Raw genomic sequence first — 121651 nt, forward strand, 5'->3', positions numbered from 1 at the left:
GTTATTTTTGCACACACTCTGAATATTTATGTCCTAATTTGGGCTATTTTTCTCTCATGTTTTCAAACCGGGGGTTATTTATAGAGACTAGACACACTGTACTCTCACACAGCCGGCCTCTTTCAGGCATGCAATCATCACACACACACACACACAACACACTTGCACTCTGTCAAGAAAATGTCATTACATTACAATAATCGCCGCTTGCGTAAGTCTAAAGCAACAGTTTGTTTGTTGACTCCCAGACCGCTCACTGAACTTTTACACTCATCCTACTTCCCTGATCCCCAACTTCCCCATCCCTCTCCGTGTGAGAACATAAACAAACATTGTTTTTATTATTGTCATTCTGGGAAGTTTCAAGACACAACACGACCCCCCCCGGTTCCTCCCATTCTCAGCGCGGATTGCTGGCCCCCGGGGTCATGGAGCAGCGCTGTGGTCAGTCAGGCCTGAGTTGCATGCCTTAGGGCTGTGGCTGGAAATAGGACTTGGGAATAGCGAATAGTTAAAACCTTGATGCCTGGCTTCCCCACTTCTGCTCCTCTGGGACGGAAAAGAACAGGCCACACACACACACACACTCAAACCTCTCTGTCAAACAGCTGACAAGGGCTCGGGGCCAGTACTTAGACTTCATTCCACAGGGTCAATAACAATAGTAAAAGGCAGACGGAAGAGGAAACTAATCAAGGATTTTGGCAGTTTGTTTGGCAGCCATGCTGCTACTCATTTTGTCTGAGGAAGAGACGGTCCAGAGGGGGAAATAGCTTCACAGATGTCGAGCCAGGTTACTATAAGAGTAGCAGTTAGTCTCTTGCTGCCCTGTAACTGATGGTGTCATGAACACGACGGTGTGTCTTTGATCATCGCAGAAGAAGTCGTTCTCACCTTGGATGTGGTGTTTGTAACGTCCAGGATGGGCGGTGCATGTCTGGGTGTGTTTCCTCTGTAAACACTAATACAATGCTGCTGCATTTATCCCACAACCATGCTTCACTCTCAGGAAGTAATTAAGTGTTTCCCCTTTCTCTTAATAACAAAAAATAATAATAAACCTTATTTATAGAAGGCTTTCCTAGATCCGAAGCGCCAAAGCTCTTATTTAGACACAGTCAGTCTGTGTGCCGGTGAGAAAATACATCCTGCACTCTGACCTGCATCAGCCTCTCAGGTTTATTTTTGTCAGGAAAACAAATTTTTTATTTACATTCTCCCCCTTTGTGATACATCTCTGCTGTACAGTATTTATAGGATGTTGTAAGGAGCAAATACATGTCAGTTGCATGCTTGTTATTTTATAAGATACAGTCTAAAGGTTTTCAAACAATTTCCTGCTGAGGTCAAATGTCAGGAAAACACCCGTAGTTATAAAAGTGCTAGTGAATGGTTAATGCACAATATGTGTCCAATAAAAGTTTACAAGTATGTCAGCGAGGTCCACGAAGATGCATTCTGCGCTCTTAAATCTGACATGGTCGATAAACGGAAAAAGATCCGAAGCAGGCAATAGAAATTTCACTTTAATATCCAACAACATACATATCATGAGAAATTTGCTCTATTTGAAACGCCACAAATTTTGAATTATTAAGAAAATCTTGAAACATGAAGTTAATGGCAAATACTTTTTAAATAAAGAACAGATACAATCATTAAACCATTCGGACACGAGGAGCTGTGATGGATATTTAGATCTTCAGAGCGTTGGACATATCTACTCAGGGACGACACAGAGGGTCATTGTCAGGTCCCTGTGTCACAGGAATTCTGGGAATTTTTTATCCCCGCTCTGATCTGCACTCACAGGTCGCCCTGTGGATGATTTCACATGCAGTTAAAGAAAGTCGGCTGACAATCATAAACTGCAAATGACACATTTTGTTGAATGACACGACTGCATCTACAGCAAACTACACAATATAATCATTGATGCACTTGATAAAATACGATCTTTAACACAGATGGATGAACTTTCTAATTGTTTCTGCTGTCTAAAAACTTGTGAAAACTTCAGTCCTCTCTTCCTGCTCTTATTACAGACATGTCTGAGCTAGCCACGACCCCTCAAGCTGATGTTTAGCCATCAAACGTCTGGGGCTTTAAGGGAAATGATTGTTACATGCAACAAATGTCAACAGGAATTTGAATGAGGAGAGGAAGAGAAGTTTCAGTTTCACTTCAGCTCTTTATAACACAAACTACATTCTCAACTACAATTGCTTGACAACAACCCAATATAGCCTGTATATGATAAATATTTTCTTTAAATTGAAGACAGGTCAGTTCCTGTCATGGCTGCTGCTCTTAAAGGGATAGTTTGACATTTTGGCAAATTCACCTATTGCCGTAATCTTTATAGTCATATGAGTAGGTATATTACCTTTAATTTCAGTGCGTGCTGTTTTGAGATCAGTGGGGCAGAGCTGCCTGCTGTTCAGTGCACAAAATGGAGGTGAACGGTACAGCCCCCTACACACCATCACCATCAAATGACTCCAAAACGCTCTACCTACCTACCCATATGACTATAGGGATTACGGCAATAGGCGACTCTGCCAAAATGTTGAACTATCCTTTTAACTGTTCTTTAGTCTGCTGGTCTATCATTTGTTGTCAAAGCTTAAGTGCAGAACTTTTGTCTCCCTTTCTGGCAACAAGCTGTCTTTTGACACAGTCTTATGATGTATGCTTGCAGATGAGCTCCCCTCAGGATTTACTGCCATAACTTCCGCCATACTCCCAGCTGCTACTCTTCTCTATGGTCTCTCCCGCCTTCCTGTCCCCTTTAGCTCTGGCTAGTTGACGTAAAATGCATCACTTCCAATGGGCAAGTGTGAGAAAGTCATCACAGAAACCTACTCTGGTATACAGCAAAATACAGAGAGTGTCTCCTGGCAGCAATAGGCTAAATCAGCATTGTGTGAATTTGTTTGGCGATGTTCATTTATATACAAAAGTCCCGCACTCCAGCTTTAAAGTCTACCTGAAGTTTAAATGTTTTGTTCGCTACAACATACATGTCAGCTCTGTAAATGTCCTGTGTTCTCCTCTGAGAGAAAAAAACCCTTTAAATTCAGAAATTTAGATCTGATGGTTTCTTAATTTCATGACAATGCCCTCTGGTCTTGCATGAATTTGGTCATGGACTTTCCACGTCCACATATGACATATAAGGTACCCTAGGTGTGTTGGTTGTTGACGTTCTGGGACACCGTGTCAAGTTTGGCCTGCTACTTGAATTGTCTTCTTTCAAAATACACTTCTGTTTCCATACAGTCTCTTTCAGAATAAACTCACTACGTCGGTACAACACCACAAATTGACATTTTTTTCCTTCAACAACAAACAAACATGGCTGGGTTTAGGCAACAAAAGCACGTGGTTAGGTTTAGAAAAAAAGAACAGGGTTTGGCTTTAGGATCGTACTTGCCCCACCAAGTTTCCCCCTGACACCGCCAAGCATCGTTAAACTATAACGGTGATCGGCCACATATCATGCCGATGTTAAAGGACGGCTTTTTTCGTCAGTGTCACTGCAAGTCATTGCCCAAGTGCCAGATTTCAACGACTTTGAAATGAGACTGGGCTCACGCAGCACACGTTCTTTTTCATTGCTGCATGCAGATGAGGATGACCCTCCCTCCAGCCACTTCCTCTCACTTTCTCCACCGTTAATGTTTCTAAGAACTGAGCTGTTTGCACGCACGCTGTCCTGCATGTGTGCCTACACGTGTACACATTTACATGTGAAAGGAAGCAACAAAACAACAGTGTCCCCCACATCTTCCTCCTCCTGGTGTGAGGGGCAGTGTGAGAGCCATACTTTGATGTTGTGCAGCACACACTGTCTTCCTGACGCCAACGCACCTTTTCCCCCCGAGCCCTTGCTGTTTGGGGAGCTGTGACTTTGACCTGACCTTGACTATCCTATGAATTTACTGTGCTTCCCTCTCTCTGGATGTGTTGCTCTCGCTGTCACTCTGACAATATGTGGATAAAGCTGTCACTGACACATCCTCTCAGGAAGGGCATTCAGGTTCAAGCCGGCCATGCATCACACCTCCCCAGTTCCTTATCAATGATAAAGCTAATCCTTTGGCCCCGCACATGGCCCCATGGCCCCCTGAACCGCCCTTCAGTGTGAGAAAAGGAACAAATAGAGGGGAGGGTGGGAGCTAAGCAAGAGAAAAACCTGAAAAATAGGGAGGAGAAGGGATAAAAATGAGGCGTCAGGGAAGACAAAAGAGCAGAAATAGAAGAAGGTGGAATTATATTTGAGAGTGTAAAGAAAAAGAGCAGGTGATGAGAGTTTGTGCACAGACAGAGAGGAGTGGGTGAGCAGAGGTGACCTTGACAGTCTAATCTGTGTATAGATAAGTGTGTTGTGGTCCATGTGTGGGAGAACAAGGCTCTCTGGGATGTGTGAGTGTGACCCAGGGTTAAGTGTCTTACACAAAGACCAGGGGTGAACTCAGAGGGACTCACAACACACATGATGGAGCAGCATATGACGGGCGGAGGCCGGGTTTACTGAAGGGTCCTATAGTTCAGGACATTGTGATTGAGATAGAGCTGTCTGAAAGAGGAAGTCGAACCTTTCCTTTAGAAAATAAACTGCAGTATGTCTCGCTTTATCTTCAAAGTGGTTTGCAGAATTCACTTGGTCAGCGTGACATATAGAGCCAGAGGAAGTTAGATGTCAGGAACAAGGTCAGATAGTGGTTTTTGTCACGTTTGCTGTAACTGCTTCACTTCAGAACATACACAGTTATGTAACAGCCTCTCAACATCAGCAGAGGCAGCTTCCTGTTTGATACAAAAACTTTTTAATAGTTTTGTTTATTTGATAAGAGTTCAAATACAGCACTTAAGATACAGTCATATTTGATGGGGGATAACACAATATTTTCCAGGCATCATTTCCATCATGGTCCCTGATCTTCCATCAGACATTCCACAACACAACAAGATGGAGACGGCCAAAGCATAAACGCTTGACCACGACATGCCACATCCAACACAGCAACCCACTCACGAATATACATGCCTAGAAAAAACAACAACAATACATAAAATGTATCTTCTCTTTTAAATAAACCTGATTTCAATGTGTAAAACGACCATGACCTTATCTGGAGATGCTATCGAGCAGCCTCTGTTTGAACATTTTCATAAAGGCATGTGGGTTCTGCACCTGCTTTACTGCAAGCAGTTTGTTCCACTTTGTAGCACCAGCATAGATAAAAGAAACTTTAAGGCTCTGGTTTGCAACGGTAGCTCTGTATTGTGATAAAGCTGTTACTTATTACTATTTTTCTATCACTGATTGTTTTGTTCAACAGTTCAAAACCCAGTCCCATTCCGTTTACCAGCAAATATTATGTAAAAAGCAACAGATTCTCACTCCAACCTCGTCACATATTGACGTTTGGTCATGGACTTTCCACATCCAGATACGACATACAAGGTACCCTGGGTGTGCTGGTTGTTGACGTTCTGGGACACTGTGTCAAGTTCTGCCTGTTACATGCATTGTGTTCTTTCAAGATACACTTCCGATTTACCGTTTACATACACTCTCTTTCAAAATAAATGCACTACGTCAGTACAACACTGAGAATTAACGTTTTTTTTTCCCTTCATCAACAAAAGCACATGGCTATGATTAGGAACAAAGAACAGGGTTTGGTGTTATAATCTTATGGGACATGAACACAGCTCTCCGGTTGAAAGTCAGTGTTTGTTTCCCGCCCGCCCCACTTGGACTTTCCCACCTTGACTTTGTACCACTGTTTCCCCAGACACAGTTAAACTATAACAGTGGCTGGCTGCATCGCATGCTGACAATAAAGGACGGCTTTTTTCGTCAGTGTCTGATGCTGCAAGTCACTGCCCAAGCGCTGGATTTCAGCAACTTCGGAGTGAAACCGGATCGGTAAAAACTAGAACTCAAAAATTTTTGGGATTTGTACTTAAAAAGTGACTTAAACAATGATTTTTTGTCAATCAACTTATCAAATAAGCTCAAGTCCTTAAATGAGAAACTAAGATTGGGAAAAGACTGAATATGAATTGATCTTTTAATTAAATTTGTTTCCTTTGTATTATACATATAGTATGCAGGATTGTTGGTTATTGCTTGTAAACACTCTTACCAACGAAACACAGACTTATACCCTTTAACCACCAACATTAGCGCAGGTATGTGGGTTTTTAAACACATCTGTGTAAGCAGCTCTGCAACAGCTGAATAGGCCTGTCTGTTTTTGTTCTGGTGTGTCACATTCGATGTCACAGACAGGCCAGAAAACAGGTCAGTAAACAGTAGAAAGCAGCATGGAGGTTAGGGTTGTCTTTAGTACTTCGGTACCATGTCGATGCCAACACTCAAAAACACTGTTGTTTTTCGGTACCATAAGTACCAGATACAACTTTGCCCTCAGCGGGCCATGTCGATTCCTACTAACGGGGGCAGTATACGCGCGTCAGTCTGTGCCAAGAACAAGCGCATAAGAAGAACGCCTGTTCTCCATCGTCTTTGCTAGAAACAATGGCTTCTACAAGTGCTAGAGCTTAGATCGGGCCCAAAAAATCCAGCCCGACCCCACCCGAGCCCGTGCATGCTCTGTCCTTTAACTGAAATTATGAGCCCGAGCCCGGTTTAAACCCGACTTTTTTTAAGGATACAAACATGGACATTGAAGGCTGACTCTTGTCTTTCTTTTCATAGCAATCCTTCGTCATGTGCCTCTTAAGTGTTGAGGTCCCAGTCTTTTTGCTGTCATATACCAGCATCGTGCTGCACTTGGTACACTTGACAAAGCCGACACACATTGTCACCGTCGACAACTCATGTGCGCGGCAAGTGGCGCCATCAAGTGGGTTTCTTGGCCAGTGAGAAAGGAGCTTTAACAAAAGAAAATAATGCACCCATGCACCCTCTATGCAGTATTTTAAATCATGTGTGAATTCTTACTCATGTATTACATTAAAGCAATAAAGTCACAAAGAGCAGCTAGGTTTACTAAAAGGTGTACACGTCCATAAACATCCTGAACGCAGAAGATAAGAAGAAAATGCAAGCAGAAAGCAGAGGGCAGAGTCTCTGAAGGAATACACACTGGCACACACTTCTAGTGGGTCAAAAGTGATGACTGAGAGGGATATGAGTCTGTGTGTTGTTTTTTGGGAAACCCTGCATAGTATACCTTTAAGTTTTGTTGGTTTTTTTTGCATTAAACTGGAACACTGGAACATATAGACACTCGCTGGCCCCTGGCTTATATAAATGGTCTATATAAAGTGAGTAAATAGTACATTTCAAGTGTTTCAACAATATCTCATCTTATCAAATAACAAGCTTTCCAGGTGCTTGGCCCAGGAAACAGGTTTTTATCTCTCCCTAAGCGTGATATCACTCCCGGATTACATGTCAGTTTTATACTGTGTTTTTGCAGAGTTTTTTATCAGCTCTTCCCAACATGGTAATAAATCAATGGATCTTAAGCCTTGAGGAGCATGAATGTGGAAGGAGGATGGGAAAAGCAGATAATATGTGCTTTAAATATCTTACAACATGTGCATGCATGACTTGAGTCTAAATCTGACGCTGAGACTCTGGGAGCAGTGGGCTGTGTACAGTAAGAGACTCGTCGTCTGCAAGGCTGATGGACATACAGTATGTAGGCTGTAATTCATAAATCCCCAGTAATGCATATCAAGCTGCTTTATAGATGGCACAGTGTACCCGTGGTTACAATTTCATTAGTGGCGGAGGTGATTGATCGGATGGAGACAGACTAACAGAGACAGACAGACAAACTGAAGCTCCACGGATCAATTCGACGACCTGAAAGGCAGCTGTTATCAACATGGATTATCAACATGAGTTGTGTGGTCTGTGTGTGAGATTTATTGGATCACTGAATGCATCATAGGGCACGTAATCACAGTGTTGAGTCGACCGCGATGTTCTTTCCAAAAGCCTTAGTCTTCCTCATCAATGGCTTAGTCTGACATCTACTGTTATAGTCAGCAGCTTCCCTCATCTTCCTCGCTGTTCCTATTTCAGATAAACTGTTTCACACTGAGTCAGGGAGTCGGTGCCTCCACTTCACTGGGATCACCTGGGACCACTTCAGTTCATTCAGCTTCACCTCATCCCATTTAAAAACTGAATGAAAGACAACACGACAAGAAAAACATATTACAAATACCTACATAAGATAAATTCAATAATCCTACATCAGTAAATTTAAGTGTCACAAGAGCAGAAGTACAAGATGCATCATATAAATAAGTGTCATTAAACAAGGACAGCCCATTGTTTTGATGGCCTAAAATTCCGAAACCCCGTGTCCCACTGGACTGAAAGCCCATTTCTCCAACGGCCCATAATTCCAAAAACAAATGCCCATTGCTATGAAGTCCCATTTCTCTGAAAATGCATACTCCCTGCAGTCAGACAACCCCACTGCAAGAAAAAAATATTCTCATGGTATGTTTTTGTAATCCACCGATACATTACATTTGTACATTATATTGTAGTGGATACATTGAAACATTATTGGGGAATATGTGGTTAGGTTTGGCACAAAAACCACTTGGTTATTGTTAAGAAAACATACATTTTTATATGGTGGAATGGTAAAAAACACCCAGGATCAGTGGCTCAAGTGTAGCTCTAAAACACTGGGAGGGGTTGGTAAAAACACCTGGAATCAGTGGCTCAAATGCGGTTGTGAAACACTGCGAAGGGTCAGTAAAAACACCTGGGATCAGCAGCTCAGAAACATTGCGGAGGGTCGGTAAAAACACCCAGGATCAGTGGCTCAAATGCGACTGTGAAAAACTGTGAAGGGTCAGTAAAAACACCCAGCATCAGCCACTTGGAAACACTGCAAAGGGTCAGTAAAAACACATGGGATCAGCAGCTCGGAAACATTGTGGAGGGTTGGTAAATACACCCGGGATCAGCCACTTGGAAACACTGTGAAGGGTCAGTAAAAACACCTAGGATCAGAGGCTCAAATGCAGCTGTGAAACATTGTGAAGGGTCGTTAAAAACACCCAGGATCAGCCACTTGGAAACGCTGCAAAGGGTCGGTAAAAACACCTAGGATCAGCCACTTGGAAACACGGCAAAGGGTCGGTAAAAACACCCAGGATCAGCCACTTGGAAACGCTGCAAAGGGTCGGTAAAAACACCAAGGATCAGCCACTTGGAAACGCTGCAAAGGGTCGGTAAAAACACCCAGGATCAGCCACTTGGAAACGCTGCAAAGGGTCGGTAAAAACACCCAGGATCAGCCACTTGGAAACGCTGCAAAGGGTCGGTAAAAACACCCAGGATCAGCCACTTGGAAACGTGGCAAAGGGTCGGTAAAAACACCCAGGATCAGCCACTTGGAAACGCTGCAAAGGGTCGGTAAAAACACCTAAGATCAGCCACTTGGAAACGTGGCAAAGGGTCGGTAAAAACACCCAGGATCAGCCACTTGGAAACGCTGCAAAGGGTCGGTAAAAACACCAAGGATCAGCCACTTGGAAACGCTGCAAAGGGTCGGTAAAAACACCCAGGATCAGCCACTTGGAAACGCTGCAAAGGGTCGGTAAAAACACCAAGGATCAGCCACTTGGAAACGCTGCAAAGGGTCGGTAAAAACACCTAGGATCAGCCACTTGGAAACGTGGCAAAGGGTCGGTAAAAACACCAAGGATCAGCCACTTGGAAACGCTGCAAAGGGTTGGTAAAAACACCCAGGATCAGCCACTTGGAAACGCTGCAAAGGGTCGGTAAAAACACCTAGGATCAGCCACTTGGAAACGTGGCAAAGGGTCGGTAAAAACACCCGGGATCAGTGGCTCAACTGCAGGGAGTGTGTATTTTGGTTCAAATAGGACTTGAAAGCAATAACCGGCTGTTTTTCTGGGCTAATGGGTTTTGGAGAAATGGGCTTTGGGTCCTTTGGGACATTTTTCAGATCAATGGGGCTACAGAATTTTCAGCAATGGCATGACACTCTTGAAACAGCACTCTAGAACTACGCTAACAGTGCTTTTACGTAAATGCTAATGACATCATGCTAACATGCTCATAGTGACAACGCTAACATAGTAATGTTAAGCAAGTATAGTGTTTACCATATTAAGCAGCTTAGCTTAGTGTGTTAGCATGCTAACATTTTGCTAATTAACTCTGAACAAGAAGTACAGCTGAGGCTGATGTCATTAGCTGCTAAAATAAAACATCACTAATGACTACATTTAGATGTCAGCGGACAGCTTCTTAGCTTACATCAGTTATAATTTAATATCTAATTACTATATATTCAACCATGACGATGATGAAGTCAAAATAGATTTTGAAAAAGAGCCACAAAATGCCTGTTGCACGCCCCCACACCCGCTGCACCTGTACAGGAAGAAGAGCGGATCATGTTCCACATCACAGACCTGCTACAGTATGAGTGTAATAACAGTGCAGTGTTTTGCATGAGCGTCATTTACTTATTGAAAGACACAGAGGGAATTCACTGATTGTGTGCTGATATTTTCTGCAGATGTACCAAAATATATAACTTCCTTTCGCCACAGATAATGTGCATGAAGGGCATCAGCTGTGCATCCTGTTGTGTGTGTTTGTGCAAACTCCCTTTTCAGAGTCATATGTGTGCAGAGGCTGCAGAGGAGTGATGTGCAGCTCCTCCGCATGAGAGGAATAGGTGTGGACCCTCTTGCTCAAATGACAGTACGTACATGTGACTGCATTGTGTGATTGAGAGACAACAGGGGAATCCGACAGTGAGAGAGGCAGTAACGTTTGTTTGTCTCAGCTGCAGGCTGCAGGGACTGAAGTGCAGAAACAGCAAGTGCTGAAAGTGTAAATCACAAACACAGGGCGCCGTTTGAGGAGGATAATCCAGGAGCGCTTTGTCTGTTTAAGCTCATGACCCTCTCCTTGGTGGACATCTCACACACATAAACACACACAGATGCCCTCGTGCATACACAGACACGCACACGGGCTCCCCAGGCAGCTAATTACTGAGCCTTCCACACCAACAAAGGAAAGAGACTCTCTCCATTCAAACATATTAATCCCTCCATTTACAGGCTGCAGCAGAGGCGACTGCAGAGAGAATGAGCGGGGGTTCGTTTTGCCTTCTGCATCTCTGTGTGTGTATGTGTGTGTGTGTGTGTGTGTGTGTGTGTGTGTGTGTGTGTGTGTGTGTGTGTGAGAGAGAGAGAGACGGGGGATAAACACATAATATGTAGTAGGAGTTAATGTTGCAGAAGTTTATTTCGTGGGGCAGGAGGGGGAAATACAAATACACACATTCACTTGTGTGTGTGGATGCCAGCTAATACTGCTTCTCTCCAAGGAGTCACCTGAGTGCTGCTTGTTTAGTGAGGCTGATGCCAAATCAAGATATCATTTGGACCTGAGCTGAGGTATATTGGAGTCGGTAACAGGGGAGAAAAAGCAGCTCAGTGCATCTCTAATCTAATCATTCACTGACCCCTTGTGCCCTGTATGGAAGCATCTGCGTTTATTATGCTCATCCACTCATTTATTCATGGTTTTTATGTCTGTCATTTATAAAGGTATTGCTGAATAAAGTAAAGACAGTGTAATCTCCAGCCTTCATGTTGAGCTTTGACAGGGGCACTCATGGGCAGATTATGAGACAATGGACCCCTGGGCACGGATATGCAGAAGCCCCAATACTTCTCCTACACAGGGGCAAGTGGCACAGTGGTTGTTTTTTTAGGTAGTTATTTTGTTTTTCCTTTGCATTTCCTTTGCATCTCTTCATGGCCTTTTTGAGTCTCTTTGTGGTCATTTTGAGTCTCTTCCCAATCTGTACATGTGAATTTGAGTGACATTTTGCAGGTGAAGGCCAAGGGCCCCTCTGACACTTTGGGCCCCTGGGCCTGTGCCCGGCAGGCCAGTTCAGTAATCCATCCACGGTGACACTTGTCCCCTGCTTTAGGGAGTCCTATCAAACAAAGAAATGCTGTTTAATAATCTAGGAACATTAACTCCCTGGATTCATCTGAGGTTACATGTCCTGGTGTGATCCTAGATTCAGATCTACACTACACTCACAAGTCCCATGTGAGCCAGGTGAGGGAAAAAAAATGTTTTTCCACCTTATAGCTAAAGGACAAGCATTTATTTATTAAAAGGATGCTGATAAACTGATTCATGTCTCTATTTCAAGCTGATTCGAATACTGATGCACTTTTTAGAGACTTCAGCTCTTCCAAAACTCTGAAACTCGCCTATTAAAAAGAACCAAGTGCAGAGAGCACATCAGTCCAGTTTTAGCTGCTCTGCACTGCCTTCCTATAACATTTAGAATTGATCTCAAGGTCTCCCTCCTTATATACAAAGCCCTGAATGCGCCAGGGCCAAGCTACATTGCTAACTCCCTTGTTATTTGCCTTCAAGAACACTGCGATTATCTGCTGCTGGTTTATTGGAGGTTCCCAGCGACAGTCAAAGGAAAATCAGGGATACAGACTTGGTTAATTTCCTGTACCTATCTTTTCACTTCAGCCTTAGCTAGCTATGATTTCCCTGATACAGACCTAAAACTCTTTCTTTTTACACTTAACACTGCTGTTATTCTTTTAAAATGTTGTATTTTACCTGATCTTATGATTTACAGTCGTACTAATACTGAGCTATGATGCCTTCTATGTACTTTATTTTATCAATTTTGTTGTTTACAATTGTATTTAAATGTTCTTTTTATACAGAGTTGCCTGCTGTCTGTTTTCATGTGAAGCACTCAGTGCATGTAATTCCCTTATTGTAAAACACTTTCTGCTGCATTTCTTGTATGAAAGGTGCAAATCATATTTATCATTATTACATTATTATTATTATTAGTTTCTATCAGTTCAATGTTTTGAAGAGGGACAATAATTTGACATCATTCTTATACTTTACCTTTCTGGACCTGCAGGAATTGCAGAGACCTTGGTGAAAGAATATTTAGCTGTGCTACTGCTGCCAGTTTTACACATGATAATCCATGTGTATGTGCATGCTGTTTTGCCAGGAAACAAAAAGATATAAACTGGGACATTCGGGGGCTTGAGGAGCAGCGTTCACTGATGCAATGAGTGCTGACCCTGCAGCTTTTTCTCCAACTGTCAACCATCTTTGTGTCATTCACATATCTGCATATCCTGCAGTCTGAATAAACTACCAGATACCAGGTGGAAACATACTGATTCTGCCCCAGAGCTTGTGATAAAAAGAGAACTGTCAACATGTTCATGACAGGCACTACAGCTTTGAGATATCCATGTTCCCGGTGGAGAATACCGCATTTGTGAGTGACAGAACTAGAGAAAATAAAATGTTCAGGAATCTTTAAAAACCTGTACTTGATTTTAAATTCTTCATCTGCAGTCATGATTTAAAGCATCCTCTCCCTGCGCATCCCTACGACCTCACAGAGCTGCATATACGCTGACAGAATCACGTAATGTTTATTTGACATAGCCCAAAGCTCCCTACGCTTTCCTCTCTGGTCAGATTTAATCCTATTTATTCACAACATTGTATCCCTTTGTCCCGGTTTGACATTTGGAGTAAGTGAATTGGCTGGAGTTATTTTTAGTGCCACCTACTGAAATGAAGTCGTAGTACAGCGGCTGTAGTGCTGCACAAGTGCTGCATGTGTAGACTCATAACAGCACTCTAGGTAGGTTAGTGGGATAAAAAGCCATTCACTTGACTTCCTTTACTCCCACTGAAAAAGGAAAGAAATTGGTGTTATGCACAGTACCTGAGGGGAAGTGTGTGAAGAGAATAAGAGAAAGGAGACTGCATGTGTGTGTGTGTGTGTGTGTGTGTGCCTCCAGCTGGCGTCAGACAGCGTGACTACCACAAAGAGATCTGTTTTGACTAGATTCCACAACCCTTAGTCCTTCAGACCTGTGACATTTAATCTCACTAAGACCTCATTTACTCTGTTCACTGGGTAACAACATTCCTCAGATTAACAAGCCTGCTCCACAAGCTCTCACCAGAATAGACCAGTATGTACTCATCCAAGCACACAAACTGCACCCCTACGTGATAAACAAGACGCAAATGTTCCACTCTATTCTCATCTATTATCATGTATTGTTCTCATAAAGGTGAGAACCGTGGCAAGATTCAGCCATCCTCTAAGTGTTAGTAGGGAAAAACTGTCAGGTATTGTGTGCAGTTAATTTCCATCAGTATGGCAGGTTTCATTATAAGGATATTTGCTATGCAAATCTGAGGGAACTGTGTGTACCTTCCTTACTGCAGGCAGGTATTTTACTTCCTGGCTGCAGGGCCAAGGCAGTGTGTAATGTTTACACTGCTCTATGACACACAGCTACTTTGTTTTGCCCACAAATTTCAAGACTCCACAGACAATGTGAAAAAGAAAATCTGGTGAAAAATATAAAATCATTATGAAGTAGCTGCATGTTAACCTGCTGTACAATATCTTAGAAGTATGGATCGACTGTCACGTGCTGCTTGGTTCAGCATGAATGCATGTTGGGACATTGTTAGTGGAGAAAAAAAGAACTGTATCATTTTTGCTTCACCTGTGGCTTTAATAAATGCAGTCTCTTCCTACAGTTGAGGTTCAATTCAACCACTCTCTATCTTTTTCCATGTAAACTTGCAACCTAAAATTTATCAGGAAATTTTTTAAAAGAAAAAAAGGTCTGTCTTTCAAAAAACGAAACAATTTTCTAAGCTAATATCTCAGATAAATCACGCAGCCAAGATATATGTTGCTACTGAAACATATATCAGGTGATAAGTAAACAAAAAAATGCTTAAAGATGTAGTATGTGGGATTTAGTGGAATCTAGAGGTTGCAGAACTTGAACTTCTACCATGTGCTGAGCATGTAGGTGGTACAACAACACAAATGTATGTATCTGGAGACAGGGTTTGGTTTGGGCGTTCTGGGCTACTGTAGAAACAACATGGTGGACTCATAGACTGTAAAAATAATGGATGTAGCTACCATGATGTTAACCATAGGTTTGTAGACCTCCATTTAGAAGCCTCAAATTCGGCATTGCGGCTGTGGCCATCTTGGTTTTTTGGAGCCAGTAGTGACCATATTTGAGAGGCTGAAGCTGTGGAGGAGCGAGAGGTGGACTCTATTGGCAAATGGTTGACGCAAATTTTCATAGTGGCCAAACAGTGGTAATGAAACTCCTGGGTCCATCACGTTTTGCCATTGGGCCCAAAAAAAACCCTCCTTCCCACTGACTTACACTGGGAAAAAGACGTTGGTAAATCTGTAGATACATTGTTTTGAGCGTCACAACCTGACTCCAACCTGACTTGTTCCACTATCAGGATTTCATTAATTCGGTCTGATAACATTTTCAATGTCTAAAAGAGCCACTAGATTAAATCATTTTATCTCCATTCAAGTTACTGGAGTGCTAAACGTGATGTATCTGGCTCAGCTGACAGAAGTCTCTAATGCGCCTGCTCTATAGGCCCCATGTTGCAGAAGCGGCGCCAATCATCTGGGATAGGAATGAACAGGGTCCTGCCCTCAGTGCTGTATCCAGGTCTCTCAACACATCCATGGGATTGACTGGACTCCGGAGCCAGTGTCAAGTGGCCCCTCAAAGAACTGCAATTTTTTGAACTTCCGTGTTGGCTTAATTTTTCAGCCCTAGAGGTGGCAGCTTAGGCCGACTCTATGGAAAAGAACCTGTTCCATATATAGGCCTCTGATGTAAGTGGCTCATTATAAGGTAATGAAAACACAAAGATTCTTGTTTTCAGGTGATCATAAACTAATAAAAACATACTTATGAAGATTATACACAATTTCTGCCAGCAGATGGCCCTAAATCCTTCACACTGCACCTTTAAAATATGTTTGCATATTAATGATTTATGTGGCACAAATCAGTGAATTCCCATCTACTAAAACACAATACTGTAGCAACTTAAATCAAGGCTCATCTTCAAGTGGTAAGAAATTTGAAGAGGACCTATACTCTGGAATGACAGTCTCCACTTCATTAAAACCTGTCCATCATTACTCTCATTTAAATCTTATCTGAAAAAACACCCGTGCCATAGTTAATGTATCAGTTTATGTTTAAAATAATTAGTTACTGTTTAATCACATCTTGTGTGCTAATAAAATTCAAATTAAAATATGAGTTGATTTTGTATTTAGTTGAGAAATAATTGTATCTTATCGTATCTTATCTTATCCTCATTAAGACCCTATATGCCAAACAGAAAAACTGACTGACAGCCTCTAATCTTAAAAATATTATCAAACTGATCGCTGACAAGATTAACCAATTAACTATTTTGATTTGTTGATTGACATTTTCAGACATTTGTTGAGCAAAACAGCAGTTGATGCCAAATTTCAAACTTCTAACATGAGTATTATTTGCTTTTCTTTATCATATATGATAACAAGCTGAATATCTTTGATCAAAATGGGCATTTTCACTATTTTCTGATATTTCACAGACCAACAATCAACTGAGACAATGATCAGCAGATTAATGATTATGAAAATATTGGTTAACTGCAGCCTTAAAACTGTTAACTACTGCAGGGCTGTTGTGTTTCTGTTATTTTGTCCACAAAATGAAAAATATTGGAAACGTTCCTTTATCAAACACTCCACTGTGGTGAATATTAACAAACCAATTAACTATTTTGATTATTGGTTAACAGACTCATACATTTTTTGAGCAAAAAGAGCGCTCAATATCAAATTTAAAACATTAAACACAGTATTATCTGCTTTTCTTTTTCATATATGATGGCAAGCTGAATATCTTTTTCTGATATTTAACAATTAATCAATTAATCTGGACAATGATCAGCAGATTAATAATAATAATAAAAATATTTGTTAGCTGCAGCTTTTCAAGTTCTTTTATTTTGACCACAATGTGTATTAAAGGTTTAAAAATGAAAAATATTGGAAACTTCCCTTTATCAAACAGTCCACTGTGGTGAATATTAACTAACCAATTAACTATTTTGATTATTGATCAACAGATTCATACATTTTGAAGCAAAAAGCAGCAGTGGACATTAAATTCCAAACGTCTCACATGAGTATTATCTGCTTTCCTTTATCACATATGATAGCAAGCTGAATATATTTGATCAAAATGGGCATTTTCACCATTTTCTGACATTTAACCGACCAACAATCAACCGAGACAATGATTAGCAAATTAATAATAATAATAATAATAATTCTATTTGAACTTCTGTTATTTTGTCCACAATGTGTATTAAAGGTTTAAAAATGAAAAAATATTGGAAACTTCCCTTTATCAAAGAGTCCACTGTGATGAATATTAACTAGACATTTTAACAGGTGATTTTCCATTTGAACACACAGACCGTGTCATGTCAGGAAATGGTTCTTCTGCTCGACATATTTAATCATATTTCAATATATATCCAGTCCTGTTTTATTTTTATTTCAGTTTCTTAAAGATGTTGATGTGTATGGAGCCCCCCCCCCCCGACAAAGAGCACCGGTGTTTTGACACCACTAACGGCAGCCCCGGCTCAGACAGTCCAGATCCGGACTGTGCTGCTTGTGTTAGCAGGAATCCGCTCCGGGTTTTCCCTCAGACCATGTGTGGCCCAGCTGAGGTGACTGGCAGGACTTGTTTACTGGCGGAGAGACTCGCAGAAAGAGAGACGGAAAGAGGGGGAACCTGAGGGAGAGCAACCGCTAAACGGAACGGGAATCCAAGTTTTTACACTTGACCCGTCTTTTTAAGTCTTTTTATGTTTGTTTACCTCATCGTTTTTTGACTACCGGAGACGGGATACTGACTTTGTCTGCGTGTATGTGTGTGTTTTTTTTAATTTTTAACTCTATCGCCGACACTGAAACCTCGTTTGTTTTGGATTAGCTAGCTAACGTTAGCTGTTTTTCCCCAGCAGCTAACGTTAATCTGAGAAAAAGAAACGGGCGGCGTGGTGGAGAGTTTTCTCACTTCCCTAGCAACGTGCAGGTTTAACGGAGCCGTTATTTTACCGTTTTTTCTTCCTCCTCCTTCAACGGCGGATGGGAAACAAGTAACGTTTTCCTCCCCAAGTTTCCCTTCTTTGTTTTCTTTCTCCCGTTTTGTCGTTTTATGGGTGTTCATTCGTTTGCGGCGTGGTGGTCAGCGGGGGTGAAGGAGTTCAGAGGAAGGTCGTAGTGGGGAAAGCTGTGTGTCGCTGCACGTTTTTCCTGCACGTAGCTGCTCGGAGGAGTTTCCTGGGATGTGCTCGCATCTGTCTTAAAAAGGGTGAGCTCCTGAGACCATACAAGCAAACAGGGGGTGTTATAAAGACCTGTGGACTTCAAAGGAGAAAGCGCAAAGCTCGCCAACTCCCGTTCTTGGCTCTGCGTTTGGCGATATCCATAACTTCAGCTCATGTCTGCTGGAGGAGCACAAGAGGAGGCTGCTTTTTAACGAAAGGAAAAATACTTCTCAGCAGTTGCTTTTTGAAGTGGGTCTTCCCTCATTTGGAGCTGTGCATTACAGAGAAATGAGCCTGGGGCCAGTGGACCTCCTTCGGGGACCTCCAACACCAGCCCCCCTTCCACGCGTGTAGGATATTAATAATAATAGTTATTTCTCTCTTGATTCACTGGAGCACCAAAATCAAACAGATGAACGTGGACTGTCGCCTTCACTTATGGAAAATGAAGATCTTTACTCGCACATGTGTTGCCAGAACCCAAGATCACGTTATTTAGTGGTCTGCATTTTTTCCAGGGCTCACATATATCACAAACTTGGCTGGGAAGATACTCATAAATTTACTACTCCCCCCCGGTTTGCGGGGGGCAACGTTGAATCACTTGACTCTGCTGGACCTTAATTTCTAAGAGTTTGTTCAGTACTTTTTGATATTGAAATAAAGGACTGGAGACAAGACTGGAGGTTTTTTTTGTTTTGTTTTGTGTCGAGAAGCTTCAAGAGGAGAGCACAACTTATCTTCACGTCAAAATGAGACGGTGGACGCTAAAGCTGCGAGCACAAATTGTGTTTTTTATCCTCGTCACCTGCATTATCTGCCAGTGTGGACTAATAAACGGAGAAAGTGAGTATTGCTTTTATGTTTTATATTGTTTTTCCCAAGCAGAGCTTCTGTGTGATAGTCGTAGCGCGTATTTTTACTCTTTTCCTGGCTGGGCATGCAGAAAAAAATAACAGTTTTAGCCATTTTTAAAATTGTTTAATGCTTAAATAATACAGTGGATGTTACATTTACATTTGTGTGACATTAGTGTATCATTATAGGAGGATAAACTGCTATAAAGTGTGATAAAAACAACATAAACACACCACAAAACTCCATAGAGACACATTCAGTTACAATAGAGATATTATTGTTTGGTTATTATTAAAAAAATAAATATGTTTGGCATATAAATACACGGTTTTGCTCCCTGGTGAAAGCTTACAGTGCTTCCGACTGTGTTATTGTCTTAATTTTATCAATTAGGATGGTAATTTCAGTCACGAGACTCTCGCCTGCGCTCTGGCGCATGCGTAAAGTTTGGCACAGCGTCTAATTAAGGGGGCTAGTAATTTCAGTTGTTGCGTACGCGTAGCCGCGCGCTAATAATTGATATTCTTGCGTAAATTTATTGAGTAATATCCCCGCCCCCCCTCGCACCGTCTCTTAAAGGTGCATAAAAGTAGCGGCCTGTGTTGGATGCGCCAGCCCCAGGGCCGGATTAGTCGCTGTAACTGGACGAGTGTGGTCTGCTGCAGCGAGTCTAAACTGGGAGTAGCAGGATTGGCCCTGTGAGCGCAGCTAGGCCTCTCATGGCGACAGACACACACACACCAAAAACAACGCACACACACACAGGGTGCTGCTGCAGCCTGAACGTAAACAAATTAGCCGCCGACGCTAAGAAGTCTCTTTATAGGTGGTGGATTAGCCTACATTGCTCTTTAGCAGATCGCACCAAAGTATGGGCGTCTTCCTTCCTCGCCGGAGGATGTCTTTTCTGTGGTGTTTCCTTTTCTTTCTTTAAATCAATGAATTGGGGAAGTGATTGTAATAATATGACAGCGCGTATTATAAACAGTGACGTGATGCTTTGCTAGAGATGAAGCAGGAGGTAATGATCCCGCTGTAATGACCTCGCCTTAATAATCATATCAGAGGAGTGATAATTTGAAATATGGTGTTTTCAGTCGGAGCGATCATTGTTGGCTGCTGTTGCAATAAAGCAGTCATATAATGGTGGAAAGTAATCACCTTTATTGGCCAAGTATGTGCACACACACAAGGAGTCCTTAGACACAAATAGACTAAACGTAACAAATGTATTCTGACAAGTTAATCTAAAGTCTAAAAGTTCTCACTGGGATTAACATGATATTTAACATTTAAATAAGAAACATCACATTGACCAAAGTTACAGAAATACACATACTTGACTCATAAATTAATTTCCCAGTTGTACAATTGACTGCATTATATATTCAAGCTCTTAACATTGTTAAAAGTATAATTTAACAGCAGGAGATGACTGAATGAGAGAAGAAAAGATTATTACTTAAAGCAGATAATACTTGTGACCATGTGGTGATTCACCGCTGTTGTCTCAGTTTGAATGAATGAATGTCACAGTGGAAAACATATTCACTGTAGATAAAGAGCAGCTGGAATACAAGTGAAATTAATTAATGCACATTTAACTTGTTTATCAGTGCTTTAACCTTCGGCCTACATTAACACTTTTGAGATTTGTGTGGAGTTCTTAGATGATGTGTTGCACAAGTCCACAAAGTGTTTTCAGCGCATGAAGCTAACACATGTGAGTTGAGCAAATGAGCCAGAAAATTTGGGCAACAGTGCACCTTAATTAGACTATTAATAAAATAGTGTTGTCTTTAATTAAGCAATGTTGTGGCTCTTGAAACTTTGAGTTATATCACTTAAAATGGCTCCCAGTGGCCAGCTTCAAAGGAAATGTTCTGGCTACTTTACACAGGTCATGTATGCAGACAGAACAGAGGCCCCTGAAAAGGGGTCTTATGAGACAGGGCTGCTGGTACCCCTCCTTCCTCCTCTTTCTTCGTTCATTCTCTCTCTCTCTCTCTCTCTCTCTCTCTCTCTCTCTCTCTCTCTCTCTCTCTCTCTCTCTCTCTCTCTCAGGGAGTGGGGTTCATGTCATTGGCTGCTTCTGGTTCCTGATTTACTCAATTCTCTGGGAAGTGACCATTTTTGGCACTCTTGAGATATTTACGCCTGGGGGGGTGGAGTGGGAGGGGGGGTTTGGGGCAACAACCAAAATACTTAGAATACTTTAATTCTGAATGTGCACATCTCCACCTCAGTCATGGGAAAGAGGAAGCTGTATTGATATGTAAACCATGCTGTGGTTGTGATCGGCTGAGCGCTCTCTGGAGAATGTACCAAAGCATTTGTGTTGACTCTGATTGGGCTGTTTGTCATAGTTATCAGTAGTTTTCTGAAGTAACCGCTGAGCTGTCTCCTGGTCTAAATCGCGAAAAACAAGTTGTGCAACTGGGAGCCTTGCCCCCTTCTTGTTCCTCTCAGGCTTGTGAGCACAGCTCTGTTGGAAAGGGGTAGTGTGCTGCATGTGTGTATGCATGTGTTGTTATGTATGCTTCCACAGCCTGTATGCTTCTTAAACCAAGTCTACAACACAGAGTGCAAAACCTGAAGTATCTCCCACCCTGATGATCTGAATCTGAAGTGTCCAAAGCAGTCTCATTTATTCATGAACTTCAGTTGAATAGTTAATCCAACTCTGCCGGTAGAGTAACATGTTGATTCGTAAAATTAGGACGACTAGAGATGCCCCCTGTTTGTGTGTGAGTTTGTCTGTAGCCCATTTGGATACTCAGGCACTCTTTACTGGAGTGCACAGTGGCATTTTCCGACAATGCTGTGCATGCTGTGGAATGTGTTTGAAGTGGCCCACCATGTAGGTGCCTGTGCATGTGTCTGTGTGTGTGTGTATGTATATCAGTATGCTCCCCAGACACCCTGTGCTGTCTGCAGGATCTCATCTCTCAGCTCCTGACCTGCCCACTTTCGGGAAATGTATGTTTTTTGTGTATCTGTGTGTGTGTATTTGTGTATGTCCGGAGGAGGTGGTCATGCATGAGAACAGTGTGTACCAGAGCGGCAGGCTCAAAAGTGGGCTGCCTGTTAGCACTAGCCCCTGCGCCCTGAGTGGCCCCCTTGACCCACCAAACATCCAATTCATCAAATGGACAGATTGCGTGATGCTTTTTGTGATGAAATAAGACAGCATTAGCATTAATGGATGAAAAGGTGTGCGGTACATAAAAACAATGAATGAGGTGAAGGCAAAGAATGTCACATTGTAAAGCAGTAAACAGTGAAGTTAGTAGGGATCGGATCGGGTATCGGCGCCGATCACGTTATTTTTACAAGATCCGAATCGGTAATAAAAGATTGGAGGAATCTAGGTAGCATAAAGATATTAATGCACCTGTTGCTGATAAGAAGCTGTTATCAGTGAATCCATTTGAATTTTACTCACCATTTCAAACATAAATGAGTTTAAAGTAATTACCTATTACTGTATTTGTGTTGTCAACTGTTGCATTTCGTTCTCATACATTGCTATCAGACTTTACTGTAAGTTTAATGGGCCACAAACAGAATCCTGTCTTTCACAATGAAGCCATATCGCTGGTCGTCGATTGCCATTGTACGTTTGGGTTGTCCATGTTCACAGAGCCTGCAGACAATGGGGGTCATGAACTGAGGACTCCACCAGCTGCGTTTTGAGCGTTGGCCAGGAAGGCAATATGCACTGCAAAAGGAAATTAACTGTTGGGGTGCCTTTCCTAAGTGCTTCCTCCTCTGCTCTTATCTTTCCAAGTATCCCTTACAACCACTCCTTACTTGCCAATACATTTTTTTTATTTGTGTGTGTGTGTGTGTGTGTGTGTGTGTTCCTGGCAGTCTTTTCCAACAGCAACACAAGTGGAGGATGAAAAACATAACCTGACCTTTTGACTCCCACAATTCACAAGCAAATACATTCAAGTGTGATTGCTGGTGTTTTTTAGTTTTGCCTGCTTTCAACAGACACTTCAATGCAACATTAACATTGTTTGCATTTCATAATTGATTGTAAAGGCTGAGAGGGTTATTTGAATTCAGCCTTTGGAAAGCAGAGACAATAATTATGAATCGCAGTGTTCTCATCGGTCTTTGTTAGGGCTTAGAGAGCATGCTCAAGATGTGAAGTCTATCTGTTCGGCATAATGTGTAGGCATGCTGAGAGTTGGGCCATTGTGTCTGGCTTTGATAACTTTTTATCAGTTTTTTAGCCACATATTACCTCTTTCTTCAGGGCTCAGCGTTACTGTTTCTTTTTTTTCACTTGCCTGGTTGGGCAAGTGGGTTAGAAATGTACTTACTCAAAGGCAGTTTGTATTTGCCCCTGTACAAATTGTTTCATTTATTAGTAGTTATCAATAACAACAACAACAACAACAACTCAGGGGTTGTCGGCAGCATTCATAGCTGCCATGCGAGTGAGATGCCGTTGGCTCTTGTTGCACCACTCCAGCAATGTTTTTCAGAAACTTGACCTGCATTTGAAGAAAAAAACAAAAACAAATTAAAATGCTCACTTGCACTTCAACTCACAAATTTAGTCTTTACCTGCTTCCATTTTCACTTTTCCATTTGTTCGATTGGTAATGCGCAAATGCATTTTGTGAAAGAGATGAGATGGAAGCAAGATGGCTTACTCCTTAGCTACTTCCATCATCAACTCCATTAAAAAACAGTGTGTTTAATTAGTTTGAGGGCAAGTGAGTTGCTCTGAGTTGCTGGATTTACTAGCACAGTGTGGCATTTTACTCGTCCCGGGCACTTGGGCAGTTCTTATTGTTGAGGTATGTATTTGATTTCAAGTCTACAAAGAAGTTCATTCAAAGTTAAGTCAGAGCATCCTTTATATTGGAAGGTGCAAGGACACAAATGTAAGGGGGAATCTGTGGCCATCAGTTTCAATGTAGACTTTTATTAGAAATTACTTTTTTCATTTAGTTTTTCTTATTGAATGTCTCTTTAATACTACACAACCGACAACGCTGAATGTCCATTATTATGGATAAAACTACAGCCAAAGACTTCTAGTGTATTCATTCATATTCTGCGATCTTTGTCGTTGCCAAATTGATCCAGTATCTGGTCGAAATGAATCGATTCAAGCTACTCTGTGTCTTTGAGTTGAGACCACAGTGATCAAAGGAGTTCTTCATACCCAGCATACTATCATGTGAGGCTGAAATATGTGCATCAGTCTTGGGCTGGTTTTCTAATACTGAGCTAATACCCTCCTCTCTCTGACTCCCATTCCTAGATAGAGAACTGTGGCTGTTTATGTAAACCTCTGCTCACTGCACAGAAATGTGGTGGAGTTGGGAGGGGATGGATGGGGTGCGGGAATCACTCACACACACACACACACACACACACACACACACACTCACACAGACAAACACAGAGCGCCGTTACGCCATGCTGCAACAATCTGATTTGATAGTCCTTGTTGCTGTTTGAATCTGCCCTATTTTAACTGTTGGTGACTTCACACAGTAAAATCCAAGTTGAGCTGGCCCTGTAATGCCAGGATCAGCAATGGGATCTTTTGGGGGGCTTTTGCCGGCAGGACCAGACACTGGCTGAGGCCATGTCCATGTCCTTATGTGAGTTAATTTGAAAATCCATCTTTTTGTCTTCATATTGGCTTTCCATTGTCAGTGGCCTGGGGTTTTTGACTATTCAAAATGGGTTTTTGTTTTGGCAATGATGCTGTCCAAAGCCAATGAGGTTGAACAAGTCTTGATTTTATTGTCATGAGGAAAAATGTTTCGGAAACACATCCAAAACGACTCCTTGCGCAGTTCGTTGTTCCCCCTTGCTCAGTAAACAACCGTTCAAAAACAGTGGAAACGTCTTTGGTAGAACTGAGCTCCTGGCTCAGTTGGCCGGCGCCTGCCCAGCACAAGAGATATGTGTTTTTTCTATTGTTTTGGCAGTTCAGTGGACGGCGGACTTTTTATGTAAGCAATTGTGTAGACAGAAAAGTTGGGACATTTTAAACAGTGTTTCCAGATTTATCTACATTAGTATGAGAGAGCAAGGCTGGATTGTTTGTGTCACATGGGAATCTGTGTCTGAGCTCTGGTGGTTACAGTGCAGAAAACCATCCTGTAATTTGAGGGTCACACTTTCAGCAGTTAACGTGTCCGTCTCTGTTGGACACTGATCTTCTAGATGTTTCCTGACTCTCTGACCTCACTGACTAAAGCTTATATGTATGCAAGTTTGTGCCTTACAAGGAAATATGAAAAAAACAGCTTCCTGTTTACGGTGTAACAGGGCTGTGTGCAGGGTAGACTGATGTGTGCGCTAAATTTCTGACAACCCTTGTCTTTTTTTGTTAACGCAGTTTCAGCTACAATTTGTGCCTGTGATTAATGCAGTTCTGTTGATACAGTGAAATTATGACATGTAGGCTACGATTATGTATAAAATAAAGTTAAAATTAAGAGCTTAAGTGTACCAGATGTGCCATTAAGATTGTTTTCATAGTAGTAACAACATGCATTGAATATTGGCTGTCATTAAAAATAGTCTTTTCTTGCCTTAACAAATGCTCTGGTGTTGTCTTAAGTATAGATTTATCAAATACATATTGATGCTGTATACGTGAAACAGTTTCAATACTAATTTTAATTTAATTCCAGTTAATTTTATGAACTTAATAAAAACAAAACCTTCTCCAATCGTTTCTTTGTTGCTTCATCAATAAACTAAAGCTTGCAGGGCGTCCAGTTGTTTGCACTGCACTACATGTGCACAAGTTAGTGCAAACGCCACCCACTCTTTATCTCTGTCATGAATCTGAGTGTATAAGTGCACTGGGATGTGTGTGTGTGTGTGTGTGTGTGTTTGTGTATGTGAATTTGTTGGGCTGGAGTGGCTGTGTAACTGAACCTGATGGGTTAAATTTATTTTGAGGACTGTCATATGACTGAGAAGTGGCCATTTGACACACAGCCCAGTGAGTCTCTTAGCAGTTAATTACAACCACACACACACACACACACACACACACACACACACACACACACATACACAAAGGGTCATATGGTTGGAAACTGTTATTGAGCAGAGGAACGGGTAGATTCAAGCTATAAAATAAAGGAATATTGGCTACAGATGATGAATGACATATAGAAATCAATCATGGACATTAGCTGTAAATGTCAGAGTACTTCGCACATCACGGTTTTACAGACCCAGGCAACTGTTGGCATTTGTGATCACAATCGCACAAACACAGCCAATGCGTGCATTGTTGCTTTACTGGCAGTTTTCTGACGGTTTTCTTTTAAATTAGAAAAATTGGTAAGATTTATTAACCGGTGCACTCTTGTATAAAATGTTTTAAATCAGACTTGAACCTCAACCAGCAGCTCGGAATATAATGCTTGATGGAAAGACATAAAAAGGGAGGCAAAGATAATTTAGGAAGAATGCATGTGAAGTTTAAAAATAGGGGACGTGACTTAAACATTTCTCCTTCATCAGTCCTCCACCAGCCACTGTATTGGATTCATGTCTGTCCATGATCGAGCAATGTTTCTGATGCATTCTGGGTGAGAAACATGCAACAAAATGAGATTAGTGAAATACAAGTTGTTTGCACCACAACAACTTCTTCTTCCTCCTGTGTCCAGGCCTTTTCTCTCAGCTGTGTATCTCTCTCCCGCTTAATGCTGGAGCTCCCCTCCCCTCCCATATCCATCCCTCATTCTTCCTCCCCTCCCTTTTGCTTTTACGTTCAGGGGTAAGAGGGTTCACTCTCATCCACTGATTTGTTTTTCTTTCACACTGCAGATGCGCACAGCCTGTGGACCTGCCTTACACACACACACACACACACTCACACATACACACACCTGCTAATCCCGCTCTGTATGTGGTGGGAAAGCCTCCTCTTTCAAACCTGTTAAAGGTGCGAACACCATCCATTTGTTTTTTGCTTTCTCCTCTCTTATTAGGCCTGCTTGCTCCAGCTGGGCCTAAGTGATGCTTGACATGTACACCTGCACATTGTGAACACCCAGTCACATGGACCATTCTGATTATGTTGTGTTTGCTGCATCTGTGTGTGTGTGTGTGTGTGTGTGTGTGTGTGTGTGTGTGTGTGTGTGCTTTTATGAGCACTCATGCTTGTATGTGTTCAGTGGAGGTGTGTGTGTGTGTGTGTGTGTCGGGTGGTGGTGGGGGCTCTGTTTTTGTCCTGATGAACTAGCCTGAGATGGGTTACTATGGTGACAGCACTAGCTGTGCTGGCAGTACAGTGCTCCCCCCCCTCCTCCCCTGTTTAAATACACTTCTAGCCTCGCTGCGTTTAACTCACATTTAACTCATTTATGCATTTTTAATGTGCGGTAGCAGAAAGTGGGATAATAATTTTTGGCATAGTTGTCTTAATATAGTCTACAGTGGCATGTTATGGAGGTGCTGCTGTGTGGTTTTGTGACGATACAATCATGGCTGATTTTCCCTCTATCTCGACCCCCAGAGTGATGTCCACTGTACACAAACCATAATCTATCCTGATTGTTTCAACAGTTCAGTCTCAACACCTGTAATCAAGGCAGAACCTCTCACCAATCTGTGTGTGTCCTGTACTCCTGATCTCAGCCTGTCAATAACTGATCAGAGCTCAGTCCTTCTACTGTCCCAAACGCATTACAGTATCTATTATCAAAGTGTTTGAAATGATCCATAACTTTTGACTCACTTGTCAAATTACGTTTTTGTACTAAATTGCATTCATAATTATGTTGTGGTGACAATGTAATCGCTGCCTGGATTATGTTCAGACATGTTTCTTTGAGTTAATGAAATTCCTCACTTATGCACCACGCTGGATTCCCAGGGAAGTGGTCGGGGTGAATGGCGGACATGCAAAATGCAGGACTGTTACACCAGAACCCAGGGTTTGCCTCCAGATCCTTGTCTGTGGTTTGGTTCAGGCAACTAAAGCACTGGTTAAAATTAGGGAAAGATCATGATTTCAATTAAATGTTAATAAAAATAATAACAAACAATAATGTGGTCACTATAAGTTGAAAGTGTATTGCAGGATTGCCTGTTTTGGCGGAAAACAAATTAAATATATTGTTAGTGAACATTTTGCTGAGACATTCAGAATCCACAATTTTTGCACCTTGCCAGGTACTTGATTAATGTAACGCAACGTAAACCGCTCTGCATTAAGTTTTTCTTAGAAAAACAAATCAAATTAGTCATGCGTACACGTAATTTCTAGGAGACACGGCTGCAGTTTTGCATGACCGGTGCTTACTGGTCAGACGCTTTTGCAGAAGTTCTCCACTCAACTGCCAAACTGCAGTGTTGCTCACCTTCAGCAACATTGACTGCACTCCACAGACATCTTTTGCTTTCCCAACATGCACTATACCCACTTTTCACTGCATCCTCACCGACGTTACGATAGATGGAGAGGGAGATGGTAACCACCTGCTTAACAGAAAGAGGCCTGTAAAGCACCTTCCCATTCTTTCGTGTGCCCACTGCAAAGCTCTGTCCACCTCTGTGCCATTTCACCCACTGCGGTCATGAAACCAGATTGGTGAGACCATGCCTCACAAAACCACTGGCCAGGCGGTAAATGCAACGTTTTAATTACAAAATGTATGCTTGTATGATTTTTATTAGTCTTTTTTTTTATTATTTCAAATGAACTGGTTTCTCTCTGCGCTTCAGAAGTGTTATCCATTGAACTGTGGCTTTTATTTGATCCTTGGCAGTGATACATGTAATAACAAACCCACTAATAGCCTTGCACATGCCAGAAGACATCTCTGGAGCTCTGTTTTTGTTGAAACTGAAAAACATTTAGTGCGAATCAATCGAGCTCACTCAGAGTTGCACTGGACTAATCAACCATTTTATGATTCACACACTGATTTTGAAGGACAGGTTAGCAGAAATTGACAGTGTGTGTGTTTTTTAAACAGCTGCAATGCAGTTTTGATTATTCTTAGACAAGCAAATAGAAAATTTCTTGGAAAGGCATTGCAGATTAAAGTTCATTTAAATGAGTTGCAGGTTAAAACCACACTGAACAAAACAGCTTGTGAAATTCTACAAAACCTGACGTTAAAAGTGGGGCTGGTTCCTCCTGTAGGACGCCAAATACAAAGCTCTTAATGAGGCACAATGTCACAAGTTAAAGTTTTCTGTTGAGCAAAATCAGTGGCGTATAGCTCACCCTGCATATGTGTGTGTATATGTTCTGGGAAGAAAACAACAAAGCATTTAAGTAGAGACGTAAGCACCAGTTATGGCAAAACATTAAGCTTTAAAGCATTCAGGTCAGACCAAGTTTTTCATTGTCGTTGCATAGTTGTTGATGCTTGCTTTGCTGTGTGTGTGTGTGGGTGTGTGTGTGTGTGTGTGTGTGTGTATGTGAGTGAGTGTGTGTTCATCACGTGCCTTTTGCTGCTGTAACAATGTTTAACCGGCCATTAGGCGTCTTGCTCTTGAAGAAAGTGAGGAAAACAGACACTTGAGGACAGACTGGAGTGAAAGGAGTGCCCCAGTGTGGCAACGCTGACACTGTAGCCTCCACCTGGGAGCAAACACTGCAGGGACTCGTGCCAAGACGGAGTGAAGAGGGACAGAGAGATGAAGAGTTTGCGCCTAGTTTATGAGCCCGCATCAAGCATTCCTAATTCACTTACAGTTAAAGGGGGCCCATATTGAATCATGCCTTGCTGTTAAATGACAGCGTAATGAATGGAAGTCATTTTACAATACCGCCGCGGCCACAGGCCCTCCCCTCCAGGGACTTGTCTGTCAGAGGCTAGGTAACAGCGAGTGATTTGTTGGCCGGGGGGGCCTTGTGAACGTTAACATGACGTCAGTATTCCATCCATGCCATACCTAGCATGCCCGTGGATATCCTGTACGGAAAAACCAACAGAGGAGGGCAATGATCGAAGGTCTCTGGGAATCTGCAGAGGGTTTTTGTGGAAAAACAAACAGCAGGAGGAGGGGATATTTGTCCAAAATCAAAATGACTGAATGTTTATAGATAACATGTTCACAGTGCTTCGCTTCTCCATAATGATATCAAGTACGTGGGAAAGTGGTGTTACAAGGCAGAGAGTAATGATCTGCAGATTCATGTCACATTTGATTGGCTGTAGATGGATATCTGATACTAGATGGTATTTTGTTAGATTAATGCAAAACTAGGGGCGCCATTTTTTGGACAGGTGATTTACAGAGCAAATATCTATGCTGTAACAGACAAAAAAAAATACAATTTAATTTCAGTTGGACTTTAAGTGGAAGGAGGCCCTGAAGCTGAGGGTGCAGGTCTGAGCAATGGAAAAGGTAGAGGGAGGGAGAGATACGGAAAGAAGGAAGCAGAGGCAGGCAGGATGTGTGTCTGCATGTTTGTGTGTGTGTGTGAGGTTTTCCTGCAGCAGCCAGTGAGAGCCGGTGGTCTAACAGTGCAGACAAACGGGCCATTAAACTGACCTGGCCCCTCTGCTCTCCATCTCTCCAGCCTCCCCTCTGCTTCTCCCTCTTTTCCATCTTGGTTTGTCAACTCCTCTCCCCCGTCTCTCTGTTTGCTTCTGTACCACTTTGGATTCTCCATCGCTCAAGTTCTGCCCCCTTCTTTTTTTCTTGCTCTCCCATCTCCTGTGCTTGTTAACTTGTCTCCTCACTCCTCCTTCTCTGGCTCATACACACACACACACACACACACACACACACACACACATTCACATACGCGCACACAAACAATCAGAGTCTCATTTCAAGGCAGTTAGAATTAAATTATTTCCTCCTCTCAGGGTGTTTTTCTTCGTTTGCATCAAATTTTGGATTCAGCTGTAGCTCAGAGTTGGCAGCCTCGCAGCGATCCAGTCAAATCAATAGGATTTGCCATGCTTGGGATGAGCTCAGTCGTCCATTCACCACACAGGGAATACCTCTACTAAACCCCTAAACTGTTTTAGCTGGAGGTAAAAACTGCTCAGTGTCAAAAGAAAGAGTTAGCACGTTGAGCTACAGCCCGGGCAGCTGTCCCATCTTGTACTCTCCCTTCCCCGTCTGAATCCCTCTTTGTCGTGATTTTTCTGTTTCAGTCTGAATGCTGAGTGGCTAAATCACAAACTGCAGCACTAAAGGAAACAAGTTAGGATTGGAAATATAGCTTCACAGCTATTGTAGAGGTCTCAAGCAGGCAGACAGGCCGATTTGGAACAAGAAAGAAAGCCGTACGGGATTGAAGAAGCCGATTTGGCAGAGCCGTCAGGCAGGCGTAGCTCGTCCAGCCTCGTGTGGAGATCTGGTTTGTGGGTCGGAGCTCTGGTGGGGCCGGGCCCTGCAGCTGCTGCCGTGTGGCTGCAAGTCAAGCAGGGGAACCGAGCCCCGGCTGCCTCCCTCTCAGGCCGAGGCTCACCACACCAAGACGCTGCTCTGCGCTCCACTCGCTAACGTGGGAAGATGAAAAGGAACATCAGATGTTTTTTGTATTACTCACTCTGGTGTGTGTGTGTGTGTGTGTGTCTCTGTGTGTGTTGTCTGTCTGTCTTGCACTATATCTTCGGCACAGTCCAGCCTGCAGTTGATTACCTGCTCTTGTTTCATAGTCTTCTGTCTGTTCCCAAATGCTTCGACTATGTCAGGAATGCTGCCCCCCCCCCCCCCCCCCCCCCAACATGCTTTTTATTTGTTTGGAGCACCACCTGGTTTAGCTGTTTTGTAAGGCGTGGCCAGAATTTTTCAGACTTTTTTTTTCTTTTGGTTTGTGTATTACCAGCTGTCCAATTATTTTCTAGACAGGGAACATGTTGGTTGCAATCGGTCATGGAGTAACGCGGAAAGACTGAATGGATCATTGTGATTGTGTGTGTGTATCTGTCACAGCGAACATGTCAGGTTCCATTTACTTGCAGATGCAGTTTGCATCAGTGGTCTGCATTTTAAATTCTTTGATGTGACTTTCTTTTCAAAAGGTTAAATTGCACTGTGCTGTGCTGCAGAAGCATTTGAGGCAGAGGGAAGGAGAGAGGGCTGGAAATGGAATGAGGAACTGAGCAGTGAGGGAAAAACCTCAGATACAAAGACAATGAACATCTTATCTGCTTTACATATGGACTGAGGATATTACATTCTTTGGCCTTTGTTTGCTGGTTTTGAGTATGGAGTCAGAGCGCGGAGACAGGCTAGCAGTCTGTAAGGTCGCCAGTTAAAATGTGTTTTATTATCTAGGACATTATGGGCAAGTTGGAGCCCTTCTTTTAACCCCTTGTTCTGTTTCTGAGTGTAAAAGGGCGAGCTGGAAAGATCTTAGAGTCTTAGTCATCTTATCTCATATCAGTCTTAGATGTAAGACGGACATGAGACATGTTTCACTGTCAGACATGGTGTGCCCACACTGTGGATATTTGGTGTTTGGGTTGGTGGACATGGACTCGATGGATCAGTTCCTATCAGGTACCCTGTCACTCTAGGAGGATGTCAAACAGGGCCGTCTACACACATGCTGCTCTTGTTCCCTCTGCCTTCTTTTCCTCCACTTTGCCCCCACACCTCTGTTTTTCTCTCCTCCCTCTCAGCAGCCTTGAGCCCAAGGTCGAGCCAAGCTTGGTGGAAGTAGAAAATAGTGAGTCATTGACAGTGACCCGGCACCTCAGCACCTTTCTCTCTGTTTATATTTCAACTCTTTGTCTCCCTCTGTCTGCACCTATCCTTACTCCTCTTCCCCAATCCATCCCTCCCTCTCTCCTTTGCCAGTGCCGGAAGGTGGATGGAAGGAGGCGAGCCAAAGTCACCAGTGTGATCTGATTTAGGCCTCTCTTTTCTTGGCCAGCCATCTGACAGCGCAGGGCCTTCATGTTGCTCTTTTCTACCCGCTTCAATCTGCCACGGCCTGGCCCGATGCCACAGCTGTAACGGGACCCAGCGTTGTGTATAAATAGGCTAGGCCAGCTCCCCTTGCCATGCTCCTCAATGGGAAGCTGAGGCAATGAAGGAACAGGTGCTCCAACCCACACACTCCCTCTCTCCGCTCCGTTTTCCTTTCCCAAGCACCCCCCCCCCCCACCTTTATCTGATGTCCTCAAATGTGGAAGCACAGGTCAGTCACGATGCACGTGTTCGCTACGCTCTCTTGTAGTATCACTCGGTCGTTGTCCCCTCAGAAGATTTCTTCTTGAAAGTATTTCCTGTGTGGTTTAATGTAATGGCGCGCTGAGCTTATTTCCACTCTTCAAACTGCCCCCCTCTCGGTCTTTCCCTGGCTCACGTACTGTTATTTTGGTCCTTGACTCTCTTTGTTTTGGAGGTACAAGTTGGTACATGTTAATCAAAATGCCTCTCATGCAATTTCTCAGCATCATTTTTCACTGTGGAAGCCACAGCTTGGCAGTGGGCGCACGGGGAGCTGGCTTTACTTCTCAGGACTTTCCACAGCTATATTAACAAACAAATGCATTTTTCCACTGGCAGTCCACTTGGCACGGCGGCAGCATATTCTCTCTCCCGGGGTTTGTTCAGCAACTGAGCTGTTGACAAATCTATAATCAGCAGATCACCTCATTGAGGGCAACGTGCGTCTAAGCTGACAGAGAGAGGAAACTTCTCACAGTCCAGAGTTAGCTGCCACCTGGTTTCATGCTAGACAGGTCTGGTTTCACGCTAAGCTAACGTGCAGCCGCCCTCTGCTACAGTGAAAGGCAGAGGCAGGTTGGTCCCCGGGCCACAGAGGGCTCCACTCTCACCTTCTAAAACTGCCACTGTGATCCACTTTCTCACTGCCAGCCAGCTACTGTTAGTTGATGCATATTAAATTCTCTGCAGGGAGCACAACTCTAAAAATAAGAGAAGAATCTGTCTGAAATTGTAGCTACACTATAATGGAGGCTGCAGCTGTGGGTGCTCACTGAATAGTGGAGATGGCAGTTTCTGTCAGAGATAGCCGTTACATTGGTATGACCTCAGTTGCACCGGTCATGCCCAAGTAAGCTGTATTTGAGTATTACAGTGAGCTGTAATTATGGCGAGCTTATTCTGTGAGCTAATTCTGCTCCATATTTGACAAGGAGAGGGAGTAAAGATGTGAAAGAGACAGATGATGACGAGCTAAAATGGCAGGGAGCTAAAGCGGAATTTGCCAATATTTCTGCCGTTTAACAGATGTCTCTAGAGTAACATAGGATGAGTGCAAATTGAAAAAATGTTTGCTTTTTTTGATCACACTCGTGACAAACAGCCAATACTTATGATTTAGAGCCGCCCTGGACAATATTCCTATGATCTAAGCGATATCTGCAAGAAAAAGAAGTGGGGGGAGAGAGTTTAGACTGACGATCACAGTGTTGCAAGCATGCTGCATAAACCGCAATCTTCCATTCCACAAAGCCTTGATTTGCAGCGTAGTAAAATCTAAATGATCATCATTATATTTCTTTTAGGCGTCATCCTTATGAATACATTTTCGTTGTAAAATACAGAACTACTGCAACATTTACGCCTAGCGTCTACACTAACCTGGTGTTTGGGAACCCCTGAAATGGAGACCTTTGGAATTGCTTTTGACCTTTTCTTAGTTTGAAAACTTGCGGGTTGGATTTTAGTCTAAATAGGCAGAAACAGTCACCCATGTTCACTTCCTGATTGGGTCTTATCAGTCATAGCATGTCAAGTCAAAACATTATAGCTAGGTCTACATACCTTCTGTGAGTTTATCTTTCTTTTGTGAGTACTCCTTTCCCATTGCCATGACTTCCTCCAGTGATGGCTAATGCTCTCGGCCAATGTGTGCAATTGCAGAGGAGACAATCTACTTCCTGTCTACATTGGTACGCTCATGCCCAATGTTCATGAATGGTCACACGATATGCATTTTTAGGCAAGTTAATGTCACTGGGAATGATTCTGAAACTGTGCTAAAAACCTTGTGTGTACAGAGATTGGATGCCCATGTGGATGTGTCCTTAGTTCCCACCATATAACTTTTTCACACTGTGGCTGAAGTGCATCCACAGCATTTAGGTTTTCTGTGGGAATGTGAGCCAGGACACGCAGAAAGTTCATCTATTTTCAGAATGGCACCTTATAATCAAAATCTGCTCTGTTGCCAAGTAGATTAAAAGTACTGGAATGTCTTGAGACATTGTTGGAGTAATTTTGACATCGTAGTTTCAAGTTACAAACTTGCACATCACGGAGAGCAGAAGGACTGAGTAGATTATACATACACCGTGTCGCTATACAGTACTCACACAGCCTGTACTATTACTATTTATATTGTGCTCTGAAAGGGTTGTGTGTGAACAAGGAGGTTATGCCAAAATATTATAATCAAAATCTGTTAGAGCAGTTTAGAGGTCTAAATAAGTTGAGGCGACGTCAGTGCTGAAGTTTAATTTTAGGGCTGAACAATCTCTCGTTTCAGCATCAACATAGCAATGTGAGTATGTGCTGTAGTCACGTGCGTACATGGCAGTGCAACAAGGCCAGTTAGACTCACCATCATAAACTAGGGAATTATTTTAGTGGTTGATAGAAAAAGAAAACGATCAAAACTAACTTTTATGACTAATCCTGAAAGTAAACAGTCAGTCCCTGTGATAAATAACATAATTTAGCCTCATTAAATTACAGTTTGGTTACTGGTTTCACATGCATGCTCTCTCTGCACAACAGTCAGTCTCAGTGCAGACTAAAGGTCTTCAGTAGAGTTTGGAAAACTGCAGATATCTGTTGATTCTTTTATTATTTATCAATCTATACTGCAAAATAATATACATTTCAGTGTTGTTTTTTCCAAGTATTGTGAGTCCTATCCTGTCCTGGCATATTTCATTGTGCTCTATTGCCTGTGCATGGAGGATTGGCCACTATTATTGGTGGTCATGTCATATTAAAATAACACTAAAGCATACCTACTGTAGCTGCAGCCTTCACTGGAACAGTTTGGGCAATTTATTCAGTTACTGTTAAAGCACAAATGTGTGAATAGACCTCATAACTATTCCAGCAGCACACTCAGTGACAAATGTTTAGACGGTATCTTTTTAGACGTGTTATCAAGAGAAGTGACTGAGGATGCAGTTCCTCGACACGTCTCTGTAAAAAATTTTGAAAAGGAATTTGTTAATCTCCTATTGAGGACTTAAACTCATTCACCTCACTCCATCTCCGAGCTTTTTTCCTCCGCTGTTTCTGTTTGTCTGACACCCCGCTATACCTCCCTACTTCCTCCTCCTCTTCTCATTCCTGCTGCCAAATTAAGTGTCAAACAGACAGGGAAGGCGGGTGGATGGCCCACATTTCTCCTATAGAGATCCACAGTATGGTACAGTACGTTCCAGTCTGTGCTCTGTTATTCCATTCTCTGCTCTGATACAGACCTCGCCCCCCTCCGCTGCCCTGCGGGCTCATTAGTGGCTGATTGGGTTGTTATTGTAATTAAGAGCTCCTGTACAGCCAGTGAGAGCACCAAGCTGTCTGCTTATGGGTGGTCCTCAGTGGGAGGGTGGGCTTTAGAGGGGTCACGGTCATTGTCCACCAAACCCCCCACGTACACACTGTCTACCAGGTTGTTTTTTTTATATTGAGCTCTGTTTATGTGAGTGAAAATGTAAATTAAAACAGCAGTTCACAGTGTAGTTTTTGTGTCAGAGCAATTTTCTTTCTTCAGATGACAAAAAAAATGAAAGATTGTGCAGCAGGTGTCTTTACGATCATACATCCACTCAGCAGCTCAGTTTGCTGAGTCTTTTATGTTATAGGTGATGATTGGTTATTGTTGTGTTTGTGGTCAATAGGTAGCAACTCTCCCCCCTTCTCTCTCCCCCCCGCGAGGCCGTGTGTGTGCATGTTGCTTGTCATGTAACAGTGGTCCATAGCGGCCCTCCATTCATGCATGTGATCACCAACCGTCCTGTAGGTCCCTTACGTCACCCTGCGTTCCTGCCTGGGCTCAGGTTACACTTTCACCCTGCTCACTCCCCTCCCATCATTTCCCTTTCCCCCCCTTCACCCCTTTTTCCTCCCCCCACCCCTTTTGCCCACGACCCGTTCCCTCTGACTCAATCTCCCTATTCGCGCTCTTTGCCTCTCCTGTCCCCCTGCTCCTAAACCTGGGAGGAGAGAGGGAGGAGATGGCTCATTATTTTAAAGACACAGTGGCTCTCGCAGCCAACCCCCGACTGCATAACAACCCTTCCTCCACTCCTTTACTCTCCCTCCTCCTCCTCCCCTCTTCCCCATCTGCCCCCTGATGACCCACGCCTCTCCCCCCCTCACTCCTGCCCCCTCTCTCTCGTTCCTGACAGTTGAAAACAAGACTCCATTTTGCGGAGGGAGCTCCCACCAGCACCGTGTACTGCTTCCCCTCATGGCCCACTAACATTTCTTTGTGTCAATAAAGCGTCTCCAACAGGAGATGTGACATATGTGCTAGCCTGTTAGCACGCTGTGTGAAGAGAAAGACCTCACCTCCACTAACGCACCTCTTACTTGCCTTGTGAAAAATACATTAATGTGAAAAGGTCATGTTTATGTCCTCTTGGTGTTTTCTTGAAGATCACTGTGGGCAGAGGTGAGTTGCACCCTGGCCCTGTTGGTGTTGCGTAACGTAGTTTGTTATGTTGTCGTGTTGCACAATAGGTATCCGGTTAGTGCTGCAGGCTGACAGCGAGTGGGTGGCCTGTAGGCCTGTTTGATGTGTCCAGGAGATAAGGCAGGAGGGGCCGAGAGGTGTAAGGTTGCTGTTATCACTGGGAATAACACCAACTGCCACATAGTGGAGGAAGAAGTGTGTTTTTGTGTTTTGGTTTCTGATACAGTATGTGTCTAATAAAGAGGGTGCGGCCAGGGCAAAGTGGCTAGCTAGTGTGAATGAGTAGCTGTTGTTGTTTCAAACTCCGCTTTATCTGATGAGATGCGTAACAGCTGAAATGGATTTATTGTCTTATTTTATGAGTTGTTTTTGGCTGCTGGCAAGGCTGGCTGCGAGGGGGAAGTGTGCAAAGTTGAGCTGGCTTTGGCCACGTCCGCACATTTAAATGTTTTCTGTCCAAGCTAGTGTTATCAGATTGTTCTCGTAATGATGGAAGTAATTTCAGTACACGATGAATGACGGACAGTGCCCACTTGTTGCTGTCTGACCTAGTTGACCATGAATGGATGACAGTGTTTTTCCTCCATGCTAAAAATGTCAGAGTGACGGAAAGTGGGTACTTATCATTATATCATTATATGATTTTAAATTTGTATTTTAATTAAAATGATTTTGTCATTTTCTTTTAGGACTGCAACTAACAATTATTTTCATTCTCCATTAATCTGTTGATTATTTTATGAATTAATCGAATAGTTGTTTGAGCTACAAAACATCAGAAAATTATGAAAGATGTTGATTAGTTTCCATAAGCTCAAGATGACCTTCTTAAGTGTCTTGTTTTGTCCACAATCTAAAGATGTTCAGTTCACTGTCATAGAGAAGTGAAGAAACCAGAAAAAAATCACATTTAAGAAGCTAAAAAACAAGTATTTTAATTTTTTTTTCTTTAAAAATCTACTTAAGCTGATTCATCAATTCATCAAATTAGTTGCCTATTAATTCAGTAATTGGCAACTAATCAAGTAGGCTAGTTGTTGCAGCTCTACACTTTACAGAACTATGTTGATTAGAAAGGTATTGACGTAGTACGTTTGCAAGACAAAGGCTGGTTTAAAATTCCAGTAAACTGGTGGCGTCATCGGTCGAAGCTCTGCTACATTGTTTCAGAAATGGGGATATAAGGGGCCGTACACATGCCGTGTCTTTAACCGCCTCGAAAAAAGTGAGGTCAGGTGCAGGGCACTTCTTTTGTGCCAGCTTTCAAGAGTGCTGCGGAAGGTTGCGACTGAGGAAAGCAACCTCAGCAAGCATGGTACCATAGCCCATTTACCTGAAATCTTGAGTGCAGAGTTGATCTTCTTTTTAAGTGTGTAGGCCTGTCATCCATACGACAGGTGTAAAGCTATGGTAGCTCTGCACCAAAATGATCAACTTTTCCGTATTTATCACTGACTGATATTTATGGAAGAAAGGAAAGATATCTGTCGGCTGTGATTGGTTGTTCCTCGTCACATGACATGCTGTGCATGCTGCTGCGTTCCAAAAGTTGAACTCGGTCTATCTCAAAGCACAGCAGTAGCGCCCTGTAAATGGGTGCTTGGGAATGTGTGTGCGCCATGACTGCATTGCTCCGGTGTTTGAGCACGTCTACATTGAAACCAATGAATTTGAAGTCACAAAAAACGCGGCATGTGTACGGCCCCTAAACGTTTCAGTCCATCAGGGGTATCTGTCTCAAGTCTTGCATCACTTATGATGATGTATTTGCACTAATTCAGTCCTATTTGTAAGTATCTTTATACACTTTAATTTAGGGATGCATGATATTTTTTGCTGATATCCGATATGCCAATATGTAACAACTGATAAGCTGATAACCAATACCGATATCGATATATCCTCTTTTTTCCCCATCTAATGTAAGTGATCATCAGGCCTCTTCTGCAGTGGAATTAACATCATATTGTGCATGGTGGTTGATTCCAATAGTTCACTTTAAAGCCAATATCGACCAGTACTGATGACGTGCTGATATTATCATGCATCCTTACTCTGTATTTGTCCTCAAGTTGCTGGTGGGTCACCGTGACCAGTATGAAGACATTTGGATGTCCTGTTAGCTACTGGTTGACCAGTGTAAAGCTGAATGAATAACAGCATGGCTGCACTTGTGTACAGAGGAATAAAGTTGATAGCCACTGTTTAATATCTCACCTGCACAATTCCTTTTATCTGAAAGGTTTTGTCACCATGTCAAATACGATAACTGTTATCAACATACCTGCCTATGTTTCATTACTCTTTTGTTAGGTGTCCTACAGAGGCAAATAAGATTTGGACATTCAGTCTTGGTATCGTGTGTATGTTTCTCTTCAGTTAAAAATGTTATTGGATAATAGACGAGTGAATTGTGAAGCTCATTTTATTTTATTCTGATTTATTCGATGGTATCAGACACATTCACAGAGATAATTTACATATCTTGCTTGAAATAATGTGAAACACTGATGCGTTGCATGGATATTAAAATGTTAATTAGATTTTTCTCTTCCTGATCCAGACATTTTTATATAAGGTTGGCACTTTGCAAACTTTTTCCACTCTGACATATTTCCACACCTGAGTTACTCATCTCTATTACGTGCCGTTGTAGTAAACAACACTGTTTTATTTGGCAGTGTAGTGATTACAGGCTTTATTGGCTGCTGTCCATTACAAGAAGTCACTTAAACCATTCCATTGATGTGCTGCTGGTCAGAGTTTGTACCTGGATTGTTGACGTTTGTCTTGCTAACCATTAACAGAATGGGAAGTTAATAGGTAGCTTACACCTGGGAAATGACGACAGTCAATAACAATTCAATAAAACCAAGTCGTCCATTGCAATGAATTCTGACTTTCTTTCTTCTTAAGATGCATGTTGTGGTGCAGTTAATTATTTTTTTGTGTATGCAAAGTGGCAGAGGGGGTTGTGCGTAATAAATGGGAGGAGTATCAAAAGGTGGCGAGCAGATGGGGTTCACACCATTAAGATGCATGAAAGACACTTGCAGAGTGTGATTAGCAGGTGTGTGTCTCTATCATCGATTTGAAAGCAGCAGACTACATGGAGACAGATCGCTTCTGTGATAAGAGGCTCATTTTACCCTACATGCACAAGCGCAGGACCCTTTTCAATAATTTTGTTTGTACAAATTGAACTTGTATTGATGACAGATATTCACATTTGATTAACAAAACGGGTTAAAGGCTAAATCTGATTAGTTTCCTGCTTTTTTTGAACAGTTACTGCTGCTTTTATTTGCATTTCATTCAGCCTTCTTTCCTCATCCTCTGTGTTAGAACCGTAATCCAGTAAACGACTCAGAGCAGTAGCCTAATGTTTGTTTCTTGTAGTGGAAACAAGTTTGTAACGTTTCATTAACAACTTGCATTTGAATCCAGTCTTCTCACATGTTGGTTATCATCAATAACCATCTGTTTTGGGCCGTTATGGCTGCCTCTGTGGTTGATTCAGCACATGCATGGTTAAGCCACGTGAACAAATTAGTATTGTATGTCTCACCACTACCTAGTGTGGCTAATGAGTGTGCTTGCCTAGAGTAAATGGGTGTGTCAACATTGCGTAATTTGTCTGTGCATTTATGCAAATATACCTTTCATTTAACACCGAGTTCTAATATCAACCGTGGCGTCACCGCATCAGGCAGTAAATCATATCTCTCCCACTTTAGACAGCAAGTCTGTTCACATGAGCTGACATGTGCTTTGTCTACGTGTTGATGGACAAGCTTGTTTATATTTTTTGGGGTGATATGGTTGAGAAACATCCCACCGGACCTGTATGACCATTCTTGATGTTTTTATGAAGGGCAGTTCATAGAAAGGTGAGGTTTCAAGGAAAATGGTTGCACGGCTTTGGCAAGGTGTGTGAGCAGTATTGTTGCTCTCTTTCTTTTTGGAACTTGAACCTGTGTTTGTAAAAGTTGAAATGAAAATTATTGATATAATGGCACCAATAGAAATATTTTGTATTGTATTTTGTAAGACACATCTTATATTATTTAAACTACGAGGCATTCTTCCCTCCTTCTCACTTTAACTCACTTTAATACACTGGAAATGTGTATCTTATTATTTGTAGTGAGCAACAGCAGCATGCCTCCTCTGTCTGTACATCTCCTTAAGTAACTGTCCCCTAATGAATTCTCCACTCCTCTGATGTGTGTGTGCATGCATTTGCTGGTCCAAATGTGGGCTTGTGTGTATGTGCCAGTGTGCAGCAGCTAAAGAGTATGAATGAGCATGGATAAGCATTTTGCTTCCAGGCTTCATTTATGTTAACCCCTTCATGTCTGCTTCATTCAGATCAGACAGTGCCATACAGTAATTTCCTCTCTGGAGGAATATGCTGGAGCCAATGAGAAGAGAGGCTGTGTGTGTGTGTAAGAGAGAGAGAGGGAGGGAGAGAGCGCTTGCAGCCAGTCAGATTGTAGAGGGGACTTTAGCGAGGCTGTTTCATGAATGGCTCTGCTCTACTTAATGCAGATCACTGGTGGTTTCATGGCTTAAATGGGAAAAAGACGGATCTATTGATGTTCATATCCGCTTGTTTTGATACCGTTACGAATCGATGAGGACTCTTGTGCCTGTTTGGTCTGTTACTGTAAGCCACCATTAAGGAATGACATGTCTTTCCATTCATACTGCGATGTGAAACAATGAATCAGTTAATTAGTCGATCAGTAGAAAAATATTGACCTATTTCTACTGTTTTGGTCGGGTAATCTTTAAGTCATTTTTCTACTACCAAACATACCCTAAAACCATCTTCTCAGTGCTGTGGATTTGATGCTTAACTTAATCTTACGTGATGAACTTGCAATTTAATGGAAAATAGTGATAGTTTCATGATTTCCTTTTAATAGTTAAACAATTTATTTATTAATGGAAAACAAAATAAAACATTGAATTTATGCTGCATTCTCATGCTCTTTGGATGGTCCAATTTCCTGAGTCAGGAAGTCGTTCCTCTGACTTTGCTGTGTTCGTGAGCTTTAAGATGTAATGTGGAAACAACATGAACGCTACAGAGAAAATGTGTTGTATCTGGTCATTCAGAGCGCTGCAACAACGCCTTAATAACAGATTGAAGCTCTATATGAAAAAGTGATTTTGTTTCAGACTTGTTGCTGCACCAGTACATCCTCAACAACTACTCAAATAACTTCCCACTCCACATGGTAACACTTACAACCTCAAACAATATTACAAATTACATGTGTGCAACAAATTGACATGCAAAACGTGAATAAAAAATACAGTTAATTACCATCAACTGAACATTTGCATATATGACGTTAACTGCAACTTGTGTAGCAAAGTTTCCGACGACTTTCCGAGTTGTTGTACCATCTTGAGGGCATGATCACATGAATTTTCCCAGTCAGGAACTTATTTTTCTGATTATTCTGAAACAGTTTAAGCAAAGAGGAACCTTATAACTTTCATGATGGTGGGATTTATTCCAGGGCTGTAGCAAAGTCTTCCTAATAACCTGACAACTGAGTGTAAATACACATTTGCTGATGTGCTCTGGAACTGTTGTCTGATGTAAATTGTTCTAGCAGAGCTGTGTTTTTAATGGGCAGCTCCCTGGTGTAAATTTATTTTAGATGAATAAATGAGAGGCAGGGCAAAGCTTAAAAAAAAACCTATTGTAAACATTAACGAAACTATTTCAAAACACTTGTGTTGTATGACTGGCTTATTATTGTTTCTGACATCTCCCTCCCTCTTTATCCTTCTAGTCTGCCAGAGTAAGGACATCCGGAACAATGTGACCAACCTCCAGTCGCTGGAGAACTGCACCATCATCGAGGGCCACCTGAAGATTCTGCTCATGTTTAAGACCAAGGCTGAGGACTTCCGAGGTCTCAGCTACCCAAAGCTGCGAGTTGTGACTGACTATGTGCTGCTGTTCAGGGTCTACGGCCTTGAGGCCCTCGGCGATCTCTTCCCCAACCTGACGGTGATCCGCGGAAACAACCTCTTCTTCAACTACGCTCTTGTGATTTACGAGATGCTGCAGCTGAAGGAGGTGGGTCTGCACAGCCTCATGAATATCACCCGGGGCGCCGTGAGGATCGAGAAGAATCCGGACCTGTGCTACCTGGCCACTCTGGACTGGTCCAAGATCCTGGACTCGGTGGAGGACAACTTCATCGTGGCCAATAAGAATGACAGAGAGTGTGGGGACGTGTGTCCCGGCACGGCTCAAGGTCAGACCATCTGCCCACAGAACACCATCAACGGACACTTCAGGGGACGATGCTGGTCACAGAACCACTGCCAGAGAAGTAAGTGTATATGTGTCTTAATGTGCTTTAAACAGTGGAGAGCTTATTCTGTTTTTTCCCCTCATACACTCCCATATTTCTTGATTCAGTTTGACTTACAAGCGAGGATCATTATCGCTCACTTTCATTGCAAATAACCGTCCATAACTCTGCTTGATAGTCATAGAAAAAGACGCTCCTTATAAACCCAGAACTTGCCTGAGAATCCTACATCCTTGGGTACATTGCAAACAGGAACTGCTAATAGCTAAATTGGCATGGTTCTTATTTGTCAAAGTGTATAATAATACAGAGTAAAACCAAGGACTCAAGTTGTAGCCCAAAGCTAATAACTGACTCTATGGCATCATTACACTTCCTGTTTACAACCTCAGCAGCTGTGTCAAGTTTTCTTGAGGGGTTGATCGGTGTCAGGTGTTTAAACCAGCCTGATATTTTGATAAATAGGAAACAAAGACTAAACGTTGGCTTATGGAGCAGTGGAAAAATCTCCATATTGACTGGCTGTTGTGTACAGACATGATAGTATAGCACCTTTCCAGAATCCATCATGCTGTTCATTGTAAAGTGGTCCATTGAGACACATAATGAGAAAATGCACTGGAGATTTTTTTTTCCTCCCAGAAATCAATTGAGACGACTGACGTTTTCATTCCAAATGGTTTATGTAATGATTTTCATGATGCGTAGGGTTGCTCCTAATATCAGAAGCCAGGGGTCGTGGACTCCCTCTGATTAGCATTCATTGACTGGAGCATTGTGGGCAAGTGATCTGTAATTACAGGCTCGGGATCTGCTTGATGTGTGAAATGACTCAACTGCATTGTTGAGTCAGGGAACTGCAAGCTCAAAGGTAGGCATTATAGGAAGAGAAATGCAATGAACAGAAGAAGGTTAAAAACGAGAGTCAATGGACATGAATAAACAGTATAGTACAGTCATTTGTTAAAAATTGTACAGATTTTCTCTCCTTTTGGTAGAAATGAACTGTGGGTTTGCTTGGTGCTGCAGCCAGCTGCCAGTATGTCGGCCAGTCAGTCAGTCAGTCTTTCCTCTCCTACCATAAACACAGAGAATGGCTTCTATTGTAAGACACACAGAGAGAATGCTTATTATTTTTTTAAGGCGATTATAGCTTGTGTTGTTTTTTCTCCTCTGTCTCTGTGTCTGACAGAAAGGCTAGCGTTCAAAGCATAACGACCTCGGCCATGTTTATACTTTAACATTGACTGTTGCAGCCCGCATATAATGTTGGCTCCTCGATTTTCTGCCAGGTCTCACTGTCGGGAAAATAATACAGGAAATAGCTCTCTTTGTGTCTCAGCCTCTGTCTCTCTACACACACACACACGCAAACACGCACATTGCCCTAGAGTTTTGACTTCGACAAGGTGTACAGGATTCAAGTTGTTTTAATGGTGTGGTAAATCAATTTGTAGCATTACAGATAAAGAGCAATAACACATCACATTGCGTTGTCCAGCACTCCAGGTGTTGGAAAACTTTCTTAAAAAAGTTTCTCATAATAAAATTAGCCCTACATAAATCCCACTCTGTTTCACTCTGTTCCAATAACAGTTGAGCAACCTGAAACACGGCAGAACCTCAGTCAGTTCTCATTCATAGCATTTGTTTCGATGTCTCACTATGGGTTATGCCTCCCTGTGTAACCCATAGTGAGACATCTCACTCATGCTACTGTTAGAACCAGGGTTACGCAAGTCACCTAAAGTTTTCTGCTTTCCTGTTATATTAGATATGCTATGTGCTACAGTTGTCAGTTGAAAAGAAACCCACATTTTTGAGACAGTTAAAAAATATGGTTGGGAGACATTTTTAAAATCTTTACGGACACATTACATTGTATACAGTTGCATTGTGAGTTAGCTATGGCTAGCAAAATACTAGCTAATTAGCTAGCTAACATATAGCTACATCGAGAGGAATTAGCCTAATGGCTGATCAACATCGTCAGGCAGGTTTGCTTTCTCATTATTTCTGTGGTAACATGAAAGAGATTTGGGAAAGGACAGACAGGTTGGATGCTAACCTATTTTTAAAATGACATGAATTATCGTTAGCTAGAGAAGATCAAGGCTAATGTCCCTTTATGTTATCTCCGTAGGGCTACGTACTGCCCCAAAATAGCTAATGCAGCTTTCCACAGTAAAGAGACATTAGTCTCTCTTTACAGTGGAAAGGGATGGGACACATCTTTTCATCCTCTTTCTTTACTTCACTTTTCTTCGTTGATGGGAAGCCACAATTTGCGTTGTTTTACCTTGGTCATTAAGGTTAACATTGTGAATATATCCTTCCATGCCATACTTTAGTCCTTGCTGTCGACTTTTTGAGGCTTTATCGCCTGACTCCCAGAAACTGTCTACTGTCCAGTAGGGCTGCCACTAACGATTATTTTCATTGTCGACTAATCTGTCGATTATTTCTTCGATTAGTTGACTAATCATTTCATCGAAAAATGTGTTAAAATTTTGAAAAATGTCGGTCTGTCTCGCCCAAACCCCAAAATTACGTCATCTAATGTCTTGTTTCATACTCACGCCAAAGGGTTTTAGTTCACTGTCACGGGAGAGTGTGTAAAGCTGCCAATATCTGAATGTAAGAAGCTGCACTAAGAGTATTTTGGGGTACTTTTATAGTACTTTTCTATGAAAAATGACTCAAACCGATTAATTGTGGCAGCCCTACTGTCTAGTCACAGTAACTAAGGGGTCAGGACTTGGTCAGTTAAGAGCGCAAAATTCAAATGTTAGGCAAATGAAAAGAAACACGTTTGTCATTGATACTTGTGCAGAACCTGAGTCTGTATTTATCAAAGAAAAAGTTTTGGAATTAAGTGTAAGATTATAAAAGCTGACTGAGAAATACTTTCAAATTTAAGAGAGCGCCAAATGTCCTCTAAATTGTTTAAAAGTATATCTTAAATGATTGCAGTACAGGACAGAGGTGAACACACATCTGTCTGGGACGTGTTTTGAAGTGGCTGGTCAGAATGAATGATAACATTAACTGAAGGAGTATGTATAATTCAGAAGTGGTGGTAATTTTAGCCTGTTATTTGCATTTTATTTGAACATTTGACAGGATGTTACACCACTTTTTCTCTTTTCTTTTTCCACTTCCCATGCATCGTCACTGTCTGGTACTAAATTACTTCAAGAACTTTTTCTACTCCTGTGTTGAGTAAGTGTTAATCTTATAAGTTTGATAACTATGAGCCGTAGACTCGATTTCAAAGACAAACTCCCCGACCATTAACAAAAAGAATGTCAGCTGATAAACACAAGTGGGTGCACAGTACATCAAACAACTTGTTGTACATGTGCGTTCATGTCTCCTTTGCTGCGGATAGGCCAGGGGAGCAGGTATGACGCTGTGCTCTGCGTCACGTGACAGGCTCCAGTTTAGTCAAGAGCTGTGTGTCAAAGCAGGAGCCATTTCTAGAACATGATGCAATGGCTGTCTGCCCCCGCAGCGGGGGGAGTGTGAGTGTGAGTGTGAGTGTGTGTGTGTGTGTGTGTGTGAGTGTGAGTGTGTGTGTGTATGGAGGCTACACACAGGGATGATATGTGTACACTTACTGTAAATGCTTGCGGGTGTCCGTTTGTGTTTGATGTATGTGTGCTTAAGTGCATGTTCCCACTGGTGGTGAGAGCCACAGTTCAACTTGTCCATGTTTTTGGTCCACAGCAGCCAAACCTTACTTTTCTCAAATCAGGGCTGTTTTAGATTCAAATAATATACAAACAGAAGTATTATTAGTGTGACAGCAATTATAACAATGACCATAGTGACAGTATATGATTAGCAATGAGTTTTTAAAACTGTTTAACACCACTTTTACGCAGCGTGTTGTTATGCAGGCATGTTTCAGCCCCACATGAGATAAAAGGATGTGAGATGTTAACATCAAGAAGGAGAAATGTCTTGTTATACAGTGAAACACGTGCTGGGTGGTGGCGTGAGGAAACTCTCGGATCTTTAATTAGGGCTTCTATGAATGAAAAGTCACAGTCAGTCGAATTTGGATGTACACATACACACGTGTGCGTGTGCACCAAAGATGCGGGCGCAGGGTGGAGGAACATTAGATGGGGCATTAAAGTTTATGTGTGAGTGGAAACTGTGGGGTTGTTTTTGTTGTGTTTTTACAGGGTTCCAGTTGCCTTAGGTAAGAGCCAAGGGAGAGCCTGCATTCCTCTGATCTTACACATGCTCCTTACAAGCAGGAAAACCACTGCGAGTGTGTGTGTGAGTGTGTGTGAACCAAGACATGTCATGTTTAACTGTGCAGGGCCCTTAAGTAACTTGTTGGCAATCCAAACAGCCTGGATAGTGTATAAGATTTGACATTCATTGCCCAGTGCGATTTTCTCTGTTTTTTTTTTTGTGTGTGTGTGTGTGTGTGTGTGTGTGATGCACACACGTGTTTTGTGCATATGTGCCTCCTTTATATTTACAACTTTGTGCAGGTAGCTGTTCGGGTGTGGAGGTCAGTCCAGTAGTAGGCTTTGTCAAGTGCACTCAGGCTGCAATTTTCGTAGCTTTTACAAGCTGTCAGCAGTTACTGTGGCTTCGTTGCCTGATTGAATGTTGGTGGTTGCTTGTTTTCCTCTGGACAACGGTAGAGTGCATTTCGATCAAGGACTGTAGTCTGCTGTAATGCAGGCTGTGTTGTGCTGTAGCGCAGGGCATCAGAAATTCCCAATTTATGTCATAGATGCTGTTCTTTTTGTAAGGCATCAAATTTTAAATACACTAAAATTCTTGAATCACAAGTTAGTTTTTCTACGTGGACAGTTCTGTGGACCGAAGCAGCTGAAATGTCTTTGAGCGGTGAATTCCTACCTGTTCCACACGTGCCCTTCTGCAGCTGACCCTGCACATGAATGTCCTAATGGAAAACAGAGAGTGAAAATAATTATTTCTCAGTCAAGGATCACAAGTGTAAAAAAATGTTTGCTACTGGTGTTGAAATACAGCATTGGCAAGAAAATGAAGAGAAGGGGAAAGTTGTCAGGTCTGAGATCAGCGGGGTTCATGGATCACCGGCACCTGCTTTTAAATGAGACAGACCTGATGTGTAGGCATGTGGATACAACCTCAGCACAAGCACACGTTTGCACAAGATGCACCCAGGATGAGTTAAATGACAATTTTGATTAATGTCATCCGTCTTAGGCTCTTTACTGTCTTCGAACGTAGTGGTTTTGTTTTGATATGAAAGTAGTAGTGTACTTCTTATTTTATTTATTCCCATTTTTTTTAAAAGCATTTGTGCGCAATAAGAAGAATAGAAGAAGGGTGAACTTCTAAACGAGACACAGTGCTGTTTACAGAGGACAGACAGATGGATAGTAGACGCACACAAAGGCAGCTTGCTAGTTGGAAAGCAAGCACACAAGACCGAGGACTGGATTAACAAATGGGAGGTAAAGAGAGAAAAAAGTCGAGATAGAGAGGAAGTAAGGGTAATATTCACAGATGAGAGAAAGAGGGAATGGGAGCAAACAGTCGATCTCCTGTTTAGATAAGGCTCTGTCTGTTGCTGAGGCCCGGCACACTGTGTTCAGCCTCACAGACACCAGCCAGCACTGTGCTTGCACAACTCACACAAAAACACACTCAAACAAGCAGGAGCAGAGAAAGCTTTTCAGGTCAAAGTTCACTTCGCCTGCGCCTACATGCTTTGTTGTTTGCTGCGATTGTTTTCAGGCACACAAACACACACACACACACACACACACACACACACACACCAGCACTCAGAGTCACAGCTTCACCTCCCAGTGACAAAAGCCACAGTGGGAAAATGCCCTCTTTTCATTACACATACAACTTTCAGACCGTCACACAGGTTAAACCTGCACTGGTGGTCGATCTAAATGGGTTGGCGTGCGTCATTCGGCGTGGCTTTGTGACCCTCCTACTGACCGGAGTTGAACACGGGTCGGACTGCCCAGCTCTGAGCAGGCCTCTCTACTGGGAACGGGAATTTAATTTCATTATATGGGCGTTTAAGAGACATTCAAGTAACGTCAAAGCTTTTGTAAAAACAGAGACTGAGACAGAAAGCACAGGAGGGGTTGAGCAGAGGAAAGGGAGCGTGAGGAGAATTGAAAATGAAACATCATGGTGTTTACAGTACTTTATGTTATTCGCAGGAACTGGAACTTTATGTCCACGGAGCAGCTGTACTCTGTGAGTGGTAATGAACATCTGACGGCCCTCACATTTTGCCCACATGTATGTTGAGAGAGCCATTTGTCGATTTAGCAGTGTGAGTTTGCCTAATCAAGTCGATATCTTAGTTCTGGTAGGTGTGTTTTACGTTTATTTCTGTATTTTATGTTTATGTCCCGGCACCAGATCTACATGAAAGTACCAGGACATATCCTCTGAATGTGAACAAAGTCAAAGAGGGAATTTTTTATTTAAAATACTGAAAAGACTCCTTGAACTCACTGGTCTCTGCCAAAAAGTAGTCCTGCACATGACCTCGAGTGAAAGGACAAAATTGTTATTTTTGCACTTTTTTTTGTACAGATTATATTGTTTCCCCTCAGTCTTCAGGCTAAACTAAGCTTAAGGTTTCCTGACAGACAGTAATGAGATTGATATCTGTCTTCCGGTTTAAGTCAGAACAACTACACGAAAAACTCCTTTCCTAAATGCTGAACCATTCGTTTAATATCCATATATGTTGCTGTTAAAAAGTATCGGTATTTATTGGATTACAATATAATACTCAGTGGGTATTCATGGAAAATTGTCACCAATTTCTTGTGCTATCAAATGAAAGTGGATAGTTGGTGTGGATAAGATGAGGGCCAGATGAGGAGGCCAGGAGGGGAAGAGAAGGGGTTGGGCAAAGCAAAATAAACAGAGCAAAACAAACAAGTCAAGTTTCAAGTGTGGCTCCCAGGTACACACATAGACACACGCTCAAAAACCACACACACACACACACACACACACACACATTCACTTTTTGCCAGAGTGGCAAGTGGCCAAGCTAGAGGAGGCTAAGAGAGAAAGAAAATGACAGTATTAAGGATGGAGGTGCTCAATGAAGCGTGCTGTTGGCCTGCACCCACAACCAAACAAAAACACTCAGCCGGCCCGGCCTCTTAATTGGGGTGTAAAAGAGTCTGTGTTCAGGCTGCTTCCACACTCACTCCTCTCGATCTCTTATTCTCTCCTGTCTTTCTTTGGTTCAGTTTCTGCAGTTGTTTCTAATGAGAAGTAAATGAAAGAGTTTTCCTGAGGCTGCTGTACTTAATTAGCCATTTAGCACTTGGTGACACAGGGAACACAAGGACAGAAACACAAAGGGACAGACTGCCTGATAGTGCAGGAGTGTTATGGCGTTCTGTAAGGGGCGTTCACGAGTCTCAGTAGGGAGGAAACACTGCATCATTTCTGCATGTGTGTGTTCATGTTAGGGATGACTGTATGTAATAGCTTCATTGTTTTGAGTATCATTTGATGTTGTTTGATACAAACACTGATATGATACCTGAGTTTTGACACCTGAGATACTTTATACAAGTACTTTGAGAAATAGGAACACAGTTTTCATAAAGTTTTAAGCTTTCAGTCGTAATTAAAAAAACATTTCTAAGCTGATAACACCCATCTATTTCTCTCTGCAGCAGACAGAGAGCTGCCCTGTCAAAATCATATTCAGATTATAAATAAAGTGTACATATTGTCGACTATAAATGTCTACATATGCATTCAGAACTGTCATGAGAGTTAGAATTGGCATTGTGCACATCCAAATGCTTGAAGCGACAACCTTTGCACCTACACTGAGTCACTGCTCTCGACTCCAGAGCCTCCATCTGGAGGAGAGGGCTTGTTGTTTTTCCTGTATATCAATCACCTGACTCCATCACACAGGCACAAACACACTAATTACCTTTCCCTCTGGTGATCAACAGTTGCGTAGGGTAAACGACAAAGACAAGAACAAAATACATACAGTAATCCTTGAGGGCATATTTGCACACTTGTCTCACCGCATCTAAAAATTGGCGTTAAAGGCGAGTAAATAATCGCATTCCGGAGCCCTGAGGCCGCTTGAACTTTGACACAGATGCTTCTCCAGTGAGAGGGGACACAAGCTAGAAACGCTATCCTTCGCTGTCTTCTCCCTCACTGGAATTAACTTGGCTGCTTGGAAGTGGAAAGTTGTTTTACAGTTAACGAACTTGTGCACAGTAAGAGGAAAGGAAAGTACAGTACTGCTCATATAGGATAAAAATAGTATGGGCATCTGTCTAACATGCCTTTTTAGGGTCATATAGTAAGGTGTCGGACCTGAGAGAGTCTGACGCATGCAAGTTCTCATCAGAGTTGGAGTTAGGGCTTTATTATCAGTTACAGTTACGGTTATTTGCCCTGATAATAGCCGAGCCAAGTCAGCTTCATGTATATAGACTGCCAAACCATAGCAGAAGTTATCTCAGGACACTTTTTACATAGAGCACATCCAGACATACTCTTTTAATTTACAGAGACCCAACAATTCAAAGGAATTCCCACCAAGAGCTAGCACTTATTATTTCCCTCTGTTGTGCGACCGCGGCGAGGAAAAACTTCCTTTTGAAAGGCAGAAACCACAAGCAGAACCAAGACTCTGTGGTGAGTGGCCATCTGCTTCTGCCGATTTATTTATCATGATATATTGTCATGATTTGTGATTCAAAACTCCTTATGAGAGTTTTTTTCTCTGCCCCGAAGTGAAAAACGTGAACCTTCCGTTGTCCTTCTGCTCATTCAAACAGGAAAAAGTAGGGAGGGAACGCTTGAATGATGGTATTTGAATTGTTTCCAATTTCCTTCTCCATTCCAGGTCCCGCGTAAAGTGAATTCCAAGTGATGTGATCCCGATAGTGAGACACTCTTACACACAGAAGATAGAGAGCTGCGTACATTTGTTCTCATCTCTCTCTCTCTCTCATTTATTGCTATAGACACAGACAAGCTCCTCTTTGATGCTGTCCATTTGTGATAGTTAAAGCTTTTCCGTGGTGGCTTGCCTTACATCAACACACACATACACTCGCTCGCTGGTGTTTGAATTACCATGAATATCTTATAAGGGACAAGGAGTGAGAGGAAGAGACAAAAACTGAAAGAGAGGGGAAGAAAGGAGGGAAGGGAGGATAGAAACAGACAGATGGAGAGGGAGAGTTAGTAATCGTGCTCTTGTGTTTTCCTTCCTGGCAGCTTGCATCCTTGTTAACAAATCCAAATTAACTTTGATAAGCTGGCATCAGTTATGTATGTGCATGTGTTTGTGTGTGTGTGTATTTCCCTCTACCCGCTCTATTCGTGCAGCGAGTGCAGTAGCAGGCAGGCAGTGCTAGCCGAGCGCCCCAGGGGATCTGGAAAACTCTCTCTCCTCTCTCCTCCAGCTCATCAATGGACGGGCACTCCCACATCCTGCTTTAAACACACACACACACACGCGCAAACAGCACATACACAATTGTAACAGTACACATTCAGATAGACACATGCACAATAAATACACACTTGTGCGCAGGGCCAAGTGGAGCACAAACGTACACACAAGGCTAAGTGGAGCACGATGACACTGCTGCCCACTATTCTAACAGGGGATTGGCTGCTGGTAGAGATGTAAGTAGCCTATAGTGTGAAGAGGATGGGGGCTTCTGAGGATACCAACATGCTGGAACAAGATGTGTAGCTACTGTTGCCGCACTGTGTTTTTTTTTTTTTTTTTTTTTTTTTTAAGTATCAAGAAGCTGAGAGTCATTCCTCGTCTCTAAATGCCTTTCTCTTTTGCATGCTTTCAGGATACTCATGTTACTCGTGTTAACATAGCACAAGGGGATATCGATAAGTTGACTGTTACACCTTCCTGATGAGGGTGATGGTTTGACTCCCTCTGTGCACGAGTGGTTTGATGTGTGAGAATCTGTGTGTGAGCTGTGGAGGAAAGCATGTTGGCAGGCAAGTGGTTGTTACCGCCTGAGCTGTCTGAAAGGACTTCCTCATTACTTCCTGCCTTTGTCCAGAACACTTCCTACTGCCGAGCTGTACAACTGGGCCCTGGGGGGAAGGCTGGCGGGCGCAGAGAGTGGGGTTGGAGGGGGGTGGTGGGGGGGATATTATTTACATGTGAGAGAAAATAAAAGGAAAGAAAAGTTAGATGAATGGATCACAGCTCTCTAAATCAGCAGCCCTTTAACAGAAATGCCAAGCTCTGACAGTGCAGCAAATGTTTATTTCATTAATGGCTTTGCAAGCCTCCAAGCAAACGCAAACCCCAGGGTCGTGAATCAGTTTGTCAGAAATTAGAATACAGGCAGCTGAGATGAGAGGTGAGCTGCTGCAAGGATTGCATGAAGTGTTTGTGTTTGAGGGAGGAAAAGAACACGACCCTCCCTCTGCTCAGAGGATTGTTTTCAGGTGTTTGGCCAGATCGGATGACTGCCTGCTTCCAGTTCTGACATCAACACTACACACACGGATACACACATTCACACTCGATACAGGGCCTTAAAAAGTCTTGATACTACTTAAATTCAATCTTAGAAATATTAGGCCTTCAAAGTCATTAAATAGTCTTAAATTTGTAAGGTCCTAATTACCACAAATATTTTATATAATTTTATTTATCTATCTTTTATTGTCTTTTTGTCAAAATGTGTCAAACTCTTCCACATTTCTAAAACCTACTTCAGCACAGAACCATATATATATTGAAGTTAAAGTTAAAAAAGCAAAGAAAGTTCGCTCCTTGGTATAACTCTCAAACCCGTAAGTTAAAACAAATATCGCGAAAATTTGAAAGGAATTGGCGATTGACCAAACTGGAAGAATCTCGTTTAATCTGGACAGACAGTCTCAAAACTTATAAGAGGGGCCTCCGCAATGCCAGAGCAAACTATTACTCAGCATTAATAGAAGAAAACAAGAACAACCCCAGGTTTCTTTTCAGCACTGTAGCCAGGCTGACTGAGAGTCAAAGCTCTATTGAGCCTTGTATTCCTTTAGCCCTTAGCAGTAATGATTTTATGAGCTTTTTTAATGACAAAATTCTAACTATTAGAGGCAAAATTCATGACCTCCTGTCCTCAGATAGTACCTATCTAACCTCAAACACAGCTGTAAGACCTAATATATATTTAGATTGCTTCTCCCCAATTTCTCTTCAAGAATTGACCGCAGTGATTTCTTCATCTAAATCATCAACGTGTCTCTTAGACCCCATCCCAACTAGGCTACTTAAAGAGGTATTTCCTTTAGTTAACACTCATATATTAGATATGATCAATATATCCTTATTAACAGGCTATGTACCACAATCTTTTAAGGTAGCTGTAATTAAACCTCTACTAAAAAAGCCCACCCTGGATCCAGAGGTGTTAGCCAACTATAGACCAATATCTAATCTTCCCTTTATGTCAAAGATCCTTGAGAAAGTAGTCACAGACCAGCTGTGTGATTTTCTCCATGATAATAATTTATTTGAGGAATTTCAGTCAGGATTTAGAGTGCATCATAGCACTGAGACAGCACTAGTTAAAATTACAAATGACCTTCTGATTGCTTCAGACAAAGGACTTGTCTCTGTACTTGTTTTATTAGATCTTAGCGCGGCGTTTGACACAATTGACCATCAAATTCTACTGCAGAGACTGGATCACTTAATTGGCCTAAAAGGTTCTGCACTAAGCTGGTTTAAATCTTATTTATCTGATCGTTTTCAGTTTGTTGACGTTCATAATGAATCATCCTTACGTACCAAAGTTTGTTTTGGAGTTCCGCAAGGTTCTGTGCTCGGACCAATCCTATTTACTCTATATATGCTTCCTTTAGGTAACATCATTAGAAATCACTCTATAAATTTCCATTGTTATGCGGATGATACTCAGTTGTATTTATCGATGAAGCCAGAAGAAAGTAATCAATTAACTAAACTCCATAACTGTCTTAAAGACATAAAAACTTGGATGAGCACCAATTTCCTGATGTTAAATTCAGACAAAACTGAAGTTATTGTTCTTGGCCCCAAACAACTCAGAGACTCTTTATCTGATGACATAGTTTCTCTAGATGGCATTGCTCTGGCCTCTAGCACTATCGTAAGAAACCTCAGAGTAATATTTGATCAAGATTTGTCTTTTAATTCTCATTTAAAACAAACCTCACGGACTGCATTTTTTCATCTGCGTAATATTGCGAAAATTAGGCCTATCCTGACCCGAAAAGATGCAGAAAAATTGGTCCACGCTTTTGTTACCTCTAGGCTGGATTACTGTAACTCTCTATTATCAGGTAGCTCTAGTAAGTCCTTAAAAACTCTCCAGCTAATTCAGAATGCAGCAGCACGTGTACTAACAGGAACTAAGAAACAAGATCATATTTCTCCTGTTTTAGCTTCTCTGCACTGGCTCCCTGTAAAATCCAGAATTGAATTTAAAATCCTACTGTTAACTTATAAAGCTCTAAATGGTCAAGCTCCATCATATCTTAGTGAGCTCATAGTGCCATATTATCCCACCAGAACACTGCGCTCTGAGAACGCAGGGTTACTCGTGGTCCCTAAAGTCTCCAAAAGTAGATCAGGAGCTAGAGCCTTCAGCTATCAGGCTCCTCTCCTGTGGAATCATCTTCCTGTTACGGTCCGGGAGGCAGACACCGTCTCCACATTTAAGACTAGACTTAAGACTTTCCTCTTTGATAAAGCTTATAGTTAGGGCTGGCTCAGGCTTGCCCTGTACCAGCCCCTAGTTAGGCTGACTTAGGCCTAGTCTGCCAGAGGACCCCCCTATAATACACCGGGCACCTTCTCTCCTTCTCTCTCTCTCTCTCGTATTCTATTACTGCATCTTGCTAACTCGGCCATTCTGGATGTCACTAACTCGGCTTCTTCTCCGGAGCCTTTGTGCTCCACTGTCTCTCAGATTAACTCGTATCGCTGTGGTGCCTGGACAGCGTGACTTGTGAGGCTGTGCTGCTGCCGTGGTCCTGCCAGATGCCTCCTGCTGCTGCTGCCATCATTAGTCATTAGTCATACTTCTACTGTTATTATACACATATGACTATTGTCACACATGTATACTGCCAGATATTAATACATACTTTCAACATATTGTACCACAGTAGCCAGAACTATAACTATATTATTACTTTCAATAATATTGTTGTAAGCTACTGTCATTACCTGCATCTCTCTCTCTCTCTCTCTCTCTCTCTCTCTCTCTCTGTCTCACTGTGTCATGCGGATTACTGTTAATTTATTATGCTGATCTGTTCTGTACGACATCTATTGCACGTCTGTCCGTCCTGGAAGAGGGATCCCTCCTCAGTTGCTCTTCCTGAGGTTTCTACTGTTTTTTTTCCCAGTTAAAGGGGTTTTTTTGGGGAGTTTTTCCTTATCTGCTGCGAGGGTCATAAGGACAGAGGGATGTCGTATGCTGTAAAGCCCTGTGAGGCAAATTGTGATTTGTGATATTGGGCTTTATAAATAAAATTGATTGATTGATTGATTGATTGATATATTACCTATCTATCTTTATGCTTACCCTCAGGGCTTGAATAAGAAGATGATTTGTCCAAAAATCAGTCAAAAAATGGTTAAAATTCATCTTAAAAGGTCCTAAAAAGCATTAGATTTAGTGTCAGATTCCTCCTGATAGTGAAGACTTTACCCCCATGTCACAGCATTATTCCAACTTGGTCCAGTCCTAACAGGACAACCGGGAACGTTGTACTTTAGTTTAAGTACAGCTGACAAAACCGTGTCAGTCGTACGGTTGCACAGTAAAAGTGATTGAAACTGCAGTGAATGGGGTTTTATTAAATTTCTCCTCAAATAACCGCATTTAGTTTAATACTGGAAACAAAAACTTCTATTAGACATCCTGTCAAACAGCTTATGGTAAATGGACTGCACATGTAAACTACCTTTCTAGTCTTCTAACCACTTAAAGCGCTTTTTGCACTACGTCACACTCACCCATTCACACTTTGGTGGCCGAGGCTACCGTACATGGTGCCACCTGCTACTCATTAACCATTCGCAAGCTCTCACACACCGATGGAACAGCCATCGGGAGCAATTTTGGGGGTCAGTATCTTGCCCAAGGATACTTTGACATGCAGACTGGAGAAGCCAGGGATCGAACCGCCGATCTTCTGATTAGTGGATGACCCGCTGTACCTGTGACGCCCCACCGAATCTGATCCAAGTCCTCTGATCATAAAGCCCCCTTCTTTTTGAGAAATTAGATGCCATAGCACTTTTATTCATCATGACTTTGTAGGAATGTAAGAAAACACTGATAAACTTGAGTATCGCGATATCATGTTTCGTGATACTGTATCGATTGTCAGAAACACTCTGATTTTTAATTGTTTTGTTTTGTTTTGTTTTGTTAATTTTTTTATTGTCTTAATTTATTTATCTAAAATATCCTGCAGGAATTTTTAGTTTAAATTTGTTTTACTAATATAGGCTTTTCTATAAATAAGTAAAAAAAAAAAATGCAGTATATTGCTTTGCTTACAGTATTGCAATATATTGCAATATCATGATACGTATCGTGTCGCTAGATTCTTGCCAATACAGTCCTATGAATCTCTTTGTGTCAAAATGGATAGTGCATATGTGGCAGCATTTTTTGTGATCAATTTTTATTATTGATTCATGCCAAGCAGATTCCTGCCACCTCATGTTTGTCGTGACCGAACCCTCCTCATACCTGCAACAGTATCTCCTAACAATAAAGTCAATACTGTATCACTGACAGGGTCATCAAACTTACACAGGTCATTCATGGATGCATGCACAGGATTATATTATATACAGTATTATTGGTTTCACTGCTCCTAATTTAGAAATATACATGACATGTGAAATCTGAAGCCTGCAATAAACAGTTTGACAGTTACCATAAAGATTTTTAATCTTTTATGAGTGAAAGAAAATAATAAAAGTGTTTATTATGGTGTTTATTATAACAGTCCCTCTATAAAAAACATCAGCACAAAGTGATGTGATGTTTTGTAACTGAGTCAAAACACACACAGTTCCTACCTGTACATCATTAACTGACTGTAAAGGGGAACAACACTGCTGCTTCAGTGCAGCAAATAAGCTGTGTGTAGCTGTGTATGTTCATGCATACATGAGTCCAGAACTGCGTGTTAGAGGCTTAACATAGTCTGTAACCACAGCTACTAGTATGTACTGTATTTGGAATATGTTATGCTCATGCTCCGTCAAATACTTGGAATTTCATGGGTGGCTTTGAGGTGGTACACCGGCTCAGCTGAAGGGGGTTGGGAGGGATGTTTGGACATTTGAAATTCTCAAGAATTTTGTTGTTATATCAGCTTCTTGGGAAAGCAGTATTTCCCACAGGTTGGGAATGTATTCGTGCTGGTGTGCGAGATGTGGAGTTCAAGCTTATCTGGCACCTAACTTAGGAAAATGATTCGTATGCTCTCTGATTATTATTTCTTTATGTTTTCAGCATGTGTACTCCCTAGTTTGGTTAAAGAGACACTGCTGTTTTTTAAATCTTAAAAACATGCATGCGCTAAAGGAAGCTCTCAGAAATCAGTGCTGGAAATCAACTTTGTGTTTCTAAACTTGCTCTTCCTGAATTGAACTTGTTTATCCTCAAGTGACCTCCCCATCCTTAAAGTTGCTTCCAAACGCAACTCTTTCCATGCACTTGTGTCCAGACTCGGCTCACTTCGCCGAAAGTCGTGTCCTTGATTTTCGAGAACTCTTTTCCGTGAACCATTTAACAGGTTTCTCTCAGTGCAGAAAAACACAGCACCCTCCGGGGAGTCGGGCCCAACCCAGAATGTGTTAAATGTCTGGGAAAGGAGCATAATTCTCAGTGAACTGAGTTTTGATGGTGACCACCACTCCTGTGCAGGCTGTAATGGTGCAGTCCAGAGAACCTCTGTCTATTTAAGGCGATATTTATGACACTGGGCTGGGGGGGGGGGGCATTATTGGGAGAATGTGACCCTTACTTGACCCATCCAGGTCAGAGGTGAGTCAGTAGAGGATTGGGGGGGTAGATGCGTACGTGCATACACATGCATACACATACATTCCAGGAGGGCTCACAAAGACAGGAAGTGCCGATGCGGAACATGGACAGGTGTGTGTTCATAGTGTTTTTGTCTAGCAGCAGGAACACACAGGGAGATATGCTTCTTCTTCCTCCTCTTCATGACCCTACAGACCGGCTTTACCGCTCAAATCTATACATAAAATCCTATTTATCAAGGATACTGTACATAAAACCTTATTAATGTCATATCTGATTAGATATCTGCCAGCTCCGGAAGTGATTTAAAATGGTGAAGTGTCCTTAAAGTCTCGCTCGCTGCTCAGTAGTCTGTAATGAAGTTTTGATGAGTGTAAATATTTTTTTTCTCGTTGGTGTCTCCCCCAGCTGGACCACCCGGGGCGAGATTTGGCATTTAATGTTGTTGTAAGATATCTTATAAAAAAATCTAGCATCTCATGTAGTCAGGAAATGGTGTCATGAAGCATTTTGTTATTGCAGCACCCAGTTCGGTCTGAATCTATTAATTAATTTGCTGAACAGGTACTTTCCTCTGACTTGCACCCTTGTGCTGCTTTTGTGAGACTTGTAGCATTATCAGGAGCTAGTAGAAGAAATCTGTAGAATCTGTAGTGAAACAAACCCGATAAGAAATGTTTACACTGAAGCGACACAGGGTGACATTCACATATGAGTGAACCTAACTCTTCAGATAAATAACCAGGAATCTCGGTGCCAACAGTCTGTGTGTGTCACAGGATATGAAGATATGAACCCTGGTTTAGGTGATGGACAAGGGTTGAGTGGAGGTCACAGCATGAGGTTGTGAAACCGTCAGCTTTAAATTTCCTCGCAGGCTGATGTTGTAATCTAAATACTGAAGCTGCAGCGCATGTTTGACCATCCTTAAAAACAAAAAGTTACTTCTTTTACTGAATATTTATTTCATTTTTTCCTTTTTCTATCATTTGTTGCTTCAGCTGAACGCCTGGCCTCACTCCTGCTGCTGTCTCGAAACACTCTGCCCCTCCACTCGTCTGTCCCGATCATGCCTGAGCGGTCCTGTAGTAGAAAAGCGATGTTGTAAAAACATTAAGGCCTATGAAGTCCCTCGGCTACCTATGTCATCTTCACTCTCTTCGTGATAGCTTGATTGGTAATATATATTTGCAAAACAGATATAAAATGCCATGATAATCTTTATTTTTGCCTAAATGCATCCCATAATGATACCAGAGTGGTGACAGAGTTGTAAGCCCACAGTAAAAATGGCTGCTGCTGCTATCTCTCTCACAGTACAGTATCTTTATTGAGCAGTAGAAGATTCATGCTCATGCATTCCCTGCTCTTCACCATCCCTCCTCCTCCTCTCCTCACTACACTTTGACGGCCCTGTTGCCCTCATGAGGGATGAGTTCAATTCATGATTTTACCAACATGGTAGGGATGTCTAGTCGTCTCGTCGTGTAGAAAAACCTGCAAAAAGCATCAGTCGTCGCTGAAACAGTGTGATGAAAAAGAGAACAAATGGTCTTCCCCTGCCTCTTTCTTTTTCTCTCTCCATTTCTCTTCCCTGTTGCTCCACCTTATGTGAAAGTTCCTCCCTCTGCACTCCCTCCCTTCTCCTTTTTTTCCTTTCTGTCTCTCTGTTCCTTTGCTTTGTGCTCTCCCTCTCTCCCCCTCTTCCTTCCCCTCGCGCTGTGGTATGCAGACATGCAGGAATTTCTGGGCCTCAAAATGATAGACCAAACTTGTCAGCCCTGGCTCCTGTTACTAAAGATGGCCGCCCCGGCAGTGTGTGCGCCTGCGATTGGTGCGCATCTGAGTTACTCAGCGTGTGATTGGTTGCAACATGTTTGTCCACAGCTCTTGTGTTCTTGGCAAAAGTGTGAATTCAGTTTTTTTGTTTGTGTAAGGCGCAGTTTTCATCTGTAATTTGTGACTGCTTAGTGACTATAACTCTTCCTCTCCTCTGTTTTCTTTCCTGCACAGTTTTGGCTACAGAGACATACTGTATGTGTTATTGCAAGCTGCTGTGTTTGTGTCTCCTTGTGTGTGTGAATGAGGTGTGTGTCGCCTCGAGATGAAGACAGTGGCTCAAAGTTGGTCTTGCAACTAAGACTTTTTAATTTTTGATTTATCTGCCGATTACTTTTGTGTTTAAATAGCTGATAGTTTAATCTATAAAATGTTGCTATCAAATGTTTTGTTTCATGTGTTCAACAGTTCAAACCCCAAAGATATTTATTTACTATCTCATAAGACGAAGAAATGCATCAAATGCTCTCATTTTATAAGTGGGAACCAGGTAATGTTTGGCATTTTTTCATGAAAATTTCATGGTTTTCTGGCAAGCAGCTTATCATTTAAGCTTTGGTTCAAAGTAGATGTGTAGAGATAAAGAGATAAATAAACTATGCAAAAATGTTTGATTCTCAGTAGGAATTTATCTGTATCGTTGTATTTCCTGAGCATAAAGAGACTCTCTTATGCACACACACGCTTCAGTTTGTAAAGTTTAAAATATAGACTAATGTCAGATTAAGTAGATTTAGAATATACGCAAAAGGATGACGAACTCTTAAGTTTGTCTTAATTGCGATACTTACTTTGCATTGCGTACACTATGTACTTACCTGGCAGTGCACACGTTTTATCAGGGTAGTATTGCCTCAAATCAAACAGGGCCGTTGTGCATTTACGACGGCCACAATGACATAATTAATTAAAATTAAATTAACAATGACATGTAATTAGTGACGGACACAAGAGTTGACCGTTTCCTTTATCTTCTACTTGGTTAATTGCAAATGCACAGAACATTATCGGGGGATAATTACTTGACAAAATACATGCTTGCCATATTTATTTGTTTCTTCACTTGCATTCTCCTGTATTTATTGTTTTAAAAATGAACATGCTTTAATGGCACGTTTCTGTATCGATGAGTATACATGGCTGATACTGGCTCCATCACCAGCTGATCTGCCGAGTTAATGATAGTTGCTGCAGTTTGCAAATATTTACGACTTGTCAAGCATCTGACCACAAATTCTAACGCTAACATCTTCTACAGTAAAGACAACAATTTAACATGCATAAACACCAAGACTAACTTGCATCCATTATGCCACAATGCATGTAACGTCAGTGCCTTATGATAAAATGTGCTGATGTCAGCTAGCTAGCAAGCTAATGTTAGAATTCATGTAACCTTTTGCAGCACCAAATTATTACCCAATAAACAAACGGATGGCTTTTATGAGTCAGCTGTACAGTGTTAGTGAAAAATGCACATGTATATTGGTACAGTGCTTCGGTGTTGACTGTGGTAGTCGGCCAGTGATTCACAAGTTTGAAATGTGGTTGTGGTCCAGCCCTTTCTGTTAAGGGTGAGAACTGTCCAACGTTCTCCACTCAACTTTTAACCGTTATGTGTGCATCATTCAGGTTCTTGTAGTGCACTGCATTTTGCCATACTTCTCAGTGTGAACTCACTTGTGCACTCAAAGTAGTAAATATAAGCACAGCAGTATTTGATTTGAGACGGCTTACGTCATATTCTGCCTTTAGATGAACTTGTCATCATATATTAGGGTGCCACAGAGTGTTATAAATTATCTGCCTATTTCATTACATGCCAGCTGATTTAATAATAGTTTTGCTGCTCCGTATAGGACTCTGCCAATTTAAAGAAGCTGCTCTCAAACTGAAACTATTCTATTATTCACGTTCCCTAATATATATTGAAGATGACACTGAGTAGCACCCATGGCCTGTCCTTAAAATAGACTATGAGCTAGTGAGCTAGTCTCTTACGACGCATGTGTTTGTGTGTGTATCACCAGGCAGAGTGACGTCCAGCCCAGCTAATATTTAGCATGCCTTGGCTGCTACCTCCTCTCTCCAGTGTCTCCTGCTCTGGGCCTTGTGATGGCATTGTTGCAACTAAATAAGGTTCTGCTCCGGTGCTCTGCTCGCCGCCTGTCAGCCAGACATACTGCACTCTGCTGTCTGTTCCACACACTCTCACATGCGCATGACACAGATGACTCTCACAGCTATGTTTTGCTGGTGTTTTGGATGAACTATGGTGCACCTGCGCTTGTTTGTGCGCACTGTGTATACCCATATATCATCTGACTACTCCTTGTGCGATGCGTATCTTGACAGAGATGGAGTGTAATGAGGATTTTTTTTTTCATGAGGAATGTTGCTGTCATGTGCTGTCGGTTTTCCTCTTTTAGTCTGGCTGTATGTACCTACATCTGACCTGCACTACTCAGAATTTAGGTTAATGAGATCAACTGGGCCCACAGTATTTCTGGTGTGTGGACATCAAGCATGAGACCTGATGTAATTCATATCAGTCATGTGGGAGGAGCAGTGGACATTAGTAGACACACAACAACAACACTGATCCATCCGCAGGTCTCTAGCCAGCTAACCCAGTACACAAACCACCATTTTGGAGCTGCCTTTTCCTTTCAGTGTGGCTGCTTCTAAAATAAGAAACCAAGGGGACAAACACTCTCAACTGAATTCTTCTCTAGTTGCAAGATTTACTTTTTATACTTGTTTTTTACTGTTTGTGTACAGCGCTGGAATTGAAAGATAAGTAGGAACTTAAGTTCCTGACACATCTTGTGACAAATGGCTTTGCTTGTCACCGACATAAGATGTAAGCCCCCAGGAGGAATGCTGGTGTATGTCCCCCTTATCGCCCACCATCTCTCTTCCTGCCGCCTGCCTCGACCAATCCAGGCAGACGGGCGCCCCTCTGGCCAATTCCATGAAACTAATTGGTCGCAAGGGCTTGTGGGTAGAAGGGAGTCTGGGAGCAGAGGTGAATATCTGTGTGGCCTGAGTCGGGCCCTGTTTAGTGTGTTTGTGTGTTTATCCCTCAGTTCCTCCCAGAGCAGGAGTGGGAACACCAAGGGAGGAACTGGGCGGGGCTCCTATTAGTGGACGTGCGAGCCTTGCTGGAGGGTTTAGTAGAGAGGGGGAGATGGCGAAGTGAGAAGAGAGGTCAGCATAAACAGAGAGAGGTTAGAGCATTGATAGGACCACAACACAAAAATACAGCAGCAGATATCTGCTGTTGGTCTTAGTTTAAACTCTGCTCAGTTATAATGACCACTCCTTATAATGTGACCAGTTGGAAAAAGTCATCATTGTAAAATTTTAACTAAATATGAGTCTTTAAACTCTGTAAACATGGTCAGATTTTGCAAATATTTTACTTGTGAATCCATTTTAAAATTGAGAATCTCCTTTACTGCCCAGGTATGACAACACATACAAGGGAATTTTATTTTTAGATATTTTACCATACATTTAAATATCTATTTACACATATTACACGTTTTACACATTTTCTTTTCCTTTTTAAAATATTCCACAAATAAATTCCTTTGATTGTTATACATCTTTGTTTTGCATTTGTTCTAGTCTTTGTTCATCCTCACTTACTCTAAAAATTCTGAATACAGTCTCAAAGCATTTTATTTTTTACTTTATAAATTAATTGTGCAGTTTTAAAGTCTACAAAATCTCTAAATTTAAGAGCATATGAGTTTGTAATAATTTGTTGTTTAGTTAATGATAGCCAGCTCTGTTTACCACTCTATAGCTCTCCTTTGTTGCATAAAAATTGGATTTGTGATTATTATCCTCCACGTATTATGTGTGGAGCTATAAAAGAATGATACAGTATGTGTAACGAATTTAGATGGAGGATGTCTTTTGTGTTATTTCTATGCAATATTGCAATAGGCTTTAATGTTTGTTTTTATATCATTTATATGTGTGTCTGTGCTGATGTCCTGTGGTATGTTTTTCTTTAATGTTTTCATGTGCCATAAGGTTGTCATTGTTTTACTCTTCGCCTGTGTATGCGATTTTAAATGCGTTTCTTTAATGTTTTTTATTTGCTATACGGTTGCCATTGTTTGTTTATGTGCTTTTGTCGGTGCTTATGTGCTTTTGTACATTTGCTTTTAACGTTTTTATATATGCCATTGCATCAGCCTGCCAGGGACTGTAGACGAGAATTAGCCTGTATGGCTCAATGTGACACACTCACATGATGGACCGACCCGAGTGCTCGTGTTATTTAATGTGCATTGTCCCTTCTTAATAACATAAACATAATTACGTTAGACAGGCTCAGCATTGCTGTAATTGACAAAACAGCAAAGGATGAAAGAAAAGACAAACTATGTAATCAGATAGCATCTAGAAATTGCAAAGTGCCACACAAAGCTGATTCTAATGTTTCAAATACCAAACATTTATGAAGCTTATTGTATTTAATTTTTGTTTAAATTATGTCATTGGTCATTTTAGAGGCTGTTTATATTTTTCCAGACAAAACAGAGTTGAATATTTGGCTGAATCAATGGACTGATATGCAAATGAACTGATCAGTAATTGAGTGTTGGAGTGGATGTTTGAATCAGAGCCTTCACTTTCAGTCAGCCTTGCCTGTCTTTAATGGTCCTGTTAAAACAGTTTAAAGTCAGCACTCGGCTGTATGTGTGTGTGTGTACATGATTGCCTTTGTGTGTGTGACCCCTCCAAGGGTTGGATCACAATGATGGAGGCATGGATGCCGAGATGCAGAGAACAGCTTGGATGACAAACTCAGCTCCCAGTTCTGTTTGACGGGACGTATGTCTGTAGGAGGGACTGTCTGGCGCTCCATAATTCTATACTGTGGACAGTATGTGTATGTGTAGATTGAGACAGATGTCTCTTCATCCCATGTGTACCGCTGACAGAGATAAATGTGCCAATAGTGCTTTTCTGGACTGCAGAGAAATAGCTGTGGTGATGCATGGCACTCTTTGCCGGTGCTAACTGATTGGATGACCGTACCCCCCCCCCCACTCCACTCGCTTATTGGCCATGTTGGTTAGATCTTGAGCTGTGATTGTTGGCAGTGGTTTGATTAAAGCTGTGGTCTTATTAATGGGCACTTTGTTTGACATAGTATTTGTCACATTGGAGTGAAAATTTGCTTAAATTTAACATTTTTATCATCTGTTCGATTTGTTCATTTGCCTTTGCTGATCCTAACTTTCATAGCTGACTTCATAAGCTATACTTAATCAGGTAAGGAAGAGTAATCAACGACAAATTAATCACTGTTAAGAGTTTGATCAATCCAGAATATATTAACTTTGGTAACGTTGGTATGTTATTTATGTATGTCAAGGTCACCGATGTGTTGGCTTCTTCAGGCTTGGGCTTATGCTGATTATTGATCATTAATCTGGCTGCCAACCGGTTAATGAAAATGCTTCAAATTTGCATCCCTGGTTGCAGTATGGGTGATTAATTTACATCCCAGGCAGCTCATGGTTATGACCCTCTTAAATTATATCCAAGACCAAATAGAGTGAAAATAACTTATCAATTGTCCAAGTGACCTAATTAGGGCTGCCCCGTGAATGTTGAAAGGTTTGAATCAGTCGGGACCCCTCAGTTTACTGAGATTCTTACATTCGAGCAGTCGTTTTTTGTTTCTGGCAGTCAGTGTGTAGTGCACTTCTGAGGACGTTTCCCAGATGCAGCTGCAGAGTGAGTTCTTCTTGCTTTCACGCTGCTCCTCTGAGCAGGCAGCTGCAGACCCAGAACCCAGCTGGGTCTGAGTGAGATGTAGATAAAGTTATCTTCCTCCTTTGCTTAGAAGTGGTGAATTTACATCTCACAGCAACTTCATACGATACAGTCTCTGGCTTTTGTTTGATATGTAATAACATCAAAAATGTTGCAGATTTTCGATCCATTGTTTGTGTAGTTATCACACATTAGCTCAGAGGGCTAACTTGGCTCTTTTACTATATTACATGAACATTGCTGACACCCGCTTTCAAACCTGCTCTGTTTGGTTAAGTTCAATCTTACTCATGTTTGTCCTGAGTGCGGGCGCACCAAAACAACCGTCTTCAAGACCTTCTTGAAGAGGTGGTCTCGGGGTGGTTACAAACAAACTCTGGTGCAGTTAGTTTGTGGTGAGAGCGTGTTCCAACCTCGATCCGAACCAACTGCAGTCGCATTACACATTATTTGGGTTAAACATGAGCATGTTACAGTCCTGGAGGATTATTAATGTGCACCTCCTCCTGTACTGCCTTAATATGCACATTCAGCACATCCAATGCATCAAAACATTGTTTTCTAGTTGGAGCCACGCCTCGTTTTCAAACTGTATGGTTTGACTAAAATGAGCAATGACAACAATATAGTCCACGATGAGCAGCGCTAAAATCAACCTGTGTAGTTGTCCCTCCATTGTGACATTAGAAAGTGTCACATTTATCCTGCAAGTGTACTCTTCTTCAATGTTTTGTTTACTTCCTGGATTTTTCACACATAGAAATTTTGACCAATCAAGAGCAGCTTTCTTGTGCAAGGCATTTGATCTGGTCCGCTTGTAAATGCTGCCGTGAGAACACAAACCAACTCTAGGCAATTATACAACTTTGTAGCAAAATGAGTCCCTGATTCCGACCAAAGCAAGAAAACTCTAGGTCTGAAAGCAGCCCAAAGTCTTGAATTCTGTATGGGGAAAAAATGAACGAATAGTCAAATATCCATATTGAACAGTCAAATCCTATTCAACTAACATTATTCTGAGTCAGTTACAGCCCGAGACCTAATTATAACAAAGTAGTTTGATTTCCTCTGTGAATTGTTATACCTACTACACACACACACACACACACACACACACACACACACACACACACACACACACAAAATCAACAGGTCTCTCAGTGGACACTCAGTTGGCTATGACTGCTGATAGCATCAATCACCAATACCTGTTTACTGTCTCCTGTTAACCGCTCTTCCCCTGACCGCCCAGACTCTCCCCTCTGCACTGATTTAATTTAGCCCTCATTCTACTTTTTAAAATCTTATTACAAACACACACAGACACACAGACACACACACACACACACACAGACACACACACGCAGCTGTTTACCTCTGGCTGTCCAATGTTCTGTGGCAGAGAATCACATCTGTTATACAGTGGCGTTGTGGTGTTGAAGCAAGTATCATATTTAGAAGCTCACCACAGAAACTTGGGTTTGCTGCTCACTAAAACTCATTGAGCAGTTTGTTCCCAGCTTGTTTGTTATTTAGTGATTCCGCTGAGTTAAAACAATAGAAGGATGGACATGTTTCACAACTTTACTAAGCGCGTGTGAGATATATAGGAACCCACCTGTTACTGTGTGACTATGCAGGTGTGTAAATGCTACTGTTCCACAAACTGCTCCCTACTCATCACATATGGATGTCTTTTCCCTCACACACACACACACACACACACACAGATCTGCACAACAGCAGCGTTTCTTAGAATAACATCTGTCCAGTAGCCAGCTGAGCTGCAGGCGGCATCTTCTTCTCCTCTGAGCTGCTTTCATTATGTTTGCCTTGGCAGCATCCAGAGATAAAATTCTTGCTCTGTCTTTTATTGTTTGCTGGATGTGTGTAAATCAGCTCCGGGCATCCTTGTGTTCGCCTGCCCCAGGTCTGTGAATTCAATGTGTCTGATGTTACATATACATGTACTTTATGCAAAACCAGGCAGATGGTTTAAGTATGAGTTTTCATTTGCGATGTTGGCCTTGCAGTACATAGTGTACTTGTGATCAGAGTTGTGCTGGTTCAGGGATCCATCATTTACAGTACAGTGTAGTCTTGCGGAATTAAGTTTTATCTGTGATTTAAGGAGATCTTTTGGGGGCGCTTTGTCTTATTTAAAAGATCAAAAAAGGAAGGCGGGGCATATATAAAAGTGTGACTCTCACACTACAGTCCCAACAGCAAAGACAGTGGGCCTCATTTACCGATAATGCGTGAGCACAAATCTGTGCTTAAACTGTGCATATCTGTATATCTTACTCTTCGACTAAATTTAGAAGTACCTCAGACCATGTGTATGCACAAGTAGCTCAGTCCATAGAGACTTGGGTTGGGAACCAGAGGTCACCAGTTCACCTCCTGGGCAGTGCCGAGGTGCCCTTGAGTAAGGCACCGGACCCCCAACTGGGAACCCCCCCTCATTCTGGCATCTCTCCATTTAATGCGTATATAGGTCCTGTCTGTGCATGTGCTTGTGTGTATATGTATATGACAACAGAGTGAAAAAATGTAATTTCGCCTTGGGGGATTAATAAAGTATATGAAATTAAATTAAAATTAAATTAAATGATGAAGGCCTGGGTGTCTTAAAAATGTTGACACGCACCTTTTAATTTGACGCATAGCATATTAAAACTACGTTCATTAAAAGAGGCTTCAAAAGACAACAGTATTTAAAAACTATGATGTACTAATGGAATGGCCAAATATATTAACCTAAATTACTATGAAATTGACACCCTTTAACACTCATCAATTATTGTCATAATTAGAATATTCAACTATAAAACCTTGAGTGTCCCAGTCCTTGCTTACAGTGGACTATATGAGAATGTCTATATTGAAATTATGCCATGTTACTAGGCATGTGTAGTCAATCTTAATTGGGGCAGAGGTGGGTAGAGCGGGTTCTCCACTTATTGGAAGACCTCAGCTCCTCTAGCCCACATGTCGAAGCGTCCTTAGGCAAGATACTGAACCCCAAATTGATCCAGATGGCTGCTCCATCAGTGTACGAATGCGAGTAAATGGTTACTGACTAGCAAGTATCATGTGGTATGGTAGCCTCGGCCACCAGTGTTTGAATGAATGAATGTGACGTAGTGTCAAAGCCCTTTCAGTGGTTAGAAGACTAGAAAGGTGCTATATAAGTGTCCATTTACTGTTACCATTTAATTGTTAGCCAGTTGATTAATATCAGAGATTCTAAATCACCTCCAAGCAGGTGTTTAGATAGCTAGTCTTGCTCCCTGTGCCTTCAGGGGAGAGCACATCTTCAGAGGCTGACATAGCATGTTTGAAGAGAGTGTATCTAAGTCATAGGACACAGTGCTCTCAGCTGAAACCTTCTATGTTTTGAGTCCTGTCCACCATGGGTTTCCTGGTAATGGGGACATTTCATAGGGAAATAGTAGATCAGGTTGGAATGTATTTCCTTACATAGAGGGGGCTGATTTTAAATAGGACAAGTGCCTGTTAGTTTAGCATAATTCTGATCCACAACATACGCATGTTGGTAAGAACAAAATTAACCTGTGCGCACGTGTCATGACTCCAAAGGTAATTTTACGTGCTCAGTTATTTTGTGCTCAAAGTGAGAACACTTTGTGTGCTCTTACTGGTGAATGAGGCCCATTGTCTCTACATGGGGCATGTTAAGCTGAATTGGCCTTTCAGAATAAAATCTTTTAGGTTTAACACAAGCGAGGACACACAATAATTTGCCAGTTAAGGAATTTCTGAATAAAAAACAAAGTAGCCAGTATGAACTAAAGCTGAAAGCTTAGCTCACAGCACCTTTGGGACTACATAAAAACTGTGGTTGTGAGCAGGGTGGTGGACCTCGGTCAGATATTCTTTATCGACCCTTTGACAGAAACAGTAAGCACAGGTTTCTCCTGGGTTGCTCTGTAGATGTGATTTTGAATGTAGCTTTGGTAAGCACATCGGCCAGTGTTCGTTACAGAGACAAAAAATCAAGACATTGAAATCACTGTGTTGAATTCTAGGATAATGTGATTTTGTTCAAGCTGTCTTTTTTATTTATTCCTGTTTTATTAGCACTAGCATAGGTAAAGCTTTCTGTGAGGCACACGTAGTTACAGTTTGTCTTTCTCTCTGTTTACCTCTGGCTGCTGTGTTTCAGCAAAAGCCTTTTCTCTTTGTGTGCCACCCACCCACTCACCCAGGTTGCCTGCCTGCTAGAGGGGCCTCAGTTGACAACACCTGCGTCCCCAAGGATAAGTGGGGCCTCTTCAGTCCCCTGACACCCTTTTCCCCCCTCTTAATGTATGTGTTGTGTTCCTCACTCTTTGTCCTATACCCTAGTGTACATGTATTATGTATGTGCATACATGCATACGCACACATACACACATATGGCATCATGATACAAATGGGTGCTCCTTTGTGGCCGAACCCTTCTCCTCCAGCAGTCACCCCGCTGTGTAAATCCCTCAGTCGGGGTTTGTTTTTCTCAGTCAGGCCCCTAAAGGGACACCGTGTGCCTGAGCCTGGCATGTAGCAGAGGCTGGCTGAGGACCCAGCTTCTCTCCGCATTCTGTCTCAAATGTCCACATTATGCCCGAGCTGCAGCCGTAATAGCTCGTGAATGTTTTCAGAATAAAACGGCGCCTCATCTACGGTAGAGCCCGCTGCCAGAGACGTAATGGGTGTAAGTGCGTATCAAACATGAGAATGGGCACTTGTTGTTGCAGCTGGTGGAGCCCAAAGCAGTATCAATTTTTTTTCTTTTGTTTGTTTATTTGCTTTTTATGTTCCTGTCAAATTTGGACTGTAAACATCAGGGAAGAGGATCAAGTCAATTATAGCGACAAAATATCCAAAGGCACTGGAGGCCTTTAGCAGCGGCTCTTTGTTGTAGGTCAGTGTTCAGCAAAGCAGACAGCACCGTGTTATTATGTCCCAGTGGAAGACATTTGGTGGTTTGTATTTCTGATATATCTGAATTCTTGGAAATAGTTTGTACAACACGTGGATTGCTGTTTGGGTTGTAAGAGGCAAACATGTTTCGAGTGGAGCTGCAGATGTTATTGTCTTGAGTTGACTCATTCTTTCAGCTGTCTTCTACATCATAATTCAAGTATCTAACTAAAAAGCCACGGTGTAAATTGTTATATTGTAAATTCAACACTTCTATCTTTTCTTTTTCTACCATATTTACTTCTGTATGGTGTCTAGCCAGATGCACCTGCCTGCTGTTTCCATCACTGCAGTTCTTAACTTCTCCAGGACAGAGTTTGTAAACAGCCGTGGCTGCTTTTGCTTCTTACGTGAAATCCCAGATAAAATAAAAATGTTATGCGTGTGGTAAAGCTCTCTTCTCGTCTCCTCTGGGTCCTTACGGTGAATAAGCAGCTCCTCGTTCTTACTCACAGTCTCTCACTTGGCGGCTTTGCAAACAGAAACATGCAGTGAAAGACAGAGGAGTGAGAAACTGAGGTTGGCACTAACGTCAAGTTAAATCTACTAAATAATTGTCATATTCCTTTTAAGCGCTAATAGTCAATCTTTTCAGTTCAGGCAGCGGCGTCTATAAATCAGTGCTGGGGATCAACATTTATTACACAAATTTACAACAGTGTCATAATGAAAGAGCCGATGAAGGAATTATCACATCTGGTTGTATTTGTGTCACAGCTCAGGTTAGAGCACAGTCTGACTGGAAGAGGTTTGATCATTTGTTTCTCGGGTTTTTAGTAGTAAATTCTTGAAAAAAATACAAATAAATAATATTTTTAATATAACCACACTTTTTTTTAATAGTAGCTGTTAAAATACTAAATATACCATTACGGAATATTTATTGCTGCGATACAAACATTCAAGAAACTTAAATCGTAACTGAATCGTAACTCCTGTCCCTAATGGCTCTCCTTTGGTAACTGATGTGTCCACGGTTTAATCTTGTTTTCTAGGAGACGCCCCGCGAATTCCTGTACCAGGAGAGAAAAACAAGCCTGGGGGAGGGGTGTTTGTCAAAGCGAACTGATCAGACTGAGTGAATGAGGGGTAGGAGGACAAAAACAGAGAGCTCCTTACCCTGGACTGTTGAATCTACGCTGTTTTGGCTGCTAATAGGTTCCCCACGTAGTGGCCGCGTGCCTGCACCCTCCGCTGTCAATGTCCTATATGTATCGTCCCTTGCATCAAGTCTTTTCTCTGGCTCTCCCTTTCAGCTCCTTCCCTCCCCTTGAGCATCACCCTTCTGCCTGGCCTCCTTCCTCCATCCACCACTCTCTTTACTTGTGCATCTGTATCGTTGCATTCGTATGACTGTTTTTACGCACTGCATCGGCCCTACCCTCCAGTCCTTTCTCACATCTTCACTGAAGGCATGTCAGGACACAGGATATGTGACCAGGTCGGTGGAAGCATCCGTTTATGGCCCGTCCGGCTGATGATAGACGGTGCTACATGGAGGTGTAAAATTTGCTCATATCCTAGATTGATGCTGTTTATTGTAACTTGAGGTTGTCGAAATCCAAGCATCACATATATAATACTTGTCAATGGCATGTGAATGCATGCACATGCACACACGGGGATCTCCCTTCATTCTCTGCCTCAGCAGTTAATAGTGTGTGCTTATGGCAAATCTCTTTAGTCTGGCAGTTATTGGAACTAAGATTTTAATTAGGGGAGGTTTTAAAGTGGCGCACGCTGCATTAGCATTACAACAGGGGCATGTTTGAGGGGTGGACTGGCAGGCAGACAGCGAGTCATCATCCTAACTAGCAGACATATCAATCCTGTCATATAAGAAGCACAGATGTAAACTGTATGGTATGAATGCTATTTCTTCCGAATCCAGACAGGGAGGTGGTTCAATTTTTTATACAGGATTATTTTTATAAGAGTTTGAGGAGTCTCACTTCCCATTCAGTCGTAGTGGAACATTGTGGTAGCCCTTCTTTTTGAGTATCTGATCACACACACACATTGTTGCCAGAAATCCCTCCTGTTGTTGATGCGAGGTTTTCGGATGATTGATGGAATCATGTCAGCGCCTGTCGAATGGGTTTGGATTTGAATTTCATCAAAAATGGAGTTAACCTGGAAATGTCTATGTCCGTCTGCTGCTTTTGTCTGCAGCGTCTGAGCTATCCATTTTGTTTTGTGTTTGCTGTGATGCCCGAATAGCTAATTTTAGAAGCTATATTCCTAATCTGATCAAGAACCTAGTTTCCACATCTGTTTTTTACAAATAAGTAAGGTATCAGATGGTCTTTTTGACAGCTGTTTAACTCAAATTGAAGTGAGAGTGACTTAAAGGCATACTTTGCAGATTTCTACCAGCTAAATAAACTATGGTAAACTTCCTCCATCTTGTCAGTGCCTAGATCTCCCTGCCTATTGGTCAATGAAAGTCAGCCAAATGATGCTTGTCCATCATCAGGTGGATTTTTGTTGGCTCTAGGGATGTTGCTCAAACTACAGATCGCACTTCCGCATTTTCGAACATTGCCAGCACGGACAAAAAGAGTGTTGAAGCTGATCTGATCTGAGCTACCAAACTTCGCTCAAAGTGTAAAACTAGACAGTACTGAGCAAATATAAACCAAGATACTGTTACTGCATTGCCTATTTCTTGCCTAAAATGTTTTGTGAAATATATATTACGCTGTAATAGAAGACTTTGTGAACAGGAAGTGGGCACCATACTGTTTCCTGTATTGTGAAAAATAGAGGTTTGAAAAACTGAGAACAAATGGGAAAACTAAACAGTGTCGATCAAGCATGAACCAAGATTCGAACCAAGGTCGTCTGTTAACAGCTGGCTGCCATATTGTTCTCGGACGAGCAACTTGCTTTTGTCACCCACTAGTCTGGCACTGCGCAGTGCATTCAGGTAGTTGTAGGTGTTCTACTCCTTGAGCTTTAGCAAAGGAATCAGCCATTTTCCTTTGTTTTTTTCTGGTCATGAAGCACAAGTTTCAAAAACATTCGTGTTTTTCTACTGCATAGACCGCCCAGACCATCTTTCCAGGAGTGGCATAGCTCTTTTAAGTGGGTATTTTTAGTAATAATGTACGTTAGCTTTGTTTTCTCCCTTTTGTTATTGGCCTTTTGTTATTAATATGTCATCTTTTGTTATTTGGTGACAAACATCTTACATAGTTTTCTTTAATCCATAGCGTTGTAGACCTGTTCTCCTTAAAACCAGCAGAACCCAGTGTCAGTTCCAGTCCTCAGTTTTCCCACAAACGCCTCACAGCATATCCAGTCCAGGACAAAGGAACAGGGGATGTGACCAGACAGCTGGATGACCAAAAAGTAGAGCAAACAGAAGCAAGAGATCTCCCAATTTTTCCCAAAATTCCTTTGGCGCATTTGAGCCTGAATCTGAGTTTACACTGTTTTGCTTATGACTAACACTCTCCATAATCAGTCCCTGCGCACCAGCCCAGGAGACCCCTGGCCAGTCTTCTCGGCTGTTTTCCTTGGCCGCTCACTCTGCTGATGGAAAGATGAGTCTCAGCGAGGTCAAACTGAGGCCTCAGCAACTTGAAGTGAGGTTGTGAGGGATGACTGTGAATTGATAACCACAGTTCCATAACTCTTCTTTCTGTGGGCAAAGTTGTTATTACAACCATGTTTTAGATTTTATAACCCAAGTACGTTTCATGACCACAGGCTCTTTAAACCCGTGCCAATGTGCGAGACAAAGCAGCCACTTTTGTCAATATCTGAAGGGTTTTTCAACTCCTTAAGGACACTGTGTAGCCGACATTCACCCCTTTGACATGCAAATTGTTTCTACCAGATCTGCATTTAATACTCTTGGAAATATTTGGCAGTGTCTTATTTTATCGTCTTGAAGCAGCAGATGTGTTTGTTTTGTGGTGTTTAAAAAAAAAAAACAAGTCAGAAAGAAGAGACAGTCACTGTGAGAAGATATCAATTCATCACTGACATTATTTGAAATATCCATATATGTAATAATAATCCATTAATTCAGATTGATTCAAGGCTGGCAACTGTTGTGTTGTTCTCTAGCCTGGGGTCAGGGGTCGAGGGGCAGGAAGGGAGGGCCACTTGTCTTAGAACAAAAGAAAGATACTAGAACTTCACGTGTCTTGGACATGTGACCCGCTGGCTGTTTTTTTTTGGTGTGTTTTGGACATAATATGAGGGAATGTGTGTATGTGACCCCGTATGACAAGCCTGTTTCTCCTAGTCATGATGGAGAGTTTCCCTCCTTCCTCCCAGAATAAATAGCCTTCCTGAGGCCTTGTGGGATATTAAAGGAGGGAGGAGACGGGCGGGATGGGGGTGCTCAGATTCGTCCGATACAGAGAGCGGTGAGGGCACGTAAAATGACATCTGGCCTTATTTTGATAAAGCCTTGTTTTCTTAACTCGGTGACTCAGAACAAAAGAAATATCTGATTTAATTTGATTGAATTATTTTGGCACCTGTTGGCCAAATTAGTTTATGCCATCTGAGTCCTCACCATAATATTCCGACACTGGGAAGCTTTGTTTTCTGTTCTGAAACTTCAGAATCTGTAACATTATAGTGTTGGATGTTTATCTGTCTTACCATCATTTACTCTGGTCTTTGTGCATGAATCCATGCAAGAGTGTAAATGTGTATTTGTGTGCCTGTCTGTGTACCGTAGCTCTGCTTAGTGCTATGCTGTGAATATGAAATAGGGCAGCTAGCATCTGCACTGCAGCCATCCCGCCCAGGCCCCCTCACTGTTCATCTACTGCTCAGTGCAGCTGGCCAGCCTGCAGAAACACAGGAGCATGTAGCTTGTGCGTGTGTGTGTGTGTTTGTGTCAAAGAGAGTTAAGTTTACTTGTGTCTTTGTTTGCGTGGGTTCATCTCCTTGTTTCTCATGCTTTTGGTGTCTGAGAGACTCTTTGTTTACCTGCACAAGATTGATTTCTGCTATCTGTGCATGCATGTTTGTCTTCACGTTTGCCCGTATGCTTGTTGCTACATCCTTATCTGAAGTGCCCATCTGTATTGTTGGCCTCTCTTTAACCTGTGTGGCAGTTTTGTTGAGACACAAGTCTAACCTAGTAAATTTCCAAAAGCTTGTTACCTTTCATTTAGTGTCTGAGCAAACAAATTCCAAGTAGGGCTGCTATTTATGATTTGTTTGATTATGGATTAATCTGCTGATTATTTTCTTATATAATAATGATAATAATAATCCTAAAAAAGTGCTAGCAAATAGTGAAAAATGGCCATCACAGGCTCAGCTGAAAGATATTCAGTTTACCAGCATCATACAAAACAAAAGCTGTATTGTTAATTTTTGTATGTATTTAAAGGAAAAATTAAATATCAAAATGGTTGCCAGTTAAATTTCTGTTAGTGAACTAATTGACTAACATTAATTGACTAATCATTTTGGAGCTTGGTCCTAGTCTTCTCACAGCCTAATCCAAGATAGTGCGAACCAAAGCGCTACTCTGGCCTTAAAAATGTGCGGCATCCCCAACAGCGCTGAGTCCTCGTCCCGGTCATAAGGGCGAGCTGAACCCAAAGCCCCTGAAACACAAGAAAGCCAGGGAAAAGAGAGCGAACCAGAGGTAGAGGTAGGAGGGGAGGAAAAGAGAGAAGGATGGAGTAAGGAAAGAGGAGAGGAGAAAGAGAAGGAATCTGACAATCAGCCCTTTGATAAACATTTTCTCTGTGTCAACTGAGGACAGAGAGGGGGAGAGCGATCTTTGCCTTTCTCTCCGTCTCTCTTTCTGTGGCTAATATGAGGAGATAATGGGCCATTGAGGCAGAAAGGGAAGGCTTAAAAACACCTTAGTCATGACTGGGCTGCCACTCAGCGCCACTGATTAAATTACCCAGATGAAGGGGTATTTATCTAAGCACAACTACAATCCATAAAACTGCACTAAAGAGTGCCCAGTTAAAGATGTCAAATCACTGTCTGCAGCTCTTTGTGGCTGCTTGTGTGTGTGCATTTTGTGTGTGTGTATGTGTGTGGAGCTAGAATAGTAATATTATATTATATATAATATAATATATATATATATATATATATATATATACAGTACAGGCCAAAAGTTTGGACACACCTTCTCATTCAATGCGTTTTCTTTATTTTCATGACTATTTACATTGTAGATTCTCACTGAAGGCATCAAAACTATGAATGAACACATGTGGAGTTATGTACTTAACAAAAAAAGGTGAAATAACTGAAAACATGTTTTATATTCTAGTTTCTTCAAAATAGCCACCCTTTGCTCTGATTACTGCTTTGCACACTCTTGGCATTCTCTCCATGAGCTTCAAGAGGTAGTCACCTGAAATGGTTTTCCAACAGTCTTGAAGGAGTTCCCAGAGGTGTTTAGCACTTGTTGGCCCCTTTGCCTTCACTCTGCGGTCCAGCTCACCCCAAACCATCTCGATTGGGTTCAGGTCCAGTGACTGTGGAGGCCAGGTCATCTGCCGCAGCACTCCATCACTCTCCTTCTTGGTCAAATAGCCCTTACACAGCCTGGAGGTGTGTTTGGGGTCATTGTCCTGTTGAAAAATAAATGATCGTCCAACTAAACGCAAACCGGATGGGATGGCATGTCGCTGCAGGATGCTGTGGTAGCCATGCTGGTTCAGTGTGCCTTCAATTTTGAATAAATCCCCAACAGTGTCACCAGCAAAACACCCCCACACCATCACACCTCCTCCTCCATGCTTCACAGTGGGAACCAGGCATGTGGAATCCATCCGTTCACCTTTTCTGCGTCTCACAAAGACATGGCGGTTGGAACCAAAGATCTCAAATTTGGACTCATCAGACCAAAGCACAGATTTCCACTGGTCTAATGTCCATTCCTTGTGTTTCTTGGCCCAAACAAATCTCTTCTGCTTGTTGCCTCTCCTTAGCAGTGGTTTCCTAGCAGCTATTTGACCATGAAGGCCTGATTGGCGCAGTCTCCTCTTAACAGTTGTTCTAGAGATGGGTCTGCTGCTAGAACTCTGTGTGGCATTCATCTGGTCTCTGATCTGAGCTGCTGCTAACTTGCGATTTCTGAGGCTGGTGACTCGGATGAACTTATCCTCAGAAGCAGAGGTGACTCTTGGTCTTCCTTTCCTGGGTCGGTCCTCATGTGTGCCAGTTTCGTTGTAGCGCTTGATGGTTTTTGCGACTCCACTTGGGGACACATTTAAAGTTTTTGCAATTTTCCGGACTGACTGACCTTCATTTCTTAAAGTAATGATGGCCACTCGTTTTTCTTTAGTTAGCTGATTGGTTCTTGCCATAATATGAACTTTAACAGTTGTCCAATAGGGCTGTCGGCTGTGTATTAACCTGACTTCTGCACAACACAACTGATGGTCCCAACCCCATTGATAAAGCAAGAAATTCCACTAATTAACCCTGATAAGGCACACCTGTAAAGTGGAAACCATTTCAGGTGACTACCTCTTGAAGCTCATGGAGAGAATGCCAAGAGTGTGCAAAGCAGTAATCAGAGCAAAGGGTGGCTATTTTGAAGAAACTAGAATATAAAACATGTTTTCAGTTATTTCACCTTTTTTTGTTAAGTACATAACTCCACGTGTTCATTCATAGTTTTGATGCCTTCAGTGAGAATCTACAATATAAATAGTCATGAAAATAAAGAAAACGCATTGAATGAGAAGGTGTGTCCAAACTTTTGGCCTGTACTGTATATATATATATATATATATATATATATATATATAATATTATATATAATATTTAATATATTCAGGCATTTAATTTCCTCTGTGACATGGCAGAAGTTGGAACTGGAGGATAGTTTTGAGCAGCCAGACCTTTTCACTTCAGTTACGTTCACTCTGGCCGAATGCTTTGGCCGGTCAGTGCAGCAGAAAAGTCTTGATGATGAAAGGTATTTAGAGATGATTTTCTTGATCCAGTCTTAGTGTAAGGTAGATTAGCATTTTCCAGTGTGTTTACTGGTTCTAGTTTGACTGACTATTAGAGACAAAGGAAATGTTTGTTGGTCAAAATGCTGAAACTAGTAAGTTGGAGTTGCTCTGATTGAAATAGTTGTCTCCCAGTCCTGTCCACATTGTTTGATGAATGTGTCTCTTGGTGGATGCCACAGGCTCATTAATGAATCACAGGTCCATTGTTTAGAGTGTGAGAACCAGGAAAAGTAAGCATGGCACCGGGCTTTTGTTGAGCGGATGACTGGTGTTTTGTTATCAAGAGAGTCATGCCTGGTCTGTTGTGGTGCCTGTGTCTGTGCGTGTGTTGATGAGTGATTCTAGCTGGTAGTGATGTAAAGGAAAATCATGAGGCCAGTGATGCAGGTGTCCGGCTCTCTAGATGGATGTTCACCCGCTGCCTCTCTCCATCACCTTCCCACTGTCACCAAACTGCCCAGTCAGCAAAACCTGCCGGACCTCTGTGTGTGTGTGTTTGTGCATGAGAGGGTGAGACTACATGTTGATCTTAGTTATGTCTGACTCTTTTTGTCTACTTTTGGCTTTATGCCTGTGCCTGTCAGAGTATTTGTGTTGATTGCAGCAGTGCATGTATAAAAGTGTGTGTGTGTGTCTGTGGTCCCAGCTTGTCTTTGTTTGTGTGTGTGTATTTCATGTTTGCGTCTAGATGTCAGAAAAAGTGCAGCCAGCAGCAAATGCTGCGGCTGGTGGCAGTGTGACAAAATTAAAGATGTGGCACAGGGGAGGGAAGAGAGGAAGGATAGGATGGTAAGGAGGGATGTAACCAAAGGAGGGATGAGGATGCATGAGCGAGGAGGGTGGTTGCGATAGATCTTTTGGAGAGAAGAATAAGGGAGTGGCAACGAGGACCGTCAGTGGGACTTATTGATTGTCGCTTCCTCCTGAGCGTCTGTAATGAGATCTAGTGGTTGTGGCTTTCTGGGGGAGCAGATTTGTCACCTGGGGCTAGACTCCATGGCTGGGTGGGACAGGGGGAGAGGAGGGTCAAGAAAAGGAGGAGAGGAGGAGACAGCAGAGGGAGAATAAGTCAGAGAGGAGAGAAGAGTGCAAAGCTTAAAGGGACAGAGAGATGGAGAGAGCGTGGCTTTACGATGAAAAGACAAGACACAAATGATGACTAGAGGGGAATTTAAGAAAATGCCTGTTGGGAGCATGCAGCTAATTACTGCAGACAGTCTATGTCTGGACTCATCTCCATGGTAACAAGATGGGCCAGCAGGGCTGGCCAGCACACAGGAAGACACAGACAAGGAAATCAATGAACAGACAGACAAAGCAGGGAGCAAAACCATGCTCATTAAGGCAGATTCACCCTTTCACTCTGTTTGTCTACACATCTGTGTGTGTTCATGTGTGTGTATCAGTTCATGCTTGCCTGTTGACCCCACATTAAGACCTAGTATTTGTTGCTAGAGCAGCTGTTGACAAAGAGCTAACCTTTACATAGAGAAGTAGGTTTTTTTTTTTTTTTTTGCTCTTGGATGAATCTTTGCTTTAAAAATATCGATATTCGATATTGTTTTCGATACCATGGGGGGAAAAAAGTGAAAATAAAATTACATTTTTGGGGGTTAACTCAGAATTATGTCAGATGTGGTTGACTGCTTGTTCCTTTTTCCCAATAGTTTGAACAGGGTTTGGCTGGATGCTCAGGGTGACAGCATAATTCACGTTATATAGTAAACAAGCCAAATTAGCCATCCGAGCTAATGCCTGCTAACTATGCTAACAGTAAATCAGAAATTTGCAACATTTTGCCAAAATCCCAGGGACTATACCACATGAAGTTGCTATGAGCTGTAAATTCACCACTTAAAAGCTGAAGGCAGAAGGTAACGTTACCTCAGCAAAGCCTCTCATCCTTCGGGCAGCTGCCTCCTCTCACTCAGACTCACTCTGGGTCTGCAGCTGCCTGTACTAAAGAGCAGTGTGAAAGAGAGGAGCACTCACTTTGCAGCTACATATGGGGACCAAAACGCTCTGTGCAGTGACTGCTGAAAAAAAGACTGCTCAACTTAAGGCATCTCAGTCGTGGTTAGTAGCAGAGAAAAGCAGAATGACTGCAGTAAAGGTTAACAATGACAGAGAGCAAGAAAGCGCAGCCAGTACTGTAGTATTGAAACCATTTCAAATATTTAGAACCTATCAATGAATCAATATTTTTGACAACACCAGTACGGACAGATTTGACTAAACAGGGCAGCAGCAGGCTAAAGATCAGAGAAGGTTGCTTGTTTAGATCATGTGAGGGTTAAGTCAATAAACACAGTTAAGTTTTACGTCCCTTAAGGGAGAAAACATTTCTGCTCCCTCAGCAACTGCTGCTGAATTGTCCTTGAGCAAAGCAAGAAACCTCTAATTGATGAAGCTTTTTCGTGGCAGAGTGCTGAAGTATTGTCATTTTAATGACTGTTGGCACCGATGAAGAAGATGTTATTAGATTTGGTTTTAGACAGCGAACATTTAAGAGCCTCGTTACAATGAGCAGGCCCTCCCTCTTTAATATGGGGAGATTGACAGACACTGTTTATGTAAGGGGAGAACCAAGCATGTTGAGGCAGGTGTGCAGATATGTGTAAGGGGTGTGATTGTGTGCACATGTGTGACAGAGAAAGAAAAACTACTGTTGGATATCTTGCTGAATCATAATGTCATAAATAACACATTAAACCTGTAAACAAAACTGAAATGAGCTCAATAAGTTGATGTGTAAGTGGAAAATTTAATTTTAGGCGTCTTCATTGTTCTTGTGAATATGTTCACAAATGTGATGTTTTCACCACAATGACCTGTTTACAAAGGGCAGGTCATTGAGTTTATGGGTGAGGGAGGTTTGCTAGCTTGGAGCGAACCAAACGCTAAAAAGAGACCGCTGCATGAACTGTGTGTGTTTGTGTTTGAGAGAGACAAGCCCTGTTCTCTTTCAGCCAATTCAAACCATCAGTAACCCAATTTAGTCTGGGCCATTTAGCCAATGGGACACACACAGACACACACAAATGAAAATCTGTTGTCAGGGTGCTCTGACTTTTCCCTCCCTGGATGTCATATAAGAATATATACCTAATACAGGAAGTTCCTCTGTGATTGATGCTTTAATAATTGTTGGCCCTGTCATCACAAGATGAACATCACCAAGTGAAAGGGTGCTAATACACACATGCATTTGTGTAAAATGGCCTTTAGTTGTCTGTGTGTCAGCATGTTACCACCTGCAATATACAATGTGGTCGATAAAGCCATCGTGAACCAGTGACATGAAACAGGGCAGTAAACATCTTGGCATGGTAAACCACCCAATCTCATTACAGAGTGATGAGTGTGTGTATGTGTGTGTTGTTGAGATGAGTCCCTGCACAAAGCTGGTCTGCATAAGACCATGTCTTGTCCAAACATTTACCGTTTTGGATTCAGGCTTCAGCGTGTGAGTCATACACGCTCTGTAAAGAGACACCACAGAGTGTCATGGTCGTCATTGTCTTGGTGACAGCTCCACAGGATTATATAAATAGAGTCTGATAGAAGGGGAGGGAGATGTGGTGATACTCCACTTTCCGTTTGTTATTCCTGAATGCTATCTCTGTATTTACTTCCTTTATTAGCAGCTATACACAGAGCCACTTCTGAGGGAACGCTGATTGGCAGCGATTCCCAGGAACTTATTTCAATAGTGTTGCTTTCATCACGTTACACAATCTTGTTCTCAGGAAACCTTTTATAAAATCCACAAGCCTAACTGTCATATTTATGGTGCCATTGGGAAACTCCATAGCCTGAATGGATGTTTGAGGCTAATACCAATAGAAGATATCCGATAATGATCTAATGGCTGATGTCTGGTTTCACATATATATATATATATATATATATATATATATATATATATATATATACACACACAAACACATACACATTCACACACATAATGTAAACAAGAATGACTCAAACCTGGTCATTTGGAGTTCACTGCACACCTGCTGAACTCAAAGCATCCCTCTCTCATCAGATCAACTGCCCCTCGCCCCACACAGCTTTGTCACCAAAGGGAAATATTCTGATATTTGCATGTACACAGGAGTAAACTTATAGACACCTCAAGTTCCTGTGTTTAGAAAGGTGCTTGCATAATGGCGGCTCTTTATCTGTGTGTCAATAACCCAGAGAGGGAGTGGCTGTTGCAGAGGGAAAGGAAGGGTATGACTGTTTACTTCTCTCTTCACCCTTTCATTCAGGTTGGAAAAAGTTTGCACATATTCAAAGTGCATATAAAATCTGTTTAAAATATTCATGTTAATTCCAAAATCACATGAAAATGAGAAATTATTAAGATGAACCCCACTATCACCAACCCCATTTTGTTGCTGGGCAACAGTCATCCCAGTCTTTCAACACCCACAGAATAATTTGTTATATAAATATGTAAAGAGTACATACAGTACAGGCCAAAAGTTTGGACACACCTTCTCATTCAATGCGTTTTCTTTATTTTCATGACTATTTACATTGTAGATTCTCACTGAAGGCATCAAAACTATGAATGAACACATGTGGAGTTATGTACTTAACAAAAAAAGGTGAAATAACTGAAAACATGTTTTATATTCTAGTTTCTTCAAAATAGCCACCCTTTGCTCTGATTACTGCTTTGCACACTCTTGGCATTCTCTCAATGAGCTTCAAGAGGTAGTCACCTGAAATGGTTTCCACTTCACAGGTGTGCCTTATCAGGGTTAATTAGTGGAATTTCTTGCTTTATCAATGGGGTTGGGACCATCAGTTGTGTTGTGCAGAAGTCAGGTTAATACACAGCCAACAGCCCTATTGGACAACTGTTAAAATTCATATTATGGCAAGAACCAATCAGCTAACTAAAGAAAAACGAGTGGCCATCATTACTTTAAGAAATGAAGGTCAGTCAGTCCGGAAAATTGCAAAAACTTTAAATGTGTCCCCAAGTGGAGTCGCAAAAACCATCAAGCGCTACAACGAAACTGGCACACATGAGGACCGACCCAGGAAAGGAAGACCAAGAGTCACCTCTGCTTCTGAGGATAAGTTCATCCGAGTCACCAGCCTCAGAAATCGCAAGTTAGCAGCAGCTCAGATCAGAGACCAGATGAATGCCACACAGAGTTCTAGCAGCAGACCCATCTCTAGAACAACTGTTAAGAGGAGACTGCGCCAATCAGGCCTTCATGGTCAAATAGCTGCTAGGAAACCACTGCTAAGGAGAGGCAACAAGCAGAAGAGATTTGTTTGGGCCAAGAAACACAAGGAATGGACATTAGACCAGTGGAAATCTGTGCTTTGGTCTGATGAGTCCAAATTTGAGATCTTTGGTTCCAACCGCCGTGTCTTTGTGAGACGCAGAAAAGGTGAACGGATGGATTCCACATGCCTGGTTCCCACTGTGAAGCATGGAGGAGGAGGTGTGATGGTGTGGGGGTGTTTTGCTGGTGACACTGTTGGGGATTTATTCAAAATTGAAGGCACACTGAACCAGCATGGCTACCACAGCATCCTGCAGCGACATGCCATCCCATCCGGTTTGCGTTTAGTTGGACGATCATTTATTTTTCAACAGGACAATGACCCCAAACACACCTCCAGGCTGTGTAAGGGCTATTTGACCAAGAAGGAGAGTGATGGATTGCTGCGGCAGATGACCTGGCCTCCACAGTCACCGGACCTGAACCCAATCGAGATGGTTTGGGGTGAGCTGGACCGCAGAGTGAAGGCAAAGGGGCCAACAAGTGCTAAACACCTCTGGGAACTCCTTCAAGACTGTTGGAAAACCATTTCAGGTGACTACCTCTTGAAGCTCATGGAGAGAATGCCAAGAGTGTGCAAAGCAGTAATCAGAGCAAAGGGTGGCTATTTTGAAGAAACTAGAATATAAAACATGTTTTCAGTTATTTCACCTTTTTTTGTTAAGTACATAACTCCACGTGTTCATTCATAGTTTTGATGCCTTCAGTGAGAATCTACAATGTAAATAGTCATGAAAATAAAGAAAATGCATTGAATGAGAAGGTGTGTCCAAACTTTTGGCCTGTACTGTACATGAAACTAAAGAAGAGACCATCTGTTTTTAGACACACACAAAAAAAAAACCATTTTATCTTATCCCATTCCTTTTTATCAACACTTGAATTTGTGCATTTTCATTTAAAAAAAAAAACATTTCAGACAAAAAGCTGAGAAAAATGCATTTTTGTCAAAGACAGTCATTTACAAGTATAAAATCAATTTCACATTTACTTTCTTTGTCTTTTCTCATTTCCTTACATCAGTTTGAATTGTATAAATAATAATAATGATAATTAAGATGATATCCTCTTTTAGGTATAGCAGAACACGTTGCGACGTTCAGTGATCGTTCAGCGTTCTGTTGTCTCCCTCTCCTCTGCGGTTGTCTTGTCCATATGTCACTGTCACCGTCATGGAGATCCGGTTTTTGTCCCACCAAACTCGTTTGCTTCTTTGTTCAAATCAGATTCAGAATGTTGATCAAATCAGAAATTATCGCTGTCTGAGTCCATCAGCATCTCCACAGCCTGCGCAACTGTAAACTTTTCCATCGGCACCGGCATTTTCATGCAGTTTATAAGCGGCTATATTTCTATAAACAAAATCTTCTCCTGATTTCCAGCAGATCTTCTTCTTCATTTGTTTTTGGACATCTTATAACAATGAAAACATCGATTGCCAGAATATCTCGTCAATGGCGGGGAAGCGTTCTGTCATAAATGCCGGAAAATCTTGTCAGTGGTGGGGATAATGTTAATATTCTGATTCTTCTTCTTTTTGGCATGTAGCGACTTTAACACTGTTCAACATTGAACACGCAAACTTTTTGAAGTAGTCACAATACTGGAATTTCCAGCTTTGAAGCAATACCTTGAAAAATATCAATCAATCAATATTACAGTAGTAAACATTAACAATGTTCAAAGCTTTTTTTGTTTTACATTAACGAAAACAACATTCTTCTTGCAGTAGTGCACATGTTTAAAAGCCTTTGAATTTGTCGCACATTCAAAGAACAAAAAAGCCCAAATGGGCACTGCAGATGTGTGTGTCAGCTCGCTGTTGAGAGTAAAAAAGTAGTATCAATTCATTCATTCATCTTCTAACCGCTTCATCCTCTTGAGGGTCGCGGGGGGGCTGGAGCCTATCCCAGCTGACATCGGGCGAGAGGCAGGGTACACCCTGGACAGGTCGCCAGACTATCGCAGGGCTGACACATAGAGACAAATAACCATTCACGCTCACATTCACACCTACGGACAATTTAGAGTTATCAATTAACCTAGTCCCCAATCTGCATGTCTTTTTTACTGTGGGAGGAAGCCGGAGTGCCCGGAGAGAACCCACGCTGACACGAGTAGTATCAATACCAAAGAAAAAAAATATTGAAAAAGTTTCTACATTGAAGACATCAGAATTACTTTCAGTGTCTTACATACTTTTGGAAATAATTTACACTGTGGGAAAGTTTTTTTAACATGGATTTTCAAAATAAAAGCCTCAAAAGGTAACAACCATCATTAGTGCTGAAGACTTATAAATGAAATGTCTCAATGACCATTTGTCTTTACACACACACACACTTCTTGGAGTACATAGCAGTGCTTGTAGGTCTCACACCCCAGCTGATAGTTCACCCTTATTCCAACTAAGACACTTGAATGACACCTCAACTCCCTCTGCGTACACTTAAGCTCATTTAAGTCCTTACATTATCACCCTTGTTTCAACACCTTGCATTGCTTACACTATATTTAGTCCCCTTTCGCCCTTTCTTATTATTCCAACTCTGTCTCCTTCAGCTGCTCCAAAGTTAAGCCAGCAGCACAGTTCAGCTCCTGTCTGCCCATCCCACAGTTCGTTCAGCTTCAGGTCTTCAGCACCCAGCAACTATTTAAAAATATTCTCTAGTTTAATTTGATTCTGGGTGGAATTTAAACACCTACATATGGCTGATGGACTTTTTGAGTATGCATGATGCTCAGGAAAATTTCTCCTGAGGACGTCACACATAACCTGCAGTTCTGAGTTTGGCCCCTGAACTACTCGTGGGATGGGTGGGGCTTATAATAATAGGAGGGGGCTATTTTGCTCAATACATAAATTAAATTCAGATAAGTTAAATATAGATGGGTAATGATGGGATTTAATATTAAGATCACATATTGTTAAACCACTTGTGAGGACTTTTGTCCAGGTTCGAGTAAAACTTTTGCGTACATAGGGAGGAAACTGTCATTTTGAATTGGAAAAATGCATCAGAACCCTAACATGTTCCCATCCTTTTACTTTTATTATGATTATTGATATGGTTTATACCTTTCCTCCTCTACATTACAGTTTAGCTCCCTCTGTTTTGCTCCTCTGTTTTCCCTTACCTTATTCCCGCTCCACTCCCCCCCTATCTTACTTTCCTTTTGGCCATAACAATGAACACCAACAGACCTTTGCTTCAGTGTATTTGTATTTGTGTATGCTTGCGCTTGCTTGCATGCATGTTGACGCTTCTAATGACAGTATCACTCTCTCCCTCCCAGCAATCAGTGTGTTTTTGTTTACACTCCCTCCCCCCGTCTCTATCCTCGACTCTCTCAGGGCGAATGTCTTACATCAGATCACTCGAAGCATTTATAGCAAAGCTTTTGAAGCTTAGGACTCCCACCGTGGCCAAATATAGTAAACGTGAATCCAGCAGCTGTGTGTGTGTGAGAGAGAGAGAGAGAGAGAGAGAGAGAGAGAGAGAGAGAGAGAGAGGGTGGATGAGTGTGTGTGTGTGTGTGTGTGTGTGTGTGTGTGTGTGTGTGTGTGTGTGTGTGTGTGCATGCGTTCTCCTGAGTAAATGGCTCTGGGGTAAAAACGTGTTTGTTATTGTTCCCAGCACTTCGCCTGTAGACAACAGTGCCAATTAAAAGGGAGGTTTTATGTGTTAAGAGCAGGAAGTGTTGCCGTGTGTGGCTGCACGCTATTGGCTGCCCAGCTTCTCCCATGTTCCTTCCCTGGGGACTGAGCAGCCACAGCTCTTTACTGCCCCAGCCAAATGGAAGGTAAACACAACACACCTTTGATCAGGCTTTGCATTTAAAACCCTTACTGGAACTCTGCGTGTGTGTGTGTGTAAGGAAGCGGCAGGCAAATTATTGAATGACACAGTGAGGTTTATGTGTGTGTACGTGTGTGTGTTTAGCTTAATGAGAGATAAGCTCTCCAGGATGCTACCGCCTCCTCCTCCTCCTCTTGTTGTTGAAGCATGAGTGAAATCATCCTTCCATCCATGCCTTCTTCCCTCCATCCCCCCATCCAGCAGCCAGCATGAAAACAAAACAAGGCGTTGTATGAATGAAAGTGGGAGGGGTTGAGTGGCCTAGAAAGGCAGGCAGGCAGATAGAGAGATAGATAGTGGTGCAGGGCAGGGTGAGGCTGTGGCGGATAGGAGGGAGAGAGAAGAGGACAGTGGAGTAGGAGGAGGAGGGGATGAATGAATGAGTGAGCTGACTGGAGCATGTTTGGCATAGCAGCTAGCTTGTGTAGCCCGGCGCTAGCGTGAGCAGAATGGGGAATAATGCTGCTGCAGCAGTGGTGTTATGCTACTATAATACTCCCTGCTGAGAGCGCTGTGCTGGGATCAGATAAAAACAGGAGAGGAGAAGGGTAACTATACCTCCGATTAGTAAAGAAAATAACAGGAAGATGGAATAAAAAACAGAGGTTGTGTATTGATTTATTGCACGTGCCTCTTAACATAACAGAGGGATGTAAACAACAGATTCTCATGACCCTGAATTGAATGGATTTATCTATCTCTGGTTTGGCCCTGCTCCGATCTTAAGCTCATTGTAATTCAACCAAAGCAGCAACAGCAGATTCGTCTTCCCTGGCATGCTGGCTGCTTGGCTGCGTCTGCCCCCTGTCTGCCCCAGCAAGGCCAGGGTTAACCCTGGGCGTCTCTCCTCCCTGACATGGAAGAGGCCATTGAATGGCTGCCTCCCCCAGTCAGCAAACACATTGGCTGAAGCTGAGGGTGGATCTGGGGATGGAGCAGCACTCCGGCATGGATCCTCGACTGGAGCTGGAGCTGGATCCGCGAGCTGTCTCAGCCCTCCCTGCTCTGTTATGCGATGCCGTGGTCACAGCATGTACATACACAGCAGACAGACGGGAGGGGGAGGGCTGGAGAAGAGCGATGCATTTTTCCTCTGTGGGTCAGAGACGACTATGTGCAGCAGTGGGTTTACTAGCTCATAGTAAAGAAAATGTAGTGGAGCGACCCCTGCATGAACTACCCCAGAAGGATGGAGATTATGTTTTTTATACAATAGTCATCCCCCTTCTCCGCCGGTTTGACCCCCTGTCCCCTTCGTCATTATTCTTTTCTTTAACCTCATTGTCCCACCCCTCTGCTCCCCCCGCCACAACCCCGTCTGTCCTCTCTGCTTTTACTCAGGCAGCACAATGGGCAGCCCTACCGTGCAGGGGGGGTCCTCGCTGTATCCTTGGCAGTGAGAGCTCATGTGATGTCCTCACAGAGGTGGCATCCCACAAAGGCTGGCATACAGTGCCCTCGTTGCACTTTAAAGCTAACAGTGTGATGCACTGCTCTAAAAATTCTTTCCTCCAGTTCTGTAGCTGCTGGGGAGCCATGACAGTGGTGATTTTAGAAATACTCTAATGCAGACTTTTTCTTTCATTGATGCTGTGAATTTCCACCTATATGGGACTCAAAGCAGGGTGAGATCATCTGAAAAAAGTGTTTGTAGCTTGTTATTTGACCTAGATCTATGTCTTGCCCTGATGCTGCTTGGTTCAGTTAGCACACAATATCAAAGCTGACAGTATAGTGAGAAACATGGGGAGAGACGGTGATTAACACACAGGGTCATGGACAGGAAACCCAGTCGGAGGTCAGATATGGCCTAAATATTTTGCCGTTTTCTCTTGTGGATCCCAAAGAAAGGAGAGATTGAAACACTGATTTTCTTTGGTGTTTTCACTAGCGTTGCCAGCGCAGGATACTTGTTGTACATATGGCTGATGTTCTCTACCTGCCAAAGTGAATGAACTTACAGCTTCAGTAAACATAGCTCATTATGGTGATTTCCTATCCTGTTTGCCCCCACTCAGTACGTGTACTTGGTAAAAAGGTCAGCGGCTGGTATAAAGTGAGATGTAATGAGTCTCTACTGGCCCTCAGACAAGGCAATAACAGCTAGTTTATTAGATCATTACAGGGTACGGGTCAAACCAGACTGCTAATCCAATCACAATTGACACTCAGGCTCTTTCTCCAAATGCTGTTTCGCAATAGGTCAAATGAAACCTGACATAAGCCAGTGGCATATAATGTTCAGCCCATTTGCAATTAGGGTTGTTTCTATGGCACTGCAGACTGGCGCTGTTGACTATCAGACGTGAATTGTGGACAGTGTCTCAGAGATGCTAGGTGTGCATCATCTGATTGTGTTCTTGAATGCACATTAGTGTTTGTCTGATCGTGTGCTTTTCTGCAAATGAAGATGAAATTTCAGACAACCTCATGGGTCAGCAGGGATGTTTTTACTGTAATATAACCACAGAATACAAAGAGGAGGTCATGCAATTCTATGTGTGTTCTGTGTGTATGCATTAATGTGGGGGGTCATTTGGGATATGGCTGCGACCAATGATTATTTTCATTATCGATTAATTTGTTGTCTTTTTGTTCTTGAGTAGTTGATCCATTGTTTAGTCTACAACATGCTGGAAAATGGTGAAAATCAGTGCTTCCCAAAGCCCAAGATGACGTCCCCAAATGTCTTGTTCTGTCTACAACCCACAGATATTCAGTTTACTGACATAGACGAATAAAAAACGCTGAAAATATCTACATCTCGGAAGCTTGAATCAGAGATTTTTTATCTTTTTCTCTTAAAAAAAAATGCTCAAACTGAGTAATTGATTATCAAATTAGTTGGTGATTCATGTAATATATTTAAAACTAATCGATTAATCTGTTTGATCTTTCTGTGAGGCTCAAGTGTTCCAGTCGCAGGTTTGTGTTCCCTCTGATGGCTGCACACCGTTTCCATTTTCTCTTTGAGCGACCGCAGCAACAACACACTAAAAAGGCAACAAGAGACCACAAGGCCTCGCCGAGAACACCTGTTTATAGTTCATGCAGCCATGTTCATGTGTGGGTACTTACATGCATGTGTTTCCCTCGCTGCTCTCAGATCAGAGCAAACCACCACTTGGTGGCCATTTTGACCACAGGGTTTTGCTCTCTCCGCCCCTCCTTGTTTTAACGTTTTGTGAGCCGTTAAATGCAACACAGTGTGACTTAGACACGGAGAAATATCCCTGCCTACATGCTGCCCTGTGCTGTTTATATGTTGCTTTTATTTTACTTTGCTGCTGCAGAGTATTTGTGTGTTTTTGTGAACTTTGGTTAAGTCCCACTGCGCTCCCACTCGTCTTTAAATGCCAGCGAAACCAGAAGAGGTTATAAACACAGTCTTTATACTAGTGGGGGTCAAAATAAAACGTGACTGAGTCCACGTGTATCAAACCTGATATTAACCACCTCTTTCCTGTTTCTCCTCACTTTCTGTCTCTCCTCAGTGTGCTTGGACAACTGTAAGCATGGTGCGTGTAGCCTCCAGGGCCAGTGCTGCCACGACCAGTGCCTGGGCGGCTGTTCGGAGTCAGGTAATGCAAGTAGCTGTGTGGCCTGCAGGAACCTTCAGCATGGCAATACCTGCGTGGAGAAATGTCCTGCTGGATACTACGTCTTCAGGGGCTGGCGCTGCATCAGCTTCTCCTTCTGCCAGGTGGGTTACAGCTGCAATTCTTGAGGTTAACTCATAATATTTAGCACAAATGTAGACCCAGTAAACTACATACTGGTTTAGACGTACGTATTTAATATGTGAAATCCCTTTCTTTCTAAATCCAGGAGCTCCACAATCAGTGTAGGCAGACTAAGAAGCTGAACCAGGACCGGGAGTCTGGCTGCTACGAATACGTCATCCACAATGGGGCCTGTATCCCAGAGTGTCCTTCTGGATACACCACTATCAACTCCACTACGTACGTCTGGCTCACACACACCCACACACCTTTAATGCCACCATAAACACTGCCGTGTTATGATGGCGGCCATCATTACATGATCGGAGATGTAACTGTCACCCACAACAAACTGTCCCTCCGTGAATTCAGCAGAACAAGTGGATTGTGGTCACCCAACACACTCAATAACATTTGCACACAAGAGGTGATGGTGTTTGGAAGTTGATCAAACAAAAAGGCAGGAGTCGTTTTCCACTATGGAAAGTCGTCTCTCATCTGTGGAGAAGCAGAGGTGCAAAGATAAGGGCAAAACATCACCTGCGTCATTGTTTGGCTTTGTTTGTCAAATGTAAGCAGCGCTGTTTAGCCGTTACAACATGCAGGTGTAAGATTTACGATCAGTAGCCCGTAAGAAAGACCACCTTCTCGTAATTCAGAATAAGGTTGGTTCTAATTTCTGTTTTGTCACTTAATAATGGTATGAGAAGTTACTCAGTAGCTCTAAACACAAAGTTGCCATATAGGCACAAGACCATTTAATGTCATGCAAATAAGTCCTCTAATCTCAATTGCCATAAATGAGTCCCTGGTGTGTTTCCACAGCCTCCATCACATTCTGTTCTCAGTGATTACACAGCTGCATCAAGTCTGAGCCTTCCCAAACTGACATTAAAGCACAAATTCAGCAGTTTATAAAAGTTTTTAAACATTCACACATGCAGATTAAATGCATTATTATCTCAAACTGGATTTTACATTGCGTACAGAAATCAGTTTTTATCAGCACAGAGAGTAATCATGCTTTAGTGTTAATTATTTTGAAAACAGCGTACAAGGGTGCAGTGGGGTGAGATAATGTGCCCAGGTCTTTATGCACCAATAGCCAATTATTTTCCTATTGAAAGGATTATTCATCAGAAAACTGAGCTCAACCTAACAGGCTGTCTGGGACCTGTTTACTCACATGAGATAATTTCATGTGAAATAATAGCAAATTAGTAACAAGAATCGTTGATTGATCGTCAGGATTTCATGTCATGTTCACTGACATGGCTGGATGCTGCTCTGTAGTAGCAGCATAGCTCAGCGTTTAAGGTGGTTAAAAGTACGCAGGTGAAAGATCAAAGGTCCAAATCCCCGTTAAAGACATTTGTCCTTAAGCACACAGAACCTCTTATCTTATTGTGCATTCTCTCTGGATAAAAGTGTCAGCCAGGTGCCGTGGATGTAAAAGCAACATCAAAAACTGTCTGGACCTCACCTGGTCCTGTTTAGCACACAGCTTTGTCTACATGTGCAACAAGCAAGGGCATGACCTTTTTTAGCATTCTTACTTGTAGTAAACGGGAGTAGAGGAGCATCGCCGGCGTCCTCGTCTAGCGTCAGTTGCTGTTGCCAAATAATGAGAACATTTATTTGTTAGTAGGTGAAGTGTGTGTTTGAAACCTCTGCTGTTTGCATGCTTTTAAAACACAGACATACTCAAGGTGTGGGCAATGAGGATAAAACGTTTCTAGTAGAAACATGATGCATGTAATTAGGGTCTGTGATGAACTTTTTTCACTACCTGCCACTTTTTTATTGTCTGCCACTCATGAATATCATCTGCCACTTTTGAAAATCATAACCACACACTCGCACAGAGCTATTCTTTCAAAAAAAGTTGATTTGTGAGGTAGTAATGTAGATACAGTGAGTGGGTGTGCGTGTTGGCGTCTTTATATTGTTGGTTATTGGTCAGAATTTGGTGAACTTCAACCATTAATCAAAACAAGTAAGGTTCTACATCCAGTAGTGTTGCATTCATATAGCAGTTGCAAGCAACTTTCAAATGTATAATCCTGTCCAATCATACACTAACCTTACCAAACATGTCTTTCTGTTCATTTTCCTGTGCGCCAAAGTGGCAGATTGCCTGGCGATTTTTACCCACCACTGCCAATAACTTACCCGCATTTGGCGGGTGGCGGGTGCTAATTTCAGACCCCGCATGTAACACTCCTGTTGTCTGTTTGCGGCTAGGCAAATCTACCCAAACAGCTACCGCGGGAGCTGCCAGGCAATTTAAAAACATTATCATATGCCAAGTCACATACCAAGAAGTAGTACTCATGTGTGTTAAAGCTGCGATAGATGAGTACGAGACCACTTTTTGCTGGTGTGAACACAGATAGAGACGTTAATGGAGTGTGGAGAAGGAAGAAAGATGGAGGGCGGGTTAAAAAAAAAAAAAAAAGAAGCACAGAGAGGTGTATTTCTCTGAGTTTGTTCTAATAAGAGCAGGTTGTGTGCTGGAGATGTCTGCATCGCTTGAAGCCGCAGGTGGCTGGATGATTGATGGTGTTTGTGTGTCTCTGGTATACCTGTGTACGTGCATGTTTTCGCGTATACGTGTGTATGTGCGTGCGCGTACGTGCGTCCGAGTGTTTGTGTGTGCCGAACGTGTTTGTGACTACATTAGCTCGTTCCCAGTAAAGCGTTTGGTCGGGTTGCTTTTTCCAGGTGCAGGCTGGGGGAAATGTCCACTGTGTCCAGATAGAGAGAGGTTTATATGTATACAGAGATATATTTATTAGGTAAATAACACACGCTCACGTGCACGGAGCTTTAGTACACCCAGCGGAAATAGTAAGGAACATTACTTTCTGCAAAATGTATCTTGTGTGTGTGTGTGTGTGTGTGTGTGTGTGTGTGTGAGATTGACTTTCCCTTGAATGCTGCCAGCCTGCAGGGATTATCAGGTGCTTAGACAGAAAAGAACATTGCTTTAAGTCTCAGTCATACACCCTGAGGCACAAGGCAGAATGGCATCCTTTGTATGTGTTTGTTTATGTGTGTGTGCCTGCGTATAGATGTATGTGTGCACACATTATGTGATAAACAAGACTTTTCTTTTTTTTTTTTTTTCATTGGTATTCTGACGCAGTCGCAACATCAGGGCTCCTGTGCGTCTGTTTTGCTGCTATGGTTTGGTTATAGCGAGAACAAGCATCATCACAGTGGCTTAGCCTGGCAGAAGCTACTCCCAGACAGACACGCACACAAACACACACGCAGACAGTCGGGCAGACGACACACATTGTACATATGAGTACTCACGCACGTACACACACAGCTATGAGGACTGACAAGAAGTAGGGGAAAAGGTTTGCATTGTGGTTTTTCTGTGATGCCAATAAATAGTGAAATTCTGGCGTCCGTCAGTGTTATGCAAATTTAAATATTTGTAATGTTAGTCTGGATGTTTAGTATGTAAAGTTATTAGCATGCGCATACAAAAGGAACCAGATGTCACAATAAGATCAAAACTGACACGGAAACAATCAGGTGAAGAGCCTCGGATGTTTCTGAACCATTTCATGATATGAAAAATAGTATACTTACTACGGTAATATTATAGTGCATGTTCTAAGCATGTACATGTGTTCTTCATTTGGATATATTCCCTCTGTGTCTGTCTTGTCTCTTCAGACAGGTAGCTGCGCTCTCTTGACATTTGGCTGTCACAAACATCTACTGAAAAGACTTTGCTCATCTTTCCTGGACCCTGTGACAGCACAGTCGTACAGCTGTGTGTGTGTGTGTACGTGTGTATGTGAGTGAGTGAGTGAGTGAGTGCACTTGGTCTGGTTCTGCCAGGCCCGGGCCCGACACCAAACCGAGCGTCAGCTGCGGCCTCTGTAGATGGTTCTAGCAGACCCTGGAGCCCGAGTCACAGAGTTCAGCCGGACACAGATAAACACTGTCCCTTTAAGAGCTGCCGTTGGACCCAGCCTGTCTGCCTGTGTGTCTGTGTTTTTCAGTACAACGGCCCAAAACATTCTCTCTTTCTACACTGCAACTAGAGCATTACTTTTGAGAAGCTGAATACACGATTTTCCATGTGGGAGAAAGAAAGAGACACACAGAATATCCATGGTTTTTTTTTGTTTTTTTTTCTCACTGTTGTTTTGAGAGATCGTTACAGTGTGTTTCCACTCACCCAGAAGTCATAGAGGGGAAACAATGATTTGGCTTCTGATTGATGTGAATTATTAAGAGCTTGATAAGATGGAAACTAGGAGAAGCCAGGTGTGTAATGGATCATTTGGCTCTCTCTGGGTGGGTAGGAAAGGCCAGACAAGGACCAAAACAACACCCCTGGGACTCAGTGTTTCATGTCACCATGGTGAATGGCGTCTATAGCACGGCCTGTCTGTTTAGGGGGAAAGTAGGGGCACAATTTCGGTAAGACTGTGTGTGTATGTGTGTGTGCTTCCTGGAGAGGGGGATTATAATAAGAGTTGCATAAACATAGAATTAAGTCGGGGTGAGCTTACAAATAGCAGTTCATGCAGAGCTTGCATGGTCCCCGCAGCGAACAACAGCATCCTTTGTTAGCTGCTCCCCGGGCACAGGGGCTGCTTTAAAAAGGTGCCTGTTAAGGCTGCTGTTTGATGTCATTGTCTCCTCTACTTTGAGTTTTGAAACCCTGATTGGACTGCTTCAGAATCCATTCTAGTGAACCCGTGTCATCCCCCTGCCCTCGTCTCATTTGTGGATGCATTTTTCAAGAAAACATCATTTTGACTCAGCTTTCTTGAGCAGCGCTCTGAAAAAACGTAGGTGGGTGGGGGAAGCTATCACTCAGTGGTGTTAGGAGCAATATGTTGAGGTTTCGCAGCCGACCAACCAAAAAGCGGCGTTTAAGTTTATGTCTGAGGCAGACCTTTGTGGTTAGGGATGTCAAAGCTGGAAGTGGAATTAAAGAGAGGGATTATGTTCTTTCGAGAGGGCTTCAAAAAAAAAAAAGTGCTCATTTGTGAATGAAGCATCGGGTCCCTTTTCTCCGCGTGGCGTGTACCCGGCTGCTCGCTAGACAAGGCCTGCCTTTTGTGAATGAATTTCCTGAAAGGCAGCACTATCAAGGCCTCATTACTCAGTGTATGTGTGTGTGTATGAGATTATGTGCACAAGCACATGTTTGTAGGGAGAGGACGCCACTCATGGAGCTGAGAGAGAGAAACAGAGGAATGCCTGTTGGGAACTGCAGCTGGTGTTTCAGTCATGTTGTTTTTGTTGTCTGTGATTGTGCTCCGTGTGTGTGTGTGTGTGTGTGTGTGTGTGTGTGTGTGTGTGTGTGTGTGTGTGTGTGTGTGTGTTGTATGTGCGACAGACGTAATTGAAGCAAAGGATGCGTACGCTTTCTCCTCTATCCCCCAGTGCTAATAAAAATGAAGGAGGCTCAGATGTGGATGAGAGATTGCGTAATCTAATTCAACTCCTAAAAGCCTATGGATTCATTATGGGACTTATCAAATTAATTGAGAGAATTATACAGATTCACCTCTGAATACATCAGCTCATTCATTCAATTGCAAGGCTCTGTTTGATTGTCTCTCTTTTGAGAAACTGTACGTTCAGTGTTGCTGATATTTAGTTAGTTGTTGTAGCAAAAACTTCATACATCTTGCTCCCACATTGGTTATTAGAAAGTTGAGAAAGTGAGTTGTGTTCTTACATTGTGCCAAACATTTCCAACAATGTTCAAATCCAGAGGAATCTGTTATTAATCATTCGGTCTGTGGCGTCACATCCCCTTTATGTTGTCTGCAAGAAGCTGTCATGAATTGATTTGTTATCCAGCTTTAAGTCTTAGCGCTGCTGTGAAACTGCGCCTATTTAGGGCAACAAAAAGTTCGTCTTGAGTGCGTCGGTACAATGGAAAATCAAGAGAGGATAAGCAGAAGAAATACCTGCACACCTCTTTTGTGGCTGTCCAGCTCAGTGGAATTGGTGTGCGGGTGTTTCTTCTGCTATCCTCTCTTGATTATCCAGCCACATTTTGCAATACACTCTTTAGATCTTGGTCATTTTTAGCTATATGTTTAAACAGATGAAGGACGTTCGTCATCAGACGTCTGGAGCTTAAGTTATCAGAGAAACATCTGATCAAACGTTAGCGGTAGTTCGACTTCAGCTCTACCAAACTGTGTCAGAGAAACACTGATTGTTAACATGAAACTGCTCCATTGAGTGTTTTTACCGGTTTAAATCACCAGGTCTGGTTGTTTTGGAGAATCAGAGACCTCTCTGGATAATTCTGTTCCCAGTAAAAACCTCTTGAACATTTTGATCTTAAGTTATCAAAGAAAAAACTGAGCACAAATTAGCAGGTGCTGGGCGAGCAGCCCTACTTGACGAGGCGAACAGCCTCAGAGAAGCACTGATTTTTGACCTGAAACTGCTTTATTCGGTGTATTTTCTGGTTTTAACTACCTGGTCCATTTGTTTTTGAAAGGAGACCTCTGTGGATGTTTTGGCTCCTGGTAAAAACAATGAGACTAAAGGAATCCTAACAGGGAGAAACTGCAATGATGGCTTTGTTCTGCCTTTTGTGAATGTTTTGACTGCTCCTACTCCTAGCTGCAGAAAGTTACATAATGTAGGTTTAATACACATATTTGTTTTATTTGCTCTTTATAGAAGGCAGAGGACATTCAGAACAAAACAAACTCTAAACATAAAGACAGATCACTACCTGGACATCAAAATCCAAACAGATTCCAGCTAGTAGGAGAAATGTATCCCAGTTAAACTCCAATAAACAGATTCAGCCCTGTTTAAAAATGCCATGTCATCCCCAGTCCCCAACCCACGCCACACCAGTACATCACTTAGCATTCCTGCCTCATACCATTCAGTTCTGCGTCATTCCTGTTCTGAAATCTGCACACGGAAGCATTTGTGGGTTTTTTTTCTCTCTCTGAAAAACCAGTTTGTTGTTTACTTCTATTTAAGGCACTACTATTAAATATTACTGTGCTCTTCTCAGTGTCCTGACACTAAGTTTAGCGTGTTTGAAATGATTGTGACATCAATTGTCAGCTCTTAGTAACATCGCAGCCTCTGGGTTGTTTTTTAGCTTTGGAATATTTCGAGCACAATGATCCCTTTTTGAATAAACTCGTGTTATGATCTCACTTATCTGTTCTGATCTGCACCAATAAGATTCTCTGCCCACTGTATCATCAGCCACTAATTACTGCATTAACACACAAGTTTTTTTTTTTTTTTTAATGTCTGTGTGTTGATGACTCTAATCTGTTTGTACCTCTTTCTTTTTCTGTCTGTCTGTGTAGGTTGACCTGTTCGCCATGTGCAGGCCTGTGTCCTAAACTGTGTGTGGGGAACAAGACGATCGACTCTGTAACTTCAGCCCAGGCTTTGAGAGGCTGCACTGTTCTGCACGGCAACATGATCATCAAGATTCGAGGAGGAAGTGAGTACTACTACACCTCAGCACCTGCTAGGCCTCATGTAGAGGCTCTGGTTCGCACACTGTGCCTGTCTCCTCCCTCCATCCAGTCAGTATTTCTGTAGCCATATAGTTTAAGTCTATCCACCTGTGCATTCAAACGTGTGTTTGTCTGACTGTATGACCAAATGTCCGTCTTCTTGCAGACAACATCGCAGCTGAGTTGGAAGCTAGTTTGGGCCAGCTTGAGGAAATCACCGGCTACCTGACTGTTCGCAGAGCCTACGCCCTGGTCTCCCTCTCCTTCCTCCGCAAACTGCGTATCATTAGGGGGGAACATCTTGAGGGAGAGTAAGTCTTCTCCCCCCTCCTTTCCTTTCTTCTCCAAGTTCAGACATTAAACTAAACATTGTGTGTTAATTTTTCTTGTCTACCTTCCCTCTGTCTCTTTTAGTACCTTCGCCTTCTATGCGCTTGACAACCAGAACCTGCGTGAGCTGTGGGATTGGTCTAAGCACAACCTGACCATCCAGCGTGGTCGTATGTTCTTCCACTACAACTCCAAACTTTGCATGTCTGAAATCAAAAAGATGGAGGAGGTAACGGGAACCAAGGAGCGCAACCAAAAGAACGACATCGCTGTACGCACCAACGGGGACCAAGCCTCCTGTAAGATCGCCAGATTGCCGAACTTGAGATTGTCATTTGGTCTTCGCCACCTTATGCCAGCTGATTATATTTATCTTAAAATTTTGTAGATGATCTAAATCTGCTCTAGATTTGTCTGTACTTGTAACTTTGTTTTTGCCACCTCAGCATTGCTCTTTCTGGCTTTTAAGGCTGAGAGTACAGGGCTTGACGCTAACTTTTTTCCCAAGGAGCACATGTGCTCCTAAGTTGAAAAAGTAAGGAGCGCACAAAGAACTTTAGGGGCACAATATAAATTAATCAAATAATGTGTTTTCCGTAATAAACGTGATGCAAATAGACATTTACAAGCAAAATTATTTAATGAATTTGTATACGAAATGTACAGAAAGGTAAAATCATCAAGTTTTGAAAAAGTATTGCAATTTAATTTTGTCTTTAATGTTATTATCCTATATATATTATCTTTGCAATATGATTATCTTATATAATGTTATTACTATCCTAAAACATTCTCCAGGTCCTCTGAAACTCTGCAGGACTTAAGCCTCTTTCACACAGAGCTTTCGCGGCACCCACCACGGGGTAGGGCGCAGAGGACAGGATTTGGGGGAGTACAGGCTCGTTCAGGAGCTACAGCTCCATGGTGACCGCTTTCGGGTCTACTTCAGGCTCTTCTCTGCTATTGGATGCGCGGCGCCAAGGTGTCGTCACAGCGCGTTGCGGTGAAATTAAAAAAAAATTCAATTCGAGCGCAGGCTGGCGGCGTGCGCCGCTCAGCTCGGCGGCAGAGCGGTAGCACATACACAATGAATGGGTTCGTCAGCGGAGGTCTGCGCTTTGCGCGCTCTGTGTGAAAAGGGCTTTATTTCCACCCTGCCCAGCAGTGGTACCGTGGCGAACGGTCCCTAAAGACCTCTACACATGATCAGCTGTAAAACTGCTTTGTGCTGGCTGTCCCATTGTTTGTCTATGGAGAGGGCAGCAACGCCTGACAAAGCGGCACCGCTACCCTTGGCGTCGCGCACGATATTCATTGTGCCGACAGTGGCTTGGAAAACCGCCCATAACCGTGTCACACGGGGAAGAGGGAAGGCGGCTGGAGTTCCTCCAACATTTGCGGTTAGATTATCATATTTTTTTATTGACAAAAATATAGGCTGCTTCGGCTGATTTTTTTATGCGCACATGTGCCCCTAAATATTTTTTACAGTTCACACACACCTATTTTTAGTCGCAAATGCGAGTGAAACGCTCGCACTGTCGAACCCTGGAGTACATGTTGTTGTTCGTGCAGAAGTGCTGTTTGATGTTCTGTTCATTAGCTCTTCTACCAAAGGCATGTGCTGAGCACCATCTGTTTCATTCCTTAGGTGAGACCAAGTTGCTTGAATTCACCGTGATCAAGACCTCATCAAACATGATTATGTTGAAGTGGGAGTCCTTTTGGCCCTTAGACTTCAGAGACTTGCTGGGCTTTATGGTTCTCTACAAAGAGGCGTAAGTATCTGACAGAAGTCCTGGGATTTTCCCATACCATTGTATAAAACGTACCAATGTTTATAGCAAAATAAAATGAGAGTGAGCAAACATTACAGTTGGCCTTGTTGGCAAGATTCAGTCGGTCCAACAGGTCCTGTTGTTAGCTGGTTTTCTTCTTACATCAGTGGTGGAACATTTATGTTTATCATTCCCTTTAAACCTGAAATTAAGGGCCCTAAAACACCAAGTTGACAGTCAGCCGTTGGTCAATGTTGGGCTTTCAGTGAGCATCCTTCCGCTAGTTTTCAAGGTGTCCCGCACCGTTGGCTCTAGTCGGCTTTTTTCCGGTTGATTCAGTATGCTGAATCGGCTCTGATTGGCAGCACAGCTCAGTGTAAGAGAACAGAAATGGAATTGAGGAAAGTAAAGAACCAACTAAACTCAAGAGAGTGTGAGATCAAAACAAACTTTTTATATTTGAGTAGATTAAATTTTTAGCCAGTGAGATCTTTAGCAGAAAGAGTTCTTAATGTGTTACTCCTCACTACCACACAGTAAATATGATTTGTATGAATACAGTTATTTCCTCTTACACAGGCGCTGAACATATGTGCAAGTTGGCTGTTGACTGTAGTCTTTGCGGTGTGTTCAACTGCAACTTTTTGGCCAAGACACAGGCGTGGCCAGTGCCACTAATTCGTTGATTTCTCTTTGGCGTGATAAGGCCTTAATATTTTCTCAGGGATCCCACAAGGGTCAGTTCTTGGACCTTTGCTTTTTAATTTGTCCATATCCTATCCTATCATATCATCTACATGACACACAGCTGTATTCCGATGGTCTTAGTCCCAAAAGCATGCTTGTAAACTGTATCAGTATCAACGACTGAATGTCATGAACTCTTTACAGCTGAATAAAAACAAGGCTGAGATATTAGTAGGTTTGAAAAACCAGAGACGTATGTTTGTAAATGTTTTCATGCCTAGAATCACAGTCTCTGGAGTTATTTTGGACTCAACTCCGAAAGTCATGTCAGTAAAGTAACCAGTACGCCTTGTACTCACTTGAAAAAGACATCTAAAGTTAGAGGATGGTGACTCTCAGAGACTGGTTCATGTATTTATCTCAGCCAGGTTAGTCAGCTATTTTTGCTGCAGTACCCAAACAAACAATGTGAGACTCCAGCTTATTCAGACCACAGCAGTCTCACACGTACACAAAAACACTTTACTCCAGGAATTAAAACGCTTAAATTGCTCCCAGTTCAATGCAGAACCAGCCTCAAAATGCTACTTATATTTGTTAGAGCACTTGATGGTCGGCTCCAAAGTATATATGTACTAAAATGTGCCATATAAATAAAAATTGCAATGCTTTACCTTGCCACATTATTTTCATTGGTACTTCTCACAGTTAAATTAAAGTTGTTGATCCATTCTCTCTATCTTTCTTTGCTCCAGGCCATATAAGAACGTGACAGAGTTTGATGGACAGGACGCGTGTGGCTCAAACAGCTGGGCCATCGCTGATGTTGAACCTCCGAACCGTTCCACGGACAACAAGAAAGCAGAGGATCCGGGGCACCTGATCCGACCTTTGAAGCCCTGGACCCAGTACGCCATTATGGTCAAAACCCAACTGTCTGCATCTGACGAGCACCAGGTGCATGGAGCCAAGAGCGAGATCATCTACGTCCGCACCAATGCCTCCAGTGAGTTCCACCTGTTTTATCGAGACTATGTTCTCCGTTTACAACGTTGGATTTGATTAAGACTGTTTCAGTGACAGTGGAGAACATCTGACTTCACAACTGCACAATGAATAAATTAAACAGGATCACAATTTTTGGACTTTTAACTGTCTTGGCTAAAAGGTATCTGGTGGAGTTTTCCTGTTAACAAACGCAGTTATGTTCACATTTAGTCTTCCTCACTTACACGCATTTGGTCTGTCCTTGAGGCATAACAAACAGGCTGAATGCATTTCCTTCTTCATAAATCATTAGCAACATTTTTTGCTTATTTTAAACCCTGCATTGTATACATCCATGTTTGCTTGATAGCAAACTTCCCCCTCCCCACCTTTCCTGTCTGGGAAAACATCACTACCGCAATCATTTTATGCTCCGTTGTGATGATGATGAGGTAAACAGTAGGAATCCAGTGTTTCAAGTCAATCTGTTAGTAATGTATTCATGTTTTTGATTGGCCACCACAGAATCTTGTCGGATGACATAGGTTCAACTTTTTTACTGGACGACCCTGCAGTGGCACCCCTGCTGTGTCGCCAGGCTATCTCCATTCAAATAAATGAGGGGCTGCGTTTTTTACATGAGACTACAGTCAGTTTGAACGTGGCCTAAGGTCATACAACACCAATGCAGTCCTGACCGTTGTCTTTCTTCATCCTCCTCAGAACCCTCTGTGCCTCTGGACCCCATCTCCTCCTCCAACTCCTCCTCTCAGATCATCCTGAAGTGGAAGCCTCCCAACAGTCCCAATGGCAACATCACCCACTACCGCGTCATCTGTCGTAAGCAGGCGGAGGACAGCGACCTTTACAAGTTTGACTACTGCCTCCAAGGTCAGTATCTACAGGTTGATCCATTCAGATCCGTCCAGGCGACTGTTTTCAAACTAATCAGCTGCTGCTCACTTTACATTTGTTTGTCTGGCTTTCGCTCACGCCTGTTTCTCCTGCTCAGGGATGAAGCTGCCGTCTCGTACCCCGACCCACCTGGACAGCGAGGATGAGCAGAAGTGGAACCAGACGGATGAGCCTACGTCAGGGGGAAGGTGCTGCGCCTGCCCCAAGACAGACAACCAGCTAAAGAAGGAGCAGGAGGAGATTGAGTACCGCAAGACCTTCGAGAATTACCTCCACAATGAAGTCTTTGAGAGCAGGTACACATCCTGGATTGTAATTAAATCTCCATCCCAACACACCCCTTGTACATATCTCTTAGCCCTTACCTCTCTGTTTTGTGCATTCATGTTTAGGGATAGGGTGTCCCAACTCTTGTTGGGATAGAGGAGTAGGGCAAGATGTACATGCAACAAAAGAAACCCACATATGTATTCCTTCATTAATTAGGATTTAAAAATTACGATAAACATCATATTATCTTAGTTTAATGCCGTTTCAATGTATTATGGTCCTTTTCTTTACAAGCATAACAAAAGAAATCACTCAGTATGCTGATGTCTTGTTAGCAACTAGCTAGCTAGCTAACGTTACATTGTTATTGCTGATTTGTGCATGACAGTTCCACATTTTGTCATATTTCCATGTTGCACTTACCCCCTTTTTTATGGCACTTGATGCCCAAAATGCAATTTCAGTCCAACATCCAAGTTGCTGTGCTTGTTACCGCTCCTCTTATATTAGTGCAGACGGGCGGGGCAGCAGCATGTGTTACTAAAACATGCTTGTTACAGTGGCCACACTAAAGCCACACACTGAACAGCAGTTTGGTCACAACTTTTGATGAGCTTTGTTTGTTTAAAATGCCTTTATACATTAACATTACAGGATGTTTTTCTCACACCAAGCGTAACACCCAACAAGAGCTTCCTGTTTTGTTAGTTGCTGTTTGTGGCACTGCAGCAGCAACACCAGAGCCCCTCTATCCAGCCAAGACCCCATCACTCCTCTTTTGTCCCAGCCACCGTAATGTCCGTCTCAAAACAGCTCCGTGCCAACTCTGTCTCGTCCATCTGTGTGTGTGTGTGTGTGTGTGTGTGGTGTATGTAGACCCTTGTTTTTGTACAGGGCACTACTGTGGGGGGCTTAGGGTGGGAGGTGCTGATTGTCTGGGCCATGGTGCCCCTACCCTCTCCCCTGACACACACACACACACACAGTCTCTCCCTCTGCTTCCCTAGGGGAGTGATTACTGTGCCCATTATCATTCATGCCAGTCAGGGGAGCAGTCATGCAGACTGCCATTTGGACGCACACAAACACTCAAACTCAACACACACCTCAGCAGGATTTTGAACCCATGTTGTTGAATCGGCCAAGGTCAGCTCCATACACTGAAGTACACAGAGAACTCCCCGTGCTCTCTTTTCCCGTCACGCAAAGGGATGCAGGAAGCTTCTTATTTTTCTCCTACCTGAGAGAGCATTGGTTCAACATTAACTCCACTTCCCTGTACAGTGAGGGAGCGGCGTCACTGCAGCAGCTTGGGGTGAAGTGTTTTAATCAAGGACACTTAATTGTGGTTAGTTTTGAAGGAAGGAAGATAGTTAATTAATTTATAAACAAAGGTTCTACCTGTTCGTAAGTAGAGGTACACTGCAGGTCTTTTTTTAGGAGTCATGGCCTTTGTGGTGGACTTACACTCATAACAACTGAGAGTAAAGTGGGCTTGCTCATTGACACCACCCAGTGGTGAGGGTTGGTAGCTCCTCCAGCAGGGCAGTAGTGTGTGTGTGGATAAATGTCACGCAGTCAGACTTGTTGCACACTATAAAGGTTAGTGTTAGCAGAGGTCCTTGCTGGCCTCCTCCACACTGCTGCTCCATCTGCCAGGATCTGATTCACATGATATTCATCTGACTTATGTATTACTGTGTTTTGGCTTGTCTGAGAAAAACAAACTTTGCTTCCTTCAGGTTTTCAGTGGTATTTTACCTGACATCTGCTAACTGCTTTACCTGTTGCTCTGTTTCTCCAGACCGTCTCGTCGCCGACGCTCAGTGGGAGTTGCCAACGCCACCATTCCCTCTCTTTTCCTCACCACAGCCCCCAGTCTGGCATTAGGCTCCACAACAGCCACCCCTGAAGACGAAGACGAGGAAGGATCCAAGGTCTCAAACACTTTCGATTTTGTTTACAATACATAATTTTGTACATCATTTTTGTGTGAACTATGTGCTGACCATTTGCTGTTCCCCATTCTGGATTTCCAGTTTTAAGATGTGTATGTAAAATAGAAAAAAATGAATATTTATGGCATTAACAAGTTGCTCAAATCAGCGGAACCAGAAGTAAAAACTGTCCCCTGACAAAGAATGTATTTCCAAATCTGTAAATTCATTTTAACCTTGGCTTTATCCATGGTATTTATTTTACCTACTGATCATTAAAAGCATGTTTTGATTTTTGTCTGAAATAATGTCACAACCAGAAAGAAAGCAAAGGAAGAACATGTCCCTGTTCCTGAAAATGACATTCTTCATGAAACACTGACCATATTGTGCTCAAGTAAATATAAACTTGACTTGAATGTATTCATTAATCCATGACATTGTTGGAGTAGTCACATCTCTTTCATCCTCTCCGCTCAGGTGGAGCTGAAGGTGTTCTCAAAGGAGTCGACGGTCATTTCCAACCTGCACCACTTCACCAGTTACAAGATAGAGATCATGGCCTGCAACCATCCGTCAGACCTCAAACGCTGCAGCATGGCGACTTACGTCAGTGCCCGAACTATGCCAGAGGGTAAGACAAAATGCAGATCTCTCACTTGTATGTGCCTTATAACAACTTATACTGACACATGTTGACATTTCTAGGGCTCTACCGAATAGTTAAAAGCTTCATTCATAACGTTGACATTCAAATTCTTATCCACATGTTACTGCTGCACAGCTTTATTTTGTCAATTTATTATATTTGACCTAGGAAGTTCTGCACAGTTACAGATAAAGATTAGGCTACACTAATATTATTAGTATTGTATTATTTGCAGAACTACAAAATAAGACCTCAGAAGTCTCAAATAAATGTAGACAAGACTCTCATGATATCATATATTTATTCTTTGAGCACAGGCAGTCTAACAGTCCAATGCGTATGAACTCAAGGTCTTCATCAGGGTCTGAGAAACACTAATCAGACTAAAGTACATACCAGCCATGAATGGCGTTACTCCCAGCACATAAGGTCTATGTATATGGCTATGTATGATACATGACCAATGGAGGGCTCTCAAACAATAGCCTGGGACTTATACATGTTGACCTTCTTGCAGAAATGTGCCATATAGATAAACTAGACTTTTCATACATGCATACATGCTAAAGGAATATGTCTACAATAAGGTATAATCTCAATAAGAGATTCAGATTCAAGTAAATATAAATAAAACTTGGTACAACCCTAAAGATGTCCCTGCACATTAAGCATTTAGAAAGGCCACAGATGATCATCAGTTCACACGTGCACCCCCCAAAAACACAAATGTTGCCAGCTAACAACAATGTGAAAATGCAGTGTGTTATCCTGCACATGTTAAGTGTTTGTCTTTGTGTCCGATCCCTACAGAGAAAGCAGACGACATCCCAGGCCCTGTGACCCACGAGATAGTGACAGGCGAGCCTCCGTATGTGTTTATCAAATGGAATCCACCTCGCTCCCCGAACGGCCTCATCATCCTGTATGAAGTGTTCTACAGGAAGGTTGGAGACTCAGAGGTCAGTATCAACCATCACCCAACTCTCAGAGAGTGAGGATGCAGGAGAAAGGGAGAGGAAGGAGGTTTCCTAAACTGAAGGACACAGGAGTCAGGGAGGGAGAGCAGCAGCAAAAATGATGCTGATATGCACTGTAGGAAGGAGACATACAGGGCTCAAAGAGCAGACAGGTGCATGAGAACACATGGAGGAAGGTAAGAGAGGAAATGGAGAGAGATATGATGTGGGAAGACTCTGGGGAGAGGAGGCAGGCAGAAACAGGTTTGCTGTATACACTCAAATTCTGCTTGTTCCTTATATGGAGAGAAGAACAAAGGAAATATTTGTTTACAAACTCCCAATGCTTCCACTGTGTGTGTTGACGTTTTCTGCCGCGTGTGTTTGCATATTATTATTCCTGTGTGTTTGTGTGCATGAGTGCATCTGTGATGGCGGGATTCTTTAAGTGTGTGCGGCGGTGATGTTGTTGTTGTTGTTTACTTGCTGTAAATGTGAGAATTCATCTCTCATTGCTATTCATTGCTGCACTGCCTGACCCTAGGAGCCAGTAGCAGCTCTGTTACCATAGTGACAGAGGCAGGAAGGAAGACTAGAATGCAGTGGCAGAGATGGACTGGCATCTCAGACGACATCTCCTGCACTGCACTCAAAACACACTGCTGAAAACACTCCCTGCAGCTCACACACACTGATCTGGATTTATTTTAAAATCACATTTAGAGCATGTCAGAGGTTCAAGTTTATTGTTTTGTTTATTGCACAGTTGTGGCACATGGCAAGACTAGAAACACGTTTTTTTTTTATGCTGACGTCTGACTGACTGACTGTTTATTTGCCTACATGCTGAAGTTGTTAATATTCTAACACAGTGTTTTAGGTTTTCTTTTTAAAATATTAAGGAAGTTTTGGATTAATTTAATGTTGTGGAGGAGCAATATTAAATTTTCTTTTTAGAGTTAACCCAAAGCAGAGCTCAGACTGCAGGAGCTTTGGGCTGATTTATCCTCGATTCACCCCTCCTGACAGTCGGAAGAGAAAGCATTCTGGGACTATAAACAATACAGATGTTCGGCCTAGATTATCTGGTAGTGTGACAGGTTTACACATCCAGTCTTGAACCTCTCAAGCTGATCGCAGGATCATCACGGCTCCTGCAATCACATTAAATGTGTTTGATATTCAAGATTTAAAATCTGGATGATTACAATTATGATTACGTCAGTATGGAGCTGCTAACGTTTTTGCTAATTGTAGCCCTTGACGCTAACGTTGGCTAGCATACGACTTGACAGATATTAAATCTCAACTCCAGTTCTCGCTAAAAAGTTGACAATAAAAGCTGACTGCGTCTCCCCAACCATTTTCTCATCCAGACTTATTTTGTTTTTTGCTTTTGTTTTTCTAACTGCAAAGCATCATTCACATTGCAGCAAGTTGTCGCACCACGTCATACTACGTTTTGCTTAAATCAGCTTCCCATGAGATCACGTGAGGTGGTGCATTCATGCTGAAATTTCTCCTTATGTGTGTGATGCAACCCGATTTCAAAGTCAGTTTGGATATCAAACCCCTCAAGTCTGAACCAGGCTTAAAATTCATAGTATACATTTATATTGTGGCATCCTGAGGTAGTCGTGTAGGTATACCTCCAATCATGCATCGTGACGAAACACTCATGGACTTAGTTCTTATTTTATGTGTGTTGCTGCCTTTGTACTGGTGTTAACTGTGATCCAGAATGTTTCCAGTTTTTACACACTCACCAGTACATTATTGTTTTTTAATTATGAGTAAACCCAGTTAGATAATGCACTATCACTGATGTGCTTGCATGTTGTAGACTCTGGCTCTTGATATTGTCTTTACTCAGGACGTTGAATGCCACATAGCTCTTTCTTTAGAGGCTTTCTCTCATTTTCTAATTTTTAACCAAAGTAAAGTTTCTAGTGCAATTTTGAGCGTTTATAAAAGCATGAATCAGTTTAGAACATGTTTCTGTACGCTCTACATACTTATCATTATTCGTCATGATCTCTCGTGTTCAAGTGTTTTTGTTTTTGTTCCAGGTTCACACAGCGTGTGTGTCACGGCCAGCCTACCTCAAGTTTGGTGGCACGAAGCTTTCGCTTGTGCAACCTGGTAACTACAGCGTGAGGGTCCGCGCCACCTCCTTGGCGGGAAATGGCTCCTTTACAGAAACCACTTACTTCTTCATGCCCAATCGTAAGACTGGACGCTACATGTCTGACTTGAACTGAACTTGCATGCCATGCATCATTCACCTGTTTCTGGAGGTTCATAAACTGCTTTCATAATTGTTGAACTGACCGTTGCCTGTCTGTGTTTATTACAGCGGATCAAGGTTTAATTTGGATTGTGATGGGTCCAGTCATCTGCTTCATCTTGTTGCTGTTCGTGGGAGGTGGAGTCTTTGTGATCTTTAAGAAGAGGTAAGATCTTTGACTGTCTATCAGGATAATCCACCCTGATGGATACATAAACTGAGCAGATTACACCAAATGACATCAAAGAGGGAATGCTGCTTATTTTCTTTATAAACTTGTAGTGGGATTTGACGAAGGTCGTCTTATTACACTGTGCAGCGTCTCAGATGCTTTTTTGGTTGTGTTACAGACAAACAGAAGGGCCGACAGGACCTCTTATCGCCTCATCAAACCCTGAGTACATCAGCACCAATGATGGTAAGAGCTTCATAAAATAACAGCTAAGATTGGGAACACATTGTGCTTTAGCTCTGTATTTACAAAGACAAGCAGCACCTCATGACTATTTGTAAATGTCTCTTTTAATCTAAATGTAAATTTGTTGTGTGTAGTGTATGTTCCTGATGAGTGGGAGGTGCCCCGGGACAAGATCACGGTGCTCAGAGAGCTGGGTCAGGGCTCCTTCGGCATGGTGTATGAGGGAATCGCCAAGGACATCATCAAAGGAGACCCGGACACGCGCGTGGCCGTCAAGACGGTCAACGAATCGGCCAGCCTGCGAGAGAGGATCGAGTTCCTCAACGAAGCCTCCGTCATGAAGGCTTTCAGCTGTCACCACGTGGTACGACACTGCAAAATGCCCTTTCAAAGCGTTTCCTCTCACAGCCTCATCACTAACAGGCACAGCGGAGCAGCTATCCATACACTTGTGAATTACAGTACATTACAGCTTTCAGTCATGTTGCCGAAACCAGCGTGAACATGTATGACTCACAGAATCATGACTCGCTTGTTGTGTTGATGCTGCCATATTGACACACAGTGTGACTCCGAAAACAAATGTTCACACTTGGTAAGCAATTGTGCCTACCGATATTATTTCATTAAACAGCCTACTAAGCACCAATTAAATCGCCATATGTTGTGCTGTCAGCTTTAAAAATCATGTTGAGACGTGTGCAGGGGGGGAAGTTTTTATTATTTACCCACAGATGACGAGTGAGTCGACATAGTGGCAACATTTTATAAATGTGTTATCCTGTCTGCTCTGTTAACAGCAGGGATGTTTCTCTTAAAGGTGAAATTGTTGAAGATATTTTAACTGCACTGAGGTGAATTATTGAAGTGCGTATGACCATGTGTGTTCTTTTTATGTTTCTCTGTGTAGGTGCGACTTTTAGGTGTGGTGTCCAAAGGTCAGCCCACTCTAGTCGTGATGGAGCTGATGACCCACGGTGACCTGAAGAGCTACCTGCGCAGTCTCAGGCCGGACTCTGAGGTATGTGTCACAGATGCCCTGTCTCCTCAGGTGGAGGTAGTCATTACAGCTGAGGGAGGCTCAGCTCTGATATTTAAACACATCACTGACTGTATTTTTGTGTGCGGTTTTGTAGAACAACCCCACAGGCCGTCCACCACCTACACTGAAGGAGATGATCCAGATGGCTGCAGAAATTGCAGACGGCATGGCCTACCTCAACGCCAAGAAGTTTGTCCACAGAGACCTGGCAGCCAGGAACTGCATGGTGGCGGAGGACTTCACCGTCAAGATTGGCGGTACTGTGGCTTGTTTTTGTTTAGCTCCAGTTCATCTCAGTTACTTCTGTGTTATGGTGTGCAGTTAAGGTGTACTGAGCTCTCTCTCGCCTCTTTCTCATAGACTTTGGTATGACCCGAGACATCTATGAGACTGACTACTACCGTAAAGGAGGGAAGGGCCTGCTTCCCGTCAGGTGGATGGCTCCAGAGTCTCTGAAGGACGGAGTCTTCACTGCCCACTCTGACTGCTGGTGAGCCTCAGCAGCTGTTGTGTTGTCCTCACGTTCCTGATCACATTACTGGTGCCTTCGATCACACGTGGTTGTGTGTGTGTGTGTCTTGCAGGTCGTTTGGCGTTGTGCTGTGGGAGATCAGCACGCTAGCGGAGCAGCCTTACCAGGGTTTATCCAACGAACAGGTTCTAAAGTTTGTCATGGATGGAGGATACCTGGACCGGCCGGAGAACTGCCCCGAAAGGATGTGAGTAAATTCAGTCAATCAGGCACCTTTGGGCACCTCGAGCTATATCTTGTCTGGATAATGTGTTCTCTGGGGGACACCATCATATACACCACCAAAACTAGGGCGACATACACTCACAAACGGCCCCACATTGACGAACGTCCGATGGTGGGCTTGGTGTGTGAGGGACCTGAGAGGTTTCCACTGTACTTTATATACTATACTGATCGGTTCAGCACACAGGAGATAATTTGATCTCTGTAACATTTTTCAGGATGCTTCTTCAGCAGATACATACTTTGTACTTGAGAGAAAAAAAACATTTTAAACCTCTTGCATCAGACAACAGCAATATAGTGTCAAACAGTAAACCTGAGGTAGTTTCCCAATGCTCCCTGCTGCGAAGATTGCTACTGTGCCCTGTACACTTGTATCACTATCTGAAATGTCTATATACCTTTATGTTGCATCAAAAGCTACACATTATGTCTCAAGGGGCCTAGTCTGTGTCTGGAAAAGTTTTCAGTAAGTCTCCTATACCTCTATTTTTGAGCTGTCCCAGGGAGGTGAATGCTTAATTAAAGGAAATGAATGAATTATTTGGGTAAGACCCGAGGTCTGCAGTAAAGGTTTAAAGCTCTGTGTCTCTTCATCCCCTCCCCCAGGCACAACCTAATGCAGATGTGCTGGCAGTACAACCCCAAGATGCGGCCGATGTTCCACGAGATCATCGAGATGCTGCGGGAGGACCTGCACCCGTCGTTCCAGGAGGTCTCCTTCTTCTACAGCGAGGAGAACAAAGTCCCAGAGACAGAGGAGTACGACCTGGACCTGGACAACATGGAGAGCATCCCACTGGACCCGTCGTCATACTCCCAGAGAGAGGAGAGCTTAGGCAGGGACAGCGGGCCCTCGGTGGCCCTCAGGGGGAACTATGAGGAACATGTCCCCTACACACACATGAATGGTGGCAAGAAAAACGGACGAATCTTATCGTTGCCCAGATCCAGCCCTTCCTAACATTTCCTGTTTCCTAAAAAGAACTCGTTTAACCCGCCCTTCCCATCCTTCTTTCTCTTCCAGTCCATTTTCTTCTGTATCATGTTCCTTTCATCATTTTCTAATGATTTTCTTATTCTTGGAGAAGCCCTTCAAAAAAAAAAAAGACACACAGATCTCAGGACTTTTTATTTTCTTCCTCATGGCTGCCGCACACAGGCAAGCAAGAGATGCAAACATGGTGTAACACTTTTTTAACTTCCTCCACAACACATCGGACTTTCTATTACCATATTACCTATCTATTGTTTTTTTGTTTTTTTTCACTATTGCCACGTTTCCAGGACTCCTCGTGACGGAAACACAGATAAAAAAAAAACTGTGAACACAACAAACCTTAGACAACCAAGAAGGCTGCTTTTGCTCAATCTCCTCAAGACTTGTCCCTCCTTCTCTCCCCACCAATCTGCATTTCCACATTTCTGTGCTTTGTTTTCTCTCCAAGTGAAATCTTGTTACTCAGATAGTGGCCTTTTTGTATGTGGCCTATAAACAAAGAGAAGTGTCTATCAGCGCTTACACTAATTTCCTTTTTTGAACAATGACTTAATCAGTTTGGAACGGTGGGATGACTTTCAAAGACTTGATCCTAGAACAAACATTTATTCCTAGAGGAATGTTTTCTTTTTGTTTTCATTTTGTTTTTGTTCTGCAGAATTCCAAACTACACACAGATTCATCGGGTGTTTGGTGAATAGTTTTAATTTATTTGCTTTTATTGTATTTTCTCTCCTCTTTTCCTCTTCTCTTTCTCAGTTTTTTTTCTGTGTCCTCACTATATGGCTGAAGGATATTTAAACAGTTAAGAATTGGACAAAAGAGTTCCTCAGACTGACCAATAGCTGCTGCTTTGATATATTTTAGTGGGTATAGAAATATATAAATATATATAATATATATAGTATATATGGAATATTGGCATTTATGTGCCAGTATTTTATATATAATATATGACATATTGATGTTTTTTGTAAATAGTTCATATTTGTAATATTTTTCATCAGAAGCTTTGCTAGCGTTTTGTTTTGCCGGGTTTTTCTTTCTGGGTTTTTTATTTTTAATTCTCTTATTTTTATAGCCCCAGAAATCACACTAATCTACCATCAGTGCTCTCTGTGTCTTAGGCCTCCTGTCCCCCGTGAGTACTCTCGCTCCATGCGGTTGGGAAAGGAGGAAGCCCCGAAATATTGTCAACTCACTGCATCATTTTTTTTATAAACCTTGTTCCCACTGAGAGCTGTCAATATTTAGAGGCAACTTTACTACTACAACAAAACAAAAAATGAAATAACCAAAAAAAAAAAAAAAACGAGCTTTATAAAAGGGGAATGAGGTCTTTCTAGGTGGAAGTGCGCCTGATGTGTTTGTCTCCGTGTCTGCTGTCTCTCTGGTCAGATCACGCTGGAGCTGAGGTCTGTTAGTGTTTGTTATCACAGGTTTATTATATCGTTGTGAAGTTAGAGAGCGTGGAGAGCTTCGCCCGGTGATTGTACTTCCTTATGTTGGCGTAACAGCGATGGCTTTTCAGTTGTGTCGGTGCTGCTCGGATCAGGGCAGGGAGGGGAATTAACAACAGCTATCGGCCGAGTGCAGGTGAAGTGGAACAATGAGGCCCTCTTTTTTTTAACTTATTTTTTTGTCTGTTTTATGACCAGCACTAAACACCCTCATGATTTACATCAGAGAGCGGTAGCATTCTCTTCATCTGACCTGAGATCTGGCACAGGTCAGGACCTCAGTGTTAGAAGGAAGGTTCTATTAAACTCACACATTGCGGTCCCATCACACTGACTACGTTTACTTGCACACTAACATGCCCTTATTTTTTCAGAATAAGACAGTATTCTAAATTTGATGTGGTCATGTGAACAGCATATCCCATTTGGATATGGGTAGCATATTCCGGTTAAAGACGCGGGATATGCTGGTATAATTCAGGTTTTAGGAGCATTCTTTGGACATGTATGCAGTGTATTCAGAATATGCATCACAATTGGGATTTTTACTGCAGTTTACAACACACAGCTTCTGTGTGTTGTACACAAACCAACAATTTGCATGGCTGTGAAGTAGAGGTGCATGCCCAAAAGTAAATCCCACATTTCCGTTCCAAAGGAAAAACACACCTACTTTTAAACATTATGAAAACTGGTCGTTAGCATTGTCGCCTCACAGCAAGAGGTTTCGTGGTTCAAACCCTTCTGTTTGGAGTTTGCATGTTCTCCCCGTGTCAGCGTGGGTTTTCTCCGGGTACTCCGGCTTCCTCCCACAGTCCAAAGACATGCAGGTTAATTGGTGACTCTAAATTGTACCTGGTGTGAATGTGAGCATTAATGGCTGTCTGTCTATGTGTCAGCCCTGTAATAGTCTGGCGACCTGTCCAAGGTGTCTCGCCCAGTGTCAGCTGGGATAGGCTCCAGCCCCCCCGCATCCCACCACCGGGATAAGCGGTTGAGGAAAATGAATGAGAATAAGGGCAAAAATCAGAGTAGTTTGTGCATGTAAACGTAGTCACTGTCATTCAGTTGGGTTCGCTCTGCACCACACACACCACCCGCACGCTCTCTGCCTCCTCACTCTTCCCGAGGCTTCCCATTGGCTGCCCAAGTCACTGCTCAAAATCAGGGCTGTTGGAAATTTCCACGTTTTGTGGTTGAGGGGCTGGAGAGAAATGCGGAAAGTTCCAACTGTGTTCAGAGTCCGCAGCAGGTAGTGGAGAGAGGGGCAGTCTCTCTCTCTGTGTCTCTCTGAGAGTGTGTGAGTGATTTGCTAATCCTATTATTCTCTCTGCTATCACATGCAGTTAGGCGGCCAGGACACGGTGTGCAGCAGCTATTTCACTCAGGTCTGACATTCCAGGATTTAGTTGGAACTGCTCGTTCCCTCACCCCCCCTCCACCCCCCCTCCAACCCCACCCACCCTCTGTTTTGCCTGCCTGCTGGCAAAGCTGATACCATCACCACACCCCATCAGATTCACAGCACACATGAAAGACTTTGTTTTTCCTACTTAGAAATTGAATATTTGAAGTTTGTCCCTCCTGCCGGGAATCAGAAACATTCCTGTCGACCGAACCGTCACACAAAGCTACAGAGAAGTTAGTCGTCCTCATTGCCGACATCTCGTCGTGTCTCTTAAGATCATTAATTCACTCTGACCTTCACTCAGAACCCAAAGGCCGTCAGAGTTTCACAGCAGATCCTCCGCTCCTCTCTCAGTGCAGTCAGTGACGTGGGAGGTGATTGTGAGCAGACTTTTTTTTTTTTTTTTTTAATTTTTCTGGACACACAGACCGGTGTGGTTGCCAATCCAGCCGAACAGCATTCAGCACTTATAGTATAGCCAAAGTGTTGGCAGCTTTCTGTCAACAACCAGAACCCACAGAATCAGAGTCAGAGAAAGCAGAGAAGCTGCCTCCATATTTTACCAGTGCCTTCTCAAACCCAGAGCCACGTCCAGGCTAGTTACATCGGCTAGTAACACACACACTTACACACACACACACACATACACAGGCCTCTGTGCTCTCTCTGTATTTCTTCACATGAGGCAGGAGAGGCGTAGAAATCGAAGCTGCATCTACATTTGTGTTTGTAAGGTTACAACTTTGTTCTTAGCTGGAGAAGCAGAAGTCTATGGGGCAGGGTTTTTTTTATTATTATTTTATATTTTTGGTTTCAGCTTGTTGCCAGCGTAAGGTTTGAACGCTGACGTTCACCTCGTGCTTTGGCGGTGACACTGTGGATTGGCCAGAGTCTGTGCTGTCGTGCACTCAGAGGTGCCCGAGGTTATGATGTAGATTTTAGCTAATTATACAGAGGAACTACAATCTTGGGCTTTTGTACTTTGTAAATAATCTGTGACATAGTTTGGAAAATAAAAGCAGAAAAAAGGTATATTAAAAAAAAAAAAAAAAAAAAAAAATCTGAAGCCCGTCAGTTTTGCGTACATGACAGAAAAACGGTGGACCTCAGCTGTGTCGCAGTTCCACACTATGTACTAAAACGAAATTGTTATCTTAATACTAAACTGTTTTGGCAGTACATCTTTGAGTGTACTTAATTTCCCAGTACGAACACACTACATACTCAAAACCCAGTTAGAGTTAGTATGTAGTATGGAATCGGGACACGGCTCTCATCTCCACCTCGACCTAGGTTGCTTATCTTGTGGTGGTGTTCACACGCATATGCAATTTTTAATTAAGATGGTGCCCATATCTTTGAAATACCAGATATTTATTTTATTATGATCATTGTCATTGTATAAGAAGAACACAGTTAGCTTTTTAGTGGAGCGTTTTTGAGAGTGGAGCGATGTAAAAGCCTAGTTTGTTATTGTACAGGTGGAGTAGCTGGTGACGAGCAGCAGGAGTTAGTTAGTTATTTAGTTAGTTAGTGAGTAAGTAATTGTCGTCGTCTTTGTGTTTTGGCCAGAGTCTACCTCAGTGCATATGGAGGAATCAGTCTAAAGAGCCTAAAATCATCCCCGTCAGTCTCTCAGTATCCCATAAAGTCAAATAATATCACTTTCTCTAACATTACCAACACTGCTGATGAATTCCTTTCCCCCCTGTGGTGTATTAACTCCCTCTGCCTCCTCTCAGTTTTCTCTTCTTCTTGTGTCCCGGGGGAAGCTGCCATCGACCCCTGCAGTATGTGGATATTGTTGGGAGCATCATTTTTTTGCCCTTTTCTGTTGTTAAATGTCTTGAGTGTAAAGCTGCAGTCATCTGTGTAGAGTCTAGGGATATGCTTAGTATCCCTCTCCTCATGATTTTTACCCTCAGCACTTATTAAATGTGGAACATGAGGCTGTAAATTGACTTTATCGACACTCTATCCTTCTCATAGTTGCTATACAGTTTATAAAATTACTCACAAGAGGCCTCCCCTGGGCACTGGAAGAAGCAGCAAAGCTTTGTTGTGTGTGTGTGTGTGTTCCCCTTTTCTGCATACACCAATCATCTGGACTGTATGTTGTAGTGGCTGTACTGGTTTCTGGGGATGTGACATTAGCATGAGTCAAAAAAAGAGCGTCTCTTGACTCTCTGTGCATATCTGTGATCACCTACATGCAGCCACGGCTCAGCCCTGGACCCTCATGCTTTTTAACAAAAAAAAAAAAAAAAAAAAAAAATCACATCTAGACTGAACCTGTTGTCTGGCAGAAAGCCCTACTCTTCTTCTTCTTCTTCAGTCTGTCGATCTGTTTCTTTGTGGTCAAAACAGTTAGCTCCCACGTCTCCTCCAGTCGTTGTCGGTTGATTTGTCTGTTTCTCTGTTCTGATTTTTTTTTTGTTTTGTATGTATATTTTTTCTACTGTGAATATCAAGAGATGACCTTTATTTTCTGTCAATGCCATGGATTGGGTCTGTTTTGGCTGATCAGGACACTGATGTCTGGGCTGGTTAAAAAGTTTTAAAGAGGAGCCCCCCCGCTCTGCAAAGGAAAAGAAAAAAAAGCTGGACTGGGACAATCCTGTGTGCCATAAGAACTATTAAACAGACATGAAATCTAGATTGTAACTTTTTGTCTCAGGGAGGCGGCCTGATGCTTTGTGGTTGGAGGATAAAGAGGACGAGGAGGAAGAAGAGCTACCTACCTACCTTTTATCTACTCTGACTGAAGCGCAAGTTCTCAGCATCCTTGCAAAAAGCAAAATGGTGATGATAAGTCCAAGGACAAGTTTTCAACAACAAAAACCCAAACACCCTTTTGTCATGAATCTGAAACCCTTCTGCCCCCCCTTTGAAGATAATCAGGAATCCTCCTCTATGTCTGGCGTGATGTGGTTTGGACTGCCCTCTAGTGGTTGGATGGGAGCGTTGCAGGTCAGGGGTGGCAAAGCAAACAGGGCCACCGACCCATAGTGCCTTGCTCAGACTAACGGCCCGCCTGACCCCTCCCACCCAGTCCACTCCCCTCAGAGCAGAAACGTGTCTCCACCAATCACTAAAGAGGATTTTCCACCTCCAAACATGAAATGAAAACACAGAAGTTATGTTTTTACACACGCTGTGTTGTTTAGTTGTAACTGCAGAGAGAAACCTTCTCACTGCTCGGTGGGTAAATACTGTAATTTGGATTATGACTGATGATTTTTACCAAAAAAAAAAAAAGAACCCATGTTGAACTTGTGTCTCTACTCTGCTAAGCTCTGGCTTGCTTTGTGCATGAAAAATGAATTATCTATACCAGCAGATAGCTTAATAATTTGATGCTTATTGATTTTGCTTTTCATCATCAGTCTGTTTTGACAGCCCCAAATGCACATGCAAAAACCCCGTGATTAGCAACAGGTGATTGCATTACACTTTGGGGATTTCCATATGAAATGCATTCAGTTGTTCCTTGATTCTGAAAATGAATAAATGAACTGATTAATAAGCTCTTAACTGTAAATAGCAGCAGATCCTCGGCCCCCG

At 42.4% G+C, this 121651-nt stretch overlaps 1 protein-coding gene across 1 annotated transcript; it reads left to right on the forward strand.

Moving 5' to 3' along the window:
• The first annotated feature begins 17731 nt into the window (after positions 1-17731).
• On the forward strand, positions 17732-116487 carry insrb (insulin receptor b). Its single transcript, XM_033621691.2, has 23 exons — positions 17732-19138; positions 43586-44134; positions 93480-93688; positions 93814-93947; positions 101051-101190; positions 101373-101517; positions 101621-101835; positions 103188-103314; positions 104757-105007; positions 105712-105879; positions 106001-106199; positions 107978-108110; positions 108591-108744; positions 109570-109718; positions 111785-111941; positions 112072-112168; positions 112353-112420; positions 112555-112784; positions 113331-113441; positions 113557-113719; positions 113823-113952; positions 114047-114181; positions 114829-116487. The coding sequence occupies exons 1-23, from the start codon at positions 19045-19047 to the stop codon at positions 115181-115183; spliced, it is 4113 nt and encodes a 1370-aa protein (XP_033477582.1). The 5' UTR covers positions 17732-19044; the 3' UTR covers positions 115184-116487.
• Positions 116488-121651: the final 5164 nt, after the last annotated feature.

Source organism: Epinephelus lanceolatus, chromosome 6 (assembly GCF_041903045.1).
Source record: "Epinephelus lanceolatus isolate andai-2023 chromosome 6, ASM4190304v1, whole genome shotgun sequence".
Taxonomy (NCBI): domain Eukaryota; kingdom Metazoa; phylum Chordata; class Actinopteri; order Perciformes; family Serranidae; genus Epinephelus; species Epinephelus lanceolatus.

Excerpts from the sequence above, each read along its gene's own strand:
- insrb (XM_033621691.2), top strand. The coding sequence starts at position 19,045 with ATGAGACGGTGGACGCTAAAGCTGCGAGCACAAATTGTGTTTTTTATC. Across the intron at positions 105,008-105,711 it reads CGTCCGCACCAATGCCTCCA|AACCCTCTGTGCCTCTGGAC; the intron begins GTGAGTTCCACC and ends CATCCTCCTCAG. Across the intron at positions 105,880-106,000 it reads GTTTGACTACTGCCTCCAAG|GGATGAAGCTGCCGTCTCGT; the intron begins GTCAGTATCTAC and ends TCTCCTGCTCAG.